Raw genomic sequence first — 144179 nt, forward strand, 5'->3', positions numbered from 1 at the left:
ATTGTTCAAGCCACCCAGTCTATGGTACTCTGTCACGGCAGCCCTAGCAACCTAACACAGATAAGAACAGACACGATCAATGACTTGAAGTTATGAAGGGTCTAGAAAAGGAAGTGATTATCTCAGGATACCTCTAGGTCAGGATTTCTTAAACCAAGGTCTGAATACTACCTGCATCAGGACCATCTATGAAACTTTTTAAAAAGCAGGTTCCCAGACCCCTCTGGACCTAGTGTATTAAAATTTTCTGGTGTGAGGCCCAAGAATCTATCTTTTCAATAGACACCCCAAGTGATGCTTTTGTATACTAAAGTTTGAGACCCACTGTGCAAGGTCCTGCCCAACCTCTGGTTCTCCTCTGGGCCTGGCTGGCTGGTACTGATTTCATCTCAGCAAGTGCTGGTGTGTCTGGCACTCTGGCAGATGCTCTGGGATCCAGGAACCAGGTATAAATCCTGTTGTAGGTTCTCTCTCTCCACATGTCAGCCAGCGTTTACCAGCATGCAGGGAATGCTAAATGGGATGGACTGAATGGAATCTTCAGAGGAGTCCTCTTGACTCTCAGAAGAAATATGTGCCTCACCTGTCTTACTCACTTAAGAATATACTGACATACTTTGAACAATAATCTACGGTACATATATTATTTCTCTCCTGAGATTTATTTAAGGATGCTATTACCTCGGCACCTAAATTCTCAGATGGAATACAAGCAACAGAAAGGGCATATCTAACTTTTCTATTGCTATACATAGGTTGAACTTGTGGGGAAAGTTTCCTGACAGGGCCTGTGCCTTTTTATGCCCTGTGCAGTTAAAATATAATATTAGTGAAATAGATAAGTAAATATATGTATACAAATATATAAATAAAAACATATTAGTAATAAATGGAAAGGAATCTAATAAATTATTTCAGCCAGGTTCTGTGCTTTCATGTATTCCCTCATCACCAAAAGGAATTGGAATAGAAAGTATTTTTCATAAGGCATAAGATGAATTTTCTTTCCTTTACCTGTGGACCAAAGAGGAACTGAAGTTAGAGAGAGAGAAACAGTAGAGAGTCCAAAGCAAACGCAGTGACAAACATTTTCAAAGTAGGCAGAATAGGTGGCATTCTGACTTAGGGCAATTCACTAGGGACGTGTAAAAAGTGCCCCCCGCTGCCATTTACAAATGTCATTAAGGGATATAACGAGATTTTATAAGTTTATTTTTTAAACTGACATTTAGGCAGGCCATTTGAGAATGTTCACGCGGGCTATTTCTCTATTTCAAAGGTGGTCCAGTGTTTGAAACTGAGCGCAGCTACAGCGTCCCAGGAATGACCAGGTCTGTCCAGGGGTATCTGTGGCCACCGCTTTCTGAGCATTTAAAGCAGGCTCTGCCTAAGTGCTTTTCCCTCCTTGATTAAATTTCAATGTCTCCGTGTAGACCACTCATTCCCACTGGATTCCTTTTTTTTTTTTTTTTTTTTTTTTACGGGGGTAGGAGTGGGAGCATAGATGGGGAATTGGAATGGTCATGAATGTTCCAGGTGCTTTCCAGAAACAAGAATTCTGGCACTTAAAATGAGTTGAGTTTACACTCTAGACCTTAATGCTCTGGAGAGATTCAGAAAAAAAGCCATGAGAGCAACTGGGTTTCACTATGACAGTAAAGAGGACGTTCAGTCCGCAGGAAGACCGCTTCCAGTTTGGGCAGTGATCGGTGTGACAGACGAGAGAGAGCCCTAACAATGAAAAACGGCTATCTGGGCTGAAAAGGGGCTCTGAGTTGGGACCAAAGCTCTCCTCGTGTGGCGTAAGGATTGGTGCTCAGGCACTAGACCTTTCTGAGCAGCCTTTTCCTCGGGCCTGGGCGCAGAGCGGTCCCGGCCTAGGGACCAGGCAGCCCCAGGGGCCCTGACACGCGGCCGAGCGGGACCCGGGGCGCGGGCGGCGGCGGCTGCGCCTTCATTAGAGGGCGCTGTGGGGGCGGCTCTGCCGCAGCCCCGACTCCCGCCGCTTCCTCCCGCCGGCCGGGGCGAAGGCGGCCGGGCCCTGGGGACTGAGGTTCGGCACCGCCGGGGACCGGGCGCGGGCCGCGCTGCAGCCGGAGCGGGGCCGGGCCCAGCCGTCGCCTCCTTCCGCCGGCCCCGCTGCCGGCCATGCATTCTTCTGGCTCCTCCGGCTCCCGCAGCCCGGGCCGGGGCCCGGCCAGCCCGAGGTAAGCCCCGGCTCGGCGGGCGCAGGCCCCGGGGCTGCGGCGGGCCGGGCCGGCCGGGGAGGCGCCGGGGGGCGGGGAAGGGGTGTCGTCGTCGCGCGGCCCAGGGAGGAGGCAGCGGTGGCAGCATGAGGGACGAGGGCGCGGTAGGCCCGAGGAGGAGGCGGGGGCGCGGGGCATCCGCCCGCCTCCCCGGGACCCGCCCCGGTGACAGGTCCGGCCTTTGAGTCCCTGCCGTTCCTCTGTCCGCAGGCAGCCGCGAGGGGAGTAGGGCGCCCGCGCGCCCGCTCGCGCCGCGCCTCGGCCGCCGCCGCGTCCATGACCGCGACCCCTCGGCCGGGCCCACCCGCCGCCGCCGCCGCCGCTGCGCAGCACCGCGCCCGGGCCGCCGGCCCCGCTCTCCCTCGCGCTCCGCCGCCCGCGCCCACGCCCGCGCCCGCCGAGGTGAGCCCGGCGCCGGCCGAGCCCGCCGCCCCGGCCCCTTCCACATCGGCGGAAACCGCTGCGGGCTCCGCCCGACCCCCGAGCGCTGTCGCCTCTTCCTCCCCGCCTCCTTCATCACCCCCGCTTCCCTGGCCTCCGGTCCGAGACTTTATTCCCTTTATCCCTGCCCTCCCGCTTCCCTCCTCCTCGCTTTTGCTCCCTCCCCCTGCTCCTGTCCTTCCTCCTTTTCGCCTCATTATCCCCCACATTCTTCCTCTCACCTTTTTGCCCTCATTTTTAGGCCCCTCTCCTTTTTTCTGTTAAAAAAAGGAAAACGGAAACCCTTTTGCCGCAAGTGAACATTTTTCGCGTAACTCTTTTGGCTCCTCTGAGAGACCTTTTGAAGGAATGAATCAATGTGCAGGGATGGGGGTGGCGAGGGTACCGAGGTTCTCAGCACCTGGGAAATCTGATCGAGAGGTCCATGTTTCAGTCTTCTCTCCACTCGTGTCGTCAGTTTGGAGATACTGAGGGTGTCGGCAGCCAGCGGGTCTTTTTTTCTCCCTTAAAGTCCAAACGGAAGACTGCAGTGAGAGCGGTGCAGGGACAGCCACCTATTAGTTAGTGGGAATAGTATTATCATTTGCTACATATATTGTGACATACCCTGTGCCACCGTGAACAGCTCCCTTGACCTTGTGCGGCTCCTCCTCCCTCGCTGTCTGTCTCCCGCTGGAATTTCCCGGAAAGATCACCGAGGTACTCCACCGGGAAGGCTTAGACCCTCGATTTTTCTTTTATTTTTGTGCTGAAGATGATTTCTGTGTTGATGACTATTTAGATGCGTTTAAGCCATTTTCCTTTTTAAATGACATTTTCTTTCACCTCAGAAAGACAGGACGGACTCCAATGTGAGAATGGCTGTGACTTTGGAAGAAGCTCCGTGGCTGGGCTGGATCTTGGTGAAAGCCCTGATGAGATTTGCCTTCATGGTCGCCAACAACCTGGTTGCTATTCCATCCTACATCTGCTATGTAATTATGCTTCAGCCCCTTCGAGTGCTGGACAGTAAGCGGTTCTGGTACATTGAAGGAATCATGTATAAATGGCTTTTAGGAATGGTGGCTTCTTGGGGATGGTATGCGGGATATACAGGTAAGAGTGAGAGCACTTTTGTTTAATGTATATGAACAGATTTGTAATGTTATGCTTAAGTCAGGAGCCATAATTAAATATACATGACACTTTGGGTTGAAGATGCTTTTATGCTTTGACTATTGAAAAAATAAATAGGAAACAACTCTATTGAGTTTTTTTTTCCAGAATCGTAATTTAGGAAGGATGATATTTTCAGAAGTATAATTTCATAATTACATATTGGTAAATTTCTTAAATGTTTTTAATGTGATTGACATTTGTTTATTAAAACTGCAGAAGCTCTCCTAGAGGAATAGGAGTGGGTTATATAGGACTTCAGGGCTTATAAAAGGAAGAGGTAAGGTATTTAGCCCATCAACATTGGGGATTTAGAAAAAGGATTGAGCCATATTTGTGCTAAGATAGTTTAATAAGTTTTTTCATTTAATGTAGTATTGTACTGTGTACATTTTAAGCCAAGCAAAAAATGACTTTGTTTTCTCTTACGTGTGTTTCTTTTGTTTACTAGAATCTATATTTTATTTCATAAATGTCTTAGAATATTAAATACAAAAAAATGTTTCATCCGTGTTAAGCTAATTTATCATCTGAGTGTTCTTAAGATTTTTATTTCTGCCTTTAAATTGCATTTTGGGAAGCAGGAGTAATACTATTCTGAAGTGGACTTTTAAAGAACTATATGAAGAATAGTGTTTATTTTCAGTTTGTAAACCTTAAGTGCTTTGAGAACTTGTGCCTCTGCTGTGGACATTCTGTATTGTTTATTATATTTATTTGACTTTTCCCCCCTAAGAATTAAGATAATGAAAAAAGCTTTGAGGTTTCTAGCGCTTCTATCATAGAATTTCATAATTGATAGAGATCGTGCTGCAGATGCTGCGATCAGTGGAGTCTGTGGGTCATAGCTTGGAAGAGTGGGGAGGGTACTCTTGGGGTCAAACAGCACGGGAGTACCCGATTTTAAATCCTCTATCTCCCTCTTTCCTGCCCGGGCTGCATCTGCAGATTTTATCCATATACACAAGAAAAGGACTGACAGCACACAGTTTTTATGGATCCGACAGCCTCTTGCTAGGTCAGAGTGCTCTGAGTTGCTGCAGCTGAAGCCTTTTCTCCTGGCAATGCTATTTGTTATTCTGCAAGGCCCAAAGCCCCTGGGTTAGTGTATGCATTGCTTCCTTGTCATGTGTCTTGTTGAGATCCCACTGCTCTTTGGCTACAGTAGGTGAGCATCTAGTTCCTTTTTAGGACCTGGTGGTGGTAGTGGTAGTGGTAGAGAAAAAATGAAGTTCTGGTCTATGGTGCTGAATTCTTACCTGAATTGCACTGCTGTCTTAGAATTGCTTTGGTCTGTATAGTTTGAGCTTCTCCAAATGTGCTATGTGGTACCAATGACTTTAGTCTTTGTACAGTGTACTTAAGTTTGCTTGTTTTTAATGAACTCATGGTATTTTGGGGGGGGGGGTCCCGGTCGTGAGGAAGATTGGCCCTGAGCCAACATCTGCTGCCAGTCTTCCTCTTTTTGCTGGGGAAGATGAGCCCTGAGCTAACATTGGTGGCAATCTTCCTCTATTTTGTATATGAGATGCTGCCACAGCATGGCTTGATGAGCACTGCATAGGTCTGCACCCAGGATCTGAACCTGCGAACCCTGAGCCACAAAGCAGAGCACACGAACTTAACTGCTACACCACCGTAGTGGCCTCGAACTCATAGTATTTTGACATACAAGTTCTAGAAGTTTGTTCTATTTAAACAGTGAAATTATTGAAACGTTTGTGCTTGTGTGTGTGGTATATTTGTGTGTAAATGTTAGCATGATGAGAAGCTGAAAAAAATTGATTTGGCGTTGACCTTGAGATTGTAAGGAGCGCAGTGGTGCTGCTTGAAGTTAAAGTTAGTTATCCTATGGCCATAGCGTGGCTGCAATGGATTTTTAAGCGTATTTTCTTGTCTCTTCCTTGCTGACTGTAGAACTGCGCAGTTTCTTTTGCCACCTGCTTGAAAAGTGGTCTTGGCATGATCTGCATATTTTAGTGTCTCTGAAGCATCTGTTCTTCTTCGGGCTACAGCATTTTGACCATTTGATCAGGTTGTCTCATTTAAATATAGAATATTTTAGTGTGTATATTTTAAATGGTTTTCCTATAGGTAGAATACTTTTAGAGGGTCTGGTCATGGTGTGATGGTAACAGAACACAGTCAAGAGGTCAAGCAAATGTAGGAATGACTTTTGTTGAAAGCTACAGTTGGGTCTAAAGAAGCAAACATAAGTAGAACTTGAGGAGCCGATGTACCCATAAGAGTCTAGGAGGTTATCTGAGCCTTGTATGGATTATGTATTTCATTCCTTCCTTTGTATCCAGAGGAGGGTGGGCTTGATTTTTTTTTCCTTTCCCTGCACTTCAGTTTCACAGATGAAAAATTGAATGTTGCCAAAGGAATTCTGCTCAACAGATCTAGTATGTTAATGTTTTGGAATAAAAATTGCTAAACTTTGCTGAAAACGCACTTCTGAAGAAACCGTAAATGTTAATGAAGTATTAATTAGAAAGCTACAAATTGAATATTGGTGTGAAATAGAATTTTTCCAAATTGTGACTTTCAGCGTGAGACGAGTCAGTTATTCAGCTCTGCTGCTGAGGACTTACGTTGGTTATCTAACCTACACTGCCCCATATGGTAGCTGCTAGCTATATGTGGCTATTTAAATTTAAACTAATTAAAATGAAATAAAATTTAAAATTCAGTTTCTCAGTTAATGCCAGCCACCAAGTGCTAGGTGGTTGTACCATCAAGTGCTGTGTACCAGGTGGCTAGTGGCTACTGTATTGGATAGTGCCGATAGAGAACACTTCCATCATCACAGAAAGTTCTGTTAGAGCTGATTTATAGTAAGTATGGCTTTCTCCTTTTTCTTAGGAGAAATGCATTCTATCTTTATAAAAAGAATATTTTTCGAAACATAGTTCTAAACAGATTTCTTTTGGAGAACACAGGAAGATTTATTAAAGATTTATAAAATTGTCTTAATTTGAGACAAATGTCACAAAAACGAGTCCTTTAAACTCAGACATGCTCCTTGGATGGGGAATGGTAAGGCAAGTAAGCCCAAGAACTTGAGTGAACATTCTTGTACCTAATTTGCGTTCTCAGAGCTGAAGTACTGCCTATGGACAGAAGATGGAAAGGAATTTTCTGGTCTTTCTCCCTGTTTCTGACTTTATGTCTTGTCAGGGAACACATTTCTTGAATGAACTCTGAGGACATTGGGATTTGTTCATCTCTAGCTTGCTACTAGGCAGTAATGATTGTTGTTACCACATTTCCTTTAGTGGGAAGTGCTATACACACACCTTGTGTGGAGGAAAAGTTGTGTACTGCCTTTGGCCTAGTATTTCAAGGGCAAACCAAAAGAGATACTAGCTTAACTAATGATCCAGCTCTGCATGCTTTGTTCGGATCTGGGATAAATCAGTACATTCCCCCTCTCCTCCCCAGATTAAGTGAAGATTGGCAAATTTCAGACAGATTTTTTTTTTAATAAAATGTGTTTATTTAAAATAGTTTATTTTGATCTTCATTCACTTATGTTAATAAATTCATTGTTCCCCATACAAACATGTTTAGTTAAAATCTCTTGCACAAAATTGTTTAAAAAAATTCATCGTAAGTGGATGCTATGGAATTTCTGTATAGGATGAGAGTCCTTTGGGCCACAGGCTGGCTGGAAGGGAGCTGGGCTGCTAGGGGACTTGCCACCAGGCTGCTTTTGCTTAGCAAACGCTGTTTCCATTAGATTGAGTGTTTACCTGGGTGGTTTTAGGGAAAGCTGATGGAGATTAGGGTTAGCTTCCTCCCACTCCCCGAGTGACAGCTGTCATGGCTCTATGTTAGTCTTTTTGGGTTATTTGATTATTTGATAGTGTTTTATTTTTTTTGCTGGGATACAAATTCATTGTGTGAGAAAAACTATTAGGAATTATATCTGCCTTGATCTAGAGAGAGTTTTAAAAATCTATCTTCTAGAGCAGTTTTTTTTTTAACCTTTGAGTCAGGATTTAATGTGTCAGGATGAACATTTTTAAAATGTGAAATAGAGTAGAATTAAATAGGAAAAATCAGAAATGTGTGTCTCTGTACTGGTTAATGCTGCAGAATGTATTTTTTTCTATGAGCCCTGCCAAGACTGGAAAGGCATTGCTCCAGTGGAAAGAGCACTGCAATGTAGGAGAACCCTGGGAGTCAGCTGTCCTGATCTAACATTATCATCTCTGCTCACTGGTAGGGACGAGATCCTCACCTGCCTGGTGCCTAAGGGGACTGTGAGCTCTTTGCAGACAGAGATGTAGTCTTTATAACCCTAGAGCTCAGTTCGTTGCCTCATCCTCACGGAACGCTCCATAGGTGTCTAAGTATTTCTTGACCGATCCCTTTTTTCTTTCTTGGTCCCAGCTGAGGTGCCTTAGCTGCCTACCTTCCTGAAAGGTCTGATATCAAGGTCACTGAAATCCACAAAATATAAACCCTGAACAGGATCGTGTTTTTCATACACATACGTACACAAATATACTTTTCCTACAATACCACATTTGTTAGTTTAACACACCTTTACTGAGCATCTATTACGTGTGGGAACAGATGCCCTGCAGGTGCTGAGATGCACAAGACATAATCCCTGACTTCAAGGAGTTCACAGCAGCCTTGGTGGGGAAGACAGGGCACCACCAACAAAAACTTCCTGGTCTGGCGCTGTAACGGAGATGTACTGTGGGTTAAAAGAGGATGGGCTCCTCATCTCGCATCAGTGGTAGGTGGTAGCAGAGAGAGAACAGGGAATTTAAGGAAGGAGCAGCTTTAAATTCCTTTCTTTTTTTCCATTAGGGAAATATTTCTCTGTGGGGCTAACTCTATCATCAGTAATCATAATAGATTTAAAAGGCTTGAATAATGTGTCAGTTTGAAATTTATATCTTTGTGATGATAATATTAGCTCACATTTATTGAAATATAAGCCAAGCAGTGTTCTGAGTGTTTCAATCATTTAATGCTCAACCAGTCTTATCAGGTTGGTACTTTTCTTAGGCCCCCCGCTCTTTCTGTGATTAATGTTGAGATTGGAACACAGAGGTTTCTCAGTTACTTCCCCTTAAACATTAACTGAGTTGATGTTGCCACAGGTTTATTTTTGTATTTAAAGAGCCATTATTGACCTTTATATAATATTCCTAGAGTGTTTCTTAATTTTTACTACCCATATGTTCTTTTGTTTCTGAGCCATGAAATCTCTTTCTGAAGATACAACTCTTTTAACACCTGAAAGCAATATCATAGCTATGGATTTCTGCAGGAGGCTAAAAAAATTGTTGCTTCAGTGGAAGTATTTGTAGTATACTGTAAATATGATAAAATCCTGCTTCCTTCGGTCTCTACCCTTGCAGAGAACAATTCAACTGGAATTTTAGTTTTTGAGTGCTTGACAGTAGGTTGTCATCCGAGTGAGGAGTTAGTGCATGATGTTAGGGCAACAACTGATCTTGACATAAATCCAGGCGAGGAGTTTTCAGTACATTGTTTTGATTTTTATATGGAAAATATATCATTAAAAGTAAATATTACTGAATGCTTTAAACTCAGCAATCTGGTGGTACTGTAAATTTGGTATCTGGTCTTATTTTAAAGATCATATGTAATTGAGTAATTTATTTTAGATAGATTTTTTTGAAATATATAAAGTATATTCATTCATGCACACTTACCCACATGCACTGTTACGGAAGCGCATGGAGCAGTATTTGTGGTGGTTAAGACCTCAGATTCTGGAGTCAGGAAGATCTGGGTAAAACAATGCCTACATATTTCTTGTTTACATTTGCCTGGTATGTCTTTGCCCATTCGTTTGTTTTCAGACTTTTAAAATTACGTTGATTTAGATTGTCTCTAGAAATGCACATGAAGTTAGGTTTTAATTTATGAGTCACCTTGAAAATCTCTTTCTTTTAATGTGAGTTGAATCCGTTTACATTTATTGATATGTCAGATATGTTTTGTCTGGGCTCTGTCATTGTGTTTTATTTTATGTTTTCTATTTTTATATATATAAATTTTAAGTCTTTCACTGTGTAGTCTGTTTTTCTTTGTGTTTTGGTTGTTCTGATATTTAGGAAAGTTTGTGTTTTTGTCTTACTGGTTACTTTATATGATATTCTTAGTTCTCTGTTGATAGTAACTATTAGTTCTCTTTTATAAACAAAGTTAAAATTCTTTTAAAATTCTCTCGTCTCTCTTCCCTTTTCACTTCTTCATCACCCAATTTTATTCAGTAGCCGATGGTATTTATTCACAGTAGTATTTGCATTTGTATTGTTATGTATGCTTATACTTGTCTTATTTGATTTGTGAACTTTAAGGCTATCCATTGACTCCCAGCTATTACATCAAGGTAATCATAAGCTTATTATACTACCTGCTCACTTTCTCCCTTCTCCCAATTTTTGTTATTTGCACTTATACATTGTTATGACCTAGAATATTTATGTTCTGTTTATCTGATGTATTATTACATTCTGTTAATGAGTTGATCTTGTTTGCCTATCTGCCCAAAGGATTCTCTCTTTCTCTTTAATATTTAGTAACTCTACTAGGATATGCTGGCTTAGGATATGCTGGCACATGTGTCCCTTTTAATGTGTAGATTCAAATCTATTTTTTATTTCAGGAAAGTTTTCTTTAATGATATCTTTATTTTGTTTGACTGTTTGGTTTTCTTTTTTGGTGACCCTAATTCTATGTCTGTTAGATCCCTCTTTGTATATCCTTTTATCTATTATTTTCTCTCTAATCCTTTTAAACACTTTTTTGTTTGTTTATTTCTATCTTTAATGTTTCTTACTGTGTCTTCTGCAATGTCTCTTCTCTTTGTCGTCCTTTCTGTTTCTTCTTCATTTTTGTCATGGTTTTGTCTACTCTTCTGTTTCTTTCTTGAGTTCTGCCAGTTCATGCTTCCTCTATTCCTGTTGTTTTAGACATTTTTTCTTCTTCTTTTTTTTTTTTCTTGAGGAAGATTAGCCCTGAGCTAACATCTGCTGCCCATCCTTTTCTTTTTGCTGAGGAAGACTGGCTCTGAGCTAACATCCGTGCCCATCTTCCTCTACTTCATATATGGGACGCCTACCACAGCATGGTTTGACAAGTGGTGTGTGGGTCCACACCTGGGATCCAAACCAGCGAATCCCAGGTCACCAAAGTGGAACGTGCAAACTTAACCACTGTGCCACCGGGCTGGCCCCTAGACATTTCTTCTTTGGCTTCTTATATGTGTGCTTTGTGATCTTCTTCATAGTGGTGGTGACTTCACTGATTTTCTTAAATTCGTGCAAGAATATTTAGTTACCATTTTTATCTTCTCCATTGTAATATTTTTCTAGTGAGCATTCTTTGGCAGTTGGTACATTATGCTGCTCATTTATGCCATTTTTCATATAGTGTCTCTACGTCAACACTGACACAGTTACCTTTTTGTTCCTTGTAATTTAATGAATTAGATTTTCCTCAGTCAGTCACTGGTAGGAGGCGTGGTTGGGGCCAGGGTAGATTTCCAGATTTCTGCCTCAGACATATTCCTTTTTACGTATGGCACCTGGGTGTGTTTCTCTGTGTCACCTCGTGTCCTCTGCCTCTCCAGACCACACTGAGTCTGGAGGCTTTTTGCCATCAATTCTAGACTTCCCACTTCTTTCTTTACAGCTGTGACTGGAGGAACACAGCCCCAGCAGGCCAATGGAAACCCTTCTCCTTAAGGAAGTGCATTTTTGCTGTTGCTTTCTGAGATCTGCCATTACCGGGCCCTCCTCATCACATGCCACGCCCTCCGTCTCTATCTCTGCTCTCCACTCCCAGCATAGATTCTGTCAATACCATCCTTGTTTGATGTCAGCCCTGATTTCATGTATTTTGGAGTTTTTATATTTTTATTTTTCTCCTAGGTTTGCTGAAAAAGGAATTTTGTGAGATTTTTTCTTTTTCCTTTCTCCTTGTTGCTATGTGTATTTTCCAGGAAGATTCATGTCTGTAACTCCACCATACCAGAACGTTCAACACAATATTTCTGTTCAACTATGTAATTATTATTCAGACGACTCTGTCCCCATTCTGCTTTACTACTAGTTGATTATTATAAAATGGAGACCAATTTTACCACCTAATTGAATTTCTTTAAGATCTGTCCAAAAGCAGGAAATAGCTTCCCCAATTGTTGTTTTCATCCCAGTGGTTCCTAAACTGTTTTGATCCTTGGACTAATTATCAGTGGAGTATAGGTAAGACATTCACTCTATTTCCACTTGGCTACAGTAAGAAAATGTCACCAAATGACTGGAAGAAGTGAGTTATCTTTGATACTTCAGTAAGGAATATGAATGAAATAGAATATGATACTACTCTCTAAGGGTCTGGTCTGTGGACCACCTTGAAAACTTTAAGGATGAGCAGTGCCTCCCAAACTTTGATGAATATGTTTATAGTATATTGTATATACTAAGTATATATAATATATATTAGTTGTATATAAAGTATATTATATATATAAAATATTTATATTTATAGTTTACTTGTTATAAACTAATTTCAAGGGTTTATTTTCAGAGTTTGCAAACTAGTGGCCATACTCAGCATCTGATGTGCTTTATTTGGCTTTTGCATTATTTCAACTTGTTTTTTTGTTTCTTGCCAACATTTCAAAATTAGAGCGATTTTACAAAACATGAAACAAAGATTTCTAGTTCTTGAGAAACTGGAAATCTGGCCATGCTGGGCTCTTATTCCGGTCTGGCAGCAGTTTGCTGGAGCTGAGTGATGGCTGCTGGCTTTAGATGGGGCCTCTGCTCTCCTGGTCACCCAGGATCCCACTCTTTCCTTGTCTTACTCTAGATCTGCTTGGTTCATTTATTACCTGCCTGGACTCCAGAGGCTTAGGTGATGGTCATTTACAAAAACTCAAATTAATAATTACTATTTTATTTCTGTTAGGCATAAAATAGTTTTGCATTTATATACTTTAGTAGTACCTATAAACTAATGAGTTCTACCATTAAAACTGAAAATTTGTTAGTGACTTCAACTGCTGATTTCGTATAGCAGAGGCTTGTGATGGAACTGGAAAGTGAAGTGCCATTAGTGAGACCTGTGGTCAGAAGGTCTTTCAAGTTTCATGTACCATATTAGTAACCTGGTGAAATGCTTCCTGCAGTGTGTGCACTCATTAATTAGTAGAAGGTCTCATTTCTTCTTCTGAATATAATCATGTAAAATCTAGATTATTACAAATTAGTTTTTTCTCTTTGCTTTTCATACTTTTTTTTTGGTGAGGAACATTAGTCCTGAGCTAACATCTGTTGCCAGTCTTCCTCTTTGTGCCAATTTTGCTGTATTTCTTTTTATGTGGGATGCCTCCACAGCATGGCTTGATAAGTGGTATGTAGGTCTGCACTCAGGATCCAAACCCATGAACCCCAGGCCTCCGAAGCAGAGCATGCAAACTTAATCACTATGCTGCTGGGCTGACCGCTTCATCCTTTTAAATATGAAAAACAAAGCAAGTCTAGTTGATTTCTTTTCTTTAAATTATAGTAGAGATAGTTGGAAAATAGTATTGTAAAAAGCATGCATAAATTTTAGTTATGAGATTATACTTTTTTTAAGGTTTATAGATCTGATGAAGTTTTGCTAGCAAAACACCTTTCCCAAACTTTTGTTTTACTCATTAAATTTTAAGAAAACATTATGAATCATGTATGTGACTCATTTTGCATATGCTATTAATTAGAAGTTTGCATTATTTGACACTTTAAGGGAAAAAACCTGTAAATTTAAATAAAGCAAGATATTTCTGAATCATCAAAAGACTAAATAAATTATGATCAGTATAGCTTTAGTGTTAAGAATATATTATATATATATATTTTTAAGCTTATAGATTTTTTTTTTTATTTTTTAAGATTGGCACCTGAGCTAACATCTGTTGCCAATCTTCTTTTCTTTTCTTTTTTTCTTCTTCTCTCCAAAGCCTCCCCAGCACCTAGTTGTATATTCTAGTTGTATATTCTAGTTGTGAGTGCCTCTGGTTGTGCAATGTAGGACGCTGCCTCAGCATGGCCTGATGTGCGGTGCCATGTCTGCACCCAGGATCCAAACCAGCGAAACCCCAGGCCACCAAAGCAGAGCGTGTGAACTTAACCACTCGGCCACGGGGCTGGCCCCTATAATATATGTATTTAAATTGAGATATAATTCACATACCATAAAATTCACCATATTAAAGTGTACAATTCATTGGTTTTTAGTGTAGACACAAAGATTGTACAGTCATCACTGCTAATTACAGAACATTTCATTATCTCGAAAAGAAACCCCAAAACCATAAGCAGTCAGCCCCCAATTCCTCCTCCCTTTAACTCCTGGCAACCGCTAATCTATGTCCCGTTTCTACAGATTTACCTATTCTGAACATTTCATATAAATGGAATCGTACAATATGTGGTCTTTTACTTAGCATAATGTTTTCAAGTTTCATCTATATTGTAACACGTGTCAGTACTTCATTCCTTTGTATGGCTGAGTGGTATTCTATTGTATGGATAGACCACATTTTGTTTATACATTGATCAGTTGATGAGCATTTGGGTTGTTTCCACATTTTGGCTGCTGTGAATAATGCTGCTGTGAACATTCGTGTACAAGTTTTTGTGAGAGCATATGTTTTCAATTCTCTTGGACCTGCGAATCAAATTGCTGGGTCATATGATAATTCTATGTTTAACTTTTTGAGGAACTGCCAAACTGTTTTCCATAGCAGCTGTCCGATTGTACATTCCCACCAGCAATGTAGAAGAGTTCCAATTTCTCCACATCCCCACTAATACTTATTATTTTCTGGGTTTTCGTTGTTGTTGTTGTTGTTGTTTTAATTTCGCCATCCTGGTGGATGTGAAGTGGTAGCTCATTGTGGTTTAGATTTGCATTTCCCTAATGACTAATGATGTTGAGCATCTTTTCATGTGCTTGTTAGCCATTTGCATATCTTTGGAGAAATGTCTATTCAAATCCTTTGCCCATAAGATTCTTTCTATATTCTGTATACTACACCCTATCTATTTTTTCACTGGTTGCTTGTGCTTTTGGTGTCATATTTAAGAAACCATTGCCTAATCCAAGGTTATGAAAATTAACAGTTATGTTTTCTTTCAAGAGTTTAATGTTTACATTTAGGTCTTTGATTTATTTTTAGTTAATTTTTCTGTATAGTGTAAGGTAGGGGTCCAAACTTCATTCTTTTGCATGTGGATATCCAGTTGTCCTATCACTGTTTGTTGAAAAGACTATTCTTTCCACATTGAATGATCTTGGCACCCTTGTTGAAAACCAGTTAGCTGTATGGGTTTATTTCTGGACTCTCAGTTCTATTCCATTGATCTATATGTCTCTCTTTATGCCAGTACCACACTCTCTTTATTACTGTGGTTTTATAATCAGTTTTGAGTATTAAGTATATTTTGTTATATTTTAATTCTTTAAAAATGCATGGTCCTTTTTGTTAGTTATTATGACTTCGGTAATGAGGTTAGTTCATTAATCAGAAATCCTAGTTTAAAACCATTTTGGATTTAAAAGTGTTCACTGAGAACAGTGTTTTTCAAGAATTAATATTCATAATTGGGTTAAATGACCCCTTCCTACCTCTACGTTGAGGAAATACTTACTGCTTACGTGTTTCACTAGGAATTGTCTTAGAAATATTGTTATTATGAATAACAATGCTTGCCCTCTCAAGGAAATAGGACATTAGTTGCAGAAGTATCTTGTGTGATTGGTCAATCAAATGGTTATTGACTGCCTATTGCCAGTTAGCAAAGTTGTTGATTTGTGAAATACTCTACCCAAGAGTGTGATCTAGATTTTCTACCAAAAGGATTTTTGGCATAATTTTTCTTCTGATGGATGGTTTTTGGAATAGTTGAGTTTGCTGTGAACTATGTGTCCAAAATGCACCTGCATTTTCTAAAAAACAGAGATCAATATGCACATTTTCCCCTAATGTGATGGTTCCATTTTTTAAAGTTAATTGAGATCCTTGCAGAGAAGAAAATTAACTGGAAGCTAAATTTATTTTGTAGAAGGAAGTATAGATTACATGGATAAGGAACAAGGATGTCATTTTGAATAAGAGTTGCTGGCTGTTTTTTTTTTTCAGGCTAGGCTATTTTGTTTGTTTGTTTTTGCTGAGGAAGATTAGCCTTGAGCTAACATCTGTTGCCAATCTTCCTCTTTTTTTTCACTTGAGGAAGATTAGCTCTGAGCTAACATCTGTGCCAATCTTCCTTCACTTTATAAGTGAGTTGCTGCCTCAGCATGGCAGACGAGTGATATAGGTCTGCACCTGGGATCCGGACCTGTGAACCCAGGCCACCAAAGCCGAGTGCACCAAACTTAACCACTGCACCACAGGGCTGGCCCCCCACCCCCCTGCTGGTTTTTATGAGTGGGTTAGAATTGGTTTTTGTATGTGAGAGGTTGAATTCAGCAGTCATTTTACAGGCTAAATAATCATTTAAAGCCTTTTAAGCCTCAAATACTTATATAGAGATGTTGTGGTTTTAACAAATAATAGATACTGCTAAATAAATATGATATTAGAGATGGCATGATGTACTAGGAAAAAACATTGACTTTTGAGTTAGTATGAGTTTGGGTCCTGCTACCACTACTTACTAGCTGTATAACTTTGATCTAGTTACTTACCTTCTCTAAGCTTCAGTTCATCCGTAAAAATTGAGGTTATGATATTTATTTCTGATGAAGCTTAACTATAAAGTGAATAGCATGGTGTTTGGTGACCTATAAATAACATTATTATTATTATTATTATATTAATGCCTAGGAAAACAACTGTGTTAACTTTGGGGGGAAAGGTATGTATAAGTGAATAAAAGGTAACTTATGGGATCGTTTTAGAAATATATTGGAGGATACTCAAGCTTAGTTAATATTATAGCTCAATAGAGTTCCTGCTTTAATCCCTCAAAAGTAATGTATAGTTAGTACTTTAAGCCATAGTCTAACTAAAATATTAACTAAATTTTATGTTTATAAATTGTGAATTGCTTCAAAGCAATTTATGTGAACTGCCTTCTGATTAATTCAGCCACCTATTCTAATACCGAATTATTTGAGCGCCTGCTCTGTCAGGCGCTGTGCTGGTGGTGGGAGAGCAGTGGCGGATAAAACAGCACAGCTCCTGTTCTTCTGCAGTTGACTTTTGACTTTTTCGCGTGGGAGACAATAGGAGTCACATGATAACCATGTAATGAGAACTGTGCAAAGGACTACAAAGCACGAGTGGGGGTGGGGGGCTGTGAGAGTAAGTAACAGAGGCCTTAATCTGGAGACAGTGGTATCAGGCAGGAATGGGCTCCTTGAGAAAGTGCTCTTGAGACTGAGACCTGAGGAATAAACAGGAGTCGACCAGGAGATGCTGGGGGAGGGGCAGCATGCACAGAGGATGCAAAGGGTTTGTCCTATCTGAGGAACTAAGGGAAGGTCAGATGGGGACAGCATGGAGTGAAGGAGGAGGAGAGGGGTAGGTGTGGGGGTGGGGTGGGGAGCTGATGAAGCAAAATCCATTGAGTGTATGAAGAATTTGAAATTTATCCTAAGAGGAAATTATTCAAGGATCTTAAGTAAGGGAATGATGAAATCAGATTCATACTTGTAATTCTATACTCTGCTTTGTGGAAATGGATTAGAAAGAAGTGAGAGTGTGCAGGGGCTAACCTCTGTAAGATTCTCACCTTAACCAGGTGAGGTGACAGTGGCTTGGTCCAGGGGTGATGGCAGTAGAGATGGAAAGAAGTAAACTTTTTTTTTTTTTGAGGAAGATCAGCCCTGAGCTAACTGCTGCCAATCCTCCTCTTTTTGCTGAGGAAGACTGGCCCTGAGCTAACATCTGTGCCCGTCTTCCTCTACTTTATATGTGGGACGCCTACCACAGCATGGCTTGCCAAGTGGTGCCATGTCTACACCCGGGATCAGAACCAGTGAACGCCAGGGCCACTGAAGCGGAACGTGCGAACTAACCGCCTTACCACAGGGCTGGCCCCAAGAAGTGACCTTCTTAATTGGAGAGTGTTATAGGAGGAAAATTTTCAGGACGTGCTGAGGGATTGGACATAGAGGATGCATAGAAGGGCAGGTGACAGGGATGACCCTGAGGTTTCTGGTGTGAGCTGCTGGTTGGATAGGGAAGCCCAGAGAAGGAGGAATACTGGGAGGAAAGATAAAACTTTAGCACAGGATAGGTGAGAAGCATCTAAGTGGAGCTCTGAAGTAGACATATGGATATGCAGGCTGAAACTCAGAAGAGAAACCTAAGCTAGAAAGATAGATTGGGAAATTACCAATGGTATTTAAAGCCATGGAGATGGATGAGATCACCTAGAGAGATTCTAAGTACTGAGTGATTCCAGCCCAGGATCAAACTCTGAGGGAATGCCAACATTTGGAGGAAGGGGAGGGGAGGATGGCAGAGCTTAAGAAGGAGCAGCTGGAGAAATAGAGGGAATGCCTGCCCTAAGAGTGTGGTGTCAGGAGTCAGCAGTGTTCAGGACAGGGGCTTGAGGAATGCCGCTGAGAGTTTATGTTTTGTAGGATGAGAGCTGATGCATCCTTTTCTTGCATTTGGCAAGAGCAGCTTCTCTGAGGTGGTAAAAGTGGAAACTAGATTGGACCGGGTTGGAGATGAACGATCAGTGGGAGGAGATAAAATGCAAACATGAATGTATGCCTTTCCAGAAGTTTGGCCCTGAAGGAATAGAGGCTGATAGATGCAGGAAAGAAATTGGGTCAAGAGAAAGCTTTTCAAATTTTTTTTATTTTTAAGATGGAAAAGTCTAGATTTCGACTCACTTAGAGTTGTACCTGATGAAACCAGGGTTATTTACTTACACGGCTGAAGTATTCAGGAAGCTGTTCTTAGTGAAGATTGAATGAGAGAATGCTCATCAGGGCTGCGTACATGGGAAACACTCACACGTTGGCTCCAGTGGCAGAGGCAGGCGGCGAGGCAGAGCTGCATAATTTGGTCCTATTCCAAACTCTTGCTTAGTAAGGCGGCTCTCCCTCAGCCCCTCTGCATTTTCTCATTGGTAGTCTTCCTTTCCCTAAAATTTGTTCTTCACTTTCTTTGAAAACATCTACCTACTTATCTAACCCCATGATATCCTTCCCCTCTACTCACTTCCCACTGTTTCCTTCTTTCTGAACCTCTTGAGCATCTAGTCTGTCATTGTGGTTCCTAACCTTTGGGTGGAGATTTCCTGCACTGCTTCAGAGTTCTCTCAGGGGTCAAGGATCCATACATGTATTAAGTGTCATCTGTGGATGAATAAATAATGGGTCTTGTAAATATGTGTTAATATTTTTCAAGTATATGTAGCTGCTGTTTTGGTTAATAAGAAATCCCTTTAAAGCGTTATAGACTTTATAGTTGCTTTTTGTCATGGATGTTTTCCCTCAGTGCTAAAAGAACTACTATCTTAGATATCTGCCACATTTTTTGACATTGAAAAAGGCTGTTCATGCTTGAACTCACTGCTCCACAACATAAAACGTCCAGAATTCCACTTCATGTATTCCACTGTTGCTTTACCTTTGCTCTTTCTGTCTCTTTAACTAACTTGTCTATTGCTTAAGGGCAGGGGTTGTGGTTCTTTCTTCTTTACCTTTCTGCAGAGGTTTGGAAGCTACAGCCCTTAGGCCAAATGCAGCCCACTGCTTTAGTTTTCCAAGTCCTCTCCTGCTTTTTACAGATGACCATGTGCAATGATCTGATGATAGGAAACACTGACTTTGAACCCTAGTTAACTGGAATGTTACCCCTCCCAAGAAAGAATTCCCTTCTTTTCATTAGTAGGCCTGTATTGCAAAAAGTTGTATTCAGTTATTTTTATATTTTGAATTTGGTCCATAAAAAATTTGTAGAAATTTGTTGGAAGACTGATATGTTATGTTAGTACCTGTATAATATCCTCAATTTTGTCTCTTGGCCTGCATAGCCTAAAATTTTTGCTGTCTGACCATTTACAGAAGTTTACTGACCCCTGCCTTACAGTAGTAGTTCCCAGATTTGGCTGCACATGTGAATTTATCAGAGGAGTTTTAAATATATATTTATGAATTCCTCTACCCTGGAGATTCTGATTCAGTGCCTTGGGATGGAGCCCGGGAATCTATATTTTTAACAAGCTGTTTAGTTGTTTGGGAATCCCTGCCTTTCAATGCATTTGTGGGGTTGAACTCCAAGAGATAACGAAATGAGTATTGTATTGGATGTCAGAAACAGCTTATTATTTTCTTATTTCAACATTTACTCACTATGGGACCTTATCCAAGTAATGACTTATTCTACAGGTTTTTAAAAAATTTCTAGTTCCTTTGTTTACAGACAGTTTTGCTTTATCCTTCACAATAGAAGTTCTTTTACCTTTTGGGGTTTGTAAGAACCTCTTTGAGAATCTGATGAAAGTTATGGGCTCTCCTCCCATGAAAGTGCACCTGTATTAATTTCATGCGACTGCCATAGCAAATTATTACGAAGTGCTTAAAACAACAGAAATTCATTCTCTCACATTTCTGGAGGCCAAAAGTTCAAATCAAGGAAGGTGTTATCAGGGCCGCATTCCCTGCAGAGGCCCTGGAGGGAGATTCCTTGCCTCTGCCTGCTTCCCCGAGCTGTAGGCATTGCTAGCTTGGCTGTATCACTCCAGCCTTTGTCTCCAGGGTCACATTGCCACCTCTTCTCTATGGCTATTTTCAGTGTGTCCTTATAAGGACACTTGTCACTGATTTGGGGCCTATCTGGATAATCTAGAATAAGTTCCTCCTGTCAAGATCCCTAACTTAATCACCTTTTACCTATGAAGTAATATTCATAGGTTCTTGGAAGTTGACATAGATAGCTTGTGGGGTGGGGGTAGGGGCCATTTTTTGTCTTACTGTAGTACCTTTGCACATGCTCATGATTTTACAGATAGTTTCAAGGGGCTCACAACTCCCTTGAAGTCCATATATGGACCCCATGGACTCCAGGTTTGAATTCCTTGCTCAGTGAGAAGAACCTTACACCTATGGCGTATTCCAGTTATGTAGTGTCTTTATTCTCTCCTCTATGTCATGTTCTTACATTCATCATCCTGTTGATACCAGTCTTGAAATGATGTTTTCTTCTTTTGACCTTAGATTCTTCAATTTATAGTTTGCTTTCTGAGTTGGTTTTTCTGATTCCTGTAGGAACTATTTGTCTTCTGATAGGACTTACTGTTAAAAGAAAAGAAAAGAAAAGCCTTTCTCGAGCCTTTTTACTTAATTCTGCAACAAGGAGACTAACTTCTGTGCAAACCATAGTTTGCTGGTAATGCCTCCAGTGAGAAGAGAAACTTAGCTCAATTGAACGTCTGATGTGTCAGGCCTTTTAGCAAGTCCTTACATGTGGCTTCTTGTCTTCCAGGATATAAAGATACTAATGACATTCTCATCTTAAAAAAATACCCCCCATTTAAAAAACAGCTACTCTGCCTCATTCCCACAGCCCTTCCTTCCTTCCCTCCATCCCACATATTGTCAGTTCCTTTTACCTGCTGGCTTTCTGTGGTTTATAAGATAAAATGCAGGATTCTGATGCACTGGTAACCTGGCCCAAGCCTACCTTTTCAACCTTATCTTTTGGTGCTCGTTTCCTTTATTCTTCCTGTTACAGTGATAATGTCCTTTCTATCAAGAGCCAGTTCCTTTGGATTCCATTCCTTCCTGCTTGCTCAGGAACCCTCCTCCACTGTTAATCTCCTCTTCCTTAACTTTAATAAAAACTCTCAAATTTCCAATTACTCTTAGAAAATTGGAGGATGTGGTAACCTGGGTCCACATTCCCAGATGTCAGCAAGAGACTGGAGCTGGATAGTAGCTGCCCTTTTTGGGGGCGGAGCACGTGCTCCCTATTTTAATACAGTCCCACTTCTCCCTACAGCCATAGAGGAAGCCCACTTCCCTCACTTTTGTCACCTGCCTGGTGACAAAAGAGAAATCTTATATTTCCTGGGCTAAATTCTAGTATCTGACTTTTAAAAGAACCTCTATAATCTGACCTCATATTTACAGATATAACCTTATTTCTCATTCTTCCCAGTACTGACCCTGCTCCAGAAGGTCTCTACCCCGGGCCATGTTCCCCCGTGTCTTTGGTATCTCTTCCCTTCATGTTTTAGCTCACAGTAGTTTTTTCCTTTCCTGTCTCCTGTGATACATATTTTCACGTGTAATACATTATTCCCCAGTCTGTCTTTACTCCCAATAAGTGAGCAAACTTCTTGAGAGCAGGGATTATATTAAATCAATTGAAAAGTTTGCTTAAGTTTTTTATGGAAGAAAATGTATTTTTCAAAAAACGAAAATTATACGGCTCAGCGAGGTGCTGGCATGATGATAGGCACATGAGAGCTGAAAATGACAAGGAACAGCGGATTGACAATTCCAGTCTCAGGCTTACTCCAGGGCACACATCTGTTGAGTGGAAAGGCGGGCAGAATTGCCTGCACTATTTAAAATGTTCTCTGTGTCAGTCTTTTTCTTCTTCCTTTCTCTCTTTTCTCAGCTTTTACTTTTTTTCTTTTCTCTTTGCTAAGCTCGTATAGTTGAATTTCATGAGTTAGTTACTTTGATGGAATCCCAGTGTACTTTTATGTCCCCCGTAATGGTAGAACCTTATTTCTCTATGAAGAGAATAAAACTGGCTGAATGAATGAACACATCAGTAAGTGCTTTGGGGGATAGTCAGCGGGAGGTGATGTAAATTAATTATACCTACCATCTGTATGTTTTTCTCTGTAGCTAATTCGGTCAGGCGAGGAGCAGCCTAAGAGTTCTGTTTCTTTTATTTGATTTAAAATAGCTGTGAAGTGAGGGATTTGGATTCAGATATCTCTAAATTCCTTTCTAGGTCTAAACTTTATTAAAATCAAAATCCCTACCAAATATAATGGTTTGATTCTAAAACTATTTAGAGCTCTAGTAGCAAATCAGAGAGGTACCTACATTGCACACTTATTTCCTGGCAATTTGGTATAATTTTTAGGAGAAGTTAGAATTTCCCTTCTTCCAGTTACTCATTTTAGGAACCTCAGGCAGATTCTACTTAATTCCATTGCTTTAAACTTTTGCACATGGAATCAAATTAAGGTACCTTTGATTTAAATTCTAATCTCTGAGTTTATTACAGCATTCTCTTGGTCAACTTATAGGTAAATAAAAGCAACTATTTAAAAAGTTGAGAAAACAAAACTTTGAGCAAAATTGAGGATTTTGCACAGAGTGAAATGCTTTTATTGGAACATACTGTAGAAAGAAATTTAAGATGTAAAGTCTTATGTACTTCAACTCTCAATGGTTTAACAAAATTAATTTAAACCAGGCTACTTTGAGGGAGAGGTGGTATTTTTTCACTACAATTTTATCTTTTCTATAATTTTCACTGTAATCATTTCTTTTCAAGAATGTCATATAAATAGAGTCATGCAGTGTGTAACCTTTTGAGACTGACTTCTTTCACTCAGCGTGCTTTTGAAAGTCATGCAAGTTGTTGCATGTATCATTAGAATGTTCGTTTTTGTTGCTGAGTAGTATTTCATTGCATGGATGTCCCAAAGTTTATAACTATTTTGCAACTGAAGGACATTTGGGTTGTTCCCAGTTTTTAGCAGTTATGAATAGAGCTGGTATAAATATTCATACACAGGCTTCTGTATTCACGTAAAGTTTCACTTCTCTAGGGTAGGAGTCAACAAACTAGGCCCCATGGGCCAGATTTTGCTGTAGCTTGTTTTCGTATGGCCCTGTGAAATAAGAATAGCTTTTACATTTGTAAAAGTTTGTAGAACACAACAACAAAAGAAGAATATGCAACAGACACTATATATGGCCTGCCAAGCTTAAAATACTTAGTGGCTGGCCCTTTACAGAGTAAGTTTGCTGGCACCTGCTCTAAGGAGAATACCCAGGAGTGGGTTTCCTGGGTCAAATGGTGAGTGTATTTTTAATTTTGTAAGAAACTGCCAAACTGTTTCCAGAATGGCTGTACCATTTTGTATTCTCATCAGCAGTGTCTACAAGTTCATTTTTCTGCATCTTTGCCCCCACTTGATATTACCAGTATTTTTCATTTTAGTCATCTAATCAGTGTGTAGTGGTTGCACATCCCGGTTTTATTTGTATTTTCCTTAATGGCTAATGATGTTGAACATCTTTTCATTCGGTTATTTGCCATCCTTATATCCTCTTTGGTGAGTGTCCAAGTTTTTTGCCTAGTTTTTGATTGAGTGGTTTTTTACCTTACTGCTCAATTTTGAAAGTTCTGTTTATATTTCAAATACAAAGATACAAATCCTTTGTTGGATATGTGATTGCATATATTTTCTCCAAGTCTTTTCATTCTCTTAACAATGTCTTTTGCTGAGGAAAAGATTTAAATTTTGATGAAGTCCGATTTACTGATTTTTTTTTTCGTTTATTGATTGTATTTTTCATGTCATGTCTAAGAACACTTTGCCTAACCCCAGGTCATGGAGATTTTTCCCTATGGTTTCTTCTAGAAGTTTTGTAGTTCTAAGTTTTACATTTAGCTCTGTTATCTATTTTGGAATTAATCGTTGTATAAGGTATGGGTTGATGTTTCATATTTTTCTAAAGTTGTCTGTTGAAAGGACTATTCTTTCTCCATTGGATTAACCTTGCTCCTTTGTCAAAAATCATTTGACCATATTTGTGTGGTCTATTTCTGTTTTTTTTTTTCTCCTGTTCTGTTGATCTGTGTGTCTGTCTCTTCACCAATACCACACCATCTTGATTATTTTAGCTTTATAGTAAGTTTTAAAATTGGGTAGCATGATTTCTCCAACTTTATTCCTCTTTTTCAGAGGTATTTTGGCTATTCTGGTTTGTTGGCCTTTATAAATTTTAGAATCCAGTTGTCTGTACCTGCAAAAATTCTCACTGGGATTTTGATTAGAATTGTATTATATTTGTGGATCAACTTGTGGGAGATTTGTCATCTTTACTGTGTTGAATATTTCAATCCACGAACATAGTATTTATTTCATTTTGGCCTTCTTTGATTTATTTCATCAGGGTTTTGTAGTTTTCAGCATACAGATAACTATCCATGTCTTTTAGATTTATACCTAAGTATATTTTTTGAGCTATTGTAAATGGGATTTAAAAAAATTTATTTCCTATTGTTCATTCCTAGTATAAAAAATATGATTGATATTTTTGTATTGACTTTGTGTCCTGAAACTTTTGTAAATTCACATTGATAATAGGAGCCTTTTGTAGATTAATTGGGATATTTTATGTAGACGGTCATGCCATTTGTGAATATGAGCAGTTTTATCTTGTCCTTTCCAACCTGTGTGAGTTTTATTTCTTGTTCTTGCATTATTGATCTGGTTAGGACTTCTGGAATAATGTTAGATAAGAGAAGTGAGATTGGACATCCTTACCCTGTTCTTAGTCTTAGGGAGAAAGCAGTCATACATGATTACAATTAAATATTATGTTAGCTGTAGGTTTTGTGTAGAAACACTTTATCACATTCCTTTCTATTCTTAGTTTACTGAAGCTTTTTATCATGAATGGATATTGAAATTTATTAAGTGCTTTTTGTGCATCAATTCATATGTGTCTTAGTCCACTCGGACTGTTATAACAAAATGTCACAGGCTGAATAGCTTATAAACAACGGAAATTTATTGCCCACGGTTCTGGAGGCTGGGAAGGCCAAGATCAAGGTGCCAGCATGCTCAGCTTCTGGCGAGGGCTCTCTTTGTGGTTCATAGCCTTCTTGCTGCGCCCTCACATGGTGGGATGAGCTAGAGAGCTCCTGGGAATCTCTTTTAAAGAGCACTGATCCCATTCATGAGGGCTGCACTCTCCTGACCTAAGCACCTCCCAAAGGCCCTGCCTGCTAATAACATCACCTTTGGGGTTTAGGATTTCAATGTGAATTTTAGTTGGGGCACAAACATTCAGACCATAGCAATGTGATTACAACGGTTTTCTTCTTTAGCCTGTGAATATGCTGAATTAGATTGATTGATTTCTAATATTGAACCAACCTTGCATTCTTGTGATAAACCTTACTTGGTCATGGTGTATATTGTTGGGATTCTGTTTGCTAATATTTGTTGAGGATTTCAATGGATATTAGTCTATAGGGTTTTTTTGTATTTTTCTGGTTTTGGTATCAGGGTAATGCTGACCTCAAAATAAACTTGAAGCTATTTCCTTCTTCTCCATTTTCTGGAAGAGATTGTATAGAATTGGTGTTATTTCTTTTTTAAATGTTTAGTAGAATTTTCCAGTGAAACTATCTGGGCCAGAAGAATTATGTTTTGAAAGGTTTTTGACTATAAAATCACTTTCTTTACTAGAGATAGACTATTCCAGGTAGTTATTTAATCTTGGATGAGTTTGTGATTTTCAAGGAATTGATCTGTTTCATTCAAGTTGTCAAATTTGTGTTTGTAAAGTTGCTCGCAGTATACCTTTAAATTTTTAAAAGATGTCTGTGGTATATGTAATGATATCTTCTCTTTAATTCCTGACAGTAGTTTATATTTTTCTTTGTTTTGCTAGAGGTTTACAAATCGTATTGACTTTTTCAAAGAACTCCTTTTCGGTTTCATTGATTTTCTCCATTACCCTTTTTATTGATTTCATTGACTTCTGCTCTTTTGATTTTTTTGGTACTGTATTATCCATTTAGAACTTATTACATCCAAAAAATATTTTAGTTTTCTGTATGAATTTATTTACTGACTGACTCAAAGAACATATTGAAAAGTCATTGTGTCTTCTAAATTTTTGCATGTTTTTTAGTGAGGTTTATTGCAGTATAATTTGCATACAGTAAAATTCACCCCCTGTAGTTTACAGTCTATGAGTTTTTGACAGACATATGCAGTATGTGGCCACCACCACAGTCAAGATATAGAGCAATTCCATTACCTCACCAAATAAATTTTTGTGCTTTTACTTTATTTGTTTTGGTAACTTAACATTTGTAAGAAGAAACATTTTTACTCTTTGTTTTAAGAAAGTCACAGTAATTTTTAGAGCAGAAACCACATAGTTCTTTGCTTTGTATACTTCTTTGTCTAGTACTTTCTGTAATTGATAGGTATTACCCACCATTAGGGAATTAACCATATTATTAAACTAAACTATTAAACTATAGTGCTAACATGTAATGAATTATTATGTAGCCATTAAAAATCATGTTGTGGAAAAATATTTAATGACAGCTATTTTACATGATATATTAAATTTAAAATGGTATAAAATGATATATTACGTATCATTCCTTTTTGGCTTAAAACATTTATCTTTATACATATAGAAAAATCACTGGAAGATATACTACAAAATTTTAATAGTATCTTCTTATCCCTGGATAGTGGGATTTTGGGTGATTTTCTTCTTTGTGTTGTTTAATATTGTTCTAATTTACTAGAAAGAACATATATTATTTTAATACTCAGAAACCATGTACTTTTAGAAAAAATTAGCCTTCACTCTACTTTTAAATAGTATCTTAAAGAATAATTTTTCTAGGTTGTATTTGAATTTTACTGTAATTTTGATTATATCAATATTCAGAGATTTTCTTTATTATGAATATATAAATCTGTTCATAGCAGAGCCATATAGTAAAATTGTGTTTACTTTCCCTTTCCTACACAACCTTTTCTCTAGAGTTAATAATTTTATCTATTTCTTTGCTTACTTTTCTGTGAAACAGTCACTAATTCAACCCCAAACTCCTTGTCAACTTTAGGTTTCTCCTTAAGTCATTCAGACGCTATTCTGTCAATTTCACCTTTTTGGAAATTCTTTCTTGGAAACCTCTAACTTGCTCCAATTTGGACTGTCTAGTGTGCAGCTAACACCCTGGGATCTCTCTTCTCTATTGTCTTAAGAATTCTTTTTCTTTTTGCCTCTCTCTGGGTTTTGGCAGAGCACATCATCCAGCTTCCTGAAAACAAGAGGATTGTTTTTTAAGCTGTTGCACACCTGAAAATATTTTTTCTATTCTTATACCTGATGGATAGTTTGACTAGGTAGAGAATTCTAGGCTGGAAATAGTTTTTCTTCAGGATTTTGAAACCGTAATTCCTTGATCTTTTAACTTTCTATAAATTTTTATTTTTTGACTTCTGTTGAAAAGTCCAATGCCAATCTGATTCCTTCCCATTTGTATGTTTCCTCTTTTTCCTTTCTGAATGTTTGTAGCATCTTCTCTTTGGCTGTATTGTTCTGAAATTTTATGAGTATGTATGCCTTGGTGTGGGTCTGTTTTCATCCACTGTAGTGGTTACTGGATGCCCCCTGTCAATCTAGAAATTTACATCCTCAGATGTTCTTTAATTATTTATTTGACTTTTTTTCCCTCTCTTCTTTTTTTCTAGAATGTCTGTTACTTGAATGTTGGACTTTGTAGAATGGTCCTCTAATGTTCAAATCTTTTCCCTCCTGTTTTTCATCTTGTCTTTGTATCCACTTTCTGGAAGATTTTCCCTACTTTATCTCTCAATCTTTCTATTAAGATTTTCATTTTTGCTATCATGTTAATTTCCAACAGGTCTTTTTTTTTTTCTCTGAATGTCCCTTTTTTTTTTTTAAGCATCTTGTTCTTGTCTCATGGTTATCACATCATCATCATCTCTGACCTCAATGTAGATATTAATGGTCTCTTTTGAAGTTTTCTTTTTCATGTGTTGTCTCTGTTTCCTCCAGGTTCTTTATTTTTATGTTTGTTTTGTTTTCTATCTTTAACATTAAGGGCTTTTTTGGGGTATCTGATACTACATGACTATCTCTTCTTTTTTAAGAGTAGGAGCCTAAAAAGTTGACTGATAGCACTGCTAGAGTCTGAGGATTGTTGTCCACTCTGAGCCTCATTGTAGGGTAATCTGGTTGGAGTATTTCGTTGGAGAACCCTAGGTGTCAGTATTTTTAGATCTCTTCTCTAGAGCTGGCTAGATTTCCTAGAGAAGACTCTTCCTAACTCCTGGCTTCCATATCCTGGGGGCAGAGCGAGTGAAAGGTGGGCATCAGAGGCAGGGATCTTTGTTTCTAATAGGCATGTGTTTGCTTAGTCTTCATGTTGTCTGTACTATTCTCATTTGTTATTTAGCCTTGCACTGATTTTATACAGGCTTATATTGACCTAACTCATTTCCAACTCTCTAACTTAGTGGTTCTTAAATGGGATGGAGATGCAGGTGGGATGTTTTGAAATGGGTGGGGTGTTCTGGTTTGTAACAGACTCTGTTGGCCAGGGGTGCTAAGAGTTTTGCAGTGCTAATGGCTGCAGGAAAATTGCTTCTCCCAAGATACTGATAGCTCCCCTTTTGAAAACAGTCTAAGTTTAACTTAAAGCAAATCTCAATACCAGTCAGAGTTAATTTCAGTTATTATTTTCAACTTTCCTGCTCTTCCTTACTCCATGCTTGCCAGTGCTCGTTTTGATTTTATTGGTATTTGGAATTGGAAACTCTGTCCTGAAGCTTTCTTTGGAGCAAGTGGCTCGAGTGGAAGTGAGAAGACTAAGAGATCACTGCAGAGGTCCAGGAAAGTTGTTGGTTTCTTGAACTAGAGTGATAGTAGTAACGCAGGGCATACAGAGAGGTTGCAGGATGCATTTTGGAGGTAGAGTCCACAGGGCTTAGAGAGGGATTAATTGTGGCGAATTAAGGAAAGGGAGGAATCAAAGGTGGTTGTAGGTTTTGTCTTGAGTTGACTGGGTGAATGACAGTGTCCTTTGTTGAAATGGAGAAGACTAGGGGAAAGAGCTGGTTCTGTATTGAGCATATCGAACTTAAGATGCCTGCATTCTGGGCCCAAAGACAATGTTGATTTTTTTCTTAGATACTCATTGGCTTTTTATTCTTGGTTATTAGTCAACTGTCATGCAAAAAACACTTGATTCTTTGTCTATACGCTTCTGTACCGCCCCCCCCCCCCCCATTGCTACCATTCACCAATCATGTTTGTTGAGGACTTTGGGACTTGGATTGTCCACTCTACTTCCTGCCATAATCATGAGCAACTTCAGGGGCTATATGGGAAATTTATCCAAGTTACTGTCCTCAAGATTCTTTGACCTGTAGAGTACAGACAGTGACAGCATGAGACAGTGGTTTTGAATCCCAGTTCCCCTACTTCTTAACTAGGTAACTGAAAATATTGCTTAACCTTGTTTTTTTTCCTCTGTGAGGAAGCTTGGCCGTGAGCTAACATCTGTTGTCAGTCTTCCTCTTTTTGCTTGATGAAGATTGTCACTGAGTTAACATTTGTGCCAATCTTCCTCTATTTTATGTGAGATGCCACCACAGTGTGGCTTAATGAGTGGTGCTAGATCTGTGCCCAGGATCTGAAACTCTGAACCCTGGGCCACCAAAGCAGAGCACGCAAACTTAACCACTATGCTACTGGGCTGGCCCCCACCTTTTTTGTCTCATTTTCCTCATTTGCAAATTGGGGATGATAGTATCTGTACATTTGGGATTTTGTGAAGATTAAATAAGAAATTACTAGTTACTAATGCCTGGCACATAGAAGCATTCTATAAATGTTAGCTATTAAGATTATTAGTTTTGAACTGTATATTTAATACTATATGCTCCTGTTATTCTTTTAGCTAAGTAGCCCCTCCAAAAGCTACACCTTGAGCCTTGCCTCCTCAAATTTAACCTCTTAAATTTTAAGTGCCAAAAAGAGGCACTGACCACAGTTTCCTAGTGTGTTCAGTATACTTGCTTTAAAAAAATAAAACTCATCAATATTTCAATTCCACTGGTTCTTATTTACAAGTGTACATCAAATTCATCCAGGGGGCTTTCTCAAAATGTCTGGGCTTACTTCTGAGAGTTTGAGTAGGATTGCTCAGGGTGGAGATGGGGGAATGATGTCAAGTATGTCTATCATAGCCAGCCCTGATGGTCTGGTGGTTAAGACTCGGCACTCTCACCGCTGAGGCCCGGGTTGGTTTCCCAGTCAGGGAACTAAGCCACCCGTCTGTTGGTTGTCATACTGCGGCAGCTGCTGTGATGCTGAAAGCTATGTCATCAGTATTTCAAATACCAGCGGGGTCACCCATGGTGGACAGGTTTCAGTGGAACTTCCAGACAAAGACAGACAAGGAAGAAGGACCTGGCCACCAGCTTCCAAAAAAATTGGCCAGGAAAACTCTATGAATAGCAGCAGAGCATTTTCTGATAGAGCGCTGGAAGGTGAGAGGATAGCACAAAAAGCTCTGCTGTACTCAGGGTCTCTAGGAGTTGGAATCCGCTTGATGACGCCAACAACCTCTCTATTATAATAGCCCTCCCTCCATTTGCTTTTAGTTAATCACCCCCTTATCTGGTTCCTGTCCTCACCAATCTCCCTTCCGTTAATCAGTACCTTAAAATACTTTCCCATGGCACCCTTAATTAATGTCCTCACTCCCTTTGTGTCTTGCCCCATTTGTTCTGCAGACCCCTAACTTTGGATGAATCCAGTCCGTCTACCTCCAAGGTGGGCTATTGAAAGCCAGACTTCTTGAGCTACATGAGATTCTTTCCTGTGGTTTTTGTTGCTCTGTGATCTTTACTGTTCATATTAGAATACCTGACCTTACACGACACAGTAGGCATATGACTCTTTCAGTTAATAGTGATATCAAAAGTGACTTCGTCATGTAATCCAATTACCCAGGATCTCTATGATTCTATCAATTATATCTCATTCATTTTCACAATGTTTGAGTGGCATTAACGATATTATTAGTATTACATAAATGAGAAAACTGAGGCACAGAATGGTAAAATCATTTGTGGCAGCAGCTTGCAAGCATAATGTTTTGAACTTTGAAATGTAAGCTATTGCGGTCATGTATTAAGCAACCTGTCTTCATATTAGTTCTGTTTTGTGGGACAGTATGATGGACTTAGCATTACTGTCTTTAAGGAATTTGTGATGGATTATTGTTGTTTTTATTTTCTTTTTGAGATGTGAACTATCCTGGTCAATTGTAGTCTATAACTTCGGGGGAGGTTTATTCAGATGTTAGAGAGTGTGTGTGTGCGCGTGTGTGCAGAAGGTGGTAATCTTTGGCTTTGGTTTTTAACAAGAATTTTAAAAGTTTGCTTGCAGCTAGAAAACTTTTATTCCAGCTTTTATTCAGTTGTCCTTCATTCCCTTTGAGAATAGTGGGCCTGACCCAATTCTTTTTTGAGAATTCACTTCACAGAACAGTGTGTTAAAATATTTTTGTTTTAATCAAGTACGTTGTAAGAACTGGCAGGCTTCCATAGCTTCTGTTCTTTAACATGTGAATAATTCTATTCCTTGGTTAAGAAACTGGCTCCATTATTATACTTACTGATTCTGGGATAGCAGGATATGGTCTAAGGAGCATGAAATAAATGCTTTTTCTCTATAAGCATTTTTTTGGGGGGAGGGAGGAGATTCACCCTGAGCTAACATCGGTTACCAATCTTCCTCTTTTTTTTTTTCCTCCCCAAAGCCCCAGTACATAGTTGTATATTCTAATTGTAGGTCCTTCTAGTTCTTCTATGTGAGCTGCCACCACAGCGTGGCTACTGACAGATGGGTGGTGTGGTTCTGCAACTGGAAAACTAACCCAGGCCACTGAAATGGTGAGAGTGCCGAACTTTAACCACTAGGCCATCAGGGCTGGCTCTCTATAAGCACTTTTTATCTTGATTTTCTTAATTATATAACTTTCTAACAATGATCTTTGAAATATGTAATGGTATGGTAAAAGTATGGTAAAAGAAGAATACCGCAGATATTGGAAATTAATTCATTGTTGAATAAAATTTAGATTATTACAAAATTCAACGTGACTCTATTGCTACCTCAGGATAATTTCTTAATAAAAAGTCAATCCAGCTACCTTCACTTGTTTGATTTAGTATGCCATGTGAGTCTTAGTAAATTGACATTTAGTTTGAAGATAAATTTTGGCAAAGTTATGGCTGAGAGATCAAATATGTTTTGGATTGACTCTTAATGCTTATACCCTGAAAGTATTATAGAAATGAACATTGAGAACCATTTATAATACATAATGTTAGATGTCTGTTTAGATGTTCAAAGTACAGTGCAGTTATTCTTTTCCTATATTTGATAAGAAAAAACCTGTAATTTGGTGAGGAATAGAATGCAAAGGAGAGAGAAAGGATGGGAAAAGTTGAGGGGGGTGGTCTCTTAGTTTCCTGGGGCTTCCATAACCAAGTACCACAAACGAGGTGGCTTAAACAACACAAATTTGTTCTCTCACAGTTCCAGAGGCTAGAAGTCTGAAATCAAGATGTTGGCAAGGTCCTGCTCTCACTGAAGGCTCTGGGGAGGATCCTTCCTTGCCTCTTCCAGCTTTTGGTGGTGGTTTATACTTCCTGGATCCTAGACACATCACTGCAGTCTCTGCCTCCGTGATCAGATGGCATTCTCCCTGTGTGTCTCGGTGGCCAAATTTCCCTCTTCTTACCAAGACACCAGTCATATTGGATTTAGGCTTAGGGCCCACCCCAGTCCTCATCTTAACTTGATTACATCCGCAAAGACTCTGTTTCTAAATAAAGTCACATTCACAGATTTTGGCTAGATGTAAATTTGGGGGGGAACACTATTCAACCCAGTAGAGAGGGTTCTAAATTCAATTTCCATTTTGAGATTTAAACCAACACACTTACTAGATTTCTCTACTTTATATAGAGCAAACAGGTCAGATACATTTTATGTAAAAAGCTTATTTTTATTTGCAGTTATATTTACATATATGCTTTCCCATTGCATCGGCCTAAGTATCTAGTATTGTCCATTCATGCAGCAGAGATTGCCTTAAAGGAATACTTGGTCATGAAACATCTGTTTACATAGATGTGGAGCCAGAAGACTTTCCACATTACATCTTAATAGCCCAATGTTTATAGAACCAAGCTAGAGTTTTCTTGAGTGTTTTAACTGCTATTATTTTGTTCTTACTTATTTTATATGCACAACACCTAACAGTGCCTGATGCTGATTTATTGAGTGAAGAATGAATTAATGAACGAGGTGGGGGGGTGGGCTGGTGTCTCCATTGAAGGGTTGTCGATAATGGCATGATATGGGGAGTGTTCGTTTAGTAAGTATATTCTCCTCCATCCTTTTTTAAAACCCAACTGGTGGCATCCTTTGCACACTGTTCTACACTTTTCCATTATTATAGTGTATCGTTCCATATTGGTATACAAATGCTATGATTGCATAATATTCCATTGCATAGATATTTTATAATTTATTTCCTAGTCTCCCATTTTTATTTTTAATTATGATGAAATACACGTAGCAAAATTTACCATCTTAACCGTTTTTAAGTATGCATTTCAGTATTGTTATATATATTCACATTATTGTGTAACCAGTCTCCAGAACTTTTTCATCTTGCAAAACGGAAACCCTATACTATTCCAACTTCCCATTTCTCCCTTCTGGAAACCACATTCAGTTTCTATGAATTTGAGCTAGTCTCTCTTTTTAGTTTTCATCTTTGCTCTTATAAGCAATACTATGATAAGTAGCCTTGCATATGTGTCATTTTGCACATGAATAAGTATATCTGTAAGATGAATTCCTAGAAGTGGAATTACTAAGTAAAAAGATGGTCACATTTCTTAGTTTTGATATATATTGCCAAATTGACTTCCAAAACCATCGTACCAGTTTATACTCCCCCCAGCAGTGTATGATATAGTAGCTGTTTAAACATGTTTCAGTAAAGTTGGCTTGTCAGACGAACTGAACAGGGAGCTTGGGACAGGAAAGTTGTGAAGGAAAGATGATGTTGCTGCCTCTTTCAAGAGGCTAGGCTCTCCCAGTGTCCTACGTGTATTCCTTAAGGCTTATTAGACATCACTTACTGTAATTTCCGTACCGCATTCGTTTAAAAAATTTTAAATAAAATTTTTTTCCCACGTTGAAAGCTATTTGAGTGTTAGTAATAACATTTCATAGAATGATTGGAATACCTCACTTTGCACATAGGTATCACAACTTAATATATGTTCAGCCCAGCTGAAAATTTCCTTAATACAAAATTTTAAGATCCTTAAAATGAATGAATGCCTTGCTTAAATGGGTTTTAATAAAAAGAAAAAAATTAGCAGAACCTTTTTCTCGAATGAGCTCTTGTGAGCTCCACTATGTTATGAGGAGCTCCACTCTATTGGGGTGACAGTGAAGGGTGATTGGAGAAGGAGGGAGGCTCAGGGAGGTGACGCTCGTGGGCCCCGGGTCTCCCCATCCCTATTTCTTCCAGCACTGTTACACACAGCTGTCTCGACTGCTTTCCTTTTGGCAGTGAGTGAGATGAGTGAACAGCAGTGTATAATCAGCCTCTGGTAATTTGTGTCAGACATCTGAAGAACGCTAGCCACTTCTTTGTAGAATCCTGATGTTTGAAACTTATGCTCAATTTTATTTTTTCTGTGAAGTAAATTTACTATAAAAAGAGACGTAACTACATGGAGATACCACTGTTTTCCTTAGAGTGTACATATAGGTTTTGGTGCAATGACTTTTCATCTGGAGATTTTAGATAGCTGTAACATCTCTATTAGTTTTCTTGATTTAAAATGGAAATACTTAAATATTTTTGTAACGTTTGCAGATTTTATTATAAAGTAGATTTTGAAGGGCTCTGGGAAACCACCTCCCAATGATAATAGTTTGGAATTCATTCCCCCAGGGAATTGAATACAATTTTCAATGTATTAAACAACATTTAGATTTTATTCCTTTGTTAAAAAGATGGCATCACTGTTTTGTGATTTGTTTTGTTTACTTGATAATGAATCCTTTTGGGTTAGGGTGTAGAGATAACCTCCATTCTTTTAATGGATTTACGCTCTGCCATTATGTCATAATTTTCTTATCCAGTCTGCTGTTGTTGAACATTTAAGTTGCAGTAAACATCCTTTATTCATATATCTTTGCCTATTTGGACAAATGTGTCTGTAGGATAAATTCTAAGAAGTAAAACTTCTAGATCAAAGGAATGACCGTTTTACATTTTAATGGATATTTTGGGTCTCTATAAAATGTTGTATCAATGTCCTGACTTTTATAGGAAATAAACTTAGTTCTAAACTTTTGAAGGTTTTAGCTAGGTGATATATCATCATTAATGGACACAGTTTTTCTAATATAAGGTTTGTAGTACTGTAAAAATCTTTAAAATGACAGCTTTTTTATTCTTACAGTGATGGAATGGGGGGAAGATATTAAAGCAATTTCAAAAGATGAAGCCGTTATGTTGGTGAATCATCAGGCAACAGGAGATGTGTGTACTCTGATGATGTGCCTCCAGGACAAAGGACTGGTAAGCCATCCTGAGGGCGGAAAGGGGAGGTTAACAAAAAGGCAATTCCAGGACCTCACTATGGTTTGGAACATAGACTTCGACTTTAATGTGTATACTTTTGCGGAAAATTTAGAAAATTTTAAAAAGAAAAAATAGATAATTCTAAGTCCCTCCAGGAGAGGAATTAAGAGACTTAAAAAACATAAATAACTGGAATAAGGTGACCTATACCTCCATAAAGCTGTCTTTTAAAAAAATTACTGAGATGAAAGCAAAGTTAATATGGTTTAAATTGGGGGCTGTCTTGAGGTGAAGTGGTAGGTTGCCAGTTTGGGAAATACAGACACAAAAGGCAGTATTACTAAAAAATTGGTAAATGTGGTCAATGCGTTAGGTGATCTTGGGGATCTTTAGCCAAAAGAAAATAAAGTAAATATTATTTTGAATTTCGTTTACAAAGCAAATTGGAAGGAAAGATATTAGGCTCATTTTATTCAGTGTTACTAAGGCTTTGTTTGAACTGTTGATTTTACGTTGCTTATACTGATAACTAAAATATATCAGTAAACTAGGTGGGTTTAAAATAAATTATCTTCAGCATCTCAGGAGAAGTTAAAATGGTTATATTCATAGAAAACTAAATAAATAGAAAGTGTATAAATTTAATGGAGTTAATATTTGGCCTCATAGTAAAGAAGCAGATCAATAGATGTTTGTTAAGTGCTTCATATTCATGGTCAGTAACTCCAAGTATAGAACACCATCCTGTAAGACTCTCTCCTACTCTTAAAGGAGCCAACAGTCCCATGGTAGGTGGAGGGAGGGTATAGCAAACAACGCTTAATAGCAAAGTGAGAAGTATTCAGTGGGGGGTGAGCTCGCTGTGTACTTGATGGATATAGAAAACTTTGTGGAGGGAAGAAGACATGAACTTGGCCTTGAAGGACGAGTAGAACTTACTTAGAGTGGTGAAGGAAGCACCTTTTTCCTTAGTAAAACAGTCTTGGCCGAAACACCAAGGCAGGAATAAGCCTAGTGTATTTAGGTGCTAGAGATTTTGCCTCAGTAGGTCAGCAGTCAGAAATTGAGGTGAGAGTAAAGGAGCACACGTTTGATTATTGTGGAATCTGTTTTTCTTGTTTATCTGAAAAGCAGAGGCATAATCTTCCTGGAATGTGGAATAAATTCAATCCTTTCTTATATTCAGAATCATGAATTGTTAAAAAAGAATCACTGTGTTTGAATCTCAAAGAATGATTAAAATGGTCAGTATAAGTATGCCTAACTTTACTACTGTAACTCCAGTTGTCGTAGACAATAACTGTGTCAACCAGAATATTAGGTCATCTGAAATTCGCCAGTCATGTGGACAAAGGAGAGTTTTATTTGTTTGTTTGCTTTTGTAAAGAGATTTCGGTTAGTTTGTCTTAGCTTCACTTTTCTGTCCAGAGTAATTTTGTTTCTATTTTCAGATTAGTTATATTGTACATTTTTTATGATGACCTGATATTCCTGAATAACTTGAAATCTTGAATCATTTTTTACCTTCTTTCATAAAGGAGTAATTGAGAAATATAAAACTGGAAGCATTATAATCTCTACCTCTTGCCTGATACGTAAAGAGCAGTATTAATTTACATTTACAAGTAGGAATGTTTACTTGATTTTTTGCATACTCCATGGGTCCATTCAAAGAAAGAAGGGGTAATGCTAAATTGTAGTCCAGTTAAAAAAATCTTAGTTTAGTGGTGCTCTGAGTGTAACGTAGCTGTTGAATTCAGAAGACTCCTTGTAGCACCGTCACTGTTTCTCAGTGGGGCACTGTTAGCGTTTCAGTAGGACAGCACTGTCTTCTGAACCGTCCAGGGCATTGCCAGAGGTTCTCTGTACCTGGCTGCCACCCACGAACTGCTAAGAGCATTCTCTAGTCATTCTGACCACTAAAATTGTCCTTACAGATTTCTAAACTGGAGAACCGTTGACTTTGCCATCATTTCAGAAATATGGAAAAGAATGGAAGTCATTCATGTAAGCCTCTCTAGAGGTTTTGATATTTAGAAAATCTGTGCTTCCAGATAAAGAATAATTGATGTAGACCAATTTTGTCTCTGGAAATACCTGACAAAATGCTGAGTGACGGGCCTCGGAAACATTGACAGTGTTGCCCCAGGCAGCTTCTCTCTGCTGACTCACTTTTTTGAGGAATATGAAACAAAGGATTAATTGTATTTTCTAAATGTGCTGGTACCTTTTAATAAATATCTGTAAAGAGTCTTGCCCTTTTATGGCAATTGAGGATAAAACTAAGAATTTTTATTTATGTCAAAAGAACTTTATTAGATATATAATAAACATTTATTGACTTGTGATGTTTCCCCTAAAATAAGATAGGACAGAATTATTCATACAAATCTCAGAAGATAACTAGATTCTTGTACCGTATTTATTTGTGTTAGGCAACTCTTCTAACTGAAGCTGTAAATCCACCATAAATGTAAAGTTGAACATGAAAGCTAGTGACTTTAGTGTTGGTGTTTTAAACCCAGAGCCCTACAGATTGCAGCTGAAGTTCACACTGTGTTTAAAGCTCAAATGTTTTGTAGATTGAATCCACTTGTTTTTTGTTTTGTTCCTTGGGGTGCTTTTCAAGAAATTCCATTTAGTTCAAATCTCAATGCATTTAAACAAAGTAGTCACCATTACAAAGCAAAACAAGACTGAAGAATGAGATTGGTGATTATTTTACTCGGTATTAATAGACTTGGGGAATCAGTTCTTCACTGGGCATGTATCTTTATTTTTCAGAAGTGATTTTCTATAGTGAAGCTGATGGAGGAGTTGTGTAACTGAACTATGTAGTGATACTGAAAAATTAAGGCAGAAGCTTTAATATTATATTATTTGTGGGCTTTTTACTGTTTTTGTAAAAGCAGCACGTGGGTGTCAATGCTTATTTTTTTCCTTATGTGTAAATTCCTATACTTTAGTGCTTAGAGATGTTTACATTTGCTATTCCCATAGGAAACAAAGTAGAGCTCGATTGCATTCTTGATTGAGATCGTAGCTTTGTCTTTATTTATTTAAGGCTTATAACAAGGGATGCTGTTTTCTCAGCAGGGAAGAACAGTTAACCAATTCATTAATTAGACCCCTGTTTACAATTACTTTTAATTTTGAAATTTGCTTGAAAATAAAGTCTTCTGCTCTTGATAAGAGTAATAACTTTTATCAGCAATGGATAATATTTTTGTGTTTAAGAACTGAGGGCACTATAAATATTTTTATCCTGGCAAAGAGTATGGCCTTGCATAAGCTAACAAATATTCTTCATAACATGATAGAAGGTATAAATCATTCTGTTAAAGAGATTTTTTAATGTTCCTTTATTTTGGACATTTTTATATTTTTGTATAAAATATATTTATATATGATTTTTATATAAATATACAATGTTTATATAATTATATTTATATATATTTTTATTTTGTAACTTTTAATATTTTAACCATTAAGATAAAGTCACATTTTATAAAGTTTTAGTGCTTATTAATTAAATGTATAACCCTCATTTGATAACTTTAGCCATTCATTGTATTGTTTCAAAATAATTTTACAAGTTGTATGACAATTACCATAGACTTTGTTTAGGGTAGAACAAATTTGAAATCGTTAAGTTCAAATTTAAGAAGTTAATTCTGCTTCATTTGTTAACAGTGATATATATAGCTGTAACTTAGGATTCCAGGACTTGGAATCAAGACCTGTAATTTTTCATGGAGAATCCATAGCTATACTTTATGTGTAGAAATAACATTAGATTTAAGACATTTAGGTTAATTAAGAGTAAGCTTGGAAGATTGTATTTAAAACTTAGAGACTTGGCTAGACTACAGTCAGATTTACTCTCTCTAACATTTAATTATTTCTTTTGAAATATTTCAGGTTGTTGCCCAAATTATGTGGTTGATGGATCATATTTTTAAGTACACAAACTTTGGAATTGTTTCTCTAATTCATGGAGACTTCTTTATAAGACAGGTAAGTAATGAGCAGTTGTTTTCACAGTGATAGACTGATTAAACTGATTCTTTTCTTTTTTTCTTCTTCTTTTTTTTTTTTTGGTGAGGAAGAGTGGCCCTGAGCAAATGTCTGTTGCCAATCTTCCTCTTTTTATTTGAGGAAGATTGTCCCTGAGTTAATGTCTGTGCCAATCTTCCTCTATTTTTTGTACATGGGATGCTGCCACACCATGGCTTGATGAGTGATGTTTAGGTCCTCTCCCAGCCTCTGAACCTGTGAATCCTGGGCTGCTGAAGCAGAGCATGTGAACTTAACCACTACACCACTGGGCCAGCCCCAAACTGATTCTTTAAAGTAAAAAGAGTCATAACAAACCCAATTGTAATAGGTAGAGCCAGTTCTAGTATCTCAGGGAGCTCTTCTTCTGAATCTTTGTTCTCTAAAACATTTATTTCAATCTGAATTTGAGTATGCATAAATATTAAAATACTGATAGTGTGAATATTCTATTCTCTACCCTCCTCCTCCCAACTAAACAGTACAATGTGTAGTAAACATTTATCAAGCACCTGCCACCTTCTCGGCTCTTCTGTTTCTTAGCTATGAGAATAATAGATACTCTCCTCATAGGGTTGCTGTGGGGATCAAGTGAAGTAATAACATGGTAAGCACTCAGAACAGTGCCTGTTCCCTTCTTCATCATCTTTATCATGATTACCACTATCATCATCTCTATTAACACTATTTTTCTTTACAAGTCACTGTTATATGATACAGAAGGTATCTAAATTAGCAGTAGGAAGATTATTAAATAAATAAGATTACCAGTAGGGAGATTATTAAATAAATACATAAGAGGAAATATTTTGGGAATTCATAATAGGGAAAGTAATTACATCAGATTTCTGTGAATCCAGAAAAACTTTAGAGGAGAAGATGATATTCGGCATTAATCTAAAGAATGAGTATGGGTTTGATAGAGGAATGTGGGTTGGGAATGGGTCCGAAGCATTAGGAATAGTTTAGTGTAGGAAAGAGAATCATATCCTCTTACCAAATCAGCACTACATTATAGTATTTCCCTGATATGCTATTAGTATCACATGGTTTATTTTCTCAAAAATGGGTAACTGAAATATGTGAGAGTTTTTATGTATGGTAATGCCACACTTATCTGGTATTTATATATTTAGCAACTTCAACCTGGATTGGGCAGTGCCTTGCACATAATAAGTACTTAATGAATAACTGGTGAATCTAATTAAGCCTCTTCTAAGAACCACAAATTCAGAAAATAGCTGGAGTCTCCTAAGCTGTATGAAACTTCTAAGCTGTGTGAAAATAGGTGTCACAAAACCAATATACTTGACTCCAGACAGTTTTATGTACAGAACATATTTTTGTTTTTCACATGCTGTGCAATTATCTAGTTTGTTCTGGAAATACCCTTGGTTCTTCTGAGCAGAGAGAGGAAGAGAAGCACGCACTGGAACCTCAGGAAGAAGTGGCAATGGGGACTGGCCACAAGACTGAGATGAAGTAAAACGTGACCAGAACAACTTCACAAAGAAACTAGCCTAACGTCTCAGAGTATGGCGGGAAGGGGAGACAGCAGAACCAACAATTGAAGCTTAGCAGTCTAGAGGAATCCAGAGGAAAAACCAACTGAGCCCCTTCATCGCGAGAGTCTAAGGAAGTCATTGAATTTCTAGTGTAGGATAACAATTGACCCTAATATGATCCTCAGCATCAAGAAGAGCCTAAATTTTACTAAATTATCCGTGTACTTTGAGGGGATAAAAGTAGAAAATAATGTACTGCAAAACATTTTCATTTTTTATTACAACGTAAAGTTTTGTATACTTAAAGGTTGTATTTCAAAATATCAGAGAGATTTACAAATTCATTTCTAAAGAACAACACTTTTTTCCCTGATAGAGAGTAATAAAAGTCTATAACACAGAGGGAGGGGAGAGAAAAAAAAGTCTTAATGTTAAAGAAAATCTCTTGAGACTTTGCTCCCGGACAATTTTGACAAGATATTTCCAAGAATGTTAAAAATATTTTACATGTAGTCTTGGGAACTTAACAAATAAATAAAGCTTAATCATAATTCAGTTCAGTGAATTAGCTAAGAAACTGCCTTACGATTTTTTTGCATTTGGAATAATTTAAAGATTGAAAACATACAAATTATTTTGGGGAGCTTCTGTAATTGTGCGGTCTGGAAGATTATTAGTGAATTGATCATACTGAAAGGAAGAGCCTTTGTAATATTTAGTTGTGGGTTTAGGCTTTCTTGCAAATTTTTCTGGATTCCTCTTTTCGGTCTCCAAGTCACTCCTGGTTTACTGTCTTCCCCACTAGACTAAGCTCCACGAGGGTCTCTTAGTTACTTCTCTATCTCCAGGGGGTAGGACAGTGCCTGGCAAGTAGTAGGCACTCAGTACATAGTCACTAATTGATGCGGGAATGAACTTTCAGAGGCAATCAGAGCAATTTTTTTCTTTAGAAAGAAGGTTTATTTATGTAAGTGCTAATAATTTCTTTTCACCTCTATTGTCAAGAGGGGAAGGAAGTGGAGGAGAATCACTAGAATATTCTAGTCTGTGATTGGGTTTTACTTTAGAAGCTGTTATTTCTATTTAATTTTATGTTTCAAATGTACCTGTACTTCTTATATGTGTGTCTGCCTTCTAGGGAAAATCTCATCGTGACCAACAGCTGGTTTTTCTCAAGAAGCACCTGGAAAATAATTACAGGAGCAGAGGTCGAAAATGGATTGTTTTGTTCCCAGAAGGGGGCTTCCTCAGGAAAAGGCGAGAAACAAGTCAGACGTTTGCCAAGAAAAACAACTTGCCATTTCTTACACATGTCACTCTGCCAAGGATTGGGGCAACAAAAATTATTTTGAGTGCACTTGTAGCCCGACAGGAAAATGGAAGTCCAGCAGGAGGAGATACTAAAGAATTAGGTAGGATGATTTTTAGCATGTTTTTCCTTTGTTGGAATTAAAAGATTTTCTGGAGTTCCAGAAGATAACGGTTGTTCTTTTCTATGTTTATAATTTTTGTCGAATGGAAATACTACTTAGGGAAAAGATGAAAGTATAATTTTTAAATGTTTCTATTTGCAAAAGTAGTCCATGCTTACAATAATGTACTCAAATAATAAAGAAATGCATGAAGTCAAAAGTGTCCTTCCTCTACCCTACCTATCCGTTCTCCCAGCCATTCCCATTGCTGCAGTAAACATCCATGTAAATATCTTCATGCATTTGTGCAAGTATTTCTGTGGTATAGATTCCTAGAAGTGGAATTGCTAGGTTAAAAGATATAGGGGTGGAAGTGACTAATTTAAAAAACCAATCATAGATATGGAAATGAAAATGGTAATAATATATATTTTTTCCATTTATCAAATTTAGAAAGTTTTTGTTTGTTTTTAATACAAAGGATAAATTTAATGCAGTTTGGCGGTATTTATTAAGAGCCTTAAAATGTTGATAAATGACTCAGTTATTCTGTAGCAAATAATACCTGTCCAAAGGCAATAGTCTGAAATACTGGCAGAGAAGTTTATCACAGCGTTATTTATAATAGCAAAAAAATGGAAATAGCAAAAAGGAAAACGGATAAGTAATTATCAGATATCCATACAACAGAATACAACACAGCCATTACAAATGTTTATGGAGAGTTTTTACTGGCTTGGAAAAATGCTTATGTTCTGTAATGTTCATGGAATGGGAGGAACATACAACTCTTATGAAAACAACATGAGCTCAAATATGTAAACAATCAGACCGTAGAAAATGAATGAAAGGAAAGATGCCAAAATGTTAGCAGTGATGGCTTCTTTGAGTTGCAACATTATGGACGATTTTTTCCCGTTTCTTAATACTTCTCTGAATTTTTTTTTTATAATAAGTATGTATAGCTTTTACGGCCACGAAAAAGTAAACCTCGCCAAAAAATGCAACCGTCTTAGAGATAGCCTGGTGAATTGTGAGGATTTGCAGAAAATATTTGTGCCAACAGCATGAAGACTGTTATGAACAAGTTTGTCTAAGACGCTGGAAGTTTGGTGATAAATTGTAAACTAAAAAGCTGAAAGAAACTCGCTAGGCCTGTTTTCTTAGTAGCATTTTGCTGTTTCCTTTAATGTTCTTTAGATAAAAAATAAAAATAGAAATTATTGGCCCTCAGAAATATGTGTTTTTAGATGACGGTAAGGACTAGAGATAGAAATAGTGCCTGTGAGATTGCACTGAGTTTTCCTTTCTTTTGTTTTTTTCTAAGCAGCTGCTTGGCAGTCGGCTCTCTTAATCTTTCATCGTCTATTAAAAAGACAAATTGAAAGAGTCTTTTAATAGAAAAGGAAAGTTCAGAATAGCTTCTCTGCTAGAGACACTGTGGCAATGTCAGCCAAGTCAAAGCTTGAAGGCAAAGGTCTTCCAAATAGGATTAGTTGCACTAATAAAGACTGCTGTTTTTAAATGGTTTCATCCAGTCTGATTAACTTTAAAAGGATTAGTATTTTTTGTTTGTTTATTGTATGTTTTAATAGATATTAAACTGATCTCTGGTGATTTTTTCTCATAATTTTATTGTAAAAATTTTCAAGCATAGATAAAGGTTGAAAGAATTTTACAGTTAATGTCCATGAGCTGACCAACTAGATTCTATAACATTTTAGTATATTTGCATTATCATCTCTCTCTCCATCCCTCTTATACATCCGTTATCCATCTTGGTTTTTGTTTTTTTATGCATCTTTTTTATGCATCTTTTTATGTATATTTTGTTTTTTTATGCATCTTATACTTGATCCCTGAACATTTCAGTGTGTACCTCACTGGTAGCTTATTAAAATGAGTTTATGTAAACTCTTTTCCTTTTTGCAATATGTTACTTCAAAATTATTATTTTTTTGCTTGTTTCTTTTACGGGTATTTTTTTTCCCCTTCAGAATGTTGTCTAAAATTTTTTAAGAATTTAAGACCAGTTTATAATTATTTGACATACAAAAGTAAAATATCATTGATTCCTAATGCATATTTAGACTTATGTTTGAAAATAAGTTTTATATTTTTAGGGATCTCTTTATACTTCAAAAGATAGACCATTACATGTTAAAGTCTAGCTATCAGCATTCTCTCTGAGGATTCCCCTCTCAGTTCTTGCTCAGCTTTGTACTCCATTCTGGAAATAAAGACAGCATGCAAAGGGCTGAAGTAAACAGAACTTCCCACATTCCTTCTCATAACAATAGTTACCTGTTATACCCGCTAAAGGCAGACAGGTTTGATTGCGTTATTTGTATGTAGCTCTAGCTAAAATGGGAGGAGTTTTTTTATCTTGTTTTGAACAAGAGCAGCAACTGGCAAACATGTGGATCAATAAAACGCTTAATTTTATTTCCTTATTTTCCGATATTTAGTAGTCTCCCAAGTATCACATTCTTGGTGTTTGTATTATATTGTGTTATATTTAGTGTGTGGATTTGTTTTGTTTGGAGGTTTGTTTTTCAGTTTGTGATTTGATACTTTCGCTTCTGGCTTTTTATAGGCCAGTTTTTATGAGTGATAAAATATAAATTAGACCTTGATGGTGCCTAATTGTATTGAATGATGCACATCCAATAAATAATAGTGCTCTGTTATTTATTGATTTGTTGGAGATTCATTCATTTATAATAGGAAATGCTTAATTTCATCCTAAGTGCATTGCTTATAAAGAACAGTAACACCAAAGTTCATCCTGTTTTCTTAAAGCAAAAGGAATGTCAGTATCCTTTAATACTCCTCAAGTAATCTATACTGTGTTATTTGCTATAAATAATATAAAAATTGATCCAATTTTAAGTTGTTTTTTTATTTGTTCTTAGATAGCAAATCAAAAGGCCTCCAGTGGGTAATAGATACAACCATAGCTTACCCCAAAGCTGAACCCATGGATATTCAAACCTGGATCCTTGGATACAGAAAACCAACGGTCACACATGTACATTACAGGTAAGAAGTCTGCGTTAGTACTCAGCGTGTATCCAACATAAAGTACTATTTCAGGATAGTGTGAATGTTTTTATATTAAAACATTTAATTAAATATTTAATATTAAATTTTTAATTGATAGCCAAAATGGCTCAAAATCATTCTTATGCTAAATTTTTAATATGAAAATATCATTTGAATAGTTATTTCACTGAGTGATAAGAGTCTCTAAAAATGGCGTTCTTGAGGCACTATGATTACTTGATTGCCTGATGCTCTCGAGTAAAAGTAATTTAACTTAAAGGGCCAAACATCACAGATAAATATATACTCATTTGGGCTAAGTAGATTTGTGTTAGTAGAAATGGAATTTATTTTTAAATCATTGTCATGTAAGATTTTCTAAATGATTAAATTGATAATTTAGCTGTGACTTACATTTTTAAATTTTTTATTTTTTATTTTTTATTATTTTTTAAGGTTAGCATCTGAGCTAACATCTGTTGCCAGTCTTCTTTCTTCTCCCTGAAGCCCCCCAGTACATAGTTGTATATTCCAGTTGTGGGTCCTTCTAGTTGTGGCATGTGGGACGCTGCCTCAGCATGGCCTGAGTAGCAGTGCCACATCTGCACCCAGGATCCGAACCAGCGAAACTCTGGGCCGCTGAAGCAGAGCACGCTAACTTAACCACTTGGCCACAGGGCTGGCCCCTAAATTTTTAATATTTTAGTATGCCTGTGCTATTTGCATAAACAACAGCGAAAACATGTATTGAATATTCTGTGCCAGCTTCTCGAGATTTTTTAATGTAGAATTCTTTTTTTAAAGAGTTTCGTGTAAATGTTTTTAGGTATTTATATCAAAGCGTGATGCTAATAAGGCCTGGATAGATTTGATCACTTTATAAGCTATTTATCTTTGTTCTATTTCCTAATCAAAGATCTCAACCCATGGCAACTAAGTTGCAAAGTCAGCAGTTGGTCCCAAGGAATATCACAATTGCCATAAAAGCCCTCAATTCTAGAGGAAAACTACTCAGATTACATACCCATTGATAGTAAATAGGCAGCATATTTTCATATGTGTAAATCATCAGAGTTTTAGAAATTTAAGTACAGAGTTGGAATAATTTGAAACAAATTTTGAAACTTAAATATTACAGTTTGGGTTTTTGCTATGTGAGGGATAACCATAAAATTACAGTTGATTCTGCTGTGTGACTTGCTTTGCCAAATTATGAAGTTCATGTGTAAGGTAAGGAAGTAATTCTTGATGATTGTTCTGACTCCATTCCACGTATGTTGTCCATTTTACTTATTATGTCCAAGGCCCTGGAAGAATTTCTCCTATATCTAGACTTCAGTAAGTTTTTAAATTGTAATCTATAAATGAAGCTCAATTTTAATGCCAAAGCCAGGAGTACATGGCTGTTGGATCTGTGTGTATTGGACACATGTGGATTGTATCCTCATTGGATATATGTAGATCTTCCTAGAATGTCATACCCAAAAAGAACTGAGACGGGAGAAAACATTAAACATCTATTATGGTAGACCTTCTTTTTCTTTTTTAACCAATAAATAGAAGAAATTTTAGTTTTTAGATACTCAGAAAAAATTCATGGAATCATAAGAGATCTTAGAAATAGAAGAAATGTCCATTTTTAGTAAAATTATTTTAACAGGAGCAAGTGCGAGCCTCTTAAATTCACTCAAAGTAGAAGTTTTTAACCCGTTTCTCTATGCAAAATTTTGTGTATGTTTGCACTTTTCTGCAGGAAAGGTTCATAGCTTTCCCTCTGTTCTTAAAATAGGTAAAGGATTTTAAAAAAGATTGAGGGGCTGGCCCCGTGGCTGAGTGGTTAAATTCGCACGCTCTGCTTCGACGGCCCAGGGTTTCACTGGTTTGAATCCTGGGCGCGGACATGGCACCACCCATCAAGCCATGCTGAGGCAGCATCCCACATGCCACAACTAGAAGGATCCACAACTAAAAATACCCAACTTTGTACCGGGGGGCTTTGAGAGAAAAAGGAAAAATAAAATCTTAAAAAAGAAATAAAAAAAAAAATTGAGAACCCTTGATTTAGAAATCAAAACCAAATAGTAGGTAGAAAATGATGAATGGTTAATTTAATATAGAAAAATACTTCTGTTAATAAAATAGAAGTTTCTCAGAAATATATTTCTTTATAGAGACTTTATTACCAGACAGAAATAGTAAAGAAAATTCTAATGTGTTAGATTAGCAGAGATTAAATTGTGTTATAGAATCATACCCCAAAATAATAATTAAAGTACAAATTATGCCCAATTATTTATTTGTACACACACACACGTACGTAACATACATACCCTAGGAGTGCTGGGACAGGTGAGGAGGTATTTTCTTTTCTTCACAGGAATTTAATAGAGATCATTGTCTAACCAAGGGAAAAGGGAAGGACCTGTGTTCAGGTGGAAAAGGGAGGACAAATGAAAGCGGCGAGAGAGAACAGAGGTGCTTTTGGTGTTTTGCTGTTAGCATAGTTTTGAGGATTCGCAAGAAGCTTGTGCGAGAGGGTGCGGGCCCTGTCGTTAGCAGCTCCCACGACCGCCTCTATCAGCCATGGACCGACTAGGTCTCCTCCCGTATTGTTCTAAGCCCTCAGGGCACCCTGGGCATAGGGAAACAAAGGTTGATTTTTTATTTGGTTGTTTTTTTTTTTTTACCTCCCAGCTTTCTCAGTTCCAAAATAATCTGTTTTATTGCTTATCCTCGATTTTTCCTGGCACGAGTAACACCATTGAAATTAAAATAAGTTTAAACAAACATGATGGTCTTTACTCATTTTGGTTTTTTGTTGTTGTTCTCAGAAAGATTGTTTTTTATTCAGACTCTCTAGTCGTTTGGTTATATCTTAAAAATTTTAAACAATGATGAGATGTTTCCATTTAAAATAGATTTAAAATACAACATTAGAAATCGTATATACAGAAATGTGAATAATATAGATAACTGGGGTTAGATCTCTTCCTCTTTTAATGTGGGAAAGTTGGCAAGAAAAACTACATTGACTGCTTACAGTGGGGAATGGGTGCCCAGAGAGAGAGGAAAAGGTGGCCTGGAAACTGTAAAGTTCACTGAAAAATAGTAGTTTTGCTTAATGTTGTCCTGCTTATCTTCACCTATAGGCAGATTTTAAAAACTATTCATGAATGTATGTTTTTTCCCCGCAGTTAACATTACTGTTAAGCCATTGGTACAAGTACAAGCCATTGGTACAAAATTGGTACAAGCCAATTTTGCTTCACATGATGTAGAAAGTATTTGTTTTCTTTGTAACCTCAGCTGACTTTTTTTTTGTTTTAATAAAGCAGCCCTCATTCTTAGAGAATTTAATTGAAGTGATCACATGGTGATTATGGTGTAGCTGGGCAAGTTAGTACTCTTGCTAGTTTTTTTCAGTATAATCTGGAGGAGTAAACATGTGAGAGTCAGAAAGTAATCATTCTGTTCTGTTCGGCATTTATCAGATCCCACTTGGAATATTGCCGTGTGTTTTAATTTCTTTATTTTAAAAGAAATAATGCAGTTAGTAGAAGGTTATGAAAAGAGCTAATATAGATGAATCCTAGAACACTAGTACTGCTTAAAGGGCGGTCATTTTAGATCACGTCCAAGCACATTTGGAGGTGGTGGTAATTAAGTGAAATCTAACTCTAAGAGAAACTCCACGTTGAAAGTCCAAACGGGTTAAGGAGAAGTTTAACAATTCATAAGTACTAAATCGGTACTAAGTTTCCACATACAGGAAGTACTTCTATCATATTCTAGGTACTTCTGTCATATCACGGAAGGTAGTAACTGTCCTTTCTCATGTAAAACATCCTGGTGCCTGCTGAGCGCCGTGGAACGTGCCCCTGGAGGGCTCGGGCTCTCTGTTATTGGGCGATCACCTTCCTGACCATCGGAATCCACTTGGGAAGCAATACAGTTGGCATTGTTTATTTAGCATTAATCAGTGGTTGGGCCATTTTTTATTTCCTTAATACATGTCTCTTCTCTTCTTGGAAACTATCGTCAAGGCCACCAAGTAGATTCCGCTACCTGTTCTGTACCTCATTGGAACACACTGTGACAGGTGGATGGGGATCTCTGAGCAAGAAAGGTGTTTTCCCTACAGAGTGACTCTAGTCATATGTGTCAGCACAGTTAAGTGCTGAGAAAACGCTTGGTCTTTGTTGAAATACGAAAAGAATGTCTAGGTTACCGGAATGTGCAGCAGAAGGTTCGTCTAGATTTTAAGTTTCTGTACTGATGCTTAGGGAAAAAGCCTAAGAATGCAATAGCTTATTTTAAATGTTCTGAAATAAACTATTTTGTCTTCCAATAGCAGTTCTTTATATTGTCAAGTAACTTCTTAGGCTTATGTTGATTTTTAGGATTTCTGGAAGAGAACCCTAAGTATACATGTAATTATATGCTGTGGAATACTTTCCTAAAATCCCACATAAATGAGAAAGTAAAAATTTGTAACACGGTTATATACTAGATCCAATCTTACAAATAGGTAGCGTTATCTTTCAAAAGTCAAACTTTTAAGGCAAGTGTTTGGAGCTTACTCCTTAGAAAACTTGTGGTAAATGAAGATTAAGTACCCAGATCACTTTGCTAATCACTGAGCTCCTCAGGCAATCCATCCTAGGACCTTGATGGCCAGAGGTAGCCCCTGCTTCTGTGAATGCATTGTTTGAGCACCAAATGGTATACTGATAAAAATGTGTTTTAAAAACTACAAAGCACCTTACAAATTATTATTAAGATACATGAAGTGTATATGGGTTATTGATAAGTCCAGTATTCGTAAATTAGCATTCCCCATGGATTGCATCTAAGCCACTTATTACTTTAAGAGAAAGGATGTCTTTTCTTATTCTTTACTTCCCCTAATTATATATTAACTGGGGAAATATTTTTCATTAGTATGGATAGAACTACATTATTGATCGTTTTCAAAAGTAAAGCTTGTTTTAAAAGAGGAACTAAGGCTTAACTATGAGAAACATTTGAGGGGAACAACTTTTTCCTCTTCCTTTCTCCTTTCTATCACTGTCCCACTAGCAGACAGCTTATTCCTATTAAAGAAGCGATGGGCACAGTGTGCCACTGTTAAGGAGTTAACAGGAAAGTGAAACATGAATTAGATTTTAGTTACAGGGATGGAATGTTTATAGGGCTAAAAGCAAAAGTAACCCCTGTCCTTAATATAAGTGTCTACTTTACTCCAAATTAGGACAGTGAGTTAGAGAAGATGGTTCTCTTGTGCAGAAGTAGCTTATATTTTCATTTCAAAAATCTTAAAAGCAGATATAACCATGAGTGTAGTGGCATAGATAGATTACTAACAGCACAGGTGTGGCTTTCGGATCTAATTTGATTGGAACTTTGGTTACTTTGGAGAAGGATTCAGTTACAGACTTGGGGCAAGAATTTATTTTCAATTTGGGGAGGGGAAATTAATTCAGAGAAGGAATGTTTAACCAATATTTTTAAAGAAAATATGCTCACTAGAAGAATGGGCAAATGTTAACATTTTGACATATTTGCTTCAGGATTTTTTTATTAATAGAAGAAACAAAACATTTCTAGTGAAGTTCCCATCGTTCCCCTTCTCTGTTCCATACCACTTCTCTCCCACCCACAAAGCCACTGCCATCATAAATTTGTTGTGTATCCTTCCTGTCCTTATACTTTTATTACACAGATACATTTATAATATACAATATTGTTGTGTGTATTTTTTAAATGTATATTACCATATATGGTATATGATTTTACAACGTGTGTTTTTCCACTCTATGTTACATTCTGGGTCTTTTTATTTTTACACTTCTGGCTCCCTTTTGTTCATTTGAACTATTAACACTATTTAACTGTTCTATTCCTGTCATATGATTGTCACACATTGTCTATTCATTCTCCTATTGTTGGATACTTATTTTCTCAGTCTGTTAGCTAGTATAATAAACAATGTCACAATGAACATTCTTATACCTGTTTCACTAAGCGTATACTTATAAGTGAGAGTTAAAGCAAGATCTGTATGTGCCCAGCTGTGGAATTGCTAGATCATAGGGTATGTGCATTTTCACCTTGACTGGGTTAGTCAAATGGTTCTCAAAGTGGTTGTATCAGATTACAGTTTCATTAGCAGTATGTAAGAGATCACCTTTTTCTACATCTCTGTCAAAGTCATCACCTTTGGTCTTTTGCAACTCTGGTAGGTATGAGATGGTATATCACTATTTCGGCCTCAGGTTTCGTGTTTACGAAGTAGGTATGATAATCCTCCAACCTGATATTAAAATGCGCTGATGTGAAACATAAGATTAGGGTGAAGGTAGCGTGTTTATTTAAAAATTCAATCACTATTGGAAATCTTAAAGGTTTACTCATTGATGTCTACCTTCCCTGTCTAGAAAGTAACCTCCATGAGAGCAGATGCTTCACCTGTCTTGTTCACAATTATATTCCTAGAACAATGCTGGCGTATAGTAGAAGTGCAATACTAATTGAATGTATGAATGCTAAAGTTCATGGTATAGACATGCACTGTCCAGTTATAGCACAAAAGGCTACCTATGGCTGTTGAGCACTTAAAGTGTGGCTTGTCTGATTGAGATGTTCTGTAAGTGTAAAATGCACACTAGATTTTAAAGACTAGTAGGAAAAAGGAATGTGAAACATCTCATTAATAATTTTTTTGATGGGATGTTGATAATATTTTAGATTTGAGGTTAAAGGATTAAATTTCTTTAATGTTATTAGGTGTTCTCTATTGTATACTTCATAAAATATTAATTGTATGCTTTTTTAAAAATAAATTTATGAAAAATATTTCATAGAGGGAAAAACTCCTTCCCAGCATGTTCACCTAAAATTCCTTTTTTATATTTCCTTTTAATATTTGCTCTTATGTATGTTTTTAATGTAGCTGTAGTTTAGTTTTAACTGTAGTGTAGTTTTAATGTAGTTGTAATATGCATGAAAGTTATTAGTATTCTACTTTATCCCCATAGCATTTTAATGAACATATAATGTACTATACATTTACTAGGTGTTAAGATTGCAGATTTTATAAGTATTAGAAAATATTGTTATAAAGTCTTTACATTTTTAGTGGCTTTCCAAAACCCTGGTTAGTGGATACATTTTAATTACCCATTTCCTTATTGATCGTAGACTTTTCAGGTTTTATTCTTGACTTTAAATAATACTATGCTGAGTATATTACTTAGTACTTACGTATAGTTCCCCCATCCATGTTTTGGATTCCTTTATAGTAGATATATTTAACCTGTTAGTTCTAATGTTGGATAGGAAAACATTATTAGAATTACATCTAAATAGCGAGAGTGATTGTCAAAGAGATGGGGGGAAATTATTTATGAGAAAAATTACCAACACTTAAAAACAGAGTATAATATTTTAGTAACTTTATGCATAAACCTATATATATTTGTGATTAATATATCATTTTGGCTTTCCTTTCTGGTTTTTTCCCTTACTTCCTAAAATAAGAAAACAAAAACGTCACAAGTTTTTATAAGTTTTAAGGGTTATAATTTTAGAAATGGTTTTTCCCTCCCAAACTTTCTATTATGGAAAATTTCAGACTTACTAATTAAATCCATGTATGGTGAATGTTGTTTCTTCTGTATTTCCCAGATCCCATGGGATTATTTTGAAGCAAGTTTCAGACATCATATCATTTCATTTGTAAATATTTCATTATGTATTCTCTAAAATGTATGAATTCTTTTTGTAAAAAACATTACACATTATCATACCTAAAAATATTAATAACAATTCATTAATATCGTTAAATATCTAGTCAGTTATCAAATTTCCTGGATTGTCTTATAAATGACTTTTTTGAACAGTTTGGATTCAGTTAGATTATAATTGCTTAATATATCTCTTGTTTCCTTTTATCTATAGATTCCCCCCCTCTCTTTTGTTTTTTTCTTATAGCTTATTTTTTGAGGCTATAGTTTAGTTTTTGAGACTATTTGTCCTGTAGAGTTTTGATAATTTTGGTTTTGCTGATTGTATCCTGTGTGTTTCCCTGACTTCTATATTTCCTGTAAATTGCTGGGTAGATACTAAAACTTCATCAGTTTGGGGTTTGAATTTGCTTGACAAGAAATGCTTCATAAGTGGTGATGCTTACTTCCATCAGCAGGCATATAATGCCTGGTTGTCTGTCAGAATAGTTTTTGAATGCTGTTATTAGTTTAATGTCTTAAAACAAATATATCCAATGCTTTGAGGGAAAAAATGATACCTCCTCATTCTAGCCCTTTTACCCCAAACAATGATGTCAGGAATTTCAATTTAAAATTTAGGCCTCTTCTGGCATGTAATAACACATAAAGAGGATTGGTTTTGCCTGAGATACTGTCATAGTGATGATATAAGAAGGTCCATAGTCTTATGTTGTTTGGTGAGCCATTAAAAAGGATTTTCACCCGCTGTGTCCTAAACTATAAAGGTGTTGGAAATGTTCTAAACTTAATTGAAAAATGAACTACAAATCATCCATTGATACACTGATAGTTCTATTAGTCAGGGTTCTTCAGAGAAATAGAACCAATAGGATATGTAGAGAGATCAATAAGAGGAGACTTATTATAGAAGTTGGCGATCATGGTTATGGAGGCCGAGGAGTCCCATAATCTGCTGTTTGCGGGCTGGAGAACCAAGATAGCCTATGGTTAATTCAGTCTGAGTCCCAAGGTCTGAGAAAGGAGGGAGAAGGGGAGGTGATGGTGTTAGTCCCTTCTGATTCTGAAAGCCCAAAACCAGGAGCGCCAATGTCCACGGGCGTAAGAGGAATGTGTATCAAGCTGAGATAGCAGATTCCCCCTTCTTCCACCTTTTTGTTCTATTCAGGCCCTCAGTGCATTGGATGATGCCCCCCTGCATTGGTGAGGGTGATCTTTACTTAGTCTACTGGTTTGAGTGCTAATCTCTTCCAGAGACACCCCCACAGACACACCCAGAAATAATGTTTTACGAGCTCTCTGGGCGTCCCTTACTCCAGTCAAGTTGACACATAAAGTTAAGCATCACAGTCATCTACATAGGAAACCCAAGACACTGAGTTCACCATCTATTTATAGAGGTCAGCAATCTTCATAGAAAATCATCACAGAAAAATCAATGGTATCCCTTTATCCTGGCAATAAATAGAAGATGTAATTTTAAAAAAGACACTATTCTCAGAAGCAGGAAGACTATAAAGTACTACCAATAAAACTTTAAAAAATATATAAGCCTTTTATGAAGAAAAATATAAAAATTTCATTGAAGAACATGAAAGACCTGAATAAGCAGATAGAGATATTGTATTCATAGAGGGGAAGGCTCAAAACTGTAAAGATGTCAGCTCTCCCAAATTAATCTATAAATTTAATATAATTCCATTACATTATATTCGGAAGGATTTAGAATGAGAATCCAGGAGGGTTTTTATGGAAACTTGACAAGATTGTTCTAAAATTCATTTGAGAGAATAAAGATAAATGAATATCTAAGATAGCTTTGAAGATAAACGAAACTGGAATTCTTCCTACCAGATATCAAGGCTTAGTGTAATTTAAACAGTATAGTATAAGGGCAGACCCAGATCGATGGAAAGATGGGAAGATCTGGATTTCTTTGGGAACTTGTGTATGATTGAGTAGGCAGCACATATCAGTGGAGAAAGGGCAAATTTTTCAATAAATGAAATGGTTTGGGACCATTGATTCTATGTATGGGGGAAAATAAAATTAAAATTTTACCCCGTACCATATCCCCAAATAAATCCCAGATGGATTTTTATCTCAACATCAATAATGAGATTCTAAAGTATTGAAAGAAAATAGAGGATACTCCTAATGTCCTCACAGTAGGGTAGGCCTTTCTTACACAAAAATTGTAAGTCATAAATCATGAAAAAATATAAATTTGAATGCATCAAAATTAAGAACTGGAGTATGCAAAAGACCACCATAAACAAAGTTAAGGTGTTTGAAATGCATATAAGGAAGATTAAGTTTTTTTTTTTTGAGGAAGATTAGCCCTGAGCTAACATCCGCTGCCAATCCTCCTCTTTTTGCTGAGGAAGACTGGCCCTAAGCTAACATCCATGCCCATCTTCCTCTGCTTGATATGTGGGATGCCTACCACAGCATGGCTTGCCAAGTGTTGCCATGTCCGTACCTGGGATCCGAACCAGTGAACCCCGGGCTGCCAAAGCAGAACATGTGCACTTAACTGCTGTGCCACCAGGCCAGACCCAACAAAGATTAATATTGAGTATGTATTTAAAGAGTTTCTACAGATCAATAATAATTTTTAAACACAATAGAAAGATAGACAAGATATAAAAAGACTTCCTTATTCATAGAAATCAAAATATGTGAAAAGATGATTGAAATACAAAATAAGAGAAAATACTGTTCTTTGCTCATCAGTTATCAAGTACTGATTGGTAAGGTTGTAGGGAAAATGACACACAAATTGGTGCAGCCAATTTGAAGAACAATTTGGTGGTATCTTAAGTCCTCTGTGACATAACAGTTATACTTGGGACTACATTTTCTAGAGAAAGGGATATTAGTGCAGCATTTTTGTAAGAGTAAAAAATTGGAAACAACATAAATATTCAGCAGTAGAGGAATGGCTAAATAAAGTGTTGTATTTCTTCAAAGGACTAAGCTAAACAGAATTTTGTATTTGACCACTTGATTTCTTCAGTAGGATGACTAATAATCATCTCTAAAACTAACCTTTAGATTTTCCTAAAAATATATGCTCCTTTGTAGCCTTCTGCATCTCATAATTGATAGCAACTTCCATCCTTCCAGTTGCTCACATCAAAAACCGTGGAGTCATCCTTGGCTCCTCTCTTTCTCTCACATCTCACATCTACTCACTGAGGAAATCCTTTTGGTTCTATATTTACATATATATCCTAGATCTAACCACTTCTTTTCACCCTTGTCCTGGCCACTATCACCTCTACCTAGCTCCTAGGTCACTACACAACCTCCTAACTGGTCGCTCTGTTTTTACCTTCGTCCCTCTTAGTGTCTGTTTCCAATGTGATATCCAGAGTGATCTTTTTAAAATCTAGGTCAGATCATGTCAATCTTGGGTTCAGAATCCCATAATGGCTTTACCCATCTAAAAAGGCAAGGAGACTTACATGGTGTCTAAGGCCCTGTTTGACCCGCTCTTACCCTCTGACCTCATCTCCTGTTACTTCCCCTTACTCACTCCACTTTGGTTGTACCCGCTTTCTTGCTGTCCTTGAATGTGACAAGGGTGTTCCCATCTCAGGCTCTTTGTACTGGCTGTTCCCTCCTCGCCAGAGAGTCTTCCCTTGGAAATCTGTAATGCGTGACAGTGGAGTCAGGATTATTTTCTAATTATATTTCTTATAGTTGGTGGTTATAAAGGTGATATTTGAAGCCCATCCCATAGAGATAAAGTCACATCACTTCTTAGATACCAGAATTAAGTTCTAAAAAACACAATAAGCAAGAAATCCTATACCATATTTCATTAATTAAGATTTTTTTTCACATTTTAACATCTCTGAAATTGGGAGACATCTTAAAATCAGTATAATAAAGCATTACTTATAAGTTAATTGGATATTTAGCATGCAGCACTTAAAACAAACAAAAGTCCAAAAAGTAATTGCTGCCTGTCCCCTCTCCCCCCAAAAAAGGCAGCAGTGACTGCCGTATAGTTGGTATTCCACTGTCAACAGTGAATGCCTCTGGGCAGGACGTCTTACTTCTCATTGCAGTATTTGAGGTTCTTTTTACAATGTGAATGTATTAACTCTTCAATTTAAAAAATTAATTGAAAAAGGAAAAGCTTGCAGTTTAGAATTTTGGTTTAAATAATCATTTGAATAATCGCAACAAAAGCATTTTCATCATGTAGTTATAAGAATTTAATAAGTCACATTTAAAATGCATACCATTTAATAGACACTAAATAGATTTTACCCCTTTAAATCATGGATCTTGAAATATTCGAGTTATATAGTCTGGGTTTTTATATTCTAGTGTTTTATCCATAATTTAAAAGTGAGCTTTAAGGGGCCAGTCCGTGGCCAAGTGCTTAAAGTTCCATGCACTCTGCCTTGGTGGCCCATGTTTGCGGGTTTGGATCCCAGGTGCAGACCTACTCCACTTATCAGCCACGCTGTGGAGGCATCCCACATGCCAAAAATAGAGGAAGATTGGCACAGATGTTAGCTCAGGGCGAATCTTCCTCACGCACATAAAAAAGTGAGCTTTCAGAAGCTTAAATTTCTATAATTAGACTTTTTTGGTGTTAAAGTTAGAATAAAGTGGAATAAAATTAACATAGTAAAAATCAGTTATTCAACATAATGGGGACCTAGTTTCAGGTCACCTTTTCCCAGTAACTGTGAGTAACTCTAAAGTGGTTCATGCCAGGTACTAATGATGCATTAGAGGGTTACCACCCTCAGCTCCAGCCACAAAATCACTCTTCTGGAAGTGAGGTCCTAAGATTGCCTCTTGAACTAAAAGTGGCTTTTCTTTTTCCTCTAGAGGAAGGAAACAGTGTCCTATCTTTAGTTTTTCCTATGCTATGGCTTTTCTCTATCATTGCTTATAATTGTTGCTTATTTCACCCCTACTTCTGCTAACAATTTTCTTCTTCCGGTCTGCTTTTCTTATCATCTCTTGTTTTCTATTGCTTTGCCTCTTGTGTCCTAGCTTTTCCCTGGAAAAGGTGGGAAGTTCTAGTTATCAGTTGCTATTCAGAGCTTCCAGTTGGAAAGTGGAGAGTTACACATTAAATTTAATCTTCAGGTTTTTAGTTCTACTCGGCTGCCTTTATTAATGTACACCACCCACAAGTTCTTTTTTCTTTTCTGCACCAGCAGTTTTTTCCCCCCTTTCCTTTAAGAAAATAAAACATTTTAGTTTGGCACCATTCAGGAGGCTGGAGACATTAAGTAAGTGATCTTAACTGAGGTTTGATTATATGGTGCATTTAATTATGTATTTCTGTAATGAAATTGAAGATCTGAAAAATGTGAATCATCATTTCAAATAAAATAAAATCTCCATCCTTTAGTTAGAAGATAAGCTTAATTTCTTCTCAAATATTTATAAGAAGTTATACTTGAAAGAAATTTTTTACTGTTAATATAGTAAAGAACCAAGACTATAACCTATAAATCTAACTTACCAGGTTATTTTCAATATATGAATCTGGACATAATGTGCTTTAGAGAACTATAATGAGCTTTAGAAATGAAGAGCGCTCTCCCTGCCACCTTGGCCCCCTGGGGCTCCTGATGTCTTCACTTTCAGATCTCTTCAGGGTCAAGCACAGTGGCTGTGGTTTTAAAAAAATATTTTTTGTTTTCTAATATAATTTAGCTTTGTTGGAAAAAATTCTTAGAGTTTAAATTTTAATTGATTAACGGTTAAGCATAACTCCCACTGATGATCCCTATTTATCTTTCTGTCTATCTCCACACAAACTTACACACACTGTCTCTGACAGATTGCTTAAATACAGACCTTCTCCAGGATCCTGTTTTTAGTCCTCTTTCTTTTTCCTGTGGAGGTTGAGTTCGTAACAGGAGAGTATGTAGAAAGAGAGAAACGGCTCCTCTCTAGGTGGACCCCTGGCTCTCAGTCTTTCCAAACCCTCGCTTACCTTCCTGTTCTCCACCTGGATACCGTTTTGCTTCTTCAAACCTAATATTTCTAAAAATGAACTCATTTTTCTTCACACAAACTTCATCTCCTGGCTTTCCAAGTGGGGTCTTGGTTAACATTGTTCTGCCCTCACCCAGAATGAAAACTTGGGAGTTCCTTTGACACTGCTGCTCTTTAATTTTATCCTCTCTCATATTCAGCGCCAGTGTGTTTGTTTGTATTCTCTCTTTTTATCTAAATGCCACAGTCTAGCTCAGGCCCCATAAGCTCTTACTGGGCGTATATGTACTTATTAAATATCCCTTTATTGACACTGGTTTCCCACTTCAGTCTTTCTTTTTTATATTACTGCTATATTCCTCTTCCTAAAGCATGGTACCTACTTTCTTTCTTTCTTTCTTTTTTTCATAAACATTAGTGGGACAGTTGGCAAAATCTGAATGAAATCTGTAGATTGTAGATTAGGTAATAGTATTCTATCAGTGCTAATTTCCTGATTTTGATCATTGCATTATGGTTATGTAAGAGACTGACCTTGTATTTAGAAAATACACACGGAAGTATTTAGGGAACATAATATCTGTACTTTTCAAAAACAGGAAAAATCATATATATGTCAGAAAAATGTAGATGTATATATGGAGAGAAACAATGATAAGATAAAGTAAATTTGGGAAATCTTGATATTTAGGGAAGCTGGGTGAAGCATGCATGTGAATGTACTATTTTAGCAACTTTTCTCTGAGTCTGAAAATACTTTAAAATAAAAAGTTTTAAAAAGTCCTTAGGAGATACGGGGAAATCTCTGTAGCTTCCCCTCAATTTTGCTGTGAACCTTAAACTGCTCTACAAAAATAAACTCTTAATAAAAAATTTATAAATCATTAGACTCATGGAAAGCATAATAGTGATTCTCTTAAGCAAGTACCAATGTCATGTTTTACTTACTGGATAGTTCAGTTCATTAAGCAAGCATTTGTTCAACATCTTAATGAGTCTCAAAAGATGTAACACGAATAAGATGTAATAAATAAATTTGAGCAACGCCATCTCATTGTTCATACTCTCATGTGGCGTGTTGGTTTGCTGTGGCTTAGAGTATCAGAAGGAACAGGCTCTGGGCAGGGGGTACTAGGTCCATTATCCCTGACTGTGAAGGGACGCAGTGGCCCAGGTGCTGAGTACTGGCCATCTCCCTCTCCACATCAACGTTGAAGTCCCTCAAGATTCTCTCCTATGTGACCCCAGGTTCACTACCTTAGAGCCTTGTTTTATCCCTGTATTAATGTGGCTAAAAGTTTATATCTGAGTTGCTGAATACTGTTTTCAGATAGCTGAGTGGGTTTTTTTTAAGCCTTTCTAGTGGATCCAGGGGAGCTATAAATATTACATTTTTAGTCTGTTGAGGATGAGGGCTGAGCAGCTTTCCCCAGGACAATGGCTTAAGGCAAAGCTTCTGGGAATTGAATGCTGGGAGATATTCTGATGTGTTAAATTTGACAGTATCTGTTCTTGTCTGTAAATCTATTTTTGGTGACAGGTAGTTTCTGCATTTCTGAGTTATTTTTGTCACACTAACCTGATGGTGTCAATTAACTATGCCCATGGTATTGATAGCACCTCATAAAGTTTTACACTGGCAGATTACTTTCAATTTAATTCAGTTCAGCAAACTTGAGTTCCCATGAAGGAGCAGGCACTAATTCACACACTGGTTGTCCAAAGATGAATATAGCACAGTCTGATAGAGGAAACAGACACATAAGAAAATAAACAGCATAAACTAATCAGGTTAGTTACTCAGGACAGATTTGGCACCGAGAAAGAATGATTAACTCTGTAGGAGAGGAGGAGGAGGAAGCTGAAGTCGAAGAAGACAAAGGTGTGTGATAGAGCCAAATCCTTGTCTTCCATATAGGGAGTCAGTGAATAAATTTTAAATTGGATAATCTGGAAATAGTGGTATCAGCATGATAATAAGCAGAATGGAGGTGAATAGCAAAAGAAAGTTGAAAGGGATTGCATCTAGGAAGCGGGTGTCTGAGGAGGGGAAAAATAGGACTGTTACTTTCTATCCTGAGCCCCGTAGTACTCTGACTTTTTTTTTTTTTTTTTAAAGATTTTATTTTTTCCTTTTTTCTCCCCAAAGTCCCCCAGTACATAGTTGTATATTCTTCGTTGTGGGTCCTTCTAGTTGTAGCATGTGGGACGCTGCCTCAGCGTGGTTTGATGAGCAGTGCCATGTCCGTGCCCAGGATTCGAACCAACGAAACACCGGGCCGCCTGCAGCGGAGCGCACAGACCTAACCACTCGGCCACGGGGCCAGCCCCTGTAGTACTCTGACTTTTGAAAACAATATGCATATTGTTACTTTGTTAAAAATTTTTCTTAAATCCACCTTAGTCTTTTAGGTCAACTTAAGTGATGCCTTGTCCATGTATCCTGTGCTATAAGTAGACACATACACCCCTTCCTTTAAACTTACACAGAAATTCTTTAACCTCCTTACACAACATTCACCATATTCTGGTTTTAGATTATTTGTTTACTTTTCGTATCCCTCCGCTAGATTATTAGGTTTTTGAAAGCAGGAACTGTTTATCTCAAAATCTTCTTCAGTGCTCATTAGCTCCTTGTGTGTTGTTGGCTTCTGGGCATAATTAAATTGAGGGTTTAGCCGTGTTGTCTGTTAGCTCACATTCTGGAGTCTTGGTGGCATGAAAATTCAGCTGTTCTAACTCAAATGTATAGAGGTGCAGCTGCTGAGCAGTATTTTATATCCTTTTTTGAAAGTGTAATTTATCTAGTTCTCTTAAATCTGATTCTATGGATTTTGGTAGAACACTGTGTATTCAAGAGCACTTTCTGGGTTACTGATAGTAAGAATTTTTGTTACTTGAAAATAAGGAGCTAGTTTCTCATTTAGATAGCTATTGGTATTGGAAAGATTTATTTCTGTTATTTATTTATTTATATCCCACAAGAACTCCCTTTATTTGATCCCAAGAGGACTGGTATTCAGTGCATTTGATACTCTGCCATGTTAGGGGATTAGTTGTTTTAATATTTTAATCCCACAGTGACCAAACAATCGGAGTAATAGAAGTAGATTGCCCTTGAGGGAGTGCTTGGGCTGGCCTCGTGGCCGTCTCCCACCAAGAGAATGTCCAGGCTGTTCAGGGCAGATGGTGGGGTAGGTTTTCTGTCAAAACAGAGCCCCACGCCCACACTCCCCCCATTTAAAGCAGTAGATACTTTATCAACCTCACCACGGTCGTTCAGTAGTTTAATTGATAAACCTAAACTTCCTGCTTAATTCACAGCCTTATTTTTTTTTAATTTATTTTTATTATATTTTTGTAAGGAAGATTGGCCTGAGCTAACATCTGTTGCCAATCTTACTCTTTTTGCTTGAGGAAGATTGTTCCTGAGCTACCATCTGTGCCAGTCTTCCTCTGTTTTATGTGGGATGCCACCCAAGTGTGGCTTGAGGAGCTGTGTAATGTCCGTACCCGGGATTCGAACCTGTAAACCCTGCGCTGCCCAAAGTGGAGCACGTGAACTTAACCACTATGCCACTGGGCCGGCCCCAATCTAGCCTTACTTTTCTCGTTAAAAGATGTTTTAAGTACTATTTCAAGATATTCTTTAGCCCTATGACTCTTGCTAAGTTATCCTTAGGTTGATTGTGTCTGATGTCACATTTACAGAAATAGTATATTTTAGAGGTTAAAAAGTAATGCAAATAATTCCCCAAACCATTTGGCTGCTACTCAGTGTAATAGAGGTGAATAGCTTAAAAGTGCTGCTTATATTGCAAAACTGTGTTAATACAGTATTATCTAAAAACAAAAAGTCAGTAATTTGTAGTGCCATTCACTTAAAAAGTAAAATCTAATTTTCAAATTTAAATTTGTAATTTTAAAACATTCCTCTAGTATCAGGATGAAGTTAACTGACTTTCCTAAAAATCCAAATATTTACGGACATTTAATTTGAAAGAAACACAAAGAACTCGTGTCCAGAACTGTGCTGGCCAAGAGTTGTGGGGCTTTGTTTGCTTGGAGTCGGCCACATACCATGGTTCGGGGGTCAGTCAGGGGTTTGGGGGGTTTCTACTCAGAGGTCGCGGCTTCTACTCTGTGCTGACTTTTCTGGCATTCCTCACTTTCCCAACTGCTGTGTCGGCCTCATCTCTGTGCTCTGATTCTTCAACCAGTAAGACTGCATGTTTCTGTGTAAGATGGAGCCTCTCTGCGCAGCACAAGCTGGGAACTATTCTCACGTAAAAAGCTGTAAAAACTGGAACACTTGCCCAGTGCCTCTCCTGTTTTCTAAGTCCTGACCCTCCTCCAGTATCTGCCTCCTCTAGTCACCCTCCAGAGTCTCCCTCTGATTACTTTGTGCGTTTTGTACAGAATTTATAGCTGTTACCTGTGAACTAACAAGCAGCAGAACCTCTCTCTTGTTTTATTTTAATGGATGTTAAAAGTCACAGGGAGAGTTACAGCTAAATCTCAAATCATAAGAGGTAAAAGAATAGATTTTGCTCTTAAGTGTACCCCCATTCGCTTTTCTGGCATATTCCTTTTCAAGTGGCACTGCACGGTGCCAAAGTGACTATAAATATAGGCACTGAAATCACATGGTTGTACTTAGTTATAAGATGTTTATCTGTATGATTCAGAATATTTTTATTAAGATTAATATTAAAAACACAAGATATCTATATCCTTAAAGAGAACTCATAGATGAATCTCTAGTATATGTCCCAAATTGGCATATCCCAGATTTAAAAATCTTTCTGTGAGAGGCATTCTTATAAATTGCTAGTCAGAATATAAATTGGCACAGTGTAGCAGCATCTTTCAAAATTACTGATGTATTTGGCAATTGACTTAGCTATTTCACTTCTGGAATTTTATCCTGTAGATATACTTGTACACATATGAATGGACATTTGCACAATGTTATTCATTGCCACATTATTTATAATAACAAAAGATGAGAAACTGTTCATCAATAGGAAATAAGAGGAATTTAATGTTCACCATGTATTAAGAGATTACAATGAAATTAGAAAATATTTTTAACAAAATGATAATGAAAATATAACCTATAAAAACTTATGGGGGGCCAGCCTAGTGGTTAAATTTGGCATACTGCACTTTGGCGGCCTGGGTTCGGATCCTGGGCACGGACCTACACCACTCGTCAGCCATGCAGTGGCAGTGACCCACATGTGAAATAGAGGAAGATTGGCACAGATGTTAGCTCAGGGCTAATCTTCCTCAAGCAGAAAGAGGAAGATTAGCACAAGATGTTAGCTCAGGGTGAATCTTCCTCAGGAAAAAAAAACTCATGGGATACAGCATAATCTGTGCTTAGAGGAAATGTATAGCCTTAAAATGAGCTTCTCTTTGAAAAGAGAAAAACTAGGCCAGCCTGGTGGCATAGTGGTTAAGTTTGTGTGCTCCGCTTCAGTGGCCCAGGGTTTTCAGGTTTGGATCCCAGGTGCTGATGTAGCACTGCTCATCAATCCACATTGTGGCAGCATCCCCCATACAAAATAGAGGAAGATTGGCACAGATGTTAGCTTGGTGACAATCTTCCTCAAGCAAAAAGAAGAAGATTGGCAACAAATGTTAGGCCAGGGCCAATCTTCTTTACAAAAAAAATGAAGAAAAGAAAAAAACTAAAAATCAGTGATCTAAATATTGATCTCAAGAAGTTAGAAAAAGAAAAGCAAATGAAATCCAAAAATGTAGTAGAAGGCAGAGAATAAAAAGGAGAACTTATTGAAGTAGAAAACATACAGTAGGAAAAATAACAACAATAAAAAAATTGGCTTTTTGAAAACACTATAAAATTGATCCACTCCTGGTAAGACTGAGCAAGAAAAAAAGAAGGCCCATGTTACCAATATCGAGAACGAAAAAGGGGACATCATGCCAGATCCTATGGTCATTAAACAGACAATGAAACAACATTAAGTACAGTTCTTGCAAAACATAGAAAAGAGAGGATACTTCCCAGCTTGTTTTATGAGACCAGCATGACTGTGATACCAAAATCTGAATCAAGAATATTGTAAGAAAGGAAAATTTACAGGAAAATCTCTTACATGATTATAAATGCAAGATTAACCCAGTGATATATAAAACATACATCATATTGTGTACGAGAGCATATATTCCAGGAATGAAAGTTGGGTTTAACATTCAAAATCAATCAGTTTAGTTCATCACATTAATAGAATAAAGGGAGAAATTATACAAGCATTTCATTAGATGGAAAAAATTGATAAAATGCAAATCTCATTCATGATAAAAAAGAAAACACTCCTAGCAAATGGAAATAGAAGGGGATATCTTTGATCTGATTAATGGTATCTACAAAAAAAAAAAAATCTACAGCAAGTATCATACTTAACAGTGAAGTGTTGAATGTTTCCTCCTGAAAGATCAGGAATGAAAGACAAGGGTCCTCATTATCACAACTTCTCTTCAACATTGTACTAGAGGTCCTAGTCAGACAATATGACAAAAAAAAGAAATTGAAAGTATAAATATAGAAAAGGTAAAAACAAAATTGTCACTGTTTGCTTTAATTCATCTTCATACCTGCAAACTAAGATTGTAAAATTGCTTGGTGATTATAGACATTCAATCCTTACATGTAAATGGCTGTTTTATGGCTCTTTAGGGTAGCTTTAGGTACCTAAAGAGATTTCTTAGAGAAGGGAAGAGGTTAGGAAAAGCTACTTCACAGAACTGACTTTTTTTTTAATCATGTCCCTTTCGAACCCAGTTTAAGTGGAGATAGTGGCTTGAGACAGGGAGTCTGGTCCTTTGCAGCCGAGGAGCAAAGATATAGCAGGGTGAGGAGATGTGAGCTCAGCATTGTATGGTGAACACAGAGAACATTTTTCCCTAGAAATATGTTTGCCTAACGGCTAAATTCTGTAGTATTTCATGTACACTGCAGGTGAAGTAGTCTGTCAAGCAGCCTTAGGATCTTGTGTATCCTATGTAACTTTCCCCCATAGGAATTTGCGTTCTTAGTTAAAATGGGGAGAGGAGAGAGAGGAAACAATAAGATGTTTGGAATATTATTTCTAATTTGAGAGTTTCTTATAATTCAAAGGATAGAAGTTACCCTTTGAAGAGATGGAAAGACAAACCTGTTTAAATAGCCCAGGGACTTCTCATTTGAAATTTTTTCTCCTTATCTGTACTCCTCTGATTATATCAATATTCATATTAAAAGAGTCTTTAGGATCTCTGTCAAAAATTCGTCTTTGGAGCCGGCCCAGTGGAGTAGCGGTTATATTCATGTACTCCACTTTGGCAGCCTGGTGTTTGCCGGTTTGGATCCCAGGTGGGGACCTACGCACCACTTATCAAGCCATGCTGTGCAGCGTCCCACATATAAAATAGAGGAAGATGGGCACAGATGTTAGTTCAGGGCCAGTCTTCCTCAGCAAAAAGAGAAGGATTAGTGGCAGATGGAGGTTAGCTCAGGGCTAGTCTTCCTCAAGAAAAAAAAAATAGAATTCATCTTTGTAGTACTTGATAACAACTATTTATCTTACTTTTATATGGCTGGCTTGAGGCTGGCTTCACTATTCTCTCAATGGTATGTGTATATGAATATGTGTGTGTATATCATATACACACACACACACAGACAAACACCCACTCTGTATGTGTAAAGTATTATACTGTATGAAAATAGTCATGGAATGCCAACCCCTCATAACAACTTCAGGTGTGGTCTCTTCACTGCAACTGTTGCTGAACCCAAAGAGCTTGAAGCACAGTAATGCTTGCCGTGAGTGATGTGGCATTTCACAACCACCACCAGCGCTTGATGTCAAGTGGTGCCACTACCCTATGCCAAGTACTGTTGTAAGCACATTATATGTATAACAGCTTGTAAGGTAAATAATATTAGCCCCATTTTACAGATGAGAGAACTAAGTCATACAGAGGTTAAACAATTTTCCGAAGGTCGCACAGCTGGCAAGTAGTGGAGCTGGAATTCAACCCCAGGCAGTTTATTCCAGAGTGTGTACCCGTCATCACTATGCCACATTACCTTTTGGTATTACTTTAATTTTCCTAAAAAGCAAAGACTCTCCAAGAGTTAAAAAACAAAAAACAAAACCCCACTGTGTGTGGAAGGGAATCTCAGCCAGGGAGCCCCACTGCCTCACTTAGTGAGGCACATGGGAATGTGAGAGAGTGCGGAGGTGAGATATTTAGTTTGAAAGAGATCTTTCGATTGCTTAGGAGTACAGGCAGTAAAAGGGCTAAGAAATACTAGCCTGTAGGATGATTTTATGTAGTGTGAGCATTTCCAGTATTTTTTCTCTTTTTAAAAGTTATGACATTCTTTAATTCATCTATTTTTTTGTTAGCCCTTTCAAATCAAGAGAAAATCTAATTCTGCTGGGGGATTTTATAGCATCATGTTGAAACTTGACGTTTCTGGACCTTAGGATCTCCTACCCCATTAAAATATCTGATAAACCAAAACACTTCTATGTTTCTACTTTAGAGCAATGTAGCACAATATTCTGAGGAATAGAAAGATGGCTAAGAATGAGAAAGTTATTTTCTGGGTAAATAAACCTATATTTTGGTTACCTCTGATCCCTTTCAAATTTTTGAAAGCAAAATTTTTAATCAAAACTGTGATTTTCTTTTTTTTTGAAATTGGCTTTTGATAGATTTTTTCATACCACATTGCTCCCTCTCTCCTCTCTTCTTTTTCCTGTTCAGTAATACTTAAATTTGGGTGTTAAAATACCCCCAGTCTGATGTTTAAATATTTAGATAACATGAGAAAGGGATCTGGTTATAATGTGATTCTTAAATAATGTTCCTTCTGATTTTTTTCAAGTTGTGTGCAAACGACCATGCTGCATAGTATTAAAAGGCCTTGGAAGGAGTCTGCGTATTTTTATTTTATTTTATTTTTTGATGAGGAAGATTAGCCCTGAGCTAACAACTGTGCCAGTCTTCCTCTGTTTTATATGTGGTCACCACCACAGCATGGCTGACGAGTAGCTATTACTCATGGCTTAGCTTTGAATATATTTACATGATTATATTTATATAAATATATGATATTGTGCTAATTACTAAAGTAGCCATACAGCTGCTTTGGGAAGGTGGGAAGGATGTGCGTGTGTAGTGGGAACGGGGATGAAAGAGCTTAATCCTCGTCTTCCGTAGTGAGAAGTCAGTAGATAGGCCCTAAATGTAAAGAAGAAACGTGGCAATGAATATCAAGATAATTGACTAAAAGAGGTAAAAATCGATTCCTCTGGGGAGGAAGAAACGAAAGGCACTGCTATTTTTCATACAAACAAACCTTTGCAGACTTTTTAACCTGTGTCCCTTTGTAAGAAAAAAGATTAAAGAAAACCCCCCACAAAACTGGAAAACAAAAAAGAAAAAGAAACTCTTTTTTAAGGTAAGCAAATACTTAGTACTTAGTCCCGCTGCCCCTTTCTGTTCTCACTTCCAATGTGTGTGCATCACTAACCATCCCAGTCTATTTCCTGTGGAGTCAGGACACGGTTGCGGAATCTTCAGAATCACGTTCCAGTGACCACTCCCAATCAGGAAGAGTTGGCCCTGCTCACGAAACCAGTATCTCTGATATAATTAGTGAAAAGGCACCAATTTAGGCAGATGCTGTCTGGTTCTGAGACGTTCGCACCAAAAGAACATTGCTAAGATGCATTATTTGGCCTAGGATTTGACTACTCTAAATGTGTCCTAAAGTAGCTGCATTTTAAAACTTCATCTGTTCCGAATATCATTCCTACTTCAACTCACAAACATGGGAGGGCATAATTATATCTCAATAATTGTTCATAGATGTAGGATAATCTAAGAGTATGTTTTCAGCATCTAGCACTGGACCTAACCTATAATAGGCCAGTAAATGTATGAATGAATAAATAAATGAATTGTCTTGTATAATCAGCTGCAATTAAAAAGAAAACAAGATATCTTGAGAAGCTGAAGAAACCAACCTTTGCAAAAGCAAGAAGGGAGTCCATAGCTTCTTCTGCTTCTCAATCACCAAAGCTGACCTGTGGTTGTGAATGATTTTAACTTCGGAATTAAAGTAGTTTTTGCCCTTTTTTTCTAACTCTTAATAGGGTCTTTCCAGTTAAAGATGTGCCCCTGGAGACTGATGACCTTACCGACTGGCTCTATCAGCGTTTTACTGAGAAAGAGGACCTCTTATCGCATTTTTATGAAACAGGTACACAGTGTCCTGTTACGTACATTCCTGAAGCTACTCCTAGTTCCAAAGGTGTGCTTTAGGGGAGATAATCATCTTTCAATTCTTCAGATACCCTGAAGGAATCAACGTATTTCTGTATTTAAGAAGTTCAGCTTACAATTTTCATAAAGAAAAATTTGTGTTGAATTTATTCAGGGTCTCACTTCATCAGCCAGTGTTGCAAAGATCAACTGATGAGTAAACTGTTGTACAAATGGACCTAAGTCAGGAGAGTGCACAGCGTGTAGAAGACTGCCATCATGCACGTACAGTTGTATGGGCTGTTTTAAGAAACAGCAGATCAGGTTTATGTTTTGGCATTGTACATACTTGATTGTTGAAATAATACCATCATCTTCCAGTCATTTGAGATCATTTCTAACTGCATTTTTACATGCTTATTCTTTTCTTTATACCTAGGGATAAAGTTCATTTTTTAAGGTTCATGGATACACCTTTATACTTTTCTCGATAGGAGAAAAAGTCTATTTATCCTATTTTCTATACTTCATATTCTCTACATTCTGTGAAACTATGATGCAGTGAAAAACACCTTTGGGGAGATGGAGAGAGGAGGAAGAAAGGGAGTTAGGAAAGAGCTCCAGGCACTACCAAAGACCTTTCACAAATAGCTGTGTTGTAGGCCTATTTTCTAGAGCCTACAATAGAAAAAAAAGGTGAAGAGAAAGTTGTCCCAGGTCTGAGGTTGGCCATGGGGTTTTAGATTAACAGAAGGACCTATTTTTTTCCCACTTAGACTTTTTTGGTCCGGAATTAAAGTGGATGTTAAATCAGACTGTCAAAGGCCAGATGCTGAGCAAAGGCTGATACTGTTAATTACCCTTAATGCTTTTGTTTGTGTTTAGGCTTGTTTCACTTTGCCCTCAACAGGATTCCTTCCCGATCTTAACTTTCTGACTCTGGGCTGTGGAGTAGTGCACATTAATGGGGCAGGAGTTGGCCACTGCGTGTGTCTTTAGAATGCCTAGTGAGACTGATGGAACAAGATGGCCCTCTCCGCTGTGTGCAGTCCTTGGTCTTATTCTCAAGTTTTCTTTAAAGATCAGACAGGATGGATGTATAACAAGGCATGAGGTGATTAGGAGTCCACGAAGGTCTCTCTTCTTTTTCAGTCTCAGGCTCTTGCTTTATGGTATTTGTCCTAAATTTTAGCAACAGTAATGGAAGCCTCTTTATAAGAGAGCTGTTTGCATGATAGACCTTGAAATTTGAAAGTCCTCTCTGTAGATTGCTTGTAAGAAGCAAATCCTCTCAGAAATCAGCTTACCCTATGGGATTATCAGCGAGGACAGAGACTATCTGAAATGCTGTAGAGCGTTATCAGGATGACCTTAGGTAATATTGCTCTGAAATGCTGTGGCTTTCTTTTCCAGGAAAGAATTTGAAGACATCTGTTTACTCTGTGTTTCTCCTTTTTGTTATTAAGATATATTTCATAAAGCATATTGCCTTTTGAAACTGTCAGTGATTTACAACCACTTTTTTGTGGCAAAAACATTTAACATGTAAATGGAGGAATTAGTATAAGTTATGCTATTTTGAAATTATTTAATATTGATTTCACGCATCCTGTGTCCTGGCCACTGTGGAAATCTCTAGGGATACAGTGGGAAACAAGGTAACCAAAGTTCCTGCTCTCATGCAGCTTATATTCCAGTGGGAGACAGACAGTAGACAAGTCTGTAGAAAAAAGAAAGATAGGTTGGGATCATTACAGACTGTGGAAAGTGCCAAGAAGGAAATAAACACAGAGGTGAGAGTGACTGACGGGTAGGGGAGGTGGTGGTACTGAGGCAGTGGACGGGATGCAGCTGAACTGCCATTCACTGAGGTGAAGGAGAAGCATGCCAGGCAGAGAGAAGAAGGCCAGAGGGTTAGAGGCAGGAAGGAGATCAGCAGTTTGAAAATTGTGTTTCAAATGAGATTTCTCATCAAGAGCAATGGGAAGTCACAGAAGATGCTTTAGAAAACAAAAAACAGAAACTCTAAACTAACATTCAACTTGTCTTCCAGGAGACCTACAACCACAGTAAAACGAAGTAATATTTCTATCTTGTCTTTTAGGGGCTTTTCCACCTCTCAAGGGCCATAAAGAAGCTGTTTCCAGGGAGATGACCCTCAGCAATATGTGGATATTTCTCATACACTCTGTTACGTTTTTGTCAGGCTATATGTGGTACAACATCATTCAGTATTTTTACCATTGCCTGTTTTAGGAATTGACTTGGACTTGTCAAAGTCACCATAGGAGTTCAGACTTTCATAAGCGTGCATTATTTTACATGTGCAAATCAGAATATTTAAAAAAAGCAAAAGAAATTCAATGGATGGATTAATATTTGTCCCCCTTTGGGATATTTTAAAACTCTACTAAAATGAGGATCAGTAATATAATGACCTGCTAATATATTTTAAGGACTCTTCGGGTTTTAAAAAGATACGCTCTACCACACATTTAGGCAAACATCACATTTGGAGAAGAGGAAATCATAAAATCATCCTAGAAGACTGTCTGAAAGAGATTCTGTTGCCACCAGGTATACTTGATAATCTAGTTCAAGCTCAGAAAGCTGTCTTCGTTCCTCTTAGCTAGTAGTCTCTATTAGCGCAGGGCTGACGAGTGCCCTCGTTCTAACTCCTGCTGTGTTACTAGTAACCTTGAGGGGAGCTGGTTGGCACATTCTGAAGAACTATTTCCCCGAGGCTTGCAGTGACGCTCTGGTCCTCAACAGCTAAGTGAGGTTCAGTGTCAGGCAGGCTCTGGGGGAGGGGGAGCAGTGTCCACTGGACACATCCTGGTACTAGAGTGTGTCCTTGAAAAAGGCTGGCTCAGTCCCACACCGTGTTTACATGCACGAGTGCTTTCCCTTGTAGGAGGGGGTCACTTGATTTTTCTTTTTGTATAAAAGGCATATCGTAGATGGATAATTGTCTTTTACAAAATGCACTTTTATCAGATATTGCAAAGGATTAGTAATATAGCCTGAAAACAAATGTAAGTGTGATCAGTGAGTGGGACTCTTGAGAGGCTGTCTTGTCTCTGCACGTGTGCCTGTGCACTGATGCTCTCCAGTGCCACGCTGCCCTGGGTGCCACACTGATGGCAGGCCTCTACCTGTGGCTCAGAGGCATTTTTTTTCCATTTTGGCATATTAGCACCAAGTGTATTTGGGGATGATTGAAACAAACTAATGTACAACATTTAAGTGATCAATTTAAGGTCAAATAGGCTTAGAAAGATAAGAGCCAGAGGCAGACACTGGCTTAGAACAGTGACAAGTTCTCACATGGCGCCCCCAGACCCCCTGTTCCAGCATCACATCAAGTTGCTGCCCGTGTCAAGGTGGTGTAACTAGAAGACAGACCAGCGAGGAAAGGCTTCCCAGTCTCTTCCAGTTGCTCCTGAAGAGGATAAAGTTAAGTGTCTATTTCTAGAAAACATTTTTTTGTTTTTGTTTTTGTCACTCTGTTCTTGTGGTTTACCTCATAGGAGAACCAAACTCTTCTCAGAAAGTGCTGGCGCTGCCTCCGTCCGTCTCCTGCACTCCCGCTGTAGAGTCAGAGTGTGTTTTCTGGTTTGGGATTGCAAGACTATTAAGATCCTAGTAAGTCAGTGATAGTTTCCTGTCATGTGAGCAGCGTAGGTTCCCCTGTTGCTGCTAATCGTACAAATGACAGTTTTGAGAAGTAGGACAGAAAATAAAAATAAAGGCTAACGTTTTCATTTTTAAATAAACCAAAAAAACTAAAAAGATGTGAGTTTTCTCCCAGTTATGTGGGAAAGGTAAAGCAACACCAAATAAAAGCCCACCGCAGCTTCATCTTTAGGTTAACTCAGTGCATATGAGAAAGAGAATGAAGCGTTAACTGAAATACCTCATAGCGTGTTACACGAGCTCTGGTAAAACGCGGAGGACAGTGTTAATATGTTTGGTTTTGTAATGGTTGTTATAAGATGCAATGTTTTTTGAAACCTAAGCATGTCCTTATGTATTTTGTGGTGACAGTGAGTGGGTGAAACCAATCTCCATTTAGAGGTATGGATGATGATAGGAGGCCAAATAGAAGCTTAAAGATGCTTCTGTTTGAGGCCCAGCAAACTGCTAGATTACAGGATGAATTGAAATTATTCATTTGAGAGATTATTCAGCCATCTGGGGGATAAGTTGCTCATTGTCAGGTATGGCACGCACAGTTCTGGCTAATAGACCTTTTTCTCATTGCTAAAGCAAGTCAGAGGGAGAGCGGCCGGCTCTCCTATCAAAAAAGAGAAACGCATACGTAAATGTGACCTAGGGCCACTCTCACCATCACTGTGCTCCAAAGGAATATAATAGTGTTTAATGTACTGGACACATTACACAAATTATTCTGTGTGATGCTTTACTTTTAGCGCAGACTTATTTCAGCAGTCTCCACAGTGACATACCAATAGATGTGTGAGTTAATTTCTGAAAATAGACCTGTGAGTTGTAAATAGATGTGTATTTGATCTGCCCTATCCCTCTTTGATTCTTTATCAACATGTTCTCTTTCTTCTGTTTGCAAAATACGATTGTTTGAGAGCATTGATAGTGCTTTCCTTATCAGTAACTGGAGTTCTCCTGCCTGTGTTCGAAACGTCAAGAGAGAATCAGTGTTCTCATATGGCAGTCAGGGAAGCAGCAATGTGCCACTGTACAGAACTGAATAAGAATTCCTAATCTGTATTTTCTTTGCAAAGTGAGATGAAAGGAGTTTTGAAGAATATACATTTTGTCAAGGAGAAAGGAAATAAAACGTTGCCAGTTTTATACCAGTAGCTTGTAAAATCTCAGCACTTTTTGGTCTCAGCCGATCTGCCTAGATTCCCACAGGTTGAGAACTCGCTGCTGGATGCTGGTCTCAGCGAGTCACAGTGATGGAGCATCCGCTTGGCCACGCGCAGGGGCGGCGGCTACAGAAGTGACCACCCCAGCAGTTCGCTCTTAACTTCAGAAACTGTTATTGTTGTTGAAATATACAGATATTGTGGAGAAACCTCTATGCCAATGGAAGGTAAAGAATAGTCACAGAATGGAAAATGATGTTCTGGGTGGGCAAACAAATTAGTTGACTCTAAATAGTAGATTTTTTAAAAAATATGTAGCTATGAGTTCAGAGCTGTCATATTATTAAGTAGTTGTTAATATTACAACCAACTCTTAATTTTCCACAGTAAAGGAACTAGAGATTACTGGATAATTAATCCAGTAATAAGTCATAGTAAGCCAAAAAATCGAATTGTGTTTAGGAATTTGAGTTTTTGTTCTCATCAAACTTTTTTTTTCTTCTAGGGTTGCTTACTAATTAAAAAAAATGATTTGAGTTGTTTGTTAGTTTCTCTTGCCTGTATATTTATGATTATGTTAATGAGTAATGAAGAGTTGGAAAGACAGACAGCTTCAGGAAGAGGAAACACGGACACCTAAATAATCCGTAGGCCAGGAAAGGAATAGGTAGTGGTATTGCAGTTGTTCTCAAGCCTTTTTATGAAAATGAAAAGTTAGATCACCAAATGCAAATGTCAGAAGGTCACTCTGGTGTTGATACCATGTGATTGATGTTAAGAAGGCCGCTCCATTCTTTGCTCGTGTCACTCACTTCATGTGGGTTTGTCTAGTAACGTTCTTTTGACAATCACTTCCCTAAAGACTCTTCTGAAGTGGGACCTGGTTATCATCATAGGAAGTAGTCTTTAATCATGGATAGTCTAATTGGATTCTTTTTATATTTAAGAAAATTGTATTTGCACTGCTGAGTAGGAAGAGTTAATTCTTTTCATCATGACACAGGACTTCACTCCAGAGTTACTAGTACAAGCATGTCGGCTCTGGTCCACGAAGGATGGATAAAAGTGGTTCGTGTTATTTTTTGCCATGTAGTGCTGTGAACCTTACATCTGTTCACATTGCAAGGCAAAGTCAAAAGCAGCACTGGGCAGCAGGTGTACTGGTTCATTTTATAAGGGGTAGATAGAGGCTAATATGTTTGGGACCAAAACTACCTAAATTAGATATTTCTAGATCACAAAAGGGCCGGGTGTTCTCTGGAGCAGTAGCAATGACTACTGGTTGGTGCTCTATTGTAATCATTTTGCTTTGATCCCCAGCAATTAGGAACTGGGCCCTGTGAATAAGCTGAGGGTGCTGAACTGTTGGGGGAGGGTGACTCTAGCCATATGGAAGATAAAATGTGGGTTTTTCTGCAAAATTTCCATTTGAGGATTTTTACATTTAATATTTTTTTAAAACAGTTGAAAGAGCAAAAAAAAATTTTTAAGTGTATTCTAGTTGCAAAATATGCACACATATTTTGAATGGCTTTATTTTTATTGTGTAAAACTATTGAAGACATGACTGTGATGCACAAATTCTTCCATGTAAGGAGTCTATGCATTTTACAGTAACTTATTTCATGACCGGGTAATGAAACAGTTATACCTGGAGCCGCCATCGTCGTATTAAGTGCTTTCATTTTCTTTACAGTTATTACAAAGTTGTATTTATTTTATACAATGCCGTAATGTTTATTCAGCTTGTTGGCCTGTCTTTCTTTCTCTGTGTATCTGCATGTTGTAATGTATGATGAGAGTGAATGTAAAGGCTGTGGCAACTGTCATTAATTTTTGTAAAGGGCTGGTCACATGTGGATCTGGTTTATGAATGCATTTGGGATTATTTTAGTAACCAGATCACCTTTTCAGAAATTTAGATGTGAACACCAAAAGAAGCATTTTCTTGACAAAAATTAATAGCTGGTTCTATTTTTTTTTAACCTAGAAAAAATAAAGTTGATTTTTTTTCAAGTAAAGTGCTTTTAATTCTTAGTAGTGGGGAGGGAGTGTTTGTGTTTTACTGAAGGTGTTTGGGCATTAACGTCTGTGGGCGTGTACTTAGAGCACACCATGGCAGCTGGATGCTGAGGGTAAACTGAAAAACCAAATGAAAAAACACCGTACTTTCTTCTGTGGCTTTAAAGTACCCCTCCCCCGGCCCCACCCCATTTTTCGCATCCAGAGGTGTACTGATAAATGTTTAACAGTCTTCTCTCTTGGAATAAAAATTATATGTACAATTGTACATAAGTTTGTTATAAGTTTTGCTGATAGCAAGGATATATAACACAATTGACAAATAATAATAATAAAACATGCTTTCTTGTAAATTCCATATAGCCAATTGATTCTCCCAAGATGTTTTAATTGATTTTTGCTGAACTCTTGTAGCCAACCTATGACTGCAATTCAACCATGACTTGAAAAATGGAATTACATCCTAATCCACTTATTTCTCAAATATATTGTCATTCTGTCTGGTATGTGATCTGTTAAACTATTTCTTATCCTTGCACAAATTATACTCATTAAAGTGAACCACTTTTAGCTTCAGCACCAATTGTAAGCTTATATAATTTAATTTAAATAACAGCTGTTTAACAACTGCTGGCGAAATTGAACCATCGACTCTTGGGAGCCAGTAGGCGCTGTCTCCAGCACACCACTGCCCCGTCGTATTTTGTGAGGTTTTTTTAAACCGTTAGTGTTGAATAGACTTCTCACAGTTTATACTCTGCTCTCAGGAAATTCCCATCACTGACCCTTGCGGGGGGCTTTAGAGATTGAGAAAGCATTAGCATCAGTCCTACAGAGCGTGCTTTCAATTTGAAGAATTTGACAAAAGCAAACTTTTCCTGAAGTACGTGGGAAGCTTGCATATTTCTAAAGTTGGTTCTGTGATTTCATTGCTCAAAGCTAAGTAAACTGATAGAGCCATCTCTAAGATTTTGTTTTGAGCATTTAAAACATTTATTGTTTAGATATTTGTTTGAAGAATGTATTTGATCCCACTGAAAGAATTCAAATGTATTAAAATATCTTATACAATCTGCCGAATAAGTTAAATGGTTAAGGTTCAGTCTACCTCTTCTTTTTGTGTCTGGATTTAGGCTGCCGTCTTGGTGAGTTGTAATTTTTCCCCCTTGAAGTGGTTTCTGTGGAAGACAAAGAACAAATTGGAAGCAGAGGCCTGAAAGCACATTGGAGGCGCTCAGAGATCTAGTGCTGACCAGCCCTATTCCTCATGAGCTGGGGAAAAAAAGCCATTGTTTTAAATTTCCACTTAATATGAAAATGCTTGTTTTTAAAATGTTTCTTCCTGCTGAAAACATGTATTTTTAAAAGGAAAAAAATTCCTCTTTTGGCTGTAAGAAAAAGTTAGCTATATGAGCAGGTGTGACCATATCACAATATGCTGATATGATAGAAATCAATAAATTTTTACCTCTCAGGACTTGGATCACCTTGTTCCTAACTCTTAGAGGCTTGAGAAACATAAACGAGGTATCAGTAATCCAAATCACATATAAAGACACACAGAAATGGAATGTGGGAGGAGTGTTGGCTAAGCCCTGGAAATGAGACAGGCTCCTTTCATACGCAGAAAGCTGCTCTTAATTAGGTATGATTGAACCGATTTCACAAAGGAAGAAATTGCAACAATGTTTTTCACCAGAAAGCCTGAGCCTATTGCAAAGCTCGTTCCTGAGTTTTCCCCTGGAAAGTTCCTGTCGCCTCTCCTTGAAATACTTTCTGCCTTTTAGGTCTGAGACTCACTCTAGAGATGGTCGTCAAGTTCTCACTGTTTGTTACCCCAGGCAGGAGAGACCACTGGGCCATCTGAGATTGTAGCAGCTGTCTTAGTGGTGTCGTTGAGAAATCATGGGGCTGGGATACCTCCCCCAAGATAGCAACCGCTGCATCTTCATTTGTTTGTTTCTTTTTTTGTGAGGAAGATTGGCCCTGAGCTAACATCTGTTGCCAATCTTCCTCTTTTTGCTTGAGGAAGATTGTCCCTGAGCTAACATTTGTGTCAGTCTTCCTCTGTTCTGTATGTGGGATGCCACCCCAGCATGGCTTGATGAGTGGTATGTAGGTCTGCACCTGGGATCTGAACCTGCAAACCCCAGGCCACCAAAGCAGAGTGCTCGAACTTAACCGCTGCGCCACTGGTCCAGCCCTCTTTTGTTTCATTTTTGATGCAAAAACTCCCTGAAAAGTGTCTTCAGTTTTTTACGAGTTAACTAACACAGTATTAGGACCAGCTGATGGACATTTGAGGGAAAAGAAAATAGGTACCTAGAAGTGGAGAAATCAGAAGCTTGGAGTACTGGGTAGAGGAACCCAGGAAAGTTAGAAGACAAAGGGAACGCCAAAGGCTGCTGTCTACACAGAAGTGCACACAGCCCTGACACACAAGGACCCCAGGGAGTGTTCAAACACGATGGTCTTAAGGAAACCGGCTTCCGTGTGCACTCTGTCCTACGACTGCCATCCCTGAGGGCTCACCCTGCAGGATCACACCTGCCATTTCAGGTGCTCAGCCCTCTTGGCAGAAGAAAAGCATGCCTCTCAGCCATTAGGCATCTCCAGGATGCCCAACAAAAGCACAATTCAAAATATTGGTGACAAGGAGCCTCTTTTAATCAGAGCATCTAGAGCCCACAATAGGGCTTTTATCTTTCCCTGATATGTACACATTTCAATAAGGACAAAGGATGGCATTGGAAACCAGGCATCTGGGCCTGTTTTGTGTGTTTTGAACTCTGATATATTTAGAGTGAGACAGTGAGAGCAATGGCAGCTCAGGCCTCCCAAAAAGCACAAAAGTAGAAGTAACCAAGACTTGGCTTAGACGCAGGGCTGGCACAACATCACTTTGGTTAAAGTGAGTCACAGGGCCAGTCCAGATTCAATGTGGGAGGGTCTACAGAAGGGTGTGAGTACCGGGAGCCATGGCCCGTCGGGAGCCATCTTTAAAGACCAACTATGACAGTAAAAACTTCCTCAGCTATCTGAATAGTTAAAGATGGGTCTAGAAGAGTTCTCGCACTTTAACAAGTTCACCCATAGTGTCAATAGTTGGAAATTTTTTGAGTTTCCAAATACTTTAAGAGAATTAGATCTGTTGATCTATCACTCATGCATATAAATCACATTAATCAAAGGGCACCTATTAAAAGCGTGGAGGCTTTGTTGGGGAGTAATCTTTATATTATTTTTGGCATTGCTTGATCATAACTCTTTGGCCCTTAGAATTTCAGAGCTAGTAGGAACTTTAGAAATCACCTTGTTTTGGGATGGCGCGTTTCATTCTGATGCAATTTTGGTCCATTGCTGGTAGCATCAAATGGCTACTTAATAGCATTTCAGGGATTAGAACCAGGTCTCTTGATTTCCCTTCAAATGTTTTTCTCCAAACAGCAGATTGCCTCTGTTTGGGTTTCTGTTTTTAGTAAATAAGAGTTAAATCGAAAGGATTGTGTATACCTGTTAAAGAGGTGATGGATCCAAAAGCTTCTATAATTTTCTTTTCCTCAATTTTAAAGTAAACATAGTAGTTCTCAAGCCCTACATTATTTTTTTTATCTTCCCCTCAGCTGATGCAAAGATACAATTAGCCACTAAAAAAGTCTGAAATCCATACTTCTTATCTTTTTTGGATATGGAAGTGAAATGTATTTTGTTTATATTTTTGCCCTATATGGTAGAAGATAAAGAGAACGCCTTCGTTTCAGACTGAAGAGGATAGAGCTTTCAATCTCATAGTAGTTCCTTTCATTTCTGAATTCCAGGTATGTAACTGGCAGCAGGTAATAAATTCAGGGCCACGGCTGCCTCTGGTGCCCAAACGTCCCTCCATCACAGCGGCTGCTGGGTTACAGGGCTTGCCCGCGTAGGAGCCCACAGAAGGGCGGCAGAACCCAGGACCTGGCCCAGGAGCTTGAATCTCAACCCTTTGACAAGTTTTTTATCCTCTCCACCTCACTCTCCTCGTGTGTTAAATGGGAAACTTTCAAAGAGTTCTTTTCAGTATTGAATGACAGCATGTACGTGAAGCACACTGTACCGAATACTCAGTGAGAGAGGCTGCTTTATGCCACCCCAACTGGGTCTAACAGAGGATGCAAATTATTCCCACACCTTGCTGTGCCTGAGGGCCAAATTACTGGTTCGGTTTGGAAGAATTGTATCCTTGTCACATAGGCTGTAATGCCCACCTTCCCATTTGCCAGAGCCCTGGGTCCTTTGGGTTTCTAAGGTGGACTGAAACGCTCTCAGCACAGCCAAACTCCTCACCTCACCTGGTCAGACTATATCTAATTATCTAGGCTCCAGACAGCAACAAGAAAAAGCTTTGAGGTCAGAGAGCCAATTAGGAAGGTAAGGAGACTAGGGTATAAAGAGGAAATAGGACCTGCCAGACAGAAGACATTACATAGTCTGAATAGGGACCTATTTTTGCATCTGAGACATGATGTCACTTGTGGTGAAGACCTCAAACTAATTATCAAAAGGGAGGGAAATACAATTTCCAGTAGTTAGAAGATATCCACCAGCCCATAGTTCTCTATGTATAATTCATGTGATCCTAAGTATAAAAGGACACATTGAGGACATCCTAAAGATTCAGGAAGCCACAGTAATTTAGAAAACTTGTTCCTTTCTTGTTGCAGAAGATTCTAAAGTTCATGTCTTGAGAACTGACATTTTATCTTCCAGTCAAAAGTGCCGCATACTCAATTCTTAGGAATTTGGTACCAAAAGGAAGTGGGCAGAATGAAAATGAAATATTGCTTATGGTTATTGAGGTGTTATGGTGGAATACAGAGGAGCTTGAGACGGAGCTGGGACAGCAGGCATGGGTTTGAGGCTCAGCTTTGCTGGGGATGGGTGTGAGGAGGTGATAAGAGGTGATATTTCAAAGCCTGAACTGGCCCTAAGAGCCTCTGATTCCCCAGCCTGATACCCAACTGGCTGTCCAGCCCACCATTCACAGAACTTCTTTGGAGCATCGACACCAGAAGGTGGCAATTCCACAAGAGAGAAGGTGGGCAAAGCTGAGATTATGAAACAGGTCTCTTAGAGGAGGTTTGGAAATACTTAGAAGCCATCATCTGGCGGGAAGCTTGGCATGAACAATGACTCATGGAGATGACCTGTGCCTGCCCAGGCAAGACACTTTTTGGAGCAGTCCTGGGCTGGCCAGTAATGAAGAGAACCTAGCTTTGTTTTCCTAAAGGATTACTAAGAAAGGCAAGGGGACTGAATGAGTTAATGAATATGGAATTTATAAAGCAGTTTCTCTTTGGATGCAGAGAAATGGAATAGTTGACTACTCAACCTTCAGAATCCATTCCACGGATTAAGATCAGGAATAGTAATTGGAATAAACTGGAATCATGTCTGAGTGATGGGGAAACCCGGTGTGTCAGCAGGAGCGTTGACTCAGACTGACTTATTCTTTACTGAAAGAGGGAAGAAAGGAACGACAGGAGGGGTACCTCACCAGGCCCACTGGTAGCTACCTGTCTAACCACAGGGGTAAAGTCTAACACAGAGAGACCCACCCAAGCGGAAGTGCCCCATGGGTTTCTCATTTGAAAGGTATTTATTCTTGGGGTTGGGGGGTGGGGAAGAGTGGTAGTGGTGCTGGGTGCAAACATAGGTACAAAGAATCTGAAAACCACAGACAAAAGGAAAATGAAAGTAAAGGCCTTTTTTTGATATAAACCATGGAAGCGGGAAAGTATTAGGTCTGCTGAGCAAGTGAGAAGCAACAAGCATGTCCTTCAAGGAGCACCTGCCACACGCAGCCACAGCCATCTGGGTGGTGCAAGAGTGTGCTTACTGGTGGGTCCACATGGTGAGACGTTCCACCTGGGCTGCTCCTCCCATGGGCTCCAGCTCTTCCTCTCAACCCTGCATGCCACCAAGAAGACCTCAAGCCAAGGACAGCCCTTCCTGCCCACTCGGGTCCCAGGTCCTGGGGACCTCCACTCTCAGATAGTTCTTTGCACTAACCCATTGCCTCAGGAGGCTGCCCTCCGAATTGGAGGGCATTGATGAAGTGCTCAGGATTTTCTCAATGGAAGTATTTCCCCTGTCTGGGGTGGGACAAAATCACATGGTTCTAGAAGCTTCCATCTCTTTCTTTGACTAGCCCTTTTAAGAGCATGTGCTCTACCCTCTTTCCTTGTGTGATTGACTTTTTGGCTGTTGGAGGTTATTGTGTGTTTGTTTTGTTTTTAAATTTCTGTGTCATTTCTTTGAGCAATACAGGAGGGAGGTTCTGTGATCCTGCTTTATACCTCCATCTTTAAATAGAAGTCTAATACATTTAAAACAAAATTCAGTTCATTAAAAGGCTGCTCAGCTCATGTCATTTCATGACTATTATTTGAAGTGAAGCATGTCTGAGAAAAGGCATTACATTACCTACAGCCCAGGGTGGAAAACCATTTAGTACAAAGGATTAAGGAGTTTTGTTCTCTTTTGATAGGGTGAAGACTTCCTACACGAAGTGAGATTTCAATTGCTGATAGAAGGAAAGGGAAAGGCTGTTTGGGAAAGGCAGCAAGGGTTGCTAATCTGGAAGCTGCAATTTCTCAACCTCTACTCTTTAGAAATGTCTGCCACACAGAGGGCTGGTGAGCATGCAGTGAGATGATCCTGTGAAAGGGTTTGGAGAACCTTAAAACACTCCACAAGAGTGAGGGATGGTTAGAGTTAGGATGAGCAGTGAAACACGGCGTTTCTTGTCACTGGAAGAATCACAAAGAGGCTGGATGAGCCTGTGCCAGGGGTGCTGGGAGAGAGAACTCAACTCTTGGTGGGTGTTGGGCCAGCTGGCCCCTAAGGCCTGTCCCTGCATGGGCCCTTGTCAACAGGGCCTGAGATGAAAGCTCCCACTGTGCCTTCATTTTCCGCTGTACTCAGAGGAGGCAAGAAACAATGAGCTCAGCTTGGCCGGAGGACAGGGTGCATTTTGCTCTCATCCCTGCAGAGGCTTCTCCCCAAGCATCAAACCATGAGGCAGGACCAACTACACAGTGTGTGGGACCCAGTGCAAAATGAAAATGCGGAGCCTCTGGTTCAAAAATTTTAAGAATCTCAAGATGGCAACAGCAGAGCATTAAAACAAGTGCAGGTCACACATTTATGAAGTCAGACCTGCCAGCAGAACTGCCAAGGAGGAAACGAGGAATGGGAAGAGCCAGGTGCGTGGGTGCTCCTTGTGCAGGGCCTCGGGGGGAGGGCAGGGGCCTATTTGTGCCTGTCCTCTCAGCCACTGTGGTTCACTCTTTTTCCAGGGGGTTGTGTGCAATTGCTTCGAGGGGAACAGTCACGGGGGAACTGCTACAGGAATGTAAATGGGTCACCAGCCCAGAGCCTCTTCTCCTTTATTGCCCTTAGTAAAACCTCACCAAACCCACCTGGGAGGTGGGCAAGGCCGCTGGGAGCTACAGCTGCCCAGACAGGCAGAGATGACCATGCGCTCAGCCAGTTGAGGGGAGTCTTAGTTTGGGTTCCCCCTAAAACAGAGGCTGAGATAAGGCTTTGGGTGCAGGTAGTTTATTTGAGAGATGGTCCCTGGAATGAGTTAGGGAGCAGAGAACATGGAAAGGACAGGAAAGGAAAAGGGACGAGGAAAAGCCAATATTAGGGAGCCTTATTGAGGCTCCCAGCGTCGGCAGTGGGAGCTCAGCTCTGCAGGAGTCTGGGCATTTACCCGCCACCTCCTGTCCCCCTTTGGTTGGGAGCTGCCCCTGTGGCCATTAACTTCCTCAGACTTCTGGACTGCCCCTCCAGGGGATGGGAAAGGCTTCCCTGGCACTGGAGAAGCCCCAAGGCCAAAAGGAGAATGATTCATGGCGAGCGCTTCCGGTGGAATGTGCCCAAGTGAGGAACCGGAGCCATTCACCACAATGGCAGCTGAAAACAGCAGGCCAGGGAATATAGTGAGGGACACCGAAGATGTCTGTCCAGGGGCCACCAGCTTTCCCTAGGGACCAGCTCCCAGTAGAATATAGGGGCAGGGGGGTGGCAAGAAGACCCGTGGACAAAATGTCATTTGCATTGTTCTCCTGTGGATTTCTCTGTCCCCCTCCGTTTTCCTCACTGACTGCAGTTGTCCATTCTTTGAGCTACTCTCTTACCCGACCCCTGCCCGTCACAGCACGGAACCAACACCAGAGCACAGGAGAGTGGGCCAGCGGGGTGGGGTCAGTCAGCTGTTGTTTATTGAGTGTGTTGTTTACTGAGTGGACTGGCAAGGAGGCCAGGGAGGGGAGAAAGGACACAGCTCTGTCCGCCTTCCCACAGCATGCTGACCTACTCCAGATGGCCTCACAGAGATTAGCTGTGGCCGTGCTGAAGGGCTGCAGGGGAGGGGCTAATACCTAGAGGCTTCCTAGAGAAGGAGCCTTGAAACTGAGGGAAGAATTCAGAGTGAAACTTCCCTGCTGGCAGGAGAACATTGGAGACCCCCCCGGCCACCCTTCTCCTCAGTCCCCTCCTGCCCGCAGGCTTGCTGGGGGCTCTCCTTGCGCTGGCCTGAGGCTGTCCTGGGCTCAGCCGGGGTTGCTGGCTCAGTGCCAAGGCCCTCTTCCCTTGGCCACATTTCCTCGAAACCACTTTCTAGGCCCTAATTGCTCCCTCATTGTTCTGAGCCACTGATTGACAAACTGCCCGGCCGGGAATCCCGAACCTACAAGCAGAGGCACACTGTTTATGATTGTCAATGATCCATGAGGGGGAAGAGTCCAGGCCTGGGAAACAGGCATCGCAGGGTAAGGTCTCAGCTCCCCTTCTTTCTGGCCAGCTACGTCAAATTTCCTCGGTTTCCACATCTGCACACAATAATCCGTCCTGCCACATCCACCTCACAGGGGTGTTGTGAGATCAAATGAGCGGAATTTTGAACCAACGGAATTTTATGTAAATGTAACATAACCATTGTTTGCTGTCCTGTGCCTGGCATCGCATCGGACCAGTTCCTACGCTCCCTTCCTGGCACACACAGTGGAGCTTGTTAGCTTGGCAAACTCCTGCTTATCTGGAATCTAAACTGGACGCTCAAACAGGCCAGTTGTGAGCTGTCTCAAGATCATGGTGCGATGAAAAGGGCGCTTAGTCCTGGGCCAGAGCCGGAAATTCTCCTGATCTCCAGATCCAACTCCCAGCAGCTCTTTGGCCTTGGGAAAACTCCTGGATTTCCTAGAGCCTCGCGTGATTCATCTGACAAAAGGGGTTGTTATGCTGCCCTGTCTGCCTCCTGGGTTCTCCTGAGGGTCACGCTGGAGTAAGGGAGTCTATACAACGCTGAGCTAGAATGCTCAAGGGCTGCGTAAATGTCGGAGATTGTTATTGAAAAAAGGCTTTCCGATTTGATGCCATAACACATCCATCCATCAGGCCTAGTGTGGATGTGGAGGCACAGATAAGATCCTGAAATGTTTTCTGGATCTTCTGACAAAGTCAGTGCACGAAGAGAAAGACTCATCCTTTTACTAGCCGGGGGTACAGGCAGTTGTCACCTTTACAGTGATGGTTGTTGTGGGTCAGAAAGAAGAAACAGGAAGGAGGGGAGTGGACTTTGAGTCCCAGAAATAGAAGAAGAAAATGACAAGAAGTCTTGGGAGAGATGGCAGGAACCAGAAGGAAGTTGCAAAGCAGGGCCTAAAGTGCAGAACCTGGAATGAGACAGTGTGGGACAGGGTGGGGACTAGAGGACGATGTCGGAGCGGTGGGGGGGCTGCGGAGGAGGCCAGGAGAGGGTGTGGTAGGTGATGTTGTCTCCCCGCCTGCCGTGCTGGCAGAACCCCGATTTTTCTCATGGGTCACCCGTGAACCGCAGATGAACCATGATTGGTTTAGAATTTCATTCTATACCAGTGATCAGTTTATTAGTGTGGCCAAGTCCTGGCCAATAGAATCTGAGGGATAGTCTACTGGGGGCTTCCAGGGAAGATTTTCCTCTTCCTTGATTAAAAAAAGCGAGAGAAATGAGGGAGCCTCTTTCCTCCTCCCCACCAACAACTCCCCCAGTGCCTTGTCCCGTCCCACGTGACCTTAAGTATCTGAGCCACGTAATAACTGGTTCATGTTTCTAACCAGCTCTCCCCGTGGCCCACACCTTCCTGTTTTGACTGTTGATGTGAAAGGTTGAGGGTTGGAGCAGCTACAGCCATTATCTAGTGAGGAGACAGCCAAGGGCCTGGTAGAGAAGCTAACCCAGAGCCTGGACGTTGTCAAGCTGCTGAATCTTGGAATTCCCTCCAGGTTTCTTGATGTGAGATAAGGAATGTCTTCAGGGTTGAAGCCACTTGTATTCTAGTGTTCCAGTGACGAGAGAACCAAGGATAAAATAACACTGAAATACGTGCCCCTGAAGGGAGCGTTACAGTTTGCACAGCACTTTTATACACACTTACCTTATTTGATGGTCACGAAAGACAAGAGGAAGAGAGAGCTTACCCTCTTTTTAAAATAAATGAGGACACTGAGGCCAGGGAGGGTAAATGACCTCCAAGGTCACAGAGCTAATTGATGGTAGGTCTGATATCAGAAGTCAGGGTTTCTGACTCTTGGCCCAGTACACTTTCCCCTCCACCTGGGAGAGACCGAAATGGAAGCTAAACAGAGGGAGATGCAAATGCCTCCAGGCAGCTAAAAGGAAAGGTCAGACAGCTCTGTACTCTCACCTCCCAGAAGAGTCTCAGGGGAGAATAGAAGAGAATCTGATCATCAACTACTGGTCGGCTGTGAGGTTGGGGAACCGAGCCCAGGGTAGGAGCGTGCTCTGGGAACTCGACAGAACAGGACCGGGGAGGTGGACAGATGAAGCGTGTGGCCTGTTCCTCCACCACCCCCAGGAAGCTCCTAGATGGAAGCAGGGAAAGACGAAAAAATATAAAGCCAGGATTGGCAGTCTTTCCAAAGCATGAAGCTGATGACTTCCCGAGGGGCAGGCATGCCTGGATCCGGTGGTGGAGACAGGCCATGCGGATGGGGCTAGGCAGAGCAGAGTCAGGAGCAGGGCAGGCTCTGCCTGAGTTTTCCAGAGAAGGGGAGCTCTGAACAGAGGAAGGAGCCAAAGAACCTTGGGAGAGCTGGGAAGGGATGAGGAGGGTGGCGGCCCCATGGTCTTTCTGGGAGCAGGAGGTCCCTGCAGAGGCATCACCAGTAATCCTGAGTGGAGAGCAACGTGGACTTTATTCTTCTGTCCTTCCTCCTTCCCTCCCTCCTTCCTTTCCTTTCTTTCTTCCAATTTTTCTTTCCATCAACAAATATGTACAGAGTGCTTGCCAGGTGCTCAGCACTGGTGCCAAGTGCTGGCAATACAGCAGTGATCAAAACCGACAAGGTCTCCTGGTGCTTACGTTCTAGTCAGGAGATACAGAAAATGACTGAGTGAGATGCAGAAGATCCTCCTTTTCTGCAGATTCCATATTTGCAAACTCACCTACTTGCTGGAGCTTATTTGCAACCCCAAGATCAACACGTCCAGCACTTCCGGAGTCATTCGTGGACAACTGCAGAGTAGCGAAAATTTTGAGTTGGCTGACGTGTACGTTCCCAGATGAGGTGGAACCTTCTCTTTTTAGTTCTCCTACTACCAACCAGGGTCCTTTTTGTGGCCTATTGAGTGCCATGTTTTTTGCATTTTTGTGCTTTTTCAGTGATTTCGCTGTTTAAAATGGCCCCCAAGCATGGTGCTGAAGCCTTGTCTGGTGCTGAAGCTTCATTATTGTAAAATGGTTGGGAAGTACCTTGCAGAGAAAAGATGAGTGTCAGATAAGCTCTCTTCAGGCGTGAGTGAGGTCGGCTGAGTCGGATGTTAATGAATGAACAAAATGTATTAAATAAAGTGTCTTTAAACAGAAACACACATAAAACAAGGTGAGACATTAATGGGTTGTTGAAAATTCCATGGCCAGAGGCTCAGAGGTACCTAACCTATGTTTCCCCAATGACTCAATATTTGCTAGTTCATTGTTCACGGTGACTCTATAGAACATAACTACGTCAAATAATGAGAAAGGACGATAATTTTATTTAGGATGAGTGCTGTGAAGGAGGTCACACAGGGAGACGGATTAGCATGTGATTGGGAGGGGGGTGGTCAAGGGAGACCTCTCTAGGAGGTGACACTTAAGCTAAGATCTGCCTGACAAGAAGCAGGCAGCCAGCCATTGAGACCTGAGCAGACCATTCCCAGGGACTCTTGTATCGGAAAGCTCTGGGCATGGCTGGGGGCAGACTGAGAGCCTGTGTGGCTGGGGGGTGGCGTGAGAGGAGGCCAGAGGGAGGGTCCCTGAGGACCACACAAGGATTTAGGCTTTTATTCTGAGACCCATGGAAGCAGAGGCTTTTGGAGCAGAGCAATGAAACTGAAACTGACATGGCTTTTCAAAGATACCTGGCTGTTGTGTGGCAAATGGATCAAAGAGACCCAGATGGAAGCAGGGCTCAGTTGGCAGATGACTGCAATGTCCAGGCTTGAGAGGGGCGTGGCCTCCACCACGGATGTAGCACAGGAGACAGGGTCAAGTTATATTTTGGAGGAAGAGTTAAACTTGATTGGCTGATGAATCAACTGTAGAAGATGAAAGAGGAATTAAGATGACTCCTAGGTTTTCAGGCTGAAGCAACTGCATGAACTATGGTTTCATTTGCTGAGACGGGGATGACTGGAACAGGACAATTACGAACATGTTAAGTTTCAGACATTTGCTAGCTATTTACCAGGACACGTCATGTAAGTCATTGAAAACATAAATCTGAAACTTAGAGGGGGTGTTGGAGTTGGAGAGGTAAATGCCAATGTGAGGGGACTGGATGAGCTCACTGAGGGTGGGTGGGGGGTTGGGAACCCCTATAGGATTCAGACAGAAGTGGGTTGTGGCAGGGAGAGTCTGAGCCTGAGGACAGGGTGTACGGGGTGAGGATAGAGGCTGAGAGGTAGCTGAGAGTTTGTGGTTGTGGGAGTGATAAAAAGGCAATCTGAAAAACTGAGACGCTCAGGGCTTAGAGACTGGAGGCACCCCCTGCAGGCCTGTTCTGTCGAAGCTGCTGGGGACCGAGCTCCCAGGTGAGTAACAGGATCTAACGCCCAGCTTGGCACCCATCAACAGCTCCGCCAGTGCCTTTTCCCGTCCCACCTGACACTAAGTAAGTACCTAAGCTGGATAATAGCTGGTTCACATTTCTGACCAGCTCATTTCCCTTACATAAATGATTTTTGCTATGGGGCCTGAGCATCTAATAAGGAGACCAAAGGCAGGGCCTAGCCTGAGGAGGAGTGGGATTAGAGAACATGAGGATTTTCAGAGCCTGTCATCACCTTATATAATGGGAGAGGAGGTGGGAGGAGATGCGAGGAGGAGGAAGGACAGGCTGGCAACCCAAGGCTGTGGTAATAGCTGTGTGTGCCCAATAAATCGGGAAGGGGTGATCCCCATTGCCTGGAGGCAGTGTGGTGAGGTAGTTAACGCGCAGGCTCTGGAGCGTGACCACTTGGGTTCAAATCTTAGCTCTGCCACCTACTAATTGTGTTCAGTTTCCCCGTCTGCACCTAGCACACAGTGTGCTTTTGGAGTGCTTAGAACAATGGAGGCACCCAAGCAAGCACTCAATAGACAGTATCCAGAGCTGGTACGAGCCAGTTTAACTTCCACCTCTGAGTCAGTGATGATTTCCAAGCTGCAGGCCAGGCTGGGACAGATGAGAGAGTTGACTGTGGCTGGGTTAAGGCTATGGTTGTGGCAATAACATAACAGGGACAGATCCGGGCAGCACTCAGATCAAGGCTCAATGACTATGAGTTTAATAGGTTTCTGTGTACTCACTATGCTTATTATAATAACATCCTTTGTCCCATGATGCTGTGCAATTTTCACACTTTTCATCTTACTTTATGTATTCCACTTTACTTTTATGTATTGGCCTCCTAGGGCTGCCATAACAAATTACCACCAACTGAATGGCTTAAAACAGAAACTTATTCTCTCACCGTTCAGGAGGCCAGAAGTCCAAAATCAAGGTGTCAGCAGGATTGTTTCCTTCTGAGGGCTGTGAGGGAGAAACCCTCCCACTCCTCTCTCCTAGCTTCTGATGCTTCCCGTTATCCTTGGCATCCCTTGGCTGTAGATGCATTACTCCAATTTCTGCCTCCATCTTCACGTGGCTGTTTTCTCTGTGTCTCTTTGTGCCCTCTCCTCTTCTTATAAGGACACAGTCACTGGATTTAGGGCCCACCCTAAACCCAGGATGATTTCATCTCAAGAGCCTTAATTAATTATATCTGAAAATACTCTTTCCAAATAAGGTCACATCTCGAGGTTCCACGTAAACGCGAATTTTGAGGGAACACTATTCAACCCTTTTCTTACACCTTATCTCCACCGCACTCTTGTGGAACAAGAAAGACAGGTACTGTTATTCTCTTTTTATAAATTAGGAAGCCAAGGTCTGGAGAGGAGAAATTAACTGGCCTATGGTCATGCAGCTGGTTGGTGAGAATAGATCCCAGATTTAAATTCCTGCCCCAGCACTCTTTCCCCCATCGAAGTTTTATTCCCTCTACAGCAATACTGTGTGTATGTGTGTGCAAGACAGACAGGCAGTGAGAGAAAGAACGAGCTTTCATCTTGTCTGTCCATCTCTCCTCCCTCTTCTGGAAAATCGGCTTTGGCCCTTTCCAGTCGCGTGGTGCCACGGAGACAACGATGCGTGTGTGTGTGTGAGTATGTGTGAGTGTGTATGTGTTTGTGTGTTCATGTGCATAGCTTGAGGAGTGTGTTTATACGTCCACGTCAGAAATGGGGAGCCTCTAGGGCTTTACCAAGGTCTACTATGATATGAAACAAAACTCAGACTCACAGCTCAGAAAAATTGCATGACCATTCACTTTTTCAAATCAAAGTGGGTAACATAAAGCATTTCAGGCACACATACACACACACACGCATACAATGCAGATTTCAGTTCCATTTCATGCACGACTAGACAAGGTAGAGAGTTGGAGAGAGAGAGAGAGATGGAAAGTGAACAGAGGAGCTAGAAGGATAGAGAAAAAGAACATGAACATTGGAAGTTGACTTGTTTCCGAATGCTTCACTCAAGCCTTAGAACGTGTTCTTTTTTCAGTTATGGGTGCACTCATATTTGCCTATCTTAGTGGTAGGAGGTGGGGTTCCTGTATTCATTAAAGTTTTCATTAATCAACAAATATTTACGCAGGGTCTAAAGTGTATTGGACACTCCGTGCAGCTGGGGTAAGAAATAAAAAGCAGGGCTCTTGCTTCTGAGGCACACACAGAGCATATGTACACAGAGCGTACGGTCAGAGCCAGATGGTGCACAGTTACAAGGCAGGAGGATGCCTGCTATGAGAGGGATGTGTACTATAGAATCAGAGAGAACCAGGTCTAACCCAGCACGGGCCAGGGCACAGATACCTCCCTGGAAGACTGGATGCATTGGGCTAAGTCAACGGGGCCCACTATAGTAGATCTGGCAAGAATAGACCCAGACCTGAACCTAGGCAATGCCACAGAGTGGAAAGGAATGGCTAATGGGGCAGGGGTCCAGGAAGGATTTGGCTGAGGGAACTGACCTCATGTTACCCCCAGATTTCTAGCTCATGGAAATGGTGGAATGGGAATGCCATGAACTGAAATAGGGAAGAAAGGAAAAAACAGGTATATGGGCAAAAGGATTTTTTTCCAAATATAAGAATCCAGTCATATAACTATCTAACATAACATTTTCCAAAGATTCTCCATAGCTTTGAGGATAATATTCAAACTCTGTCATTTAGGTCATATGGCCCTCCAAATTCTTTCTTCTTCTCTAAGTTTATTTCTTGTCACTCACCCAAGTTCATCCTTATATCCAGCTATATAAAACTAGTGGTAATTCCCAGACACATTCCATTGGTCTTCTATGGTTTTATGAATGTGATTCTTTCTGTCAAGAAAGTTCTCTATCATGAACATGTGCTGTTTTTGTGTTCTCAGCATCCTCTCATTTGGGTTACTCCCCCTGTCTCATTCCATGTCATCCTGATGGAGCTGCCAATCACAGTATCCGGCCCTCTGGCCCCAGGGATGGGTAGGAGATCCAGGCCAGGTCAAGCATAATATCCCACCCCTCAGTGATTGGCCCAGGATTGGCACATGACCCAAGCTGGGCCAATCAGAACCCTTCTCTGGGATTTTATATATGGGTGCTGGGAGAGTTCCCTCTTTCTTCTGGGGCCCCAAAACAGAAGTGATATGAGCCTGGAACTTCCTGTGGCCATGCCCCTCCTGCCCCCTGAAACATAGAGGAAGCTTAGCTGATTAGGAGAGAATGAGTCCAACACAGAGGGAGAAACAACAGAGATGAGTACGAGAAGAGCAGCACATCTGAAAGCCTTGTGAGAGTCTGAGGCCAGCTTTACCTGGTTGTCCCAGTTACAGAATTCCCTGGTTTGCTTAAATTAGCCCTGTCACTTAAAATTGAAAGAGTCCTATAGCCAAAATCCCAATTTCTTCTACCCACTTCCTACACATCCCTCAAAACTCAGTCCCAACCCAATTCCTCCAGAAAGCCTTCTCTGACCAGCTGCTCCTCCCCTCCCAGTTTGATACACTTCCCTTGGGTTCCATAACATTCTGGGCATATTCGATTGCATCCCTTTGCAATCAGATCCCTAATGGTTGGTTTACATTTCTGTTTACCATCAAAGTGTAAGCTCCTTGACCCTAATTGTATTCGCTTTATAGCTCTATGTCTGGCACAGAAAGGTGTTTTAAAAAAAACTTTGATGATGGGCCGGCCCAGTGGCACAGCGGTTAAGTGTGCATGTTCTGCCTTGGTGGCCCAGGGTTTGCCGGTTTGGATCTAGGGTGTGGACATGGCACCGCTTGGTAAGCCATGCCATAGTAGGCGTCCCACATATAAAGTAGAGGAAGATGGCCAAGGATGTTAGCTCAGGGCCAGTCTTCCTCAGCAAAAAGAGGAGGATTGGCAGCAGCTGTTAGCTCAGGGCTGATCTTCCTCAGGAAAAAACTTTGACAAATGAATAACAAGTTTAGAGTTTGCCTGTGGCACATTCAGGTGCCCAGGAGGGTTTGTGGGTATATAAATCACGGGGGGACCTCTGCTCCAGTGGGGCAGGTGGAGGAGGCCAGTGGGCTGTGGGCAGTGGGCGGTGAGGAAAGGCGTGGTGCCCTCAGTCTCTTTCCAGTGGCTTATCCAAGAAGAGGAGAGTAGTAGGGTGGTGACCAGAGAAGCAAAGGAGGATTTATTTTGAGATCCCAAAGTCCGAAGTATGTTTATACGTTAAAGGAATGGAGCCAGTGGAGAGAGAGGGGTGAGGATTCAGGAGAACCAAGACATGGGACAGGGGAGGGGGTGGGCCTGGAGCATAGGCAGAAGGACAAGGAACAAGAATTCCCAGCAGGCACTCCAGTTTAGACAATGACAGAGACAGGGCAGGGAGTGGGGCACCCGAGCCAGAGTAACCTCATTCAACAGCCCCACAGACTAGTGAGGCTGGGCAAAAGAGAGCCTCGATCTCTTTCTTAAGGCTCCCAGAACATTCGGCTTTCTTTTTCTCAGTTATCCTCCACCTCCCAGCAAGTGGAAGGCCATGGCTGAGCGCAAGTGGCCCTATCAGGTCACTGGCCTCCAGCTGTGTCCAGATCTCAGGGTGCTGGCCAGAGTTCAGGGTGATCCTCCGCATTGTTCCCCTTGTTGTTGTTACCCGACCTAGGAGGTCAAGTTACCCCAGGATAGTGTGCACTGACTTTGTCCGGGGGCTATGTGATCCTGTCAAGGGAGGAGCATGGATGTAAATTATTGAGGAAACCTCAGGTTCTCAACAACTCCCTAGCGATTCAGATAGGCCAAGAAACCTGAGAGGACTCCGCCTCTGGGGTGCTGCCGCTGGGATTGAGCCAGTGGTCACTTTCCCAGGCCTGCCAGCCTCTTAGCCTGCCAGTGATTGAAACTTGAAGTCTGGTGGTTCACCAGGGCCCCAAGTTAAAAGCCCTTTGCAGCCAAGATTTCCCAAAAGATCTGTGGGGGAGAGAGAGCAACAGCTCACTGATAGAAACCCAACTCAGAAACCACTCTCTTTCGGGGCCCTCAGCGAGTGTGAAGGGGTGGAGAAAGCAATGCCTGTTTCCTCCCAAGAGAGGCATGATCTCCCCTCAAAAGAGGCTCAACCTCACTGTGGAAGGCCTGATCTCTGCCCCGGGGGAGCTGCTAGCCAGGCAGAGAACACACACACACACACACACACACACACACACACACACAAACACACACACCCGTGACTGTAATTTATAGCACCTGGAACAAGATCCTAAGCACTGTGCAGGAGGTCAGAACTAGCCAGACCACTGCAGGGGCACGGCCAGAGGAAGGATTAGCCTGAAGTCGCTCCCTTCCCCGAGGCTTCCCTGCCATCTAGTGCAGAGCTGTGCCCAGAAGGGGCTGACCTTGTTGGATGCTTGCTGGTTCTGGCTGCTGAGCACCTGACGCTGTGGTTCTGTACAGGGGATGGGGCTGCAAGGGACCTGCTTGCCTATTGCCTTCCGTCCCAGACTACTTTCTGGAAAAGAGGAAGGGAAGGCGGGGAGGAGTTCACTGTCCAGCCTCTCCAAGCGTCCTTTGGCTTTGGTCATCAAGAGGCAGCCCATGTGTTTGCTCAGAGATCCTGCTGCCCTGCTCTTTAACACCTCTTATCCCACTCGCTGTGTTTCTTGGGCTGTCCAAGATTGCTGAGCCCCTGCGTGTGTGCGTGTTCGTGGATGCCTCGTATGCATCTCTACACACCCAGCCATCCAAGTGCACATCTGTGTATCTCCATGTGTGTGTGACCATGTGTGATAATTTCTGTGTTTGCCTAAATTGTCCCTGTGCACACATGAGTATGTGCAGGTGTGCATGCTGGGGGTCCTCTTTCACAAACACATGAGCATGCATCAACCAAGTTTTAATGTCCAGCAACATCATGGCATCAATACAGCAGGCTGGACATTGAACTGAGTCTTGCCACTTCCCTGGCTTTGCCCAGAAGTGACATATGCACTCTAATGTCCTAAATTCCCCTCCTCCCTTTGCAGCCCGCCATGAGTCCCTGAAGAACTCTTGTATGCTACATCCAAGACTTTCTCAGAAGAGCCAACGATGTCTGATCTTTGGAGCTTCCATTGGGTCTCAGTTCATTTGTTCACTTACTCCTCAAAGAACCACTGAGCTGCTCCCAGGCCAAGCCCTGTGTTAAGAGCCACAGTTACAGAAATGAGTAAGACATGGTCCCTGTCTTCATGAAATGCATACTCTAATCAGGGAAAAGGCCTGGACACAAGTAATCACGTTGGAAGGCAGACTCTGCTAAGATCATGGGAGTACAGAGAAAGAAGACACTAACTCTGCCCTTAGGGAGCCCGGCATGGTTTCATTGAAGTTGTATTTAGCTAGGACATAAGCAGAATTTTGACAGGAGAACGTGCAGGATAGCATTCCAAGAAGAGCAATGGTGCAATCAGAGATCTAGAAATGAGAAAGCCCATGGAGTGTCTGCTTTCAAACTCTTTCTTAAGGCTGGTGTGTTGCATGACTCCACGAGAGTGCCCCTCACATAGAATGCAATACGAAGGGTGCCCCCTAAAGGTGTGCAGTGTTGTGGTCCTGCCCTTCTTCATCTGTGTTCTTTCAGTCTGTGCCCCCAGACTTACTCACCTTACACGAACCTAATTCCAAATGGGAGCAAATGAACTAAAGTGGGGTTCGAAGAACACGAGGTAGGAGGAGGCTAATGCGCATGTAGTAAGAGAGGCTCAGGAGAGTCTCATGGAAAACCAGCCTGATCTGTAAGGAAAAAGTCAGAATGGGTTGTTGAGAACGATTTAAAATTCTTTCTTTTAATTACTTGCTCAACCAGCATTTATCTGGTGCGCTCTGGGAAGAGAAGAGCAGAGCAGAGAAGAATCTCTCATTGTTCATGATGATTTAGGCTAGTGTTTCTTCAAGTGTGTTCCTAAGAACAATAAATAGTCCAGAGAGATTCTGAGATCAAATAAGAGTTACAGGGATCAAACACATTGAGAAAATATGTGTAAACAAAGCAAACAGGTTTCTCTGCTCCAATATTTATCAGCGCCTTTAAAATCTTAACATAGTTTGTGAGTCTCCATGAGTGGGAGATGGCAGCAATAGTTCCCAAAGTTATTTGAACTATAAACCCCGTACGTTCCCATGGAACTGGTAAGGTTGATTAAAACCTTCCTGGGGAAACCCAAGATTGGGGACAGGAGTTCTGAGGCATCACTGTGATAATGGCAAACAAAAGAAAAAGGATTCGTAAACGCATGGGCAGATGGTGTGGCAAGAAGACGCATCATCTCTCTCACTCCATCCAGGAAGACTTCCTGGAGGGTGCGTGGCCTCAGGAACCATCGAGGGAAGACAGGGCAGTCTGAAGGGATTGAAGCTTAATCTGTGTCACATGAAAGCAAACATGTACTTGGGGGAGAATAACCATGCAGTAAAATGTTGTGGACTTAAGTGTCTGTTGGAACATGCTTTGAGGGAAGGACAAGGAGGAAGGAGGAGGCCCCGGGCTTGCCTGCTCTCCAGCTGTGCCCAGCCTGATAAAGCAAGCTCCTTGCCTTCTGGGAGCTCCTAGCATGATGGAGGGATGAAGGAAATGATGGCTTCCAAAACACTGGACATGAGGCCACAAAGGTCAGTGGTAGCTGAGAGATGGGAAACAAACAAAGCAAGCCCCAGAACTGCCCCAGTTTACGGCCTTGAGAGAATTTCTAAGCCACAGTGCAGGGAAGGGAAACCAAGATGGAGCCCAGCAGATTTTGTAAGTGAAGAGGAGGAGCTGGGAGTCTGGGGAGACGCAGGAAGCTACAGGACCCATACGAGAGTATCCAAGAGAAGAGATTTGCACGGAAAGAGAACCCTGGAAATGTTCAAGTTTTTGGCAGAGCACTGATCAGCATATGTATGTGAAGAAACCACCCACAGCTGGGGAAAGGACCACCCAGAAGGATGAAGGGAAGAGTACTCAGAGCTCACACAGGGCTGGGAAAGCTTCCTATGCCCACCAGTCAGACTGGAAAAATTCATAATTTATGGGTAGAGTACTCAGAAGGATCTTGCTTCAGTCGTGAAAAATAATTAGCCTTAGACTGAATACTGCTTTCATGTCACCTAACGAATCTTAAAGACCTGAAAGGACAACACTACTGCAGCCTGGGACAAATTCAAGACTATTTATAGGAATACGAAAATATCTAGCACCCAACAAAGTAAAATTCACATCTGCCATCCAATAAAAAATTACTGGGCATGCAAAGAAACAGGAAAATACAACCCATAATGAGGAGAAAATATAATCATTGAAACTGACCCAGAACCTACAACTGTCCTAGTTTGCCTGGGACTATCCTAGTTTTAGCACTGAAAGTGGTACATCCCAGAAAACCCCTCAGTCCTGGGAAAACTAGTCACCCTGCCTACAACTAACATTATACTCAATGGTGGAAGACTGAGGGCCCTCTCCTAAGATCAGGTGCACATCAGAACATCCACTCTCACCACTTTTGTCAACCTTGTATGGGAGATTCCAGCCAATGCATAAGGCAAGGAAAAGAAATCCTTATTGGAAAGGAAGAAGTAAAACTGTCTTCATTCTCAGATGATATGATCATCTATGAAGAAAATCTGATTTGACTCTACAAAAAAGCCACTAGAACTAACAAGTGAGTTTAGTAAGATTGTAAGATACAGGTAAATATCTGCAAATCAATTGTATTTCTATATACTAGCAATGAACAATTGGAATTGAAATTAAAATAATAATATCCTTTTCAATAGGATCAAAAAGTATAAAGTAGGGATACACATGACCATCCATGTGAGAGACTTGTACATTGGAAGCTACAAAACATTGTCGACAGAAATTAAAGATCTAAATAAATGGAGAGACATACCACTTTTATCGGTTTGGAAGAGGCAATATTGTTAAGATGTTAATTGTCCCCAAATGGATTCAATACAATCTCGAAAAAATCCCAATAGTCTCTTGTAGAAATTGACATGCTGACTCTAAAATTCATATGGAAATACAACAGACCTAGAATAGCCAAAGCAGCTTTGAAAAGAACCAAGCTGAAGACTAACACTGCTTGATTTCAGGACTTATTATAAAGCTATAGTAAGTAACCAGATAGACCTACACAGAGATGCATGTAGTGGGTTGACTTGTGTCCACCTCGTCCCCCCAAATCATATGTCTACCCGGAGCCTGTGAATGTGACCTTATTTGGAAAAAGGGTCTATGCAGATGTAATTAAGTTAAGGATCTTAAGATGAAATCATCCTGGATTTAGGATAGGCCCTTAATCCAATGACAGGTACCCTTCTAAGAAGAGGGGAAGACGCTGAGAGATACCTGGGGAGAAGGCCAGGGAAAGACAGAGGCAGAGATTGGGTTACCCTGTCACAAACCAAGGAATGTCTGGAGCCACCAGAAGCTGGAAGAGACAAGGGAGGATTCTTGTGTAGAACCTCCTAAGGCAGTGCTGCCTGCCAACACCTTGATTTCAGACTTCAGGCCTCCAGAACTGTGAGAGAACCAATTTCTGTTGTTTTAAGCCACAGGTTGGTGACACTTTGTTAGGCAGTGCCAGGAAATGAATGCAATGCATAACTGATTTTCTACAGAGGTGCAAAAGCAATTCAGTGGAGCAAAAATAGTCTTTTCAACAAATAGTGCTGGAACAATCGGATATACACATGCAAGTAAATAAACTTGGACTCATACCTTTTAGCGTATATAAAAATTAACTCAAAATGGATCATACACCTAAATGTAAAATCAAATCTATAAAATACCTGGAAGAACTCATAAGAGAAAACCTTTGGAACCTTCTGTTAAGCAAAGATTTCTTATACATGACACCAAAACATGATCCATAAAATTAAAAATTGATAAATTAGACATCTTAAAATCAAAATCTTATGCTTTTCGTAAGACACTGTTAAGAGAATGAAATGACAAGTCACAGACTGCAATGCCTATATCTAATAAAAGATGTATGTTTAGATGATATTTTTTGTAACTCTCAAAACTCAGTAATAAAGAAACAATCCAATTTTAAAAATAGGCAAAGATTCAAATAGACACTCCACCAAAGAAGATATACAGATGGCAAATAAGTACATGAAAAGATGCTCAAAATCATTAGTTTGGGAAATGCAAATCAAAACCACAAGATATTGCTACAGACCTATTAGAATGTCTAAAGTCAAAGACCTCCATTACTAAATGCTGGCAAGAATGCAGAGCAACTGGAATTCCCAGGCACTCCTGGTGTGAATGAAAAATGGTCCAACCACTTTGAAAGACAGTGAGGTTGTTTCTTAAATAAACATGTACCTACTGTATGATCCAGCTATTCCACTCCTAGGCATTTACCTAAAAGAAATGAAAACTTACATCCATACAGACTTGTATACAAATGGTCATCAGCCGTTGAGTGGACAAATTATGGTATTTATACAATGGACTACTACTCAGCTACCAAAAGGAATGAACCAGTACTACGAGCAACATGGACGAATCTCAAAGTAATTATGCTGAGTGAAAGAATCTGGACCAAAAAAGTACATAATGTGCCATTCCATTTATGTAAGATTTTATAAAATGAAATAAATCTATAGTGACAAAAAGTAGATCAGTGGTTGCCTGAGAAGGGGGTATGGGGGTACAGAGGGGAGGGAGGAAATTTTGGGGAGGATGGAACGGATATGTTCACTATCTCGTGGTGATGGTTTCCTGGGTATATACGTATGTCAAAGCTTATCAAAGTGCACGCTGTAAATATGTGCAGCTTGTCGCATGTCAATGAAACCTCAATAAAGCTAGAAAACAAAAAAGGAGAAAAAGTGATGTCTCCAGCATTCCCAGCATTAGTGCTGCAGCCCGTGCCTAATGATGGAGGGCGGAGGGAAGCAGCGAGGTGCTGAGGGGTCCCACAGCCCTTATTCCCAGGCAGCATGCAAGCCCACCTCCATGCACGGGCCCTGAGGACTGGATGGAACAACACTGGTCCGCCTGTCCATCAGGGGACCGCCTCTCCGCCGCGTGCTTGCCTGCAGGCTGGCCAGAGGGGAAAGTTCAAGGAAATGAGGTCATTAGACTCCTTGGAGCAAGATCCCAAGGGAGTTAGTACAAATGTCAGAAAACATTTGGTCCAACAGATGCTGTAAAGCCCCTTAGAGTAATGTCCTTTCTTCGCTTCATTAGTCTTTGCTGTCTGTCTGCAGCTGGATCTTTCTGAAAACCGGGGGACTCTGCTCAGTTGGTGCCCTGCAGTCACAGACGGGGACTGTGAGGATGGGAGAGTCCAGGACCTGGGGACTCACTGTGGTAGGACCCCAGTATAACTGGGGACTATCCTTCCCAGATTTTCAAGGGTGTGATTTTTTTCCTTTTAATCCAATTGTTTATTAAATGTAATTATGTTTTATAGTTTCATAAGGCCTTTTTTATGAACAGATTTTAAAAAATTGCAATAAGGGTCTACTCGACTGGAAGATGAGACAATTTTCAACCACATTCCTGGAAACCCCTGCCCAAGGACTTGGAGGTAATTTATTCGGTTAAGAAATTCAGAAAGCTCTCCTGCACTCTTTCCATCTGGTTTGTGCCAATACTGGTGTTCAGCTCACCCTTTCGCTAGGTAAAAGACTCAGACATTCCAGCCTGCTGTATATAAATGATCACACATTTAAAATGACTGAGCCTACGTGACTGGGAGGCTGAGGCAGTGCTGCTGGGACCCAGATACTCAGATCAACAAGCCTCAAGGAATTCCCCCCTCTTGTGGGGCAGATTCTCAAAGTCCCAGAATAGACTCCCCTCCCCCCACACCTCTACCATGTCCTCCTGTCGTCTCTGTCCCCTTTCTCTGAAAAGTAGATCTACTAATCTACCCCCTTCCCGCCCTGCTCAACATGAAACATTAACAATAATAATAATTGCCACTAGGACATTTAGATGGACGGTCACTGATATGAACTCTTTATATACATTACCCAGCAAATCTTTACAGCGAGCCTACGAGATGGGTAGTATGATTATTCCTATTTTACAAATGAGGAAACTGAGGCAAAAAGAGGTGATGTGAGGGTAGAGTTTCCAGGGTATTTTTTGGCGGGCGGGGAGGGGTCAGAATTTCAAAAACATTTTTTAATTGTGGTAAATTACACATAACATAAAACTGACCACCTTAGCCATTTTCAAGCGTACAGTTCAAGAGTGTTAAGCACATTCCCATTGTTGTGCATCCCATCTCCGAAACGTTTTTCATCTTGCAAAACTGAAATTCTGTGCCCGTTAAACGAGAACTCCCCATTTCCCCCTCTGCCCAGCCCCTGGAACCCACCATGCCACTTTCTGTCTCCATGACTTTGACAACTCTGGGTACTTCCCATATGTGGAATGATACAGTACTTGTCCTTTTGTGTCTGGCTTATTTCTCTTAGCATGATGTCCTCAAGGTTCATCCATGTTGTCGCATGTGTCAGAATTTCCCTGAGTTTCAGCTTTTTGAGATGGGAAGAATTCTGGAGATGAATGGTAGTGATTTGCACAACATGTGAATGTACTTTAATGCCACAGAACTGTACACTTAAACATGGTTAAAATGGTGAATTTTACGTTATGTCTATTTTATCACAATTAAAACAACAACAACAAAAACAGGTGAGGAGATTCGCCCAGGGGCTTAAAGTAAGTGGCAGATGCTAACCCAGGTGGGTGGGCTCCTGTGTCTGGGCTCTTCAGCCGTGTGCTATACTGCCACTCGGAACAGAAGTCACACAGATGGAGCCTGAAGCCCCGAGTCCTTCTAGAACCTCACAGAGATGTATGCACGACTGGAGATTCAGGTTTGGGGTTTATCACCAGCAGGAGTGGGCAGTCACACAGGGCTTCCAGTGGAGAGAGCTTCAGATCCAACAGGATGCTGGGGTGCGTGGGTCAGACAGAAGACAGAAAATGAAAGCACCTGTGTATGGGGAGGGGTGAGAGCCTGAAGGCTGGGACTGAGTGGCCTGAGACCGGGACGAGCTGGGGAGGGAGGGTGTCAGAAGGTTCTATGAGGGTGAGTGTGCCAAGAAGCCACATTTAATGAGGGGCCTGGCTGGGGCCAACAGGGGAAGAGGCACCCACTTCCTTTCCCTCTGTGGTGGCGCCCAGAGGAGCAAAGGAGCAGGGGAAGAGAGCTGTCTCTCCCCAGGTGGCATCTGACCCTCTTTCTGTGGGCACGGAATAGGGGAAGAGGGGGGCAGGGACAGAAAAGGGAGAGGGACAAGAAGCTGAGCGGGCACAACGTCAACTCACCACCGACCCCCATCCCTTTTCATGTGTCTTAGACATGACTGTGCCCTGGCTTGGGGGATAATTTTCTTCCCCAAATCACATTTCTTCCCCCGTTGAGATAAGGAGCAGACTACCGCTAAAATAAATGTCTGTGTTTTTCATAAACCATGGTAGGTGGCTTTCAAGAATCCAGATAATTAAAAAAAGACATATAGATAATAAAAATCAGGATAATCAGAGAAAACATATATCTGAATGTAAGGCCAACAGGAATTACATAACTTTTGTTTTCTCTGATCTGTCCCTGGCCTGGCATACCTATTGCTGAGGCGGTAGTGCTCTCGCCTCATTTTATGAGCCCCAGTGGGGAAGCCAGGGGAGCAAACCAAGGAACATGCTGGAGCCTTGCTGGTTTTCTATGCAGGCTTGGGTGGGGGTTGGGAGGGGCAATCAGAGCTCCCTACAGAGGGAAACCTAAGCCAAGAGCCAACAAGGAGGGTGCTACCTGTGCACGCAGGGTTAGGTGAGGCCACCGCATCCCAGCCTCTCCCAGGCCTCATTAGGATGCTAGGGCTGGCAAGGGCCTCAAACTGGGCTGTGGCTCCTCCTCTGGAACAAGATGACCCTGATATGTTGGCCCAGCAACTGGATTACCTCCCAGGGAATTCTTGGAACGACCTGAGGTGACGAGGTGTGTGGGCCCCACCTTGACTCCTGTGCAGCCAGTCTTAATGTCAAGGGGGAGCCCCTTCCAGCATCACCCAGTTAAACTTCCTGGCAGAGGAGAGGGCGGAGCAGGAAATGCATGTTGTGGGGGTTAGCTCAGTGTCTGTGCAAGTCTCCCTCAGCCATTTCTAAACCGCTTGGGGCGGCTTCCCCAGCAGTGGCAGAGCTGGTTCAAGCACAGAGCTTTATTACAGCTTTGAGCAACCTCCTACTCCCTGGGTGGACAAACAGAGGTGCTCCCCGGGACAACCTAACCAAGAAATCAAAGAGGAAACAGGAAAAAGAAGGCTGTGCTCCCACCCTCCCCGGGGAGGCGGCGGGGTGCGGTGCAGGGTCCTGGAGAGCCCAGGCTCCTGCTCAGAAATCTTTATGCCTCCCTCCCTTTCACACACACCTATTTATCACCTTGCTCTTCCACGCCCTTTGCTGCTCCCAATGCCAACAGCCTCCCTTGTTTAGATCCTGCACGAGGCACTGATTTTGCAATGTCTGGTGCTGTGATGACAGTATGTGTGTGTAAATCTTGCACCGTGCTTGCTGGGGCAAGTTGAGGCCCAGATTCCTGATAACTCTTGGCCTTCAGCCTGGCGTTGGCGTCATCAGTTCTGCTGAGTGGCAAAGAGCACCGAGCCAGCCAGGCAGCCAGTTCATTGAAGGCTCAGGTCACATAAGGCTTTTTGACAAGCTCCTAATGCTCCAGCGCTTTGGGTGGGTGGGCCTGCACTCCATAAGCAGATAGGAGAATAATAATTCCAACAAAAGAAGATCTAGCTCAGGTTCATTGTCCTTCTGCTGGGTCTCGGACGCTGACATGCATTATCTAAAATGCTCTTCACGTCTTCAGAAGTCAGTCCTAGAAGTTAGGTGCTATTTTTGTGGCGTTGTGAAGGATAGGAGAAGTAAACTGCAGTCAGCAGAAGGCCAGATCTCAACCTGGACTCCGTTTGTCCTGGACTTTTAAGTTGAGGAGGAAAATATGTTAGAAGCAGTGCGAAAATGAGACCGTGAGAAGACCAGCTGGGAAGCTGGTCAGAGTTGCTTGCCCCCAGGCAGTGGACGACCAACCACACCTAGGGGTTTTCTGCAGGGGCACCTGTGCCCTAGGACTGGTAGATAAGAGTGAGGGCTGAGGGCCTGAGGGGGCCGGGGTGGGGGGCTGGGCAAGCCCAAGTCCCCAGGTGCCGCCCGGACTGACTACAGCTGTCCTCCTAGGAGGCTGCCTCGGGGAGCCTGGCCCGCCACACCCCTGCAGAGCAAAAGAGGCCCAGGAACCAATGGCTATGCTTCCCCTTCTGGTGCTGCCACCTCTTTTGGGTGACACAGGAAGAATGGAAGGTCACTTCTGGAGCATGGACACACTTGGGCCAGGTTGAAAGCTGCAATTCTGCCCTCACTGTTCACTGCTGCTTCTGGACCTTTCTTTAGGTATCTTCACTCTAATATCCCCCGCCACCCCTCCTCCCATTACTTCCCTTCCTTGCAAGGCCCTTCACTGCACTGTGCATGATGTTTCCACTGGGGGATGGGGGCACCTCTAACTCGCTTCTATATTCTAGTTTTCTTTTTCATTCAATCAGGCTCAGTAAACGCAGTTTTAATGCTTGTACCAACAGCCCCTAATGAAGGCAGCCGCCAATAATCACATAAAAGAAATAATTTATTGGAGAGCTACTTTCGACCCCAGGCACCAGTCCTCGTTTAGGGACTGGAGGCAGAATTCAGCTGGTTTGAGATTCATCCAAACAGCAGCTTGGCAAAGCCGTGAAGATGAGAGCCCACTCGCCACACCCGCTGCGTAGCTGGTGCCTGTCTGCCTGTGACCCTGCTCACCTCACTGTTCCCCGCACTCTCCCCTCCCCCACCCTCCAGGCACCTCCTCCACACCCACGTCTGTGGCTTCCACATCATTTACCTGCTGATGACCCCAGATCTCTACACATCTCTTTCCCAGATCATCTGTCCTGGGAACCTCCAGTGGGAGGGCCAGGCGCACTTCAAAAGCTCTGGGTCTGGAACAGGTCCGACCTCTTCTCCCCACGACCCCGGCTCCTCCTTCCTCCTTATCTCCGTGGATGGTGCCGTCACTCACCAGGTTGCATATCCAGGAGCCTGGGTGTCTGCCTCAACCTCTCCCCCCTGTTTATTGCCTACCTTCGAGTCACCACGTTCCAGTCATTCTACCTTCTAAACGTGACTGGATGGCGTCCTCATCTCCCTATGCGCCGCCCCCCTCACCCCATTATTGCCTTGGTTTAGCGACTTCACAGTAACCTCTTTTCTGGATTCCCGGCCTCCAGGCATAAGTCTGTCTTTCTCCCTGACTCTGATGTGATCCTTGCAAATGTCCATCTGATTAAGCCCCTTCCTCCTCCTGAGAACCCTCCAATGGCTCCCCGTCACTGTCAGGATGAAGCAAGACCTCCTCAGTGAAGTCAAGCACATTCGAGGCCTGGTTCAGCCTCTTGCTCTAGTAGCATCTTCATACACATCCAGGGCCGCCCCCTGTTCTCTATGCCTGTTACACTGTCTCCCACCCCAGCCCTCTGGCTAACTCCTACTTGACCTTGAAAACCCAACTCAAGGATCACCTCCTGAGGAGCCTTCCCTGATCCCCAAGGTGGGAGGTAGGTGATGCTCTTACATGCTCCTTGAGCACGTGTACCTATCTCTGTCAAACCCCTTAACACACTACATGGCCATGATGGATTTTTTTTTTTCAGCTCAAGCAGACTCTGAGTCTTAAAGAGCAGGACTATGTCTTGGGCATCATGGGATCCCCAGCACCTAGAACATAGCCCGCCACATCGTAAACTGGTGGCTTTGGTTGGTCACTTAGATTGTATCATGCAGAAGCAGCCCTTGGCCTTAAGTGAGGTGAGGAGAGGTGTTCACATACTCACCTCATTACTAACATGGCACCCTGCGGTAGTACTAGCATGGGCTTTGAGATCAGCCAAACTTGAGTCCAAATCTTGGCTTCACCACTCACCAGCTCTGTGGCCCTGGGCAAGTGTCTTAACCTCTCTGAGCTTCAGTTGCCAAACTGTAACAGCAAGATCTTAAGATAACACAAGGGAAGTCATCTTAGGGCAAGGAAGCAATGTTGTAACTATGCCCTGACTCACTAGTCTCTGTGAAGATATTCTAGCCTGCACATACCCGGGATAATTAAGCGCCTCTTGCTTTTACAAAATACACGATCTGCTAGTTCTATGACTCTTGCTAACGTACATCTCCCAGCTCTGATAAGACAACTTTGTTCTCTGAGTTCCCCAGGAACAATGACAACCTCCAGAAAGAAAAGTTCTGCCTTGGTATCCATCAGGAATGACCAGGAGAAAGAGATAATGTGGATGATATGCCTTGAAGTTGGTCACACGCGATCCCTAACCCCCCTCCTTCCCTATCCATTTCCCCTAGAGAACTGCCTCAGGATTCTGTATGATTTAAGATGGTTCTTCGGGACGCTAGTCTGCCATCTTCCGGTTATGGAGCTAATCGCACAAACTTTCCTTTCTCAACCACTGGCTTGTTTGCAACTGACTGGCACTGGATTGCAGTGAGCGGAATGAGCCCCTTTTTGCTGGGTTACATAATGTGTAAAACGAGACTCCAATGGTGGGGTGGGTGGGGGTGGGGTTTGGAATATATGTTAATGCTGCTCCAGCAGCTTTAGGTAAAATCTTGTGCTGAGTATGCTCCAGAATTTTTGACAAAACAAAACCAAAACACACACACACAAAACCCCCCAAGACTTCATTGTTTGGGGATGCACTAAATCAGACTGAGTCACGTCTGTGCCCGCTGTTCTAAAAGAGTTCAACTTGCCCTCAAGGCAATAAAGCTGTGTGATAACTTTATTAGGTAGTAAAATCCTCGCGGAGATTTAAGAGTCAGGCTCAATTTTGTCCCATGTTGAGATCTGTTGATTCTCGATGGACAAATGCTTGGTGTCTTATGTGCCAAATGATGACACACTTGGCCCATTTCTAGTTCAACAGGGAAAAGACCAAAAATTACACAGTTCAGCAGACCTGGTACATTTGACACAGTTTAAACTTACATAAAAATTTCTTCGAAAACAAAATGGGGATAATGATAGTTCCTCACAGATTGTGGGAGGGTTGAAAGAGAAATGTGCAAAGTGGGCACAGAAAGGACATTAGTGGTGAGACTCTTTGCTCCCCAGTGTTGGGAACGTTGCTGGTGCAGGAGGTGGCCTGCGTCTCCAGCACAGGAGATAAAATGAGCCCTCCCATGTATACTCCTCAGAACTCATAGCCTAAGAGGACGTCTGCACGCATGTGTCCTGCGTATGTGCTCTGCTGGTCCGTTTGGTGGACAGGGAGCCCTGTCCATAAGGATCATGGCCGTAAAGCTGAAGCAGAGCTCAGAGGCCCTCTGGACCCTCTCACGTCACAGGGAGGGGAAACTGAGGCCCAAAGAGGAGAAGGGATGGTCCAAGGCCATGCGACTCATAACTGTGTGGGCAAGTAGGGACCAGAAGGCAGGCTTCCTGACTGCCCATCAGTGGTCCTTCCTACATCTTCAACCCCTGTCTTCTTTGTCCGTGTCCCCTCCCTGTGTCTCAAGGGTGGCTCTTCAGGGCAGCTCCCTCAGTGGCAGGTGGCCTAAAGGGAAGAGGTGTATGGGGTCAGAGCTCAGCCCTGGAAGCACCCCACTAGAGACCCTGAGGGTGCAGTGGCAGAGGCATGTCTGCAAAGGCTGCTGGGGGAAATTTTCTTGGTACTTCAAGAGAAAAACGTTTCACAGCCAGGGACCGGATTCTTCACAAAGTCCAGTCATGGTGGGTGGGAGGAAAACTGCGAGCGAAGGGATTGCAGGACTCAGAGCAAACCACCCCCAGGCTTGGGCAGCCAGCCCCGAGGCACCTTCAGGAACATATCCATCCCTGAAAAGCAGCAGTTTGCTGTCAACATTTCTGTATTCAGACACCGTGCAGTGTCTGAGCTTCCCGAGGGTTCTGAGATCTCGAGTCCAGTCTGCTACAGTCCATTCTCCCCACGCCCACACCCCCAGAAAGAGTGCGCTGGCCCGTGCCGGTCAGGGGCTGGGAGTCCCTGTCACCCTCCTCCAGTGCCGGGAGGGAAGGGCATCCTCATCTGGTGACAGGTAGGGTGGCAGAGAGAGGGCAAGGCTGAGCAGGGTGCAGGCTCTCGTGGTTCTGGTCCCAGGACCACCTGGGGGACTTCCCCAAATCATAGCAGCCTGGCCTCTCCCCTGATTCAGGAGGTCCAAGCTGTGGCCCTGGCATTTTTGTTTTTAAAAAACAAGCCCCAGAGGGCTTCTGATCAACCCCCAAGTCGAGAAGGGCAGGGTACTGAGATCAGATATGAGGCGTCACATATAACTTCCTGCTAATCACTGTTCAGGTGCCAACATTTGTGACTCTTTTATCTGTTTACATTTATAAGTTAGAGCAGATTTGAGGCCAGGCCTCCAACTCTCCTCTCCCTCGTATCCTCAGAGAGAGAAGCCTGGCGTGGCGGCTCTGGCAGGACCACGCAAACCTGCGGCCCTCCTGGCCCAGCTGCAGCCTTCCCCGAGAGGCTGTGCCTGCCCAGTCAGGATGGTTTCAAAAGTGGTCTAGCGCTTGCCTGGCCTCCCAAAAGCTGGGGCTCAGTTCTAATCGGGGGTGCCCGATGGAAGCATGTCCGGAAAGCGGACATTGTCCACATTGTGTTTCTCAGCAGAGAAAGGCTGGCAGTCACGGCTGTAGAGCAGCTGTTCTCGAATTCAGCCTTCATGGGAATCTCCTGGGGACCGTGTTAAAGAGCAGGTTCTGATTCAGCAGGTCTGGGGTGTGGCCTGAGAGTCTGCATCTCTAACAAGCTCCCAGGGGATGCTGTCGCCACCATCCAAGGACCACACTCAAGGGTCTACACCACTTATGAACAACACCGCTTTAGCTATGAACAGGTTGGGGTGCTTGCCAAGGAGAGGCTCCACAGCCAGGTAACCCACTGTCCCAGTTTGCCTGGGACTGAGGGGTTCCCTGGGGATGCGAGACTCTCAGTGCTAAGACCTGGGACGGTCCCATGCAAACTAGGATGCTTGGTCACCCCACCCACAGCCTATGATACAACTAGTTTAGACGAAGTTTTGAAATAGACATATCTTGGACAGGCCCGGGAATGCTTACAAAGTAACAAACAAGATGTTATTCATTGGCTTTAGTATAGAAAAAGCATCTTTAAACCACCCAGGGAAGGGAGATGAAACTCAGGGTCACCATGAAGTGGGGCTAATAAGGAAAGGTTGAGATTGCAGTCTGGGTGGGAAGCAAAAGGGATGACAGAATGAGCCGAGGACGGGAGGAGGGGAGGGGCTCCCATTTCTGCACAAGCTGGCTCTGGTTGGCGTGGATTTTGCATGACACAATTTCACCTCAGTTGTGTTCAGAATGTGCTGTTGCATGTGTATTAAATGTCCATATCTAATTCTTATAGGTCACTTTCTCTCCCTTCATGCCTTTGGCGGTTGACCTGGCCCTGCACATAAATTACCCTGGCCTTCCTGCCCAGGCGGCTTCTAGAGAATGTCGCACCGTGCAGTGGTCTGCCGGCTGCAGCCCTGGTCTGGATTTGGTCCCGTCTCCACCCTGCCACATGCCCTGTGATTTGGGTAGGAAGCGGGTCAAGGTCCACCTGTCCTTCCTTGTCGTCTTTCCTTCTCAGGGATGACTGAGGTATGAGGGTCCCAAAAGCCACTGGAGACACAGGACGTCGCCAATATTTGACAGTCTGGGAAAGCCTCGAGGCTGCTGCGGGAAGGCCTGTCCCTACAAAGACTGCACACAGATGTTCTGGGAACGCAGCCATGCTCTGGCCTATGGGTTTTGATTCCTAGAACTCAGGAGTATGTGGGTTTGGAACACAGTACCCTCTGAGCTGGGATACAGGAAAGCTTCTTAATGACAAACTATATTAAAATAAGTGCAGCGTTATTTCTTGAGCAGCGGTTAGGATAGGAACTTTGCAGTCAGGTAGAACTGAAGGCAAGGCCAGCTCTGGCACTTTCTAGTGGTCTGACCCTGGCAAATTACTTAACCTCTGGAGCCTTGGTTTCCTCACCTGTAAACAGAGTATAATAATACCTGGTCTTCAGGGTTGCGGTACCTCAGCTGGCACACAGTCAGTGCCCCCAGAGAGTGGCTACATTATGCTCACTGTGTCACTGTCACAGTCTCACGGACTGCAGGCGCCCGGCAGGACCCCTGCTGGCCTTCCTGTAAGGAACCACTTGTCATCAGCCCCTTGTTAATCATTGAAAGCGCCAAGATGCTGCCAAATCACTTGAAAAGATGTGTTAGAAATCCACACTTGGTAAAGGAGAACAAAATTCTCAGCTCCCAGAGCTTAAAGACAGTAAGGCTGACTCTTCTTTTTTTTCTTTTTAAACAAATGTTTTATTTTGTATGAGTTTTCAATTTACAGAAAAGCTATGAAGCTAGCACAGAGTCCCCATACACCTCACACCAGTTTCCCCTGTTGTTAACATCTTACATCAGCATGCTACATTTGTCACAACTAATGGATCAGTGTTGTTACTTTATTAACTAAAGTCCATACTTGATTCAGTTTTTACCTAATGTCCTTTTTCTGTTCCAGGATAGCATCCAGGGTGTCACATGACACTTAGTTATCGTCATGGTCCCTTGGGGTCTTCAAGACTGGCAGTTTCTTAGATTTGCCTTGATTTTGATGCCCTTGATAGCTTTGAGTACTGCTGACCGTCCTTTTACACATGAGGAAGCACAGGCCTGGGAGACGGCAGGGCTGCTTAAGAGAATTCTAGAACCCTCTTCTCCATAATCTTCTCGCTCTGGTGGTGTGTGCAGCAGACCCTTCCCTCACCGTTAGCATGGAGATGAAATTCTGTCAGGTACCAAAACAGCCCAGGGTCTGCCATGACGTGTGACGTTGGGGAGTCACTGGGTCTTGCCTGACACCCTGGACTCCCGGGCCTCCCAGGCCCCCTGATGCTCTTCTCTGTGCCACCCTTCCTTGCCTAGATACCTATTCCTGTCAGCCCCTTGCCCAGGCCAGGGCCTGCCAGGCACACGGCCAGGCTCTCATATCACAGACGGCTGGGGGATGGGGCTCAGAGAGGAAATAGCAGAGTGGTGGGCTGCCTTCAGCCTGGGTCCCTGGGCAAACAGGCAGCACCAAACAGTCTCGTTCCTGCCCCAGCCCTGTGTGCCCAGGGGAGGCTGGGGGTGGGGTGAAGGCCTTCTCATCTCTCACAGGGAGTCCCGCCCTGGCTCCTCGCTGGGGCAGGGCTTGCTGTGGTCCAGCTGTTCGGTTTTTGTCTGGCTTCCCTTTTTCTGTGGGGAGGCTGCAGGTTTTGCATTTGTAAAAACGACCCTCGTCCCCACCTGCACCCCTCCCTCTGGGTGTGCAAGCACACATGCACACGCATGCCTACCTGTGGTGTTCGGCCATCCAGTGTGACGAGCACACCCACTGAGCCAGGCTCGCCCTGACTCCTGACGTGTCCCCTCGGCAGGCCCCAGTTCTGGCCAGAGTGCTTGCAGGAGTCATACGGTTTCTGCGTGGTCTGTGGGTGTCGGGGGGCTTTCTCAGGGATTAGTGAGCCAGACTTCCAAGAATCTGTAGGGTGGGCGTGCTTTCTCTTTTCCCGGTGAGAACCGGTATGGTGGCTGGAGATGTTAGGCTTAACCATTCTGAGCCTCGGTTTTCTTTCCCAGGAAATGGGAATAAACCAACGCTCCGATTACAGGTATGCAGTGAAGAGTGAAAAACAGTGAGTAGCACAGTGTCTGGCATGGACGAGAGGCTTTTACCATTCCCGGCTCTGTGGGCCACATCATCATGCCGGGTGGCACTGTGGCCTTGGCTCCCCAAGATGCTCCAGGACAACCCTCCACTGCTGCCAGGGCGGAGGGCAGTGTGAGGACAGCAGCGTGATGACACGACAGCCTGGCAGGAGCCTGAAGAGCTGTGTGTTCAACAGTCACCCAGACCTCAGATTAGATCTTCTCTCTGTGCACCATGAAACTGCTCCAGAAAAACAAAAGGGCAAACAGTTATCTTTCAATTTAAGCCATGTTTTAGGAGCATTCTGGAAGACGGGTATTAAAATAATCAGTATCAAATACTTTTATCAAGTAATGAGTGGTTTGTATCAGCAATAATTCCCTTCCCCAAATTACTCTGTGTGGTGAATTCTGATTTCATGTGTTGGGTTCTTTAAGAGCAGGGATTTAACTAAGAACATTGTGCTTTGGGTTCAAATTACGTATTTGGGAGAAAGATACATACGTCATTTCTCATGATATACAACAAACGAGGAACTTCGGAAGAATATACAGAAAGTCTGAAGTTCACCAGAGGCCATGTGGCAGATCTCCCCAGAGGAGTTTCCAGATGTTTCCAGAAAAAGAAGAGAGGAAGAGTGAGGCCTCTGCATCATGTCTGGGATCTGACTAAGGCCAGTTCTGGAACTTGCGGCCTGTGAGGGAGGAAATTAGGTCTGAGGGCTGGGGACCAGTGGACTGTTCCCTCCGTCAGCGGGCCCCTAGCGGCAGGCACGTCTCTCTGGAGTGGGGAACCAGTGTGTCAGAGGGTGTAGAGGAGAGTGAAAAAGTATGGGGTGTCAGAGCAGCACGAGAAGGGGCCCAGGCACTGGGGAGTTGGTTTTGCACCATGCTCTCACTGGGTGGAAGCGGATTGAAAACCACCCCAGACAGCTGTGCTTTCCCTTGCTGCCTCTGAGGCTTGTCAGGAGGGCGTTCACCTGACTCCCCCTGAATGCCCTTGAAGGCAGGTTCGAGGACACACCCGCCCCAGGGCAGGATCCATGTGGGGTCGGCCAAGCCGACCGCCACGGGAAGGCATCCAGCCCTGGGCGTGGTCCTCGAAACCTGCCGTCCAGGGTGGCCACGTGGGGAGCAGTGTGAACGCCCCTCCTGGAGCCTCAGCAGGGCAGGAGAAAGCCTACAGTGCTGTGTTTTTCTCTGTGGTTCCACCCAGTGAGAGAATTATACTAAAAACCACTAATAGCTATCACGTCTGGGGCACCTACGGTGGGTCAGACACCACATACATTATTTCACTCAACACTCAGTGAAACCCTGTGAGGCAGGCATTAGTTCCCCATTCTCCAGGAGACGTGCCTGCGACTCAGGGGCCCACTTCTTGGGGTCTCATCCAGCTTGTGGGTGTAGGGCCGAGTGGTGGCCTCAGGCCAGGTCAGTGTGACTCAGGAGCAGGGCTCAGAAGCCCCGTGGGGATCTCATCATGTTACAATATTGCAATCGGCCAGCTCTCTGGGGTCCAGCAAGGACAGTAAGGCCTGGTCAGCAGGCAGACACCAGGCTTCATGGCACAGCTGTTAAAACAGAACCTAAACTAGACATTGGCTTGCTGCTATTGATTTTCTCAAATCCCCTCCATCTTAAGTGAAACTAGGAAAGCCACATAAACTAGCTGTTAAGATCCTGGGTGCCAAGGTGGACCCCACCTGGCCTTCTGTTTGTATCTGCTACTCACCACCCCGAGTCAATGATTTAACAGCTTTGGGCCTCAAGTTCCTCATTTGTAGATTCCCCAGGGGCAGCTGCGAGATGGGGTGAGAGGATGTTTACCCAGTGCCTGGCCTGAGCTCAGTGACCAGTCACGTGCCGAGGACTGGAGGGAGCAGGTTGTCACTGCAGACGTTCCTTTCCATGTCTGCCCTGGGATGTCCTCCCTTGTCAAAAGGCAATGGCATTGAGGTTACTCCCCTGCCAGGCTTTGTCAAGGATCAGCGCCGAAAAACAACAAAAAGAACGTGGGGCCCTTCCTTCCGGAGTGAATCCACATTCAAGTCTGTTGCCTATTGGAGGCATCTGGGAGCTCAAGAGGCACCTTGATGGCAGAACAGACTTAACCCGTGCTGGCGCCCAAGCCTTATGGTTCTGTCCCCTCAAAGTCAAAACCAAAGTTCCTCCCCTGACTTCTTCTGAACCCTGCTCGGTAAGCAAATGTGGGCCAACGTAGCGTTTCCCAGGCCTCTGTGGTTGCATTGGGTCATCGTGGTCACCGCCTTCACAGAGGCTGCTGCAGCCAGCCGGGAATCTCATCCACGGCTGCTATGGGGAAGGCGTCTGCTGTGAAGAACCCTGCATTCCTATGGGGTGACGCGTCATGAGCATGTAACGTGAAATCAACTGCAGGCTCATGTCAGGGGTGTGGTGACAATGAGGGTGGGAAGGCCTCCAGGTCAGGCTGCTCTTTCTCTGGGGGCACAGGACCAAGGTGCAAACAGGCAGGAAGGCAGTGCCCACAGCTGCCATGGAAGCTGCCTGGGGCTGTCCACACACACACAAACACACACACACACAGTCTACCCTCCCTCACTGTCTGGTCCCACTACGACCCCTGCAGGTTGGCTTCTGCCCCCTTGACTTGAAAATGCTCTTAGGTGGGTCACCTAGACTCTCCAAATGACCAAATCTGGTGTTTTCATTTCTGGCCTGACCTTGTTTGCTCTTCCTGCAACATCTGGCAGTGTGGATCTCTCCCACAGTCTTAAAACCATCTCCTCCCTCAGAATCTGGGTTACAAGTCGTTTCCGTATTGCCTCCTACCTCTTTGGTCGCTTTCCTTGGTCCTCTTTGCTGGCTTTTCTTCCTGCTCCTGCCCACTAAACCTCCAGATTCCCTTCCTATCTCCCGTCCCTCTCTGCCATTCTTGGGGCATATTCATTCCCACCCCTGGCTTCTGTCACCGCCTACTCCCAGCTCTCTATCTCCAGCCCAGACTGGTCTGCTGCGACCTTGAATCCAACTGCCCATTGGCCAGTTCCCCCATAGGCCCTTGGGCTCAACATGAGCATGGTGTGCCCCACTGCAAACTGTTCCTCCTCCAGAATTTCCTCCTGCAGTGAAGGACACTGCCATCTGCCTGGTCACTCAAGCCAGGAGTTGGTCTACTTCCCCAACATACCTGCATCTCCTCTAATCTACCTCCCAGATAGTTCTGGGCTCCCCCCCCTCTTCATTCCCATGGCCACTGTGTTCATTCAGTAGGTATCATTTCCCCCGGGTGGCTACGATAACCTCCACACCCATCTGCCAACATTCTCTGTGGCGTTACCACAGTGATCTTTCTAGAGCACAACCTAGTAATCTTCATCTGCTCCAATCTTCCACTGGGACTCCATCATCTCCAGAAGACTGCCTCAGCCCTTGGGTCCTCCTGCTCACCTGTCTAACCACCGTTCTCTCAAGGTAACCACGTCCACTCTTTGGTCCACCAACCTACAGGACCCCCACATGCCTTCACGCTTTTACCCACAGTTCCCTTTCTCCTAATTCCAATTTATCCTTTAGATGTGGTTCACGTGTCACCTCCCCCAGAGACATTTTCCCTGACCTGCACTCCCTGCCTTCCTTATCAGAGCTGGTTCCTCCCTCTGGGTTCCCTCCGCATTTAGGCAGAGCTCTTCCAGAGTGGGTCTCACACTGCATAGAGGTAGCTGATCTGCTGGCTCACCTTTCCAGGGGGACCTCTTTAAGGTCAAGGGCTGCGTTTTCATCTTTCTAACCCCAGCACCTGTCGCTGTGTCTGTTACTGGTAAAAGGAAAGAACGAAGAGAAGGGGTATTGAGAAAGCTAATGCAGACATAGCTACTTAATAAAAACTGTCACCTGCGGTCAAACCAAGAGCTGAACAGAGCAGCGTTCTGGCTTTAATGGCAGTGCTGGTAAATTTTCAGGAAGAGGGGATAGAATCATAACATGTAAAGCTGGAAGGGTCAATTAACACTCTTGTTTTGTAGAGCCCAGAGAGGCGGACTGGATTCCCGAGGGCACACAGCTCATCAAAACAGAACCAGAAGAACCTGGGTCTCCAGGCCTCACACCCACTGCTCCTACACCTTCACTGTGCTGCCCCCTTAAGGGAAAATTAGGAGAGTTCTCTAAAGTTTCTAAAGTCCCTTAGGAATACGTTACAGCCTCAGCATCAATGATTAGTTTTAACATTCTTCTTAAGCAATTTATATCACCAGTATTCTTAGAGACAACAAATATCTTGAATTTATACATATCATGAAAAGCCATGTAAAATTTGTGAATGGCTCTTTGTCTGAAAGTTTATCCTTGTACAGAACAGAAGTCAGCCTTGCCCTAACTTGTAACTTTGGGTGCAAGTTTGACACTATCCCTCTTGAAAATGTGGTGAAGCACAGAACAAAGCACTATTTGGTTTCAAAGAACCATATTCTTCCATCAGGTGCCTGCCGTTAATCCAAAGCCGTATCTTAGTTTGCATCTTGTCCTTCTGTTTGTATCAGTGATGTGTCGCTATTAGGGCTAGGCTCCATAACACCTCATCCTTTCTTCTAGAACATGGTTATTTATCGAGCACGTCCTGTGTCATGCATTTTTCTTTAACATCTTTTAGCTTCTATTATGAACAAACGTCTCCTTTTTTTTTTTCTTTCTAGAAATCTTTATCAGGCACTTTAAAGAATTTCCATAGTCCCTAATTTCAGATTGCTCTAAGTAATTGTGGAGATAAGACACACACATGTCTTGTCTGAAATTTGAAATGTTCAATATGCAATTCTCGGCGTTCCTGTAAGGACAGGCGTCGGAGGGTGGACCACGTGGGTTTGCTGGCTCCTTGTTTGTTATGGAGTGATGTACAGCCCCCTTGTGGCTCTTTAATGTAACATAAAAAGGGAAGCTGAGGGCAATGAGGTATGGCTTCTTCCGTTTGTTCGTTCAATGGACAAATGTTCATCGAGTGCCTACTAAGTTCCAGGCACGTTTTAGGTGCTGGAAATACTGCCTGTGAATGAAACAATCAACAACAAAATTATATGCATTAGTTACTTAAGATGAAGAAGATGAAGAAGACGGCCAGTCTAACAAATCTGGGGCCAAGATCAGGAGGTTGATTTTGAACAGGGTAAGTTGGAGATGCCTGTTAGTCTCCCAAATATCTTCTTTTAAAAATTAGTTGGTGTCTCTGGGAATACCTGTAAAACACTTGGGAGGAGAAAACACACACATGATGCCAATAATCTCTTCATCTGAGATTTCACCAAATTTAAATGAAAACTGACCACATGAGAACATTCAAGAAGAAAATTGTGAAGACAGTGAATTAGACCCTGGGTATGGGAGAGTGGTTATAGAGAAATGCAAGCCTTGGCCCCACCCTCACGGAACTGCTCCTCTCTTACTTCTCTGTTTAAACGTAATCTTCAGTTTCTGTCTCAGTCCTTTGTTTCCTGCATTCTTACCACGGCTTGTAACGGCTGAGTTTCCCTGTGTTCTTGTGTGCAGCTACCTGCTCCACCTCCAGGGCTGCACGTCAGTCCTGCTCACTGGGGTATCGTCAGCACCTGGCAGAGCTTCAATTTACATTCATTGAAGGATAAATTTTCAATTTCATAGGTCACATAAGATAGAAACACATGAGAAGCTAGTCATATAGACTAGTATATGGCACATTCTAAATGAGTAAAGAACACAGTTAATTGCTCTTTTAGGAGATCGCAGCAGGCTGAAGGCAGTCAGGGAAAATTTAAGGGAAGAAACTGGGCATGAGTTGAGCCTTACGGAATGGGCATACTATGAAGCAAGGAGAGAGGAAGTGGCAGGGTATGGGTTGTTTCCTATAAAGTTCCTGATTGGCCTCCACATGCTCCTAGCCACCAATGTCTCTTTACGCTCTGGTGTCCAGTGGTCTCCGCTGGGCTGTCCTGCCCCTCACTCCTACCCAATGATATGGGCTAACTTTGGCTGGTCATTAGGGTTTGTCATGCTATCCTATGTCACGCTTTTCTTTATCATTGTCATCGTGGCCCTGTTGTCTCTTTTTTAATGAACACCCAGCATATCAATGCCTATCATTATACCTGCCACGTAGTAAGTGCTCAATAAGTATTTGTTGAATGAACAGATGTGCCTAGGAGCCACTCTCCACGCTCCTGGGATGGCCCTCTCTCCAATATGTAGTCTCTGCCATCGGACTGGGGGCATTTGAAAGATGAGCACTTGAGGGCTCACTCTGAATCCTTGCATGATTATTAACAAGCTTCTTTCTCATATTTTCATTTAACGAAGATTTATTGCATGCCTCCTTTATTACAGGACTTATGCTGGCTACAAGGAGCTTGGAGTTGAGCTACTGTGAGAGCCATATAAATAAAGCACGATAAATAACAAGTTAAGGGTTGATTTTTGAACAAAGGGGTCTGTGAACACTGTAGATGGAGGAACGGCTTGTTCTAGTGTGCTAGAAAAGTCTTCCTAGAGTACAGGAGAGACCGTTGGCATTGAATCTTGAAAGACAAGTAGTATCCTCTGGACAGACATGATCAGGGGTGGGGGAGTGAATAACAGGGCGTGGTGAACAGCATTCCAGACAAATGGAATAACAGGTGCAAAGAGGATGGTGGTGATGTTGGTGGTGGATCTGAGAAAGCGGGCCAGATTTGGGGCATTGGGGCAAAGTATAAGAGCAGAAGAGTGTGGGGCCGGCCCCATGGCTGAGTAGTCAAGTTCATGTGCTCCACTTTGGCAGCCCAGGGTTCTCCGGTTTGGATCCTGGGCACAGACATACACACCGCTCATCAAGCCAGGCTGTGGGGCAGCCCACATAGAAGAACTAGAATGACCTACAACTAGGATATACAACTATGACTGGGGCTTTGGGGAGAAAAATAAATAAAGAGCAGAGAGTGGCCAGAGAGAAGGTGGAGGACTGGATTTGGGGCAGGCCAGCCAAAGCGCTCCATGGATGTCAATCTTTAAGAGATACTAAAACAAAAAATATAATGCCAATTAACTCAGCCACTTGTAGCTCCTTACATAACTTTTGAAACCTAAATTGGTTCCATTCCCTTGAGGTAAGACAGTGCCCTTGAATGTTACTTTAAAAATTCTCCTGGCTGGCAATTTCAATTATGTTATATTCAGTACATGTAATAAATTCCTTATTTTTAACATAAAGAGGTTTGTAATTCTTATTAATAGAAAATCAAGTTCCTTTCTGTCCCATGCTGAACAGATATTTAAAGAAAACTGACCTACTTATCTATTGCCAAATTATTAGCCTTCAGATAATGCACATAATCCTCCATCCAGCCCTGGATGGAGAATTCCAGGGCTCCTCTCCCAGGTAAAAACGGGCCTGTTCCACCGGCTAGGTGAGCTCAAAATGTTGGTTTTTGTGAGTGCCTAGAAGAGGCTATGTTCAATGAAGTCTTCTAAATTATGTGTTCAGCACCCCCAAATAATCTATTTGGTAGTCTTTTCTAATAAAAATTTCCTTGTAGGAGACTTAAAGATAAACTTGACTGTCTCTGCCTTAGAGCCATAATATTCTCTCTGGTATTCCAAAACATCAGGGCCTTCCACCTTCTCCCCTGAGGTTTTGTACACACCCTCTGCATTTGAACAGCCCTCGAAATTTGGTGTTCAAAAATACAGTCCCTATATAAAAATCTCAAATCACTATGTTGCACACTTGAAACTAATATAAGATTGTATGTCAACTACACCTCAGTAAAAAGTATATACATATTCTCTCTAGGATGACGGCACCCTAAAGTCATATGTAAACTAAATCATTACTATGAGTATCCACTGTTTTTGCATTGATTCTTCTCTCCTGGATGTTGGACCTAAAGCAAATAATTTAACCTTTCTGTGCTTCCATTTCCTCATGGGAAATTATAACATTACTTCCCGCTTTATAGCTTTCTGTTGAGGAATAAACGAAACGATACATGTAAAGCGCTTGACACAGTTCCGCACCACAGCCAGCACTCATACGCTCATCCTTCAGAGGGACTGTACTTTTCCCCTCTGTACTTGGCTCTCGCCAAGTCTTCAGCGTGACCCCGCCCCGGCTCAGGGTACAGGAACCGGAGAGGGGAGAGTGGGCAGTGTGAGGGGTCAGAGTGCAAAGGTCAGAAGGCAGTTGGTTCAGGCAGTGTGCAAAGAAGTCTGAAGAAAGACCTGTGGACTTTGCTTACCTTGGCGACCTCAGCCAGTGGGATAGCACCGCGGAGACCTGCCTGCAGCCGCTTTCTAGCTCCCTCCCTTCCTTTGGTTTAGCTCCGCCCCTTTCTCTCTAGAGGCGGAAGGCAGGTGCCGACACCGACGCCGCCGCGGTTGCCTAGCGATACGCTTTTCCCAGGATGCCTATGGTGTTGTGTTTTCCTTAGCCAATCAGAGAGACGAAGCGACCTGACCGCGGGCCAATAGGCTGCGAGGCCAGGGCCCGCGACGGTTAAACGGGGCTGGACACTGGGGCGGCCGGGCAGCGGGGCTTGGAGGGGTCTCAGAGTCCGAGGCTGCAGCTCTGGGGCTGCGGCGCGACCTGCAAGAGTCGTGCGGCGGGCCCGGCCATGCCGACGCGGGCAGAGGACTATGAGGTGCTGCACACCATCGGCACGGGCTCCTACGGCCGCTGCCAGAAGATCCGGAGGAAGAGCGACGGCAAGGTGAGCGCGGGCTCCTGCCCTGTCCCCGCCCCTGCTGCGCCCGCCGCCCCCGGCGGGGAGCGAGAGGCCTGGGGGTGTGGATCTCGAAAGCAGGGTGCCCAGAAGAGTCAGCCATCTTCCCCAGGCCTGCGTCTGTCCTGGGTCGCTCAAGGGATGGGAGACTGCGTCTTGTGATGCACTACATTTCTTCTGTCTTTTTTCCTTTCTCGTCCGTCTGTGACCTGCGAAGGACCTTCCATTGATGACAGCTGACTCCCGAGCTATTTTTAGAGAAGGGCAGCCCTCTCAGACATGAGAAAGGGGCAGGACCACCAGAACTGGAGCTCTATGTCTTGCAGTTAGAACTCATTTAAACTATCCATTATTCTGATTATTGATTCATATTTCCCAGTGTGTATGTAGACCTTGTACAGAAAGAAACAGCGGAGAGGAAACTGCCTCGCTACTGATGCAGGGATCTTTCCTAAGGTCTCTCACCCTGGAAAAGCTTGACAGGTTGGGATGGTCAGGGACTTTGCCTATCCTCCAGCTTTGACCAAAGTACCTTTTGCCAACCTCTCACAAAGCAACTGAGGGAGGGTAGGGCGTTGGGGAGGCCTGAGGTCTCTCATCGCCCTCTCTCCCATGGCACCATTTACAGCTTAAAAATTAGAGGAAGATAATGGAAATAAACTCAGGGGTCCTTAAGATCATTAAACTAAATTAGGTGATAATGACTGTAGGATCTATTTAATAGACAAGTTTTGTAAATTTTAAATTTTGGAACATTCATTCATACCTTGGAAATTCTTATTTCAGATATTAGTTTGGAAAGAACTTGACTATGGCTCCATGACAGAAGCTGAGAAACAAATGCTTGTTTCTGAAGTGAATTTGCTCCGTGAACTGAAACATCCAAACATTGTCCGTTACTATGATCGAATTATTGACCGAACCAACACAACACTGTACATTGTAATGGAATATTGCGAAGGAGGGGACCTGGCTAGTGTAATTACAAAGGGAACCAAGGAAAGGTAAATTTATCTTTTCAGTGTAAGCTGAAAATGGGCCTAGTTTCGTTTCTGTTAAGCATCCTGTTTTAGGATCAGGGACAAAGTACTTAGAAATGTGAAAGAGTGTTCTTGTATTTGTTTGATGGGGCCACAGTACTTTAGAAAATCCTTGGTGAATCAACACCTGTATTTCACATCAAAATAATTTATTTCCCTATTTGTGCACTTTGTTTCTTTTTTTTTTTTTTTGAGGAAGATTAGCCCTGAGCTGAGATCTACCAGTAATTCTCCTCTTTTTGCTAAGAAAGGCTGCCCTGTGCTAACATCCGTGCCCATCTTCCTCTACTTTATATGTGGGATGCCTGCCACAGCATGGCTTGCCAAGCAGTGCCCTGTCCGCGCCCAGGATTCGAACCAGCGAACCCTGAGCCACCGAAGCAGAACGTGTGAACTTAACCGCTGGGCCACTGGGCTGGCCCCCCTATTTGTGTACTTTGAAAACTAGATAATTCGCATCATCCCATCTTTGTAATGGTTTTATTCAGATGTTATATGCTTTATAATTGCTTTGATTTCAGACAATACTTAGATGAAGAGTTTGTTCTTCGAGTGATGACTCAGCTGACTCTGGCCCTAAAGGAATGTCACAGACGAAGTGACGGTGGTCATACTGTACTGCATCGGGACCTGAAACCAGCCAATGTTTTTCTGGATAGCAAGCAAAACGTTAAGCTTGGAGACTTTGGGCTAGCTAGAATATTAAACCATGATACAAGTTTTGCAAAGACATTTGTTGGCACCCCTTATTACATGTCTCCTGTAAGTATCTCAGAATTTACATTCTTTTTTTTTTTTTCCAAGATTTTATTTTTTCCTTTTTCTCCCCAAAGCCCCCCCGGTACATAGTTGTGTATTCTTCGTTGTGGGTTCTTCTAGTTGTGGCATGTGGGACGCTGCCTCAGTGTGGTCTGATGAGCAGTGCCATGTCCGCGCCCAGGATTCGAACTAACGAAACACTGGGCCGCCTGCAGCGGAGCGTGCGAACTTAACCACTCGGCCACGGGGCCAGCCCCAGAATTTACATTCTTTTTTAACATCTTAATGCAAGCATTCAAGTGCATAGAAATTGAGCTTTTTGTTAGTTTGTTTACTAATATCCAACAGCCAACAATTAATGATACTGTTTCCTTTGAAATTTATATTTTCCAAATGGACCGCCAGACCATTAAACTCCTCTATATCAGCAATTCAGGTAAGGTTTTATTGAGTGACTACCAGGTGCTAAGCTGTGGGATTACAAAGATGAGCTAGGTTTTGTCTCTGCTCTCAAGAGCAGCGTTTCTCAAAGTGCCATAGGTCCTGGACACCAGCTTGGACTCATTTGGAGTGTTTGTTTAAAATGCAGAGTCCTGGGCCCCAAATCCAGTGAATTTGGATCTCTGGACAGGTCCTTGCACTCTGCCTCTGCCCCTCCCCTCACCTTTTTATTTTGGCCTCTATATTTTAACAGACTCTAGATGATTTTTGTGTGTGGAGATCCTGGGTTCAGGAGGCTCACTCACTTCAGATAACGTGTTTTTACAGTGTTAACTTTTTCTACTTGTTCTTTTTTTGTTGCCTTTTCCTTCAGTGGAACGGCAGAGACCATCCACTTCACTTACCTGTTTCTTCCATTGCTAGATATTTTGTTTCCAAAATTTCTACCATTCTAAGGAGGACTGCCAGGCATATCTTTGTAAGAATTATCTTTTCTTCCTTTTTGGTTATTTCCTTGGGGGATAGGTCTCAAAATGAAATTGCTGGGTGAAAGGCTATGAACTGTTTATGACTCTCTAGATATTGTCTGATGGCTTTTAAAAAGCCTGAATCAATAAGGGATAGCACCAGTGTGCTGTAGATGAAATCTGAGCAGATGAAGATGGAGAGGTATTTATTAACTTTTTTAGGAGTTCACAAATATTTCTAGGATTTTCTAAATCTTTTTTAGTTATGTTAACTGAACTGACTACAGTATAAAGCTTGTTAATTAATGATTTTATTTTTGACTAAGATTAGGCATGGCCAGAACAGTGTCATTTTCTCACCGGATCAAATTCCAAATAGAAAGCCTTTAACATAAAGGAAAATTATCTAGAAGCGGTTCTTGGAAAATTTGAAACCCGCACAATTCTTTTGTTCCATTTCCCACCTGCCCTTGCAATTAGATCAGTTCAGCCTTCCCTAAGGCATTGATTGTCAGGAAGTGGTTTTAGGCTCACCTGTTGTACTTTAAGACACTAAGAAGACTCCTCTGTGTTTTGGTACTTGCCCCTGTGCCCTCTTGAAAACAGGAGCTATGTAGACTGGTTTTACTATAAGTGTAGGAGGAGGGCAAACATTAAAACAGGAAATGAGAATGTTTCTTACTGTGGTGGTTTACACAGTGGACTAAGGAAAAAATGTATAATTGAATAATTCAGTTACCTTTTTATGTCTATATCCATTTAAATGTGGGCTAGATACATGTTTTGGTTATTCTGGAATTTTCTCTGGTTCTTTTAAAATGAAGTTTCTAGATTATGAATGCCTTGAGGGTAGAGGGTAGAGGTCTCTCATATTCACCTTTGAATTACCAGTGCCTCGCCTATAGTAACACTTAATATAATGTTTGTGAATGACGAATAAGTGAATGAATTATATATGACAAAGCATATTAGGATAAGATCATTGTCTTTTTTCCAATATGAATTTGAAGATAAAGTATAGAATACCATTTTTTGTTATTATGATGCAAGATCTGATGTAAGCTGAAGCAACCTCTTGTATTTGAAATTTTTGTTAGCAGTATAAAATATTTATTTTAAAATTTCTTCCTTTTTTTTCCTTGATTGAATATAACCAAAGTTTTTAAGGTTCCATTTTTATCTCAGGGGTAATTTTATAAGTTTTCAAACAAAATAGAGTTTTAAATCCTTCTACTTTCTTACCTTTTTTCCCTCTTAAGGAACAAATGAATCGCATGTCATACAATGAGAAATCGGATATCTGGTCACTAGGTTGTTTGCTGTATGAATTGTGTGCACTAATGTAAGTATTAAGACAGATTTCTAGTCTGAGGTTTGCACTCAGCTCTGTCACCTTTCACTGGGTTCAGCTTTTTGAACATCCATGCATATTCAAGTCTGAAAGAATTATAAACTAAGCTAAAATTAAGGTAGATGGACAGGTTGAAACAATTATTTACAAATTAATATTTTAAGCCATGAGGCTGGATCTTGACTTGTTCCAGCTCCGAAGGCGGTTCCCTGCTTCCCTGTCACACTCATGCTTGGCTCGAGGGGAGAGCACGCAGGCCAGGCGGGTGACGTACAGCCACTGTAAGGGGATGGAAGAGATGCGACAAAGATCTCGGGGAGAGGTCTGGGGACTTGGAGATCAGAAAGCGCTCCAATTCTTTCCCCTCTTTTCATTTTTACCCTTCTAAACTATTCTGTAGAGCAGTGGTTCTCAACCAGGGAGCGGGGAGCAGTTTTGCCCCCATGGGACATTTGACAATATCTGGAGACATTTTCAGTTGTCACAACTGGGGACTGCTTCTGACATCTTGTGGATAGAGGCCAGCGACGCTGCAAAACGCGCTCCGCTGCCCAGGACCGCCCCCACAACAAAGAAGCGTAGGACCCCAACGTCAGCAGTGCCAAGACTGGGAAACTTCGCTATAGAAGAAAAGCTCGGCAGTAGAAACATAAATACAAACTGGAACTTCAGCTGTGCCTTGATTTGGTTCCTATTATATATTTTCATTTCTACATTTCAAAAAATTTCCCCCCCAGGCCTCCATTTACAGCTTTCAACCAGAAAGAGCTAGCTGGAAAGATCAGAGAAGGCAAATTCAGGCGAATTCCATATCGTTACTCTGATGAATTGAATGACATTATTACAAGGATGTTAAATTTAAAGGTAAAGATTATAGATTATCTTGTCTATTTCTATCTCTCAATTAAATTTCTGAGTATATGTTCTCGTAGAGCCATGAGACTGAAGAAACATTAAACATAGTTCCTTAGCTAAATCTACTCTGTTACCACAAGTGAAAACATATGTAAATTTGGCAAATTGCGTCTCCTTGCTGCCCTACCTTCTGTGCTTGCTTCACGTCTCCTCCCACTCTGCCCTGCTAACAGATGGTTGGTAGCAAAGAAAGACAGCAAAAAGGATCCAAATCCCCAGTTCCCCTTGTTCTCACCTACCTCAGAGTGGCAGGTGGTACGGGAAGGGGCCAGAAATAAGACTCTATCACTCTACCTCTAGCTTCAATTGGGAGATTAAAGACCATTCGAGATGGGGAGGGGGAATGGTGGCTAACAAGAGCAGAGGGGAAATAACTCGAACGAAGAGATTATGTGGGAAAAATCCAGCCGTGGGATGGGGAGGTAGATGTCCTAGGAGTCAGGCTGATGTAAGAGCAGAAGTGAAATGCTGTGGGATTACAAAGAAAGAAACAGGTGAAGTATGGGATTGAGGTCAGTGAGAGAGCATCCTGCTTCGAGTAGTTTAGAGACGCAAGGGCAGTACTTGTGCTAAAGCAGACCCTAGCAATGCCACCAGCACCAGCCCAGGGCTCGAGCCCTCCAGGTTAAAGGGGGCAAAGGTAAGTTAAAATCTGTATTACCTGTGGACCCAGAACCTCATGAGTTAAAGTCACCAGCGACCTTATTTTTCAGGTGTTTAAGACTCATCCTTAAGGGAGTCTTTTCTTTTGGCTTGGAAATACATGCCGTTTTTATGTAACTGCTCTTTTCGGATGAATATTCTGTTATGAAATCTGACTGTAACACTGAATATTTTTTCCCAGGATTACCATCGACCTTCTGTTGAAGAAATTCTTGAGAATCCTTTGATAGCAGACTTGGTTGCAGAAGAGGAGAAAAGAAATCCTGAGAGAAGAGGGCGACGACTGGGAGAACCCGACAAGTTGCAGGAGTCCAGCCCTGTGCGGAGTGAGCTGAAACTGAAGGAAATACAGTTGCAGGAGCGGGAGCGAGCCCTCAAGGCGAGAGAAGAACGCCTGGAGCGTGAGTCTGAACGGGGGCGAAGCCAAGAGAGCTACGGGAAGCTTATTGTGATGTGTGTGAAAATCGAGCATTTTATATGTGTGTGTTCTATTAGAACATTCTCATAAATACTTGAGAAACCGAAATATGTATTGTAGAATACGGAAACTGAGCTTGCTGGCGCCTTCGTGTTCAGCCTGCTTCTCTGAGACGGTTACTGTCTCTATATTGTTGGGCGCTCGCTGTGATGGCCTTAACGCAGTAGCCATCATACTCTACTGTAGAGTTACTTTTTCTTTCTCTTCCTCAATATATATACCCTAAAGTTTTTCCATTGTGAAGGAACATCTTAGAATTTGCTGCCTTCCATAGTGAAAACCATGACCTCTACCTTCTGATATGGCTGCTCCAACACAGTCCAGGTCTCAAATCCTCCAGGACATAGGACTAGATATTTTTGAGCCAATTCAGTAGAGAATGTAGGTACAAGATAGTCTAGGTTTACAAACAATACTCCGATGGGTATTAAGTGATTGGGTGCTAATTAGTTTTTCATGTTGAAAATCCTTCTGCTCCACTAAAGTGGGAGCTGTTACCAGGGTTTTAGGATTATGTGAGGTAGTGGCAGAGTGAGGCTGTTCATAACATGGGGCTGTGACTGTCCCGTACCGCCCTCATGGCTCACTGATTTCGCTTCTGCGGCTTTATGCCCAATTTAAAGCTTATAAGTTTTTTTCTATTTAAGTGTGCTTACAAGCATCCAATGCATTCGTTAATGTTTTCCTTCCTAATGATGATTGCATAGCGCTATGAGATCTGCTTTCTGTGGAGGTACGACCTGTGCTCACCCAGGAACGTTTTTTTGACTCTTCTGTCAAAAAAAAAAGTTTTTATTAAAACTTTCCCCAGTGTTGTATAATTTCATATAGAAACTGAAATCTAGGGGCCGGCCCCATGGCTGAGTGGTTAAGCTTGCGCGCTCCGCTTCAGCGGCCCGGGGTTTCACCGCTTCAAATCCTGGGCGCTGACATGGCATCGCTCATCAGCACGTTCAGGTGGTCTCTCACATGCCACAACTAGAAGGACCCACAACTGAAATATACAACTATGTACCGGGGGATTTGGAGAGAAAAAGCGAAAAATAAAAATAAAAAAAAACCCCTGAAATCTGAACTTTCTGAATTCTGGGCCATGAATAAATAATAGCCTTTGTTACTGATCTAAAGGAGCACCTCCTAACTGAGTTGTGGTTTATTCCCCTCTATTTGGGTGCTGTCATTCACCCATAAGAAGGAAGGTCTGTACTGTGAGGCCGGGTAACTCTTGGAAAATGAACTGTTACCCCTTTTCAGTGGAGATCAGAGATGGCTTTAGTTTTTTGTTTTCCCCAGTGAGTTACTCGTACACAACATGCCCAGGGTTGAAACTAACTTTGTACTTGTGCTTAAACCAGTCCTAGTAAGAAAACCTGAGACAGCATACAACATAATAAAACGCTGAATTAAAAACTAGCACAATCACGATGGCTGGGCTGTATGGTGAGAATCCTTTCACAGAGCATTATTAATCGCTGCTCAGGCATGCTAGTCTTAGTGACAAGGACAAGCGATAAGATTATCCAATGTAAATTGTTTTATACCCAGAGCCGCTTGTTAATTTCTTTCTTTCTTGTTCATTCCCTTTTTACAGAGAAGGAACGTGAGCTTTGTGTTCGTGAGAGACTGGCTGAGGACAAACTGGCTAGAGCAGACAGTCTGTTGAAGAATTACAGCCTGCTGAAGGAGCACAAGTTCCTGTCGCTGGCGAGCAGACCAGGTGTGAGAGTCAGCTCAGTAAACAGAAGCTGCTGCCGCTGATGAGGAAACCGGCACCGAGGTTGCCCCCACGGTGGCTTTGCCCCCACCGTGGCTTTCGCAGCCTTTTCATTTGCAAAGTCTCGAATTTTAAGATGCAGTTAATTGCATATATGCATTTCAGGAGAAGTAAGAATTCTGTGATAGCAGTGATTTGCTTGCTGGGTTCATAGACCTGAGGCAGTGAGTCATAATGATTTCGTCTTCCATTTTACTTCCCCTATCAAACTATGTGTTTAGTATTTGATATTTATCTTTAAAAATTAGGACATTTAAAAAAATGCTGTGCCTTTCAGATTTTTCTCTGGGTACGTTATCAAAACTCTATGTTGCTCTCCCTTTTCAAGTAAAAATCCTAGCATTTTACTGTTGCCACATGACCAAATAATACATGCCACATCCTTCATAGAAAGTCAGGCTTAAAGAGCATGATAAGCCAACTGTAGAACAGGCCACCACTCTGGGATCTTTGCTAAGACCTGTTCAAATTGTAACATGTGTCTGTCAAAATTTGGCCGTTTACTATCTCCATACGCTCTGTTATGTGGAGCTGTCTGTGTTTCCCTCGTTATTCAGAGTCTAGCATGTAGACAGGCAGCCTTCCCAGGGCCCTGCCTTTCCGTGGGCGTCATCCCATCGCTCTGCTCTGGTGAGACATGGTCAGCGTGGACCCGTGAGCCATCCTCTGACAGGCTTTCTCCGTTTCACAGAAACCCCAAGTCTAATTTAACCTACTCTTAAGATGATAGAAAATGCAAAGTGTTAAACATCTTTTCTCTTGATTTCTTTGTGACACAAATTATTTTTAAAAGTCTTTTATTGATTTGAAAAATTGAGTGTCTGAATTTTCCAGTGAAACTTAGAGTTCTTATGGCTCCCTCATACCATGTAGGACAGCATCTGTGAAGGCTGTCATTTCCATCTTGAATACACTGAGAGAATTTGGTCATTTCAGTGAGCATGACAGCATTTTGAAAATAGAACAGGCAAAGAAAACTAAGTTAATTTGCTGATTACAATAACTTCATAGTGTTAAATGATGGAAATAGATGAACCTAGTGATGAAAGTAAATGGAACAAAGATTATATAAAACTTTGGCTTTCTCTCTGTTAGAATATCTTGTTTCTTTTTTCTCAATATTGCTATCTGCCATTTCAGTATTTTTGTGATACTTATTTCGGCTTTTCTTAGATTCCACACTGCCATCCATAATGACAAAATAGACTTAAATCATGATTACTGTGATAGAGTAAGGAGAAATTTTTATCTGAGCGAGTTTCATGCATGAAACCCATTGCCGACAATTCCTGAAGGCCCTATTGGGGATGGCTCTCCCAGTTAAAGAATTTATTTACATCTCACCCTGAGAGTCTTTGAGCAAAAGATGAAAAGAGCTGGAGGAGGATGGTGGGTTTCATAGGTAGGTATAGGAATCTACCTGTATGCGGATCATGGCAAACACTTAAAATGAGCTGTAGGCATGAGTATCCTCTGGAGCTAGGTGATGTTTTAAAGTGCTGAATGTGTCAGAGCCTTAAAATAAGCAACAAAGCAACGGGGACTGGGTGTCCTTGTGAACTCGGGACAGTTGGAAATATCCCGTCCCTGTCCTTGGGCTGTAAAACTCAGACAGCAGGAAAACGTCATAAATAGATCAAGATCGTCACAGTAAGCAGCAGCATCTTCTTTAAAGATGTTCTTAGTCTGTTTAATGAAACACTAATTCTTCTCTTTGATGAAATATTGATTCTTTTTGTAAACACTTTTCTTTCTTATAAAATTATCCCATTCGTAAGATCTACCACAATTTACATAGTTGGTTTACAAACGTATACCAGCTTGTACTGTGTACTTGTGGTAGTGAAAGGGGGATCTATCTGAAACAATAGGTTAGGGTCTGGTAATCAGGTGTGCTTTGCCCAGAAACAATGTGTGAAATAGGAAGTCCCAGCCGCTGGAAGGCAGCATTTCTCTGCGCAGCCTACCTCTCCCTCAGTGCGTGGTTTCTTTGCCCTGGAGCACAATTCCTCCAGACCACCCCTGGCTTCCTGCTTCCTCGCTTTCATCAGCTCTCTGCTCAGGTCACCTTATTATGAGGCTTTCCTCACTGCTAACACCACCCAGCACTTCTGTCCCCCTTTCTCTGTGTTATTTTTCCCCAAGGCACATATCACCCTGAGATATTCCTCATATGCACTAGTTTATTTGTTTATGGTCTATCTCCTCTTTCTAGAATAGGGCCTTTGTTTGGTCCACAATGGCCCACACCATGAGCCCAGTAAATATTTGAACATATTTCTTTTAAATGAACACAAAGGAGAAATAAAAGGGTTCTGGAACTCAAACCTGCAAGTCCCCAACCTCTAGATAGCTCTGTCAGTAGCTAATAGAGTTACTACTTTAAATTTTTTCATGTAAAAAACACAATTCACGTTTTTCACTATACTCTTCTTGATTTATGTTTTCCACACTGAATTTGTTTAGGTTCTTTTTGAAACAAGTTTCTGGTCAATTAAGCTGCTTTGAAATGTGTTCTTGAATATTTAACCAAAACTGTAGGTGCTCTCCCTAAGAAGGAGCTTCTGCTTCCAGACTTTTCTGGAAGTAATGTGTTCTAGATAGAACACACTTTGTTTTCAAGAATAGAGATAAATACCATTGATTTCCATGAGTTTTATATTGTGACCCATAATCCCCAGTGCATTTAACCTTAAGAACAAAGTTGATTGCTAAGAGAAAAAAACATAAGTTCTTTGATTTTTGGCACCTTTTAGAATTATTTTTCTAGTGCTATGGATTAAAAGGCTGATTGATTTCTGCCAGCCTCGTGCCCCCTCCTCCTACCCGGAGAAAATAAGACCGGTATCCAGATGTCGAAGGTGAACTGAAAGAATAGTTTTGATACGTCAAAGGATGGAGGAGTTGAACTCCCGTTCAAGTAACTCAAAACTCTTTTTCTCTTCTCTTTCTAAAGAACTTTTTGATCTTCCATCCTCGGTGATTAAGAAGAAAGTTCATTTCAGTGGGGAAAGTAAAGAGAACATGGTGAGGAACGAGAATTCTGAGAGTCAGCTCGCCTCCAAATCCAAGTGCAGAGACCTGAAAAAGAGACTGCAAGCCGCCCAGCTGCGCGCGCAGGCGCTGTCGGACCTGGAGAGGCATTACCAGCTCAAGAGCCGGCAGGTGCTGGGCATGCGCTAGCCGAGCCGGGCGAGGGGCGCCCGCCCCTTACAGACGGGTGTTCAGCTGCTGCAGCTCCGTGTGCTTGGTTCCGTGAGCCGAGCCTCTTTGTACAGTGAGCGTGATATTTTGGAATAGCTTTTGCTGTTCTTCAGCAACAGTTGTGAAAATGTCCACGTCTTTAATTTTTCTTTCTTTTTTAAAGAACACTTTATAGAAAGAATGACCCTTTTTTGGATGGTTGGGCTTTGAATCCTGTGTGTGATTACTACTGGACATGAAATGTTACCTTCTAAATGTCGGGGGAAATGATGTTAGGAAAAGAATATTTACCCAGTTCTAAATGACTGAGTGGTATGCTTATAATTGTCTAGGTTTAAAATTTAAGTCTGAGGTTTTAAATGTTCTTGAGCTTAGAAAATACCCCATTGCTCTGTAGTGCAAATCTGTCACCTTTTGTGAAAATTTATCACTGATGTCTATATTCTTTTTTTCCTTTTTATTCTATTTAACAGTATGTGAGCTGGCTGTCATCTACCTGCCTCTTTCTCACTAAATAAAAAGAATTCTTAAGTTTTCCTATCTTTACGTCTCTTGCATTTGTCGTTCTCTTAGTTGGAGGGAGTCTGTTTATGATTCAAAGGCATTGGAGGGTAGGGACAAGAACATGGATCTGATGCTCACAGGGCTGTGATGGCAGTGCACCACTCTTCTCATTAGTCCATCTAAGGCAGTGGTCTTTAATTGGGGGCAGTTTTGCCCCCCCACCCCCCGGGGGACATTTAGCAATGTCTAGAGACTGTTTTTTTTGTGAGGAAGATTAGCCCTGAGCTAACATCTGCCACTAATCCTCCTCTTTTTGCTGAGGAAGACTGGCCCTGAGCTAACATCGGTGCCCATCTTCCTCTATTTTATATGTGGGATGCCTGCCACAGCCTGGCTGGAGGAGTGGGACATAGGTCTGCCTCCAGCATCCAAACTGGTGAACCTGGGGCCACTGAAGCGGAGGGCAAACTTAATCTCTGTGCCGCTGGGCTGGCCCCTGGGGACATTGTTAATTGTAATGACTGGGGGGAGGGTGTTACTGGCATCTAGTAGGTAGAGGTTGGGCATGCTTCTAAACATCCTACAGTGCACAGGACAGCCCCCAGAACAAAATGTCAATAGTGCCACTCTTTAGGAACCTGATCTAAGCGAAAACTTGTTGGAATATACCCCACCATTGAAGGAAACATTTTGGTTTTGATGGATTTTTTTTAATGTGTCTGACTTTTAATACGAATTAGCAGTCCATGCTGTGCCCATCACATTTTTCATGTGATGTTTTCCCGGCAATGCTAATCCTTTTAGTTTAGTGAAATAAGACTAAGGTATGAGGGTTAATAATAAATGGGAAGAAATAGCTCCTGTATTAGATATTTGATACAGGTTTATTACACAGTGGGTAATGGGGTTCCATCAAAGACAAATGATATTATCCAAACACAATGAGAAACTGATTACCCTGCCTTTGTGGTGTGTCCATAGATGAATCCTAACAGGACCACTTCGATATAAATGTTGAGTAACTCCTGACCAGCAACATACTCTGCAGGGCCCAGTGCAAAATAACAATGTGGCTCTCCTTGTTCCAAGAGCAGGAACCAAGTACCATCAAAGGTACATATAAAGCCTTGTCCTTTCTTCCAAGGTCTCTCTGCTTATTATGGCATTATTTGCTGTTTAATGTTCTAAGCAAAAGAAATTAAAATTTTAAATTATTAGCATGAATTTTACTATTCATCTTTTATATTGTGTGAAGCCAGTTTTAAATACAAATAGCACATTTAACTCATGCGTAGAATCGCTGAAATTACATAATCTGTATTTTGTGGCTCATCCTGGGAGAGTGTTTCAAGCTGCCCAGAAGAGACACAGAGATGCCTCTGAAGGCATCTGGGGACCCCTGATTCTGGTGCCTGCTCAGTTCGCCCTCCCTCCAGCCACCAGACTTACGCACTGCCAGGTTGGAGAAGTCAAGCCAGGCATCTCCCTTTCCCTCAGGTCTGCTGCCCCAACCCCTGGCAGACAGGTCACCCCAAGGATCTTTACACCTCCAAGCTGGGAATTTCTTCGTACCTGGATCAGGGTACCTGGATCACCCCTGCTAAGTTATGGCCTCCAGCTGGCCGTCCACAGCCATGCCATGGGGCTACCAGCCCCAGGAGCGTGGAAAGGCATCGGGGGGCAGCTGCTGTGTGCCCTGCCCTGAGATGCTTCTGGGCATCGGCACCCAACCCTGACCCTTCCCTTGCCCATGTCCAGGCTCCCTGTGGGAGCAGCGTAGGGCAGTGGTCATGGGTCATGTGCAGGAAGGGGAGGCTGAGTGGGGGCCCGGTGCACCAGGGGTGGGGGAAGCTGGTGGCAGGAGGCAGGACTATGCATGAACTGAGGATCCAAGCCCCCCACGTGTGCATTGTCCCATCGAACTTGACTCCCAAAACACAATTATGAAGAATTTCAGGACTGCAATCGCAGAGCATTAAACCCCAGGACCTTCTGAATGCCAGGTCCTTCTACACATGGGGCCTGTGTGACTGCACTGGTCTCACCCTCACGAAACCAGCTCTTTCTTTAGGCAACTCCTTTCCTACCTTAGAAAATAGTAAGTATTGTTTCAGGTGCTATTTCAAGTGCTGAAGATACAGCAATGAAGAAACACTGAAATCTCTGCCCTCAGGGAGATTCCATTCAAATGGGGAGATAGTAAGCAAGGCATGTTAGTGCCTCCGGAGCAGAATGCTGCAGGGCGGGGAGTAGGGAATGGGGGGGTTGCAATTTCAGAAGAGGTGGTGATGAGGGGTCAGCAGGAAGAGGGGGAGGCTGCCTTGAAAGGGGGCAGAGGCTTGGAAACACAGAAGAAAAGTTTTTAAATGGATTATGCATCCCCTCTGCCCGCTCTAAAGCCAACAAAAGTTTGTTTCCTGTTCACCCTCAATCTGGGAGCATCCGGCGGGATTCGGCAATGATGGTAGATTAGAAGGAGATCTCTTCGATGGGGAGGTGAGGGGAGTCCTCCCAAATGATGCTTCTCCAGCATCTCTTTCTAAGATCTTTCTAAACTGCTCTGCTAGACACCAACACACGCTTACCTTTACAGACTTTACATGTTGAAACAATAATGAGTTCCGGCGTTCGAAAAGGGTCATTGGATTTGAGGAAGATTAACCACCTGTTGTGAGAGGCAGCAACCACCAGGTGGCGCCATGGTTCTGTTAGACCAGAAGTCCCACACTCCACACGGCCGGGACAATCGGTCGTTACTGAGAGATGACCCGCCAGGCGTGGGTTAAATGCCTTGTTCCCATTATTTCATTCAATCTTCACAACACCCCCTGAGAAACAGGCATCATTAGTGTCACGTTTTACATGGGGACACCAAAGCTCACAGATCACAGCTGGGAAGAAGCACTACTGGTTTCTCAAGTGACTTTTTTTTTTTTTGAGGAAGATTAGCCCTGAACTAACACCTGCTGCCAATCCTCCTCTTTTTGCCAAGGAAGACTGGCCCTGAGCTAACATCCATGCCCATCTTCCTCTACTTTATATGTGGGATGCCTACCACAGCATGGCGTGCCAAGCAGGGCCATATCTGAACCCGGGATCCAAACCGGTGAACCCTGGGCCACCGAAGTGGAACGTGTGCACTTAACCGCTGCACCACCGGGCCAGCCCCTCAAGTGACATTTTTGACTCTAATGTTCGTGCTCTTGACTAGAACCTTTACCACCTGCCTCCACAAGGCAGCAAAGGGTTAGTTTTGTTCCCAAACCATCTAGTTTCCCATAATGATGGGTTGAGGGTGATAATGCATGGCTTCACCCGAGATCTTTGAATGACTAAGGAAGGATGGATGCAGAACTGGCATGGTTCGGGTCCGGGGGCTTCCCAGACCTGCACGCTAGGAGAGATGGGTTAGTGCTGCCGATGCGGGGGCCTGAGAGATGGTTTTCAAGTGACCCAGTAGGACCCCAAGCCAAATAGCTCTTGAGTAGCTGCCGTCCCCTCTCACCTCAGCATCTTTCATTCCACCTCATGGCTCTCCATTTCCTCGAAAGCCCCGCCCAGATGCCCAGTACCATCCCCAGGCCCACCCCATCAGGCCTGTCCTCCCCTGAGATATTTTATGGTTCCAGGTGATGCTCCTCCTTCCAGGACAAAGCCCACAGCAACAGCTCTGGGGCTCTGCAGCTCTGCTAGAGCTACTGAAACCCCCCCACACGTACGGCTGCATCACTTGCCTCCCTAAGACCACCGGCCGGGAAGCAAACCCCCTCCTCCCGCCGGCCCCTGCTTTCCCCGAGACGACACACTGGCTTTCCCGATGGAACCGGGCGTTCCGTCATCTTAGTCACACATTCACAGGAAGTGTTCACAGTGGCTGATTTTATTCATTACTTTAAAAAAAATCAGTTTTTCCTTAAATAATGAAGTAATAACATCAATGTAAAAAAATCTAATAATATGGAAATATATAGTAAAATTAAAAAGTAAAAGTTCCATCGCCCATAACCCCACCTTCTGTCTCTCTTTCCGGAAGCTGTTGTTAACCATTTGGTGTTTGGTGTTTCCTTCCAGACCTCCTGTGTGTCGGGGGGGGGGAGGTGGAGAGGGTCGTCAGGGTGGGGTGTCTCTGTGTATGGGGGTCTGCGGGGTGTGTGTCTACATGTGTGTATCTGAGTATGCACATTTAAGACACACTCACAAATAGGATCTTAATACACGTACTATTCTTTAATTTGCTTTTTTCAATTAGCAATAATCCTTTCCTGTTGGTACATATAAATTCTCTTCATTCTTTTCTAAATAGCTGCCTTGTGTCATCTTTTGCATTCATCCTACGTCCATTCTGGGAGGGCAGCCTTACCTTGGGTCTTTGAGGGAACCAGCTTGCCAGGAGTACCCAGCATGTGGGGAACACAGCCCCCGTGTTAAGAACTTAGGGCCTCAAGAGTAAGGCAGGGATAGGGCAGCTGGCCTGCTCCAGTCACAGACTCGCTGGCCCCAGCTCTGCCCTCATGAACCTTCAGGGTCAATTAACTGGAGAAATAGAGGACATACATTAAAAAGGCTCCAACCAGGGTTTGGCTGCCCCCTAGAGCATACTGGGCAAATCCCCATGATGCTGGCCGAGAGTCCGAAGGCTGATATGAATCTCCCCTCTGCTCCCTCTCAGCATAGTGTTGGCCCACCTGCCACGAGAACCATGTCCACATGCCTCCCTCCTGGGGGCCGAACTCTGGACTCAGGTTGCTGAGACTGCTGACTGATGCTCAGCAGCTGCCCTGCCTTTGGCTTGTTTCTTGAACCTCTCTGAGTTTCAGTTTCCTCATCTGGAAAAGAGAGACAGAATATCAGTGAAGATTAAGTGGGACAAACTGTAGTCAGAGATCTAGAACAGTACCTGCCCATGAATTTAGTCAGCCTGGCTTTAGGAAAGATTTTAAATGACTCATAAGAAAACATAGGTTTTAATAAAATGCATGTACTAAAAGGAAGGAGGAGAGGTGGAGCCAGGAATGGAGTTAGTTCTATGGAGGATCATACATAATTACACACTTGCTATTGTTGAGCCACCAGTTTGGCTTTAAGCTTCCTAGTAGCCAAAGCAAAAAGGGGACAATGCTTAGTTATGCCCTATAGGCCTATAAAATAGAGGCAGTCCACTTTCTCAGGAAGTGTGGAACCAGCTGGGTACTAAGGTTAGAGGATCTCTCTTTACACCCCTATAAAGGGGAAACTACACCCTCCTAGATGACATTGTTCAGTATGTGCAATGCCAAGGCCCAGGGCTCTTTCTCGCCTCTGCCTCCACATAGGCTGCTGGCATCACCCAGGCTCAATTCAGCAAAAGCTACTGAAATACGTTAGAGTGTTTTTCTCTTTCACAGTTCCATACCTTTTCCTCTTCCCCTGCCCCTTTTTTCAAGAAGGATGCCCTGGGGAGGATTAGGATCGTTATAGTCAGAATCTCAAGAGAAAGAAAAAGTCACCATTCAGCTTGTGACATTCAAGGCACTAAGGCAAGATTTTCGAGTCTGCAGCATCTGGAAGTTGGGCTTTGGCAAGAAAGAAAAGGGTTTCCTAAATTTGCTCAGCTCCCATGGCTATATCAAGAACCAGGACTAGAGGACCAGCTTCTAAAGGCTGACCTCAGACAAGGACAGAAAGCAGCCAGGATGTGAGGTAAGCGGTTCTGCTCCTCAGACTTTAATGTGCACATGAGTCACCCGGGCCTCTTGTTAAAATGTAAATCCCGGTTCACTAGGTCCAGGGTGGGGCTTGAGAATCTACATCTCTAACAAGCTCCCAGGTGATGCTGATGCTGCTGTCGGTGGACCACCCTCCGGTAGCCAGGGCGTGAGTGATAACACGGCTCAGAATGAAGGGAGAAGAGCCCGCCCCCTTCCTGGCCAGGGAATTGTGGGAAGAAAATGGGTTGAGGTGGGGATGCTGGTGGTCATATTCCTGTGTGCTGGCCTTCCTGCTGCAGGCTGAATCCGAGCGTGAGGAAGCAAGCTGAAGAGACTGAGGGGAGAGGCAAAAGCAGAGGGTCCTTGGTGCCCTGACCCCACTTAGAACTCTGATGGTGGAAGCGTTGGGGGGCAGGGGCAGCCTGTGCTGGGGACTGTGGCAGTGTGGGGGTGGGAGAGGGCCTGGTTGACATTCCCAAAGCCCTTGGTGTTCTGTGATATGGAAGGAACTGGAAGAGACCCAGCTTCCTACATGTCCCCACGACGGAATTCCGATAAGGATCTGGCTGGGGGCACAGGGCTACACACGGGTCTTGGGCTGAACGGGAGTTACAACCATGCTTTGGGGGTCAGCAGAGCTTTCAGGAACAGAGGAGGTGGCCAATAGGTTGTCCTTACCAAGAGAACTGGCCAGGGCTTACACTTGCCATGGGTACCAGTAGCAGATGTCCCAAGAGGGCCAGGGACAGACTGGGACAGCCTAGCTCATGGACCAGACAGATGGTCACCTAGAGCAGAGAGCCATCCGTGGGCCAGCTGGGGATCCGTCCCCACCACTACCCTGAGCAATGACATGAGGACTGTTAGCTTTCCTGATGCCACATTACCAAGGGGACCAGGAGGGGTGAAATGGCTCATTAGAGTTGAACTTTGAATTCACTGAATATTTACCCCAACCGGTCAATTAATTAGTCTATTGAATGTTTCTCTCACTACCCGACCAGGTGGAGATTGTGACAATATTTATTAGATTCGTTACAGGAAACAGAAGCCACAACTTTGCTCATCTGGGCTGAGTGTGTGCATTTGTTTTTAGCAGATATAACAAAGATAATCTGTAATGCTGCTCAATAAACAGTCCTTACTGCCATGTAGGAGAGCGCATACACGGGCAGCTTCTTAATGGAGTCAGCGGGGACGCAGGGCTGGGGCCACAAATTGGGGCCGGGGGTCCGTTGGAGGTATCTTGGGGAGGTGCAGTTTGAGCAAAAGTCAGAAGGAGAGAAGACACTGAATTGGCAGACAGGGAACAGAGAAAGGATGCGAGAAGGTTTAAGCAAAGCATGGGAGAAGGCTTCCTTCCTTTGCCCGAGCGTCTTTTATTAAGCTCCTGTGGTACGCCAGCCACTGAGCCAGGATCTGGAAAGTCAGAAAGACATTCCCGGCCTCACTTGGAGGCATCCTCTCCTGAGGACAGGATGAAGGACAGCGTTTCCCTCCTACCCTCCATATGGCAGGCCTAGTAGGGAGGAGATTTTGAGAGCGGGGTGCTCAAAAATACTCCTGCTCACCCACTTGCTGCCCTGCCCTTTGCCCTCTGTCCTGGCGAGTCTCGGGATGTGGATGTGGGTGAATGCAAGACCAATGCGGCATATCCTTGCGGCATATCCTTCCACCATCCCGATTTATCCTGGGGAGAAGGGAGCAGCCATTTGTATTTAGGAAGAGGTTCCCAGTGACACGCTCTCTTGCTTTCCTCTCCCACCCCTGTCCCCCTACTATTCGCACGCGCACACACACACACACACACACACACACACACACAGAGGCTGATGTGTCTAGAACCCCAAGTTCAAGCTCGGGCACGAGGTCAGGTGCCATCAGCTGCTGGGGGCGGGAGGACAACTTGGAAGGCCTTTAAAGTCTCTTATGGGGCATTTGGATTTATTATTACATTTTGCAGAATTTCTCAGCTGCAAATTCACTTTCAGGGAGTGTAGCCCCTTATTTTATGGTGGGGACCCTAAGGGGTTAGAGAGGAGGGCCAGCCTATGGTCATGCAGAGCCAGGACTTGCTGTGCACCTGAGGGTCAGTCCTACTCTTAGTCACTCTGCGCAAGGCCTCTCTAAGGCTCCTGGCTGTTTTCCTCCAGCACACAGGAAAGGATTAATTATTAATGTTTATAACAACCCAGAAACTGATATTTGTGAACCACGAGCCCCAACACTTCTTTCCCAACATCCACCCACTTAATCATGGTTTTAGCCTGGTCAGCGTAACAGCCTCATAACCTTAGAAAGGGAGAGCAGGGAAGGCCTTTATCAGCCACCCTGGGGGCAAAGGCCAAGTTCACAGAGGGCAGTGGTGACGTGGGAGCCAATAGCGCTCTCTAAGAAACTCAAATGTCGTCACCGCATATCAGAGCTGGCCCTCGTTATATTCCCTTTCCTGGTATTAATTATCTCTTACTTTTGTGTTACTTAGCTGCGGTTTTCAAAGCACTTTCACAAACATGATCTCAGTTGATCCCGAAACGATGCTATAGCTGGACTGGGCAGATAATTGTTCTCCAGGAGAAAATAAAGATTCCGAGAGGGAAGTGACTCACCCAAGGTCACACAGACCCAAGGACTTCTGTCCTCAGCACTGCCCACCTGGAGGAATCCATAGCTGGACCAACTTTTTAATGCAGGGCTGTTAATTACCGTCCTTGGATGAGTTTTGGGGCTCTCTGTGAATCCTCTGGGAATGTTGGAGGCGTTATGGACATTTTTCCGAGACAGAGTCCATAGTTTTCACTAGACTCTCTCTGACCCCAAACAGCAAGAACCACTGCTTAAAAATAAGCAGCCAAAACCTTCTCTGCCACTGCCTGCAGCTGTACCCACCTGGTGGGGCCTCCTCTTGTTGGGTGCTGGGGTTTGCTGGGCACCATCACAGCCAGGAACAGGGCCAGGCCAGGAGACCCGTACTGCAAAGAGTCCTGTTCATATTAGCAACACCAAGGAATAAAGTTTATGGGAAATGCACAATCCTCATAGTAAAAAATCTGCCACACTACACTGAGAGACGTTAAATAAATGGTGAAACATGCCATGCTGAGAACTCTTAATATGGTAAAATGCCATTGGCCAAATTTGTAAGTTTTATGCAATTCTAATAAAAATACCTAAGGTTGTTTTCTTTTTTCTTGTGAGGCAGATTGGCCCTGAGATAACATCTGTTGCCAGTCTTCCTCTTTTTGCTTGAGGAAGATGGTCGCTGGGTTAAGATCTGTGCCAATCTTCCTCTAGTTTGTATGTGGGACCCCACCACAGCATGGCTTGATGAGTGGTGTCTAGGTCTGCACCCGGGATCTGAACCTGTGAACCCTGGGCTGCCAAAGTGGAACAGGCGAACTTAACTACTATGCCACCGGGCTGGCCCCAGGTTTGTTTTTTTTAAAAATCTGACACAATGAATTTACATGGAACAATTTATGTGGCAAAATTAATGTATGAATAGAATCATGAAATTTCTGGGAGGAAAAGAATAGGGTGGATCTGCACTCCCAGATATTAAAATATGTTATAAACATCAATGATGAAAACAGAGAGGGTTGGAGGATGGGCAGACAGCTCAGGGGAAAAGAAGAGAAAGCCCGGGAACAGACTCTATGTATTAAAGGACATTAGTAGTATTTGGTGAATGTAATGTTCAAATCAGTGGGAGAAAAATTAGTTGTTTAGTAAATGATATTAGAATAATATGGGAAAGGGGCCAGCCCAGTGGCTGAGTGATTGAGTTCGCACGCTCCACTTCGGCGGCCCAGGGTTCGGATCCTGGGCATGGACATGGCACCGCTCGTTAGGCCATGTTGAGGCGGCGTCCCCCATGCCACAACTAGAAGGACTCACAACTAAAAAAATGTACAACTGTGTACTGGGGGGATTTGGGGAGAAAAAGCAGATAAAAAAAAAGATTGGCAACAGTTGTTAGCTCAGTTGCCAATCTTTAAAAAAAGAATAATATGGGAAAATAACAGTGGTCCCCACCTCATCCCATGGACCAAGATGAATCAAAATCTCCATTTTGTTATAGTGGGAAGAGGATATAGTTTCTGCCTCTGAGCACGATTGTAGGGGTTATGTGAGATAATGCCTATAAAGTCCTTAGCCCTGTGTTCAGCTCATAAATATTAGCTAGTATTATTATTAGAGTTACGATTAATCCAGATGGATTATAATGCAAACACCTAACGACAAAGTCAAGCATTACTGAAAGTTCAGGCAAATATTTCCCTGATCTCCTAGTGGGGATGGTTTTCATAGAAGCCAAGGAAGAAACCAGCAAAGGCAGGATGTACCAGGAACCATACGGGGTTCTTACCCTGCGACCCGCCAATTCCACTTTTAGGAAGTTTATCCTACTTATGTTGTCGGATAAATGTGCAAAGATGGGTAGTTATTAAACATTTTTTATAAGAGTAAAAAGTAGGAACAACCTAAATGTCAAAAAGGGAATGGTTAAAAAAACTTCTGTTCAGCCATACAATTGATTACCCTGCAGCCCTTAAAAATTAAAAATCATCTCAATGAACATTAATGGATCAATTTGGGCAAATGCTTAGGTTCGGATGCTAATTAAGACCCGAAGTAGAGTCCGTGGTATGACAATCTTGAACACGCCAAAATATACACCAAAACGGTTATCTCTGTGTGTTGGGAATAACATGAGGGGGGTTCTTTTTCTTTATTATTTTTTTGCAAATTCACTATATTAAAGCTGCCTCTTTTATGATTCTAACAAATTTCACGGGGGTTTTTAACATCTATTTTACAAGTTTCAAAAATTGGGCATTGCCAGATAATTTGTGCTTTTAAAAGTTTTTAACTGAGCAGAGATTTTACAAGAGACATTTCTCTATCCTTGCTTCTCAAACTGGGGTACATTTGGGGTATCTGCTAGTCAGTCATCACAAGAGCACGTCCACAATTTACTTGAATGATCTCCCCCTAGAAGTGACTTTTAT

General features: G+C 41.9%; 2 protein-coding genes and 2 long non-coding RNA genes across 10 annotated transcripts; 3 read left to right on the plus strand and 1 right to left on the minus strand.

The window, feature by feature from the left end:
• The first annotated feature begins 1605 nt into the window (after positions 1 to 1605).
• Positions 1606 to 77224, plus strand: LPGAT1 (lysophosphatidylglycerol acyltransferase 1). Of its 4 annotated transcripts, XM_070591278.1 has the most exons (9): positions 2005 to 2207; positions 2457 to 2648; positions 3518 to 3782; positions 36197 to 36315; positions 40240 to 40335; positions 43018 to 43291; positions 46207 to 46333; positions 70245 to 70351; positions 72458 to 77224. In XM_070591278.1, exons 2-9 carry the CDS (start codon positions 2523 to 2525, stop codon positions 72607 to 72609), a joined length of 1266 nt encoding a protein of 421 aa, XP_070447379.1. In that variant the 5' UTR covers positions 2005 to 2207; positions 2457 to 2522; the 3' UTR covers positions 72610 to 77224. The 4 variants fall into 4 exon arrangements, with proteins under 4 accessions (XP_070447378.1, XP_070447377.1, XP_070447379.1 ...); XM_070591277.1 differs by lacking the exons at positions 2005 to 2207; positions 2457 to 2648 and adding an exon at positions 1606 to 1802; XM_070591276.1 differs by lacking the exon at positions 2457 to 2648 and having other exon boundaries at positions 1973 to 2207.
• Positions 77225 to 84134: 6910 nt separating this feature from the next.
• LOC139078937 (uncharacterized) lies at positions 84135 to 100997 on the plus strand. Its single transcript, XR_011532131.1, has 2 exons — positions 84135 to 84469; positions 96374 to 100997. It is a non-coding gene; the product is annotated as an uncharacterized lncRNA (long non-coding RNA).
• Positions 100998 to 111783: 10786 nt separating this feature from the next.
• Positions 111784 to 121563, minus strand: LOC139078938 (uncharacterized). 4 transcript variants are annotated; one of them, XR_011532132.1, is made up of 6 exons: positions 121402 to 121563; positions 118247 to 118402; positions 116901 to 116978; positions 113685 to 113874; positions 112828 to 113420; positions 111784 to 112726 (listed from the first exon to the last, which is right to left on the minus strand). It is a non-coding gene; the product is annotated as an uncharacterized lncRNA (long non-coding RNA). The 4 variants fall into 4 exon arrangements; XR_011532135.1 differs by lacking the exon at positions 118247 to 118402 and adding an exon at positions 114915 to 115113 and having other exon boundaries at positions 121402 to 121560; XR_011532134.1 differs by lacking the exon at positions 118247 to 118402 and having other exon boundaries at positions 121402 to 121546.
• NEK2 (NIMA related kinase 2) lies at positions 121329 to 133516 on the plus strand. The gene is made up of 8 exons (XM_008521702.2): positions 121329 to 121872; positions 122671 to 122888; positions 123446 to 123686; positions 125851 to 125933; positions 126680 to 126806; positions 127702 to 127921; positions 129590 to 129715; positions 132729 to 133516. The coding sequence occupies exons 1-8, from the start codon at positions 121777 to 121779 to the stop codon at positions 132953 to 132955; spliced, it is 1338 nt and encodes a 445-aa protein (XP_008519924.2). The 5' UTR covers positions 121329 to 121776; the 3' UTR covers positions 132956 to 133516.
• Positions 133517 to 144179: the final 10663 nt, after the last annotated feature.

The sequence above is a fragment of the Equus przewalskii genome, chromosome 23, assembly GCF_037783145.1.
Source record: "Equus przewalskii isolate Varuska chromosome 23, EquPr2, whole genome shotgun sequence".
In the NCBI taxonomy this organism is placed as follows: Eukaryota; Metazoa; Chordata; class Mammalia; order Perissodactyla; family Equidae; genus Equus; species Equus przewalskii.

What these genes read in the sequence shown, in the direction of transcription:
- LPGAT1 (XM_070591278.1), top strand. Translation starts at nt 2,523, where the DNA reads ATGACCGCGACCCCTCGGCCGGGCCCACCCGCCGCCGCCGCCGCCGCT. An exon ending in CCACGCCCGCGCCCGCCGAG is followed by an intron (nt 2,649 to 3,517) that starts GTGAGCCCGGCG and finishes CTTTCACCTCAG; the next exon opens with AAAGACAGGACGGACTCCAA. An exon ending in GCCTCCAGGACAAAGGACTG is followed by an intron (nt 36,316 to 40,239) that starts GTAAGCCATCCT and finishes GAAATATTTCAG; the next exon opens with GTTGTTGCCCAAATTATGTG.
- NEK2 (XM_008521702.2), top strand. Translation starts at nt 121,777, where the DNA reads ATGCCGACGCGGGCAGAGGACTATGAGGTGCTGCACACCATCGGCACG. An exon ending in CAAGGATGTTAAATTTAAAG is followed by an intron (nt 126,807 to 127,701) that starts GTAAAGATTATA and finishes ATTTTTTCCCAG; the next exon opens with GATTACCATCGACCTTCTGT. An exon ending in GTCGCTGGCGAGCAGACCAG is followed by an intron (nt 129,716 to 132,728) that starts GTGTGAGAGTCA and finishes CTCTTTCTAAAG; the next exon opens with AACTTTTTGATCTTCCATCC.